The 117,679-nt window shown below is 42.4% G+C and overlaps 5 protein-coding genes across 7 annotated transcripts; 2 read left to right on the forward strand and 3 right to left on the reverse strand.

The window, feature by feature from the left end:
* The first annotated feature begins 8,896 nt into the window (after positions 1-8,896).
* Positions 8,897-13,186, forward strand: RAMAC (RNA guanine-7 methyltransferase activating subunit). Its single transcript, XM_039557972.1, has 3 exons — positions 8,897-8,959; positions 10,265-10,439; positions 12,033-13,186. Exons 2-3 carry the CDS (start codon positions 10,273-10,275, stop codon positions 12,220-12,222), a joined length of 357 nt encoding a protein of 118 aa, XP_039413906.1. The 5' UTR covers positions 8,897-8,959; positions 10,265-10,272; the 3' UTR covers positions 12,223-13,186.
* Positions 13,187-29,779: 16,593 nt separating this feature from the next.
* C10H15orf40 (chromosome 10 C15orf40 homolog) lies at positions 29,780-32,631 on the reverse strand. Its single transcript, XM_039557961.1, has 4 exons — positions 32,533-32,631; positions 32,327-32,453; positions 31,453-31,580; positions 29,780-30,577 (listed from the first exon to the last, which is right to left on the reverse strand). Exons 1-4 carry the CDS (start codon positions 32,602-32,604, stop codon positions 30,485-30,487), a joined length of 420 nt encoding a protein of 139 aa, XP_039413895.1. The 5' UTR covers positions 32,605-32,631; the 3' UTR covers positions 29,780-30,484.
* Positions 32,632-33,268: 637 nt separating this feature from the next.
* BTBD1 (BTB domain containing 1) lies at positions 33,269-46,619 on the reverse strand. The gene is made up of 8 exons (XM_039557868.1): positions 46,090-46,619; positions 41,018-41,174; positions 40,671-40,776; positions 39,074-39,271; positions 38,620-38,812; positions 37,990-38,077; positions 35,102-35,248; positions 33,269-34,224 (listed from the first exon to the last, which is right to left on the reverse strand). The coding sequence occupies exons 1-8, from the start codon at positions 46,488-46,490 to the stop codon at positions 34,066-34,068; spliced, it is 1,449 nt and encodes a 482-aa protein (XP_039413802.1). The 5' UTR covers positions 46,491-46,619; the 3' UTR covers positions 33,269-34,065.
* An 8,392-nt stretch (positions 46,620-55,011) lies between these two features.
* On the forward strand, positions 55,012-75,068 carry TM6SF1 (transmembrane 6 superfamily member 1). 2 transcript variants are annotated; one of them, XM_039557333.1, is made up of 10 exons: positions 55,012-55,237; positions 57,158-57,261; positions 57,750-57,847; positions 58,813-58,916; positions 59,764-59,846; positions 61,192-61,313; positions 65,819-65,923; positions 67,959-68,051; positions 69,032-69,151; positions 74,696-75,068. In XM_039557333.1, exons 1-10 carry the CDS (start codon positions 55,146-55,148, stop codon positions 74,885-74,887), a joined length of 1,113 nt encoding a protein of 370 aa, XP_039413267.1. In that variant the 5' UTR covers positions 55,012-55,145; the 3' UTR covers positions 74,888-75,068. The 2 variants fall into 2 exon arrangements, with proteins under 2 accessions (XP_039413267.1, XP_039413268.1); XM_039557334.1 differs by lacking the exons at positions 61,192-61,313; positions 65,819-65,923; positions 67,959-68,051 and having other exon boundaries at positions 55,101-55,237; positions 69,032-75,068.
* Positions 75,069-75,303: 235 nt separating this feature from the next.
* On the reverse strand, positions 75,304-113,612 carry HDGFL3 (HDGF like 3). 2 transcript variants are annotated; one of them, XM_039557335.1, is made up of 6 exons: positions 113,476-113,612; positions 91,029-91,105; positions 87,627-87,765; positions 86,179-86,337; positions 84,462-84,608; positions 75,304-77,626 (listed from the first exon to the last, which is right to left on the reverse strand). In XM_039557335.1, the coding sequence occupies exons 1-6, from the start codon at positions 113,557-113,559 to the stop codon at positions 77,621-77,623; spliced, it is 612 nt and encodes a 203-aa protein (XP_039413269.1). In that variant the 5' UTR covers positions 113,560-113,612; the 3' UTR covers positions 75,304-77,620. The 2 variants fall into 2 exon arrangements, with proteins under 2 accessions (XP_039413269.1, XP_010389410.3); XM_010391108.4 differs by lacking the exon at positions 113,476-113,612 and adding an exon at positions 110,465-110,533.
* Positions 113,613-117,679: the final 4,067 nt, after the last annotated feature.

The following is a 117,679-nucleotide window of genomic DNA, read 5'->3' on the forward strand; positions in this document are numbered from 1 at the left end:
CATATCCTCTATTTCTCATTTACTGTTTCTTTGCAGAAGAGCACATGATTTATGTTGTGAATGTACCAACATTTTTCTAAGTTTAATTTGATAGTTTTCCTGCAGGAATAAGCTAATCTTCATCCATACCCACCTTTAATAATATTTATTACTGTTCTTCTGCTCCTCTGTGTCTGACTGAATACTCTATGTTCATCTGGTGAGTACCCTTTTCCCAAAATAGTTCATGACCACTCTTTCCTATATTTGTACGAGAGATGTACTATTATTATATTTGCATGGAAGAAGTTAGGTGATCCTGCAAAAATGTTTTTCGGTGATATCATTTGTCCAACTTGTAAATAGATTTACAGTTTTAAATGTGACATCATAAGTGGCATGTGACAGAAGATCTAACCAAGAAATATTTTGCAGTCTCTGAGAAATCTAGCCAGAATTGCTCTTTTTTAGGTCCTGTTTGTTTGACCAAAATAATTAACACTTGGTCATAGAGAAGAGCCTGCAGCTATTGTTGTTCAGTATTCAATGTTTTTCCAGTATTTAAAGCTGAACTGTTGCTGGATTTAAGAACATGGCTTTGAGATACAATTGCACAGCATAAGCTGTTCTGGGAAAAGAGCAAGAGCCAGCCCTGGAAGTATAACAAAGCATCTTCTGAATGCACAGGACATGCAAAGCCACAGACGCCAGCCAGCACCACATGCTTAAAGCCGCATTCAACAGACCAGAATTTCCTCGAGCACAATAACGCCTGCTGTGACAAGTAACTAACCTCTTGAGGAAACAGCTGTTAAAATGCATTTTCCTCTCCAGCTAAAGGAATTCTCACTACACAGATACCTTCAACAAGGTGATGCTTTGCATTTTCCTTTGTTTTTACATGCAGGCATCTCAAAGCAACAGCATCCACACAGAAGCCAGCCCTGGCCCCCATAATACCCATGGAAAGAAACCCTTTTTTTGACTTCACTGGGATCATGATTTGATCATAATTGATTAATCCTCATTCCATTCCTGTGACACAAGGAGGGATACACAGAGATCACTTCACACATCAGTGCAGCACGGTGTTTCTGGAAAATATCAGCAGTTCCAAAACAGAGGAGCCCAGCACGCAATTTGAAACAAGATGCAATAGCCAACACTATCTCCATCTGGAACAATACAGGAAATGCTGAGTGGCATAACTTAAAATAGATCTTGGCCAGCATAGAGGGATTAAGAGACTTAATTTTCAAAAGGTGTGCTGGGACCTTAAATAACCATAAATAGTCAGGAGTTTGTATTGGTGCCTCACTGGAAGAGTGGCAGCACATGCCGTGTGTTGGTTCCTTGTGCCATGGGAACACATTGCTTCCTGGCTGGATCATCTGCAGCTTTCAACAGCACCAACGGGGCTCCCACGTCCAACGGAGAGCCACTGCAAAGTCCTGACCCCACGGAATGCAAAATCACAACAGTACTTGGAACCAGTGGAACAAGGATTTCACTCCCTGGAAATAGTCTGTGAGATCTGGCAGCAACATTTCCCATCAGATAGCAACCATGAGATCTTTGATATCTTATATAACTGCTATCCTTAAATAAAATGTATATCTAGTTCATCATTTTTTCTCCTGATTTAATTAGAATCGTGCTTAGTTTTTCAGGTTAGTGAAGTCTTATCTTGCAATATGCTGCAGATGCTACTGCTTGCTTTTTAATTAAAGTTTTTACTTGGGAGGTTTGTTATATCCCCACACTACCATTTAAGGCCAAGAAAATAACTGTGTATTATTCCTAAAATGAGCAGCCGTAGCATAATAAGAAACAATCATATTCAGCATATCACCAAGAACTACTATGTGGTTTTCATTTATATGTGAGATTTTCTGAGCTTGTTTTTAATGAACCTCCATCAGAAGCTCCATCAGAAATATGTGTTTTCCATGATAATATCTCTATTTTTTTAAGTTTAGACTGTTGAGTAGTCAGCAAGATCTTCTGCACTAGTTCCTCACCAGCATCAGAAAGTTCAGCTGAGCACTGCCATGCCAAGCAGCTGATTGCCCTCACAGCGCAGCTCTGCAGGTGGAGTGGGGATCGGGAAGAAACAGCTACAACTCAAGAAAGGAGGAAAGGGAGACCTGAAACAGGGAGGGTGAGGAGGGCTGCAGGAACAGCAGCACTGTGAAAAGGTTCCAGGAGAGGAAACTGCTGCAGGAATCTGGGGCAAAGACAGAGAAGGAACTACAGCAGAACTAAGGGAGGCAGGGATGCTGTGCCTCAACATCTGAGGCACAGCTCCCTGGGAGGTCAGATGGGGGTGCAGAGGGGTGGCAGCTAACACATAATCTCCTGAAAGATTAGGAACCCTTGTTTGCTGGAAAGAATGATCTCAAGTCCTAATTTAGTAACAGGAGAGAGAGTTATTACTGCTCGGAGCAGTGTTGACCCAGACCCCCAGAAAAGCACCAGCTGCCACACAGCACAGACACAAACTGGAAAGACAGTCCCTGTCCAAAGAGTTTCCAGGCTTTGTGCAGGGCAAGGCACAACGCAGGGATGGACAGAGGATTGCTCCCAACAGGGAGCAGACTGCTCAGTCCAGCTTTGCAAAATCCTGCAGGCTTCTGTGCAGCTCAGCTAATTCACTTATACTTCATTTCACTGGAGCACAGTGTGGTCTCAATGCCAGTTGGTGTATCTGGAAAATTCTGGTTTGCAACTTTTAAAAGCAGTTACTTAACACTAAAAAGGCACACTAAATTTGAGTTAGTACAAAGCTGGCCCATAGTTCAGCCCTTGCTTTCTCTAATGGCCCCTAAACTGAAGAGGAACTGCAAGAAACATTCAGGAACTCTCCTTACATGCAAAGACAAGAGAAGGAAGGGAGAACAATTCCTGTGCTAACAGCTTCTTGGTAAAGCCATCTGGGAAGAGCCATGTTTAGCATCTGATACAGGGAGCATTACTTAGACCAGTTCCACTGACCTCAGCCTAGACAGGGAACAAACCCCTGAAATGCTGTTCTATTTCAGTGCCTTTAGCAGAACCTGAGCATGTGCTCACACACTGCACACACACACGGAAGGATGGGTGGGAGCAGAGGCTTTGTGGCACATCTGCCAGCAGGTTTCAGACCGGGGCTTCAGAGCGAACATGGGAGCTTCAGGGCAATGCTCCAGTGCCCAGGGCATGTCACCCTTCCGAGAAGAAGACTCTGGGAGTAAAACAGGAGACCATGGCATCCTCTTTAGAGGTTGAATATTTGACTTTGTATCCGAGGCAACTGATTGGAGTGCAACAGGCAAACTGCATCAAGTGTCCAACCCAGGAGAAATGCTAGACCTTTGCTGAAAGGCATAACCACTTCCCCCTGCTAGATCCTGGGCTTTGCAAGGATCTGAGTTTCTGATTTAAACACAGCAGCAATTGCTACCAGATGTGCATGTCAGGGCCCTGAATGTACTGACAGCACTTAATTGCCACGACCAGCCCTGGGCCCCCCTGCCCCAGGCATGGGGGCCCTCAGTCCCTGCCCAGCTCTGCTGGGCTGCAGATCCAGCCCTGCTGTGCCTGTTCATCTGGGCAGTGACCCACATGCTGACCTGAATTTCTGCCTTGCCTTGGACTTGTCTCATCCCCCGTGAACTTGTCTCCCCCTCTGAGCTCCGTTGGCTGCCAACCCTGGCCAGCCCTGCTCGGGGGCTGTGGGATGGGCCCCTATCCTGCCAGCCATGCTGTTGGCTCCTGTCCCTCTCTGCTCCCTGACAGCAAAGAGGAAATACTCTAAATTCCCCTTCCAAACTCAGCTGGGTGCTAGCAATTTGTATTTAATTTACAAGTTGGTGTTTCCATACTGCAGAGGATTTGAATGTTTTAGACTGGATATGGACAAGAGAAAGGAGAAAAACTAAAATTAAATAGCCAACTGTAAAAGAAAATTGAGTATTAATAAAATCTAGTGCTAGAAACTTCTGCAAGTACCTTCTTTATATTTTTCAGCTGTCTTAACAATAGGTAATCCATGGTAGCACTGATTCACACATCCCCACTTGCAGAATTACTTGACATCTAAAAAGCATCTGAGTTGGAGTTGAGACAGCCTGACGATCACGATGAGTTTGATATCTAAGCGTTTGGCTACTCCATGTTCTGACTTTCAAGCAGCTCCACAGAAGTAAGTACACTTAAAGTATCTGAATATTCCTCCCACTTTTTCTCTTTTCTTTTTTTTTTTTCCTTCCCATTTGTACAGTACCTACATCTAGGAAAGAACATAACCTGTGCACCAGATGTGCTGTGTAAAACCTCTGCCTGCCCCCCAGCCCCAGCATGTGTGCCCCATGGGGTCTAACCCACCTCCACCCCAAATGAGGAACATATGGAGCACCATGAATGGCAGAAACAAGACTTTGCTTTGAACTACATTCCTCCTATCAAAGGGTCCTCTGTCTTGCCTTCTTCTTCTCCATTCCTCTGGGTAATCACGAGGAAAGAACCGAACATTCGGAAAAGCCTCCTGGGGACAAATTCATTGCTAGTGTAACTCTGCTGAAGTTAATGGTGTTGCACCTTGGATTAAAATGGCACCATAATATTAAAAACCAGAGACAGCATACTACCCTGTAATTACTGTCTAAGAGAGAAAAAAATAATAAAAATGATTCATTCTTATAGACCCCAAAGGGCACAGCTGGCTTAGTCAGTTTTAAAGGCGAAAATAAAAGAAGGCAGCTAAAATGTAGTGATTTTTAGTTTGTATATATGTATATAAATATATAAAAATGACAGTCAGATTTTAATAAAAATATGCTAGAAATATAGTTTAATGTGACTGTGGATTTTAAAAGACAGACAACAGAAGTAGCTCTTAGGAAAATTAAAGGCCTTCTTTCATACTGGCATAAATTAGGAATAAATTCCTTCTAATCAAGCATTACACTGTTGTAAGCTTAATGCAAAGGAATTGGGCCCCACGGCACCAAAATTGTTATTCTGTAACACAATCGAGCACCAGGAATTGCATTTTCCCCTTTTTAAAAAAGGACAATGTTATTTTTTTAGCCAGTTAACATTTAAAGGTCATTGTTACGGGAAGGAAGCATTTCTTGTATTAAGTTTAGTGAAGTTGTTAGAAACACACAGTCTGTTCCTTTATGGACTTCACTTTACAACACCATATGGAGGTGTGTGGAAGACACTCTGAAGCTCAGTGATACTGTACAGTGTAACAGCAAAGGCAAAGCAGAGATCTGACAGAAGAGCTGCACGGGCTTCAGAGGCATTTGTCAGCAGCAGCTGTTGTATCTCCGTCTTACTTGTTATTGAAGTGAGGTTCATCTAGGCAATAATCCTTTCCAGCCAAAGGAATAAAACCCCATGATGACAACTCATCTTCTGAGCACAGGAGGTCCTAGAGAAAGAGCACAACCCCCAATATTTCTGCAGATTGGCTAAAGAGTATCTCTGCCTACCTATCTCTCAGTGCAATGAACGATTGAGCAAACACTTGGAGCTCATTATCGCTCAGATGTCCCCTGGTGGTCTTACAGCCTCTCGTGCCCACAGAAACACAGCTTTCCTTTATGTGTAATCAATAACAAGGCTGCCACGCATGCCCTTTGTACCTGCTGTAGCCAGAACACAAAGTCTTGCTCTCCCTAGCTGTGCCAGACATCACCATTTCCTAGAATAAATTACCTGGGGAAATCAGGTTTCGTTGTACAAACAAACCAGGCTTTCAGTTACACAGTAACTGAGACATTTAAAAAGAACGGGGGGAGAGGGAAATTGGCTGGCAGGAAACCACCCAGTAGTTTCAGCAAACTAAGGAAAAAAATCAGAGTTTTGAAGAGAAATTGTCACCAAAACATTTTCTGATATATTACTCTGTTATTAAAAATCCCCAGTAGGATCCATAACCATCTATGGAGGTTTTGCTGCTTATTCATTTGTAGACAAATATTCCCTCAATCTGACAGGCCCCAATTACAAGTGATGTTAGTTTCTTAGCTGATTTCTCAAAGTAGATATCAACACTAAAGAATTCCTCCTGTTTAAAGATATAGAAATGCACAAAACATTATGTAGTTCTCCTTTTCTCTTGCTACTCAGAGAGACACATGCTGACTTTTCGTTTAAAGTGTGACAGCTGTCAAGCTCCACTGAGACAGAGCAATGAACACAGTCTTAAAGAAACAGAAAATTGCAAAATATATAAGATTTTAAACAAATAAAATTTGAACAATATTTTCCTTTTGCCCCTTGGTTCTGGCTGGTTATCCTGTAGAGCAGACTTACCTCCTTTCCCAAGAACTGTCTGTAATAAGAAGGGCTAGAAATTAATTTTCAAATGAAAGTGGAGTATAATGAAAATACATGAGTCCAGAAGCTGGGGATGTAGGCAAAATATCAAATACAAAGTCCTGTGACAGAACAGCAAGAGTTATCAAGGCTAAATAGCTATAAAAACCACTGTCATTTTCCATTGTTTCAAGGCAAACAAGACTTAGCTAGTTTTAGCACATACTCCTTTGTTCAGCCAGGAAGATCCATTCTACAAAAGCTTAATTAATTTCCAATAGGCTACAAGGAAAAAGTCTTAGTTTAAAATTTAGAAGATAAGACTTAATCTAACAGCACATTATTTAACATAATGAAATCCACAGGAAAAAAGCAAACCCTTCGAGGCTTTATCACACTGCAGTAGACTTCAGAGATGCTGATTATGAGATGGTATTCACACAAAAACAACACATTAATTACTCAGAGAGCCTTGAAGTGAGCAGAAAGATTGCAAGAGTGGATTATCAATTTCTCTGTCTTGACAACACTTGGAGCTTGACCTTTTAAGTACTCAGGCACCTAGTCTGTAGGTATGTGCTATGTGAGGCATTTAGTGGGTGTTGAAAGGTCTACCCAGTGACAACACTAATTTTTGAGTGCCTTTATTCCTTTAAAAATCATCTGTCATTTGGGGTTTTTTATATGCAGTTTGAATTTCAGAATAACATCTGTAAGAGATCTTAGGATATTGCCTGGATCATGACCTCCTTCTTGATGTTATAACCCAAAGCAGGCATAAATACATGTAATGAAAAAGAACAAAAGCAAAAGCATAATGTATACATATATACTGTATGTAATTGTTTGCCATTCCCTGCAAGGGTTTTTGTATGCAAAATATGCTGATGAGAGCACCTTACCAAAACTGTAATTTCTGAAGGATACTGCTTATAAGGATTACAGGGGGCCCATGCCTTCAACAGAACTTATATATAATGTCTAAATTATGTACATGCTTAACTGTATGGATGACTTGAATCTATAATTAAAAGTTTAATATTAAGTTTGATCTTTTAATGAAAACTGCCACCCATGAAACAGCAGACTAGAGCCTCAAAAATAAAGAAGTGTGTACCTTTTATTAAGAATCATCTCATTAACTTTATGCATGAAATCCTCTGTAGACACACCTGAAACTGCAATATCCAGTGATCAAAATGAAACATGTCTGAAGAAGAAATAAAATCCTACTTACTTCTGCCCATTACAAAAGGGCAGTCGGTAGGAGAGGGATTATATGGGGAAAACTTAAGCAAAAAGATATTATTTTTTAGCCTCAATGACAATTTGTTTGGCTTAGAACTAGCTATCCAGGCTACGGTGTTTGCATTATGCTGTTTGGATTGAGGTCATCGTTTCCTATTCTGCAAGTGACAATACACACCTGCTGTAGGTCACACAGGAGAGCAGATTGTAATTATTGCTGTTTATATCAAACAAAGGGCACTTATTCTGTTCTAATATTTTTGGAGAATTGGATGCTGCTATTGCTGTTGCTGGGCTATTTTGTTTCAAGTGATCTACCTGATTATCAGTCTCTATGCTTTGCTAGTGCCTGCGAGCAATAGAATCTCTAGCAGAGCTTGTAAAAAACCATTGCTTTCTGAAGGGTCCTATAAAAAACCCATTTCTTATACACAGCACTAGAGACCATTTAAAAAACATTGGCTTAAGTGTTGTGGAAATTAGTCAGCCCTGCAAAGACTTCGGCGCTGTGGGAACAAGGCAAACTGGGGACCAGGGACACCGACACCATTTCTGCTGCGGGAAGGTCTCGATGCCACCACTCCTAACCTCGCCCGTGCTGCAGGTGACAAGCCTGAAGTTCTGAGGCTCACACATAACTTTACCTGTTTTAAGGGTGACAAGACTGACCGCGATCTACAGCACCAGCTGGGAGCGCAAATGTGTTGCTGGAGCAGGCGCCTACACAGAATTATTTTGGTTTTCACGGAATTACTTACCTGCCAAAAAGCTTCACGTCATCTTACCTTCCTCGCGTAGCAGTCAACACATCCCTAAGCTTTTTTATACCAGAAATACACTTAACTGGCATTACAGAGAGCCACAGGCGCCACGCTCACTTCACCTTTTTCATTTGCACCCTTCTGTTAAAACCCAGACGTTCCAGGCGTCGCCTCCTCAAAGCCCGCGTGGCAGCGAAGGGAGGCGCCACACAAACCTCAATACTATCCCTGCCACGCGCTTTGTATCCAACCCTAACCCGGGGGAATCGCTTGTTCCACCCCTGCCCACCCCGGGGTGCCCCGTCCCGCCCCGGTGTCCCCCGTTCCGCCTCGCTGTCCCTGTCCCGACCCGGTATCCCCCATCCCGCCCCGGTGTGCCGTGTCCCGCCCCGGTGTGCCCCGTCCCGCCCCGGTATCCCCTGTCCCGCCCCGGTATCCCCCGTCCCGCCCCGGTGTGCCGTGTCCCGCCCCGGTATCCCCCGTCCCGCCCCGGTGTGCCGTGTCCCGCCCCGGTGTGCCCCGTCCCGCCCCGGTATTCCCTGTCCCGCCCCGGTATCCCCCGTCCCGCCCCGGTGTGCCCCGTCCCGCCCCGGCGCGGGAAGCGGCGGGGCCCGGCCCGGAAGAGGCGGGATCGCAGCGGCGGCTCCGGCGGCTGAGGCGCGGTGAGGGGCGGCGGGGCGGCTGGGGGGGAGGGAGGCTGCGAGGGAGGAGGGAGCGGGAGCGACCCCCGCGGTCCCCCCTCAGCTCTGCCCGGCCCGCTGTGAGGGGAGAGGCCTCCGGCAGAGCCCTCCTGGGGGAGCCAGCCCCCGCCGTCGCTCTCTGCTTGGCCTTGGGTGCAGGACGGTGCCGGGTGCCCCCGGTCCCGGCCCCCGCGGGATGAATGTGATATTAACGGGATAGACCGTGAGGGGAGCAGCTCCAGCTGCTCAGGAGGAGCTGTAGCGGCGGGTCCCCAGGGCAGTGCTACCCCCGCCGCCCTCTCCCCGACTGCCCTAGACTTGAGGAGCGAAGTTCCTTGGAGATAGCTCGTAATAAAAACTAACGAGGTTAGCTCCGGGCAGAGGAAAGGAGGATGCATCCTGCAGGAATTACTCCTCCACCTGCCTCAGGGAGGTGTGCGCTGCGTCATTGGCGGGGGGAAGGCTGCGCAGGGGCTCTGGAGGCAGCAGACACCGCCTGTCTGGGGCTGCTGAAGGGGAATTGGGGCCACACGAGCACGGCACGGATTCCCCGGGAAAGGCCTTAGGCCCGGTCTGCTCATGGGTACAGCAGACAGAAGCCCCAAACTGGGCTTGGCCATTGAGGGTGTATATTTTAGCTCTTGTGTTCCTGCCAGCAAATCCAGAGACAGCGGAAGAGCTTATTCTGGAAGTGCAGAGCCAGATACCATAAATGCTGTAAATTACATGGGGCTTGTTAAAACAGTGGGCTTAGAGCCTTTCTCAGTATTTGCTATTAAGACCAGATTTTGCTGATGTAAAGTCCCAGATAACACCAACATCTGACTGGGAAATGCATATATACAAAAACAAGGAAACTAAAGCCTTAAACACAAATCCCATCAGACAGGCATATTGTGAGGTAATTTAGCATCCTCTTAGGTGCTGACCTTTCCCTAAATCAAGTTATTAACACATACATTACTGTGAATAAATTTGTTTATTTTGCCTGTCTTGCTGGTTATGTGTATTTGTAGGCTTTGCGTGATCTTCTACCTTAGCAAACTTTTCAAGTTGACTGTAGGAATGTTTTTCTTGCTAAAAGTGGATCAGGAGTAGATGGGGAGCATGTTCTGAAGTATTTTTTTCTGTGAAACATCTGTGTTGTCTTCCCAAAACCCAAGAGCTGTGTTAATCTGAGTGTAACTTTTCTTTGTCCTTCATTTTCACTATGTGGATTTTGGTGGCTATTACAATGACAGGCTTCATACCTTGCTAAAGCCACTTTTGTTGTGTTTGTGTTTAAAGTTTTCAGAATGACTTCCTTGGCTGACATGCCCCCGAATTATGAAATGATGTTTGCTCATCGATTCACATCAGATGATGAAGAATACCAGGAATATCTAAAACGCCCTGCAGATCCCCCTCCTATAGTTGAAGAATGGAGAAACAGATCTGGTGGCAACCAGAGAAACAGAGATCGGTACTGATTTTTCTTTTTAATCGTGGTCATTTCACAAATACAGTTAAATGATCATTTATTTCAGAAGAAATATAGGAGTCTGTTCTGTTCATAGAAGTTATTTCCTTGTTACCTCATAGATAACTATGTTTAAGAGAAATATAGTCTTCTCTGAAAAGTAATGAGGTTTTACATTTTCTGTGTATTGAGTGGCAAAGTTTTTGCATTGTGTATAAAAGTACTAAATTACTTGCTTTTTAGTAAAGAATGAGCTGGAACCACTGAACCCATTGCCCTGGGGTTTGTTCCTGCTCAGCCAGGACTATTTTTCCAGAGGGGAAAGATGAGATTTTTGCAAAACTAAGCACCCTGTCTTATGTTGGATGATAACTGGCAGGAAGGTGTGCAAAAGAACAAGCTAATAGTGTGATTATCTGCTCTAGCTGTCCAGAAAACATTTCATTTGTAAGCTAAATATTTGCCGTACTTTTTAAGATTAGGCTGTATTTCTTTTATTCAGTAGAAGTGACTGTAAAATCAATCATCCAATCTGTGTGGCAAGTACAGTGTTACCTGCCAGAGCAAATGACTTTGAATTATTTCTTTAAGATACAATTGCAGCTTTTTACTGAATTTTGGACAGATTTTTGAGTGACTGAAAACCAACAATTACAGCATATAGTACATTTGGGAATACTAACATCAGCCTTTAATATAAAGTAGTTAAACTCAGTCCAGCCAGGAATTGGGAAGACTCCTTAGCTAAATATCTAAATAGGATTTCTGCCTTATCTGAAGAAAAGGAGGACAACATTCTAACTTCTTCTCACTTGAGAAGCTGGTCATTAAGTTAAACACAGGATCACAGATTAAAAAAAGGTGACTGTTTAAGATACTCTTAAAAACTCTGTGGCTCTTTGAACTGATGAACTCTTACACCTACACTATGGTCACAAAGTGAACTTTATGCAAATGTCGTTTGTCTACACCACACCATTTCCAAACAAAATGACTATGAGGCAGCTCAAGCGTTGATGGGAATTGAGATAGAGCTGCAAAGACAAAATTTACATTGAACAATGGCTAAATACCACTGATAAGGTACTGTGTCTTGAGTGTGGGAATCTGCAGGAGACTGTGGTAGCAGTATTTTAGTATGTGTTTTAGGGAATATACAAATTCCAGGACGCATTGCTGTTAGGTGGCTGTAACTGTACCTAAGCCTGCTTTGCCAAAGCTTTCAACCACGAAGCCACTGGATGGGACCTGGCTTCAATGCACTACGGATGTGCCTCGGGGTTGTTTTTTAGATTTATGGTCTGGAGTCTCTGTTCAAACTTCCAGGTTCACCTAATGCCTGGGAATAGTTTGTGTAAGGAAACAGACTGTCCTTCGTAGCTTAGCAACTAGTGTGTTGGGTGAGAAATTCATGAGTGATCTCAGATGACTGTAGATATGTTGTGATGAGTTTGTCATACAAACATACAAATACTTGAGTGTATTAAGAGTTACATGACCGTTTTCATGAAAACTGCCAAATACAACAATTCATTATCAATCATCTTTTTAGACTTGATAATTTATGTCAGACTTTGATGTATCTCCTCACTGCAGGTTTCAAGATGGCAGATATTTTAGAGGGGACAGATACAACTGGCAAAGTGACTACAGATCTAATCAGAGGCCAGAAAGAGGTTGGGGTAACAACTACCAGCAGCACAGGCAAGGACAATCCTACTCATCCCACTACGGACAATATGGCTACAACTCCTACAACCCAGGGCCTCGTTACCATCCCTACTGACATCCTCGTGGGTTGAACGTCCAGTGATGCTATGTAACAAATTCAGTTAGCTTTTAGTTCTCTTATTTTTTCCACAGTTTTGTAGATAACTGAAGAATCAGTGTAACAGTCCATTGCTGTTTTTCTGTAGCGTGAAATGAAAAAGGGAACTCCTTTTATGAACAATAAAAGCATATTATGTGGAGTGTGTTTGGAGTCTGTAGATTTTAGATTAAATTTCTGTCTCATTCTTTTGTCTGAATATGTACTAGTACGTCTTTTCTTCCATCACTGAGATTTCTCTCTGTTACATTTTAGAAACCAAAACAGGTGAGGGGAGGATAGCTGTGGTTTGTATGCAGCCTGTAGCAGTGGCGCATTGCCTTAAGATAGCTCTTTTTGAAAATAACATACCGTGTCTTTCTGTGGAGAGAATTTCAGAATTCCTTAGTTTGGCTTTTGACAGTGAGAAAAGCTCAGTTTGGTTTGAATTTCAGATGCCTTAAAACTGAGAAGAGAGATCCTATTACTGAAATATTTTATGGGGTCGGCATACTGTCTGTTGACTCAATGGCTTCAATGCATTTGCAGAGTTCCTTTTAAAAAGTGGTCTAAAAGTTGGATAAAAAATAAGTAATTAGATAGATATCTTCTTGTAACAGTTCAGTGATACATAACTTTTACCTGAGAAGTAATATCAAACTTAGATTAATTAATCTGTGTCATTTTCAAATAAATTTGGTGTGTGCGTAACAAATTTTGGAATTCCCATTTCAGTAAAGCTGTAAAACTTCGACGCTACTGTAGTTTGTATGAAATACTTTGTGTATGTTATAGAAGAAAAGAACTATGGTCAGTACTGGTCTGTACTTTCTTCTGTGTGGGAAAGTAGCATAAACAGTGCAGAGTGTTACTCAGTTCTTAGAATTTAAGATTTATGGGTTTTTTTAAGTATTCACACAATAAAAGTAGAGTTCACATGTAAGGATGTTTCTGAGTATTTCTGAAACCTGCTTTTGAGACCTTCAGGATTGCAGCATTTTCTTCTCAGCCAACAGCTGAACAAGGAGCTGGACTGACGAGTAAGTGCTAGTACTGGACAGCTGTGGGCTTAAGTTAGCAGAATGGCCTACTCAACAGCAATCAGAAGGATGAGACACGCTGTAATTAATTAGAAGTCTGGAGTGTTAATCCACTATCTGCATTCTGTTCTAATAGGGTCAGAGTTCTCTGTTTACCCATTTACGTGATCAGCTAATTTGTATCAAGGGAGCAGTGCGTGTCTTTGTACTTGACATTTTCTTCAGCTGCTGTGCAGAAACAGGGCCCCATCCCTACAGATTGCTGTAAAAGTCATGGCATTATGTGATAAGGAGCACAAATTAGTGCATCTTGATTTGAAGATAAAGCACAGAAGTCAAAAGCAGAGTCCCCCAGCTCATCAGATGCTTTTAAGAGCTAAAGGGTGTGTTTACACAGAAAGAGTCACTGGATGTAGCTCTTGCATAGGCTGTCATACACAAGTGTCTTCACTGACCTGCTAAGTATTTGTTTTCTGCTTTTCTTATAATACTGTTAGCTCTGATACAGGTTTTAATATCCCACTCCCTGAAGTATTTGCCTCGAATTCAGTTAGAAATCTTTTCACAAGAGGTTTGTTTTTCCTCTAAGAAGTTCTACTGGATGAAATGCACTTCTTTGAATCCTCATTAATACAGTGGAGCCTTTACAAAGGGAGATACAAGATCATACAAAGTTCTAACCTCTGCTCTGTGGAGAGCCTGCAAGTTCGTGCCCCTGGTGGAATTCCCTTTTAATGCAGAATCATGTGCAGAGTGCCCAACACCCCAGGCTCCTGCCTCCAAGAAGGGAGTGCATCTCTTCCTGCAAAGAGCCTGACACTGCCAGCTATGCCGCGGAAGTCAGGCTGTACCAGGATGTTCTCCCTCACCATCTGGAGTAGCATCTCAGGTTGAAATGAAACGCAGCAGAAGGAACAGATCTGTTTCATCTGTTGTCTTTCCTCAAGCTCAATAACTATTTTATTATTTTGATTATCTTTCAGCTAGTGAATAAAGAGCCCTAGAAGGGTTTGGGTTGGAAGGGACCTCAGATCATTTAGTTCCAACCCCCTGGCCATACCTTCCACTAGGCCAGGTTGCTCAAAGCCCCATCCAGCCTGGCCTTGAACACTTCCAGGGGTGGGGCATCCACAACTTCTCTGGGCAACCTGTGTCAGTGCCTCACCACCCTTGCAGGAAAGAATTTCTTCCTAATATCATCTAAAGCTGCCCTCTTTCAGTTTGAAGCCATTCCCCCTTGTCCTGTCACCACATGTCCTTGTTAAAGTCCCTCTACAGCTCTCCTGTAGCCCCTGTAGGTACTGGAAGGTGCTCTTAGGTCTCCCCAGGTTCTTCTCCAGCTCTTTCCATCTTCGTGACAGTGTTGTGAATCCCACTTTGCTGGCTGCGCAGCAAAGCATGCCAAAAAAAGGCCCGGTGGTGTAGTATGCCAGAAAATGGCAAATCCAATCTTCAACATTGTGGGTGGACTGTAGAAGCAGATAGATCACGATGGTCTAGGTGGAAGCTATGAATTAGAATCACACATTTTATGGTCTCAGCTGTCTTACTTTGAGTCTCTTGACTGAGACCGGGAGAGAGACAGGCCAGTGCAGCTTCCCAGTTTGTGCTTTTATATTCATAATTCCCACATGCCTCACCAGTAGAGCTCTTAATTCAACTTTAAGGGCTTGTATTATTTACAAAACTTTTCCTTAGAACAATTATGGCAAAAGTTTAATTTGGGGAGGTGGGGGGAGAGGAATACATTGCTAAATAAATGCATGCCTTGCACCAGACAGAAAAATACATAAAATCCAAAATATATTACCTCAGTTCCCATTTAGATGAATTAGTATTTATGATAAAGTCCAGTTTACTGTCTCTTTCAAGCTAAATAAAACCAGCTAAGTATTGCCTGCAATTACATTTTGTGCATTACACTGTGTTACAGATGATAAAACTGAAGCTGGGCAACTTCAGACACTATAGAAATTGTTTGCTTTAACTGTGCTGGAGATTGCAGGGTAAACATTAAAATTCAGTGTCTGGAATCTGACTTTAAGAGATCTCTTCCATCTGACATTTGCTCAGACATCATAATTACCATGAATAAAACAAAGATAAGTGTTATGTATTAAAAAATGACTGCCACGTTACCGAGAGTGTGAATGCAAAGTTCTGAATAGAGCTTTGCAGCAGCTCTAAATCCACTCCTGAAGGCATACAGCAATTTTGCATGGATTTTTAATTGATACTGAAGAATAATCATGCTAAATTACAGGTACTATGGCAAATAACTAAGAAAAATCAATAGCTTTTGTACAATTTCTTAACTAGCATTTTTAAAAATGCTTAAAGGCTTTCAAATCACAGCTAAGCCCCTAGAAACTTGAATGTAAAAGAATGTGCACAGTAAAAAAAAAAAATCTTACTGTGATTTGTGAGATCCAGTCTTACAAGTTTTCACTGCTATTCAACCTCTATTTCATTCTGTCTGTGCAGCTGGGAACAAAAATGTGCAGATGTGCTTTGAAAGGTTAGTTAGAAGCTGAACTACTTTCAAGAAGCTCTCTAGTAGAGATTGCAGACCAGGCAGACAAATGTCATTTCAGATATAAATATAATCAACATTCAACTCCTTGAACGAGAAAGATACTTAATCTCCTGTTTAAATATATTTTAATATATTGCAGCAGTTATATATTTGAATATATTTAAACTCATACTATTAATTTGCTAATAAGTATTCTGCTTAACCAAGAAACATGTCCACATTTGCTTCTTGTACTGAGATGTTGGAAAGGAAAAGCTTTTTGTATCAAATTAAAAAAAGAAGGTTTTATCTGTCACCATCCCTATTCCTTAAGTAAAACAAAAATCTCCGAATTACACAACTCTGGGGAATTTTTCTGGCTGGTCCAACTGTGCTGCCACACCTTCTCTAATGCTGACAAACAAGAGGAGTATGAACATGAAGCAAGAAGGAAGGGAAAACAGGACTGCACCTTATAGCAGCTACTTGCACCTTGGGAGCAATTTGGCAAAACTGCATTTCCTTTGCCTTTCACTTGCCAATCAGGAAAAATTGCTATAATCTGTCTCCTTGTCCCTGAAGGTTAGAAGAGAGCTACATAACCCTGCTTGAACTATGCACAGCACTGATACTCTCCTGCCCAGAAGCTAAGCAAGATTATAGGGCAGATCAGGTTTCCCTGAAAGCACCTAGGAAAAATTCAGCCTGTTTCAAAACACACGGAGGTGAATCCAGAGATCAAAACTGAGTCCAGCAGCTGCAGCACTGCCAGGAGAGTCAATGGCAACCATGCTGTGGTGGTGCACAATGATCTTGCCTCTCAAGAGGCTTATTTTTTCATTAGGCTCTGCAGGCTGGAATGTATTTTTGTGTTTACCATGGCCTATATTTTTCTTCAGAAAGCCTGGACTGCGCTTAGTGGTTGTCAGTCCTCATTTGCTTGTGTGAAAAAGCAATGCCAAAGTGTTATTTCTGTGCAGCTCGCCCCTGACTAAGTACCCTGCCCTGTTAAAATGCATATTTCTTACAAGAGATGGTGGAAATTGCTAATACCTACCTTTTACTCCAAGTCTGATAAACACACAACAGGATAAATCATATCACTATCTTCAATGCATAACTTCCGTGTTATTTTTGACTAGCATGAAAACAAATGAATGTTGTCTTTATCCTAACACAGAGATGCCTTTTTTTAAATCAAATCATACTTCAGCAGCTGGCTTTCCCCCCCCAAGTATGGGCTCCCTTTTATTTTGGGGGTTGTTGTTGTATACTGTAGAATTCAAACTTTGCTTCATTAATAAAAGATGTCTCAATAACAAGGATCAAAACTGATTCTGCTCATTGTTTGAAGAAAAAACCTCATCTATTCAAGAAATGAGCTAAATCATGAAAATAACTTAGTTATTTGTTATAGAACTACAGAAATAATTAATGCTCAATCTCATCCATGAAAAAAACAATCTTCAAGGATTCAAGCAGAACCTTCAAACTGAAACATGTTATAAAGAATGATTAAGACACTAAGCTTTTTCAATGCTCTTATTCTGTGTGAGGAAAGACAATATGGTATTTAAATATCCACATAAATCAAATACTTAAGATTATAATCAGTACTGCTGAGGTACAAGTTAAAAGCCCAACTATATTTTAAGACATTTCACACAGCTTTTGGCCAGGTTTAGCATGATCAGAAAGTGGATGCTTTTTGTCCAAAGTCATGTCTGAGGTTTGTTTCTGAAGAAATGCTTGAAATTACACATTTTTCTATTGAAAATGTGCTCAAGAAAAATAAAATTACACTAATAATTGCCAAAAGCAACCAGCCTCAAATGATTACATATTCTTTTTACGTAACAAGAAAATCATTTTTTCCACAGCAAAGCCTGGTTTTCAGTCATCATATCATCTTGATTTATGAAGGCCACTGAGACCTAAACCAAAGCACATTGAAGAATACTGCTTCAGTGGTTTTAATGGTATGAGCATTTAAATACAGCATACAAAACCTCTGGAGTTTAGATCAGTTTAGTGCAGGAGCTCTGTGGGGACACACATTCTTCTCAGATCGAGTTCATCTTACTCATTTGCAAGCCACACACTTGAAACACCTGCTCTGAAGTGAGCTGAGGGAGCATCAAGCCTGGGGAGCACATATGCTCCTCTAAACCCCAGCTGAACTCCTGTAAGAACGTAAAGGAGCTTTACCTTAAATCGCCAACATGGGCAAATCCTATTTCTCCAGCTCTGTGGCTCAGAGGATACTTCCATCAGAAGGATTAATTCTTTTTTATGTTCTAAGAGAAAATGGTAGTGGAGGGATGGTGTTAGAGCACTGGCAATGAGGGCAGGGAGCATGGCTGAGCTAAAGGATTCTTTCATGGCTGTTTCCCCATGTATCCTGCAAAAGACAGTAAGGAAGTGTTGAGATTTGACTGCTGGTCATCAAGTGACTTTATGGCCACATCACAGCCTGAGGGGAGGGAAACAAAAAAATGAAAAACAAAAACCAACCAAACAAAAAAACCACCAACAAAACAAAACAAAACAAAATTCCTTCCTCCACAGACTCCAGGGACCTCCCCATCACAGAACAAGCTGGCAAAATACAGAATCTGGACGCAGTTAAGCAGCTGGCTTATTACACTGGCACAGTTTAAGTCCTTAAGCAAGGTGGACAGATCCAAGGGACAATGAACAAATCACTGTTTATTACATATCCTGCAGTCTGGGTAAATCCAATTGAACAACCTCTTTAGACCCCACCAGTAGGATTTTAGTTTTTAGAGACAAAATGGATTTAGTGCTAGATAATAAAAGCTAAACCTAATCTTACTTCTCTGCACACCTGCATTAAACATATTCTCACTATTGACCTAGAAATGCTTTTTAAATCTGATACTGTTTTTACTCTTGCCTTCCTATCACGACACAGGCACCAGGCCAGTTATTTCAGATATAGCTGTTTTACTAGCTTCTCATATCTGAGCACTTCTGAAGACAAGACTCTTAAAGCTACTTTAAAATTCTAAAAAGACAATTTTGCCACAGTTCCAGTCATTCTTCCAGAACTAAAAAGAAAGTGAAAAGGATGTTTTCAAAAATAGAACCAGACATGCGTGTTACATGCTCAGCTACAAATCACATTTAACCCTTTTGTGTCTCAGCTTCCATCTGTAAAACTGTGGTTCTGTGCCCTGTTTTCCTCTTCTGTGCTCTACATTTTGGCTACAAAACCTACCAGGCAGCAGCTACTCCATATAAAACATAGGTATGGTATATAAATCTGAGCTGGGGTCTGTATGTCCCAACACAATGTATTAGAAACATTCTGGTGAGCAAATTAATTTATTTGTTGATTTTAAAATATTTTTTTAACTAAACCCAAAGATACTATGAAGGCAGTGACTTGTTTTAAACAGTGTCTTTATGTCACTCCATAGTTATATAGTATATATATATATATATATATGGGATTCTGTAGCCTAGAAAGCTCTCAAAGCTAGACCTACAGTAAACACGATGTGATTCTAATCCTATGGGTACAGTAGAAAAAGCCTTAAAAAATTTAAGTAGCATAAAGACAGCCTCATCATAACTAAGATGTGTGGGTACTCCAACTTGATAGTTAACACTGAATTATATAGAGGTGAATTAAAAACGAGGGGGAAATCTACTCAAACCAGATTCCACATCAATAAAGCTTGTGACAGTTACTGTATTGAATGTGCTATTAATGTATATTTCATTGATTTTATAAACATTCTCATACACACCATACAGTCACAGCAAGGGTGAGCAAAATTCCAGCCTTAGAAGTATTACAGTGCTTGTTTTTAAAAAAAAAACAACCAAGTAGATGCAAAAATGTTGATACAAACAACTAAAATTACATAGTTCAACATCTGAGTTTCAAAAACCATAAAAGGTAAAGTTGTTTTTTGCACCTACAGGAAAAGAAAAGAAAATACAGTGGTGAGGGGAGGAATGGATGAGTCAGCTATGATGGAAGAGGGGATGTACTGGTGAAGGAAAAGAGTGATAGATCTGCCATTGCAACAAAAGTCTCTTATCAGAAATAAAGTCTTATTCTAGAAGAGTCTACTGAAAGGTCAGTGTCCTTAGTAGCTGAGAAGATGAAATCATATAACTGAAGGTTAATTAAAAATCTATTTAAAAGACATTTGTAATTGATGAGAACTGGAGGACAAAGATGGCATCACAGACCATTGGCAAGAGAATTCCTCCATATGGCATCTATTTCTCATTAATTCTCTGGGGGAGGATCCTAGACATCCCAGCAGGTCCTGTCGTGTCTTTGGATTCAAAGCTGTCCACGCACTCAGCTGCTCTCTGGCTGAACTCCACTTTTGCTGCACATAATGCACACAGCAGTGCCAGGAACATGGGCTGATGAACGGCTTCTGACTCTTTCAATCACACCTCCCATACCACGTTTGAAAGGTGGGAACCTGTCCCTAACCATGCCACCCAGGACATGGCTCAGGAAATATTCTCCGATTCTTCACATTTTCTGCTACTAGTATAGAAACTGTCAGGATTCCCTCTGAAAGCTATTCTTTGAAGCCCTGGGGCTCATTGCCAATTCCTTCTCTCAACAACAGCTTAAGCCTGAGAGCTCTTCACCCACTACACTGTTTATCATCAGCTATGGATTGGTTATTTTGGGACAGCTTCATTGTGGAACAGTGTGTGGCGGTGACTTTGTAGTATTTTTGTCTGCACCACTTGGGATAAAAGCAGCCTATTCAAAGATCCCAGCTGAGTTCAGGATCCTTACAGCCCCTACCATTAAAATCTCTATGGAGCACCCCTACTATTGCTTGCAAGAGACAAGAGGAGTTTAATATGATAACCTCAGTAAATGACACAAGAGTGCCTCAGTTTCAAAAGCTGAGAGGAGGCTATTAAACAAAAGAAAATTACTGTAGGTAATAAAAATCACTGACACCTCACTGGGAGTTGCCTGGTTTAATACAGGCAGGGTGGAGAACACTACAGACTTCAGAAAGAAAAGGGTCCAAAGAGCAGAACTGATTCAAATTCCTATCGACTAAGCTGTTAAACAAACCACATTTTCTTCTATGAGCATTACAGATATAAATATATAGGAGCACTCAGTCCACTGCAGCATGCTGAGAACCTAAACAAATGTTACAATGCATGAAGGATCTCGTGTGTGTAACATCTGCATCACAGCTGGGGTGGGGAAGTGCCACGCTGGGGCTGCTGCTTCCGCGGCTCCCGATGCCCCGTGCGTCCCCGTGACATTGCCAGCCTGCAGGCAGAGCTGCACCGTGCACAGTTTGGTAACAGGGCTGATTATCTGCCAGCAGCTGATAAACTGCAGATTCCCATGCAGTAACAGCATGGCCTTCTGTTTTAACTAGCAAAACACTACAGCAGAATCACTTAGCTGTAGTTATGATTTTATTTAATTCATTAAATTGTTTACTCTGTGTCCACATCTTACTCCATTTCCAAGTCAAATTAACACATCACTTCAGATTAGGATAAGCAATACATCCTGAATACTGATACAGGCCAGAATGTGATTATAGTAAACTCAGTTTATAAATCTTCTTCATTGACTCTTTATCAGGAAAGTTCACTATACACAAAAGTAAATAAAGGAATAAACCAAAGATCATATACTTAAGAAACACTTAAAATGGGTATTTTAAATCACATTTGTCACTTTCTAAGAGCTTTCAAATTTATGTGACTTTAAATAATAATGATTTTGACAAAAAACATGTTTTCCCCTGTGAAAGGTATTAACAGGAAATTGAAAAGCTCAAGGAAAATGAAGTTCCATTTTTAACATTTGTGATGAGCCTACTCTGACTGTGCAGTGGGAGAGGTATTTATCATGCATAGCCTGTCCTTCTCCTTGGATGCTGTCTTTCAGTTTGGACTGGAAGCACTGTGTGTTAGAGGATCATTAGCCAGGGTCATGTACATCATCTCTCCTCACAAATGAACACAGTCAACACTGCAACAGCCACAGAGACACTGTGCAAGCAGGGCCCAATGTACACATTGTGGCTCACACATGACAAAGCAGACAGACTGAACTGCACAAAAGAAATGTTTTCCCCTAAAACACACCCATCCCAAAGCAAGGGCAAGGCAATGGCCTCATAGCTGCTGCAAGGCTCCTTGGAGGAGCATGCTCTATCCCACATGCAAAGCACAGAACCTACACAGACACCTCTGGCCATGATGGATCCTGCCACCAAGTGTTATCAGGAAATTCTATTACCTGGCTTCCAGATGGACAGTGTTCTTATCCCTTGGATTACACAAAGTTTCAAGCACGTGACAGGAGCTTTACGCTGTGAAAACATAACGAAAGAAGACTGGAGAAAAATACCACCTTACACTGCCTTGTAAAGCAGCCAGATTGCATGGTGAGAAGTACAGAGGTACATGGAAGAATTGCTTAATTCACACTTATATTCCTGTCTCTGGGCTCTGAATGCAGTATCTTGGATTATCTCTACTACTGCACTGCTAAAATTACAGGAAACTAATTACTGAAACTGAATTAATTTCTGCTTAGTTTTTCCCACACAAACTTGTCTTTTACATGGCACTCTTGACCCTTAGCATTTCAGAAATCATTTTAGGTTCCTCTTTTTGCCATAAAAGAGAGGAATGCAAGGCAGTACTGAAGAAAACTGAGCAAGATTTTCATCTCCTTCCAGGAGTCTCATGATCCACTCTTCAATCTTTTTCCATTACTATTTAATGGTATTATAATTACTGTTAGTCTCCAGTGTTCAGAATAATCACAAAACAAATACAACCTTGATTATGCTCATATTATTATTTGTATTACAGGGGCAACAAGAGATTTTGAGCTTTACCAAAGGAACAGAGGAATATGCATCTCCAAGAACCCCCCCTCCCAAATCTAGAATGAGAATTTTTAAGTTATTATAAACAGAAAAGACTGAAAAAAAGGGGCAAAACCCAGAGGTTTCTATACCTTGTCTATATGCTCTTATTTTCTTACTTAGAAGTCTGACATTTTTCTTTTGAAAAGATTCTGTCCTTCATGAAAATGGACACATAAGGCATATAGGATAATCAGCAGTCCTGCTCTCTACAATTGGCTCAAACCTCATTATTTAGGACAAGTTCTTCTCTAAAACCCTTAAATATAGTTATCTCCTCTGCTGCCAATCCAACGTTCGTGACAGTCTTGATAGCTTATTCTCTGCTGCCAAACCTGCCTCCAGTCACACTTTTTTGTTGCAACTAAGAAGTCACAGATTTATTTATCCTCTGAAACTGTGGGCTGTATTTATCCTCTAAAACTGAACAAGCATGTAGCATTAGACCAAAGGCTCCTTTGTGGAGAAAGCACATAATCTGGAAGACAGACAGATGGGTGTCTCTTCGGCTTGATGCTGTTCACAGACAGCAGAGCAAAGGAAAATTAAGTGTTTGATTCACTCTCTCACATACTACACTATCAAGTGAGTCAGTTAATCAGAAAACCTGATTTAACCATTCTCAAGTGATTTCACTTAAACCATGAAGTGTCATCCTCTTTTGCTATTTGCACTTTTTCCAACAGTGACAATCCACACAGCAGAAGGGCTAGGTCTGAAATTCAGAAATCAAAGGTGCCAATGATGGGCATGAATTTCTCCAAGTTCAAATTTATCTTTAATTAGCATCTTAGCACTTCCCTTTCTGACACAGAAGTGTGTGTCTCATATTTAGAAACATTTTTTAATACAGTCCAGAGCTCTCTTCCCCTGCAGAACCAGCTCACCATATCCTCTAACCTGACTGAGCACTTCTGGCAGCAGCTCCTCCTGGTGCAAGGTTGGAGGCTGGGCTCCCAGGGCTGCCAATTCAGCGTCAGGTGAACCTGTGGGAGATCTCACAACAATTTGGACAAAGCTCTGCAGACAAGACCCAGGAGCTGCAGTTGGCCTACCCTGGAGATGTGCCAGCCCCTCACAGCAATTACAAAGTGTTAGCCCTGCCTTGCTGTGAGGGGTAATAGTTCAGCCACCAACACAAAAAAATATTGGCAAGATGTAGCTGCCTTTGTAGAATCAATTTACTTAAATAAGATGGGAAGGCAGAATAGATGAACTACTTATGAGCAGTTCACCAACTTTTTCATCTGAATTTGTATTTTAACTCATACAACTCTCAACAACAACCACATCAATAGATGCTCTTTTTATACCGCACATCAGTGGCCCTCACATGAACCTGTAATTTCAGAAGATGAATCTTTCCTGTTTGAAAATTTCAGATTGGCAGGATTCAGGAGTCACACTAAGAGGGCCATAGGTAATATCCTTTTTCCACCTAGATTCCCAGATTGCCAGTAAGAAATAACTGTGAAACTTATATTGCAAATTATTAGATTTATAGTCTTTGAAAACCTGACAGGTTTTTTTTCCCCATTCTGACTTGGGTGCTGAACAGCAAAGGAGGTGCTATAAAACATCTCGAGTCTATTATGTCCTCTATTCTGTGTATCTTCCTTCCCAGCAGGGTTTAGAAGGACATGCAGAACAAGCCTGTAAAGCCCATAAGCCAAGCAAAATTGCTCCTAGCCCAATAAATTAACCTTTGATTAACAAAATTATTCTGTTCCTCCCTCTCATGTTTTATTTTCTTTATTTTTTGATTTGAGAAGTTAACATGTTATGCAAACCCAGGCATCAAACAAACAAGGTCTGTTTCTTCAGAGAGTCTCATCAAGGTAACATTGGATAATCACAGGGCAAAGCCTGAAACCCAGCCTGAAAATAGCTAAGTCCTTAAAATGAGCTAACAGGAATTGCTTATTTAAGTTTGGAAGTCCAAGTGTGTAAAACCTGGAGCACTGCTCTAAATTCCTCCCCAGGTAAAAAGACCAAGTTGGTTCACTGAAGTGAGCAGGAATTACATGCAGCTGAGAAACCAAAGGTTTTCTACAGGTTTCCTGTGGAGGCCTACCTTACAGCAAGATCAGCGAACAAAAATATTTTCCAATTCAGATTTGTAAGGGCAGCCCCTTAAAGCTGGCAGAACAGCTTATGGCAAGCTCTGGTATTACACATTCTTTTTGTCTTTAAGTGCACAAAATGCATATCAACACCTCCTCTGGCAGGCTCACTTTACTTGTTTTTGCATATTTAGGATTTATATACTTTTCAGACTATTGAAAGCAGTGTTTAATTAGATCTTACACCTTCTCTGCTTTTACACACACAGGTACTTGACTACTGAAAGACAGGACTTGCCTCATATCCACAATTTAACAACAGCTATTGTCAAATTAATGTTTTCAGATGATCTATTTTCACATTTATCTTCTGCCAGAAATATTGCATAGAATGGTATAAAATAAAGAAAAAAAAATTCTTCTGGCTGGTATGTGACAGCAATCACAGTAACCAGAAGTCATAGACTGAGAACATCATTATAAGCTGATCATCTTTTAAAAATATTTAACAAAAAGCTCCTGGGTCTGCTTTAGCAGCTGAACCTGAACTCAGTGAGGAAGTAACTGAAGGGAATCAGACATTCTCATTAAGTGAAATTAGCCAAGTGCAATTAGCCTGGCTGGTTCCCTCTATGTATTAGCATTTATATTCAGTCAGTGATGAGCCTAATCAGGTTTTTCGAACAAAAAGGAAAAATCTCGTCAAAACCCATAAACCTATTAGGTTTATTAGTAACAGTTTGCACTTCCACTGTAAAATGGCAGTTAAGAAACTGAAGAAAATTGTTCAGAAGTGTATCTGAGTAGCTACCAGCAATCTTTCCTCATGGTAGGAACATGTCCTCACATACCTGCTGGCTGATTGCTGCCAGATTTACTGGAGACAAAAGGAGACATTTCATTAAAGGGCAAATGCCAGGAGGCTACAAGGAGCTGCCACAGGGCCTCACTGGAAGGGACAGGTTTGGACTCTGATTGCAAAGATTGTATCACAAGGTCTTTTCCCTCCTTCCACAATGAATGCATCTCTAAGGGCTGTCAGGCTCAAAAAACAGAAAAAGAAATGTGGTGGCATGTAAAGAGATGCCAGCAACAATGCTGATGTGAAAAATAAAGAGCAGAAACAGCCCCAGAGAGCCTGGTCCTGCTGGGGGGCACTTACCTGGAACAGCAGCAGCAAAACTGAAGGTGAGAGGCAGCAAGAGAGCCCAGATGTGGTAGGAAGGTGGCTGCTGGGGCTGAGCACCTGCACTGATACCTCCATCAAATGTAACCCCACAGACCTTCTGAACATCAGAAAGGAAGCAAAAAAACTTCATAGACTTTAAGACAAACTATGGAAAGTAGCACTGGTGGAAATAAAAGGGTTCCACACAAATAGCTTGTTTTATAAAATTCAACTTGGCAATGCCCCTGTCAGACAGCTGGGCACAAAGTATGTCCTAACACATGTTGAGAGCTTTGAAATTTGTTATAAATTATGCCTCAGTGCATCCTGGTTTGCAAAGCACTATAGCAACAAAAGCTGGCCAAAGGAACAGCATTGCTGCAGCCCTTCCCACGTGCACTGCACACCTGCTAGGTATTAGAAAAAAACCAACTTAATTACAATCACCCCAGAACCATAGCTTGTAACCCCAGCTATTCTCTTAAGGCAGACAACTGCTTTATCTGAGCAGCAGGAAATGAGGCTTTGACGCTCTTGTTTGTTCTTTTTTCCTTGGGTCCACAGCTAACTGCTCTCTTCACAGCACGTTTCTATAGTGACCAGCTGCTGAACTGATACTCAATATATTTCCCTTCTCACCTGCCATACTTCAGATTTGGAAACTCAGAATGTTATTTAAACAATATTCCAAAAACTTACCCTCAGGCTGCAGTAAGATGGCACAGTGGATACTTCATCACTCTAACTTCCCCAGTTCTTGAAAGAACAAATAAATGCAGCATTTATAGATGAAAGAAAATTTATCACAGCTCAGTAACAGTTACTTGAGAAGCCAATATACAAGGGACCAGGAAGAAATGAACTCCCAGTATCTCAGAGAAGTACCAGACCCCTCCTTTCAGGCAAGCATTTCATTTCTTCAGCAGCTTTTTGGCTGTTTATTGTGCCTCAGTTGTATTAAGAGCACTTTGCCCCAAATGCAGCCCCTTCCTAGAGAGTAACAACCAGGGCAGGTTTTACAGGAGGATAAAGCACTTGTGTTCCCCAAAGGAGACAGGGGAGCCCATTTTAAAACAGTCAATATCACAATGAATCATCCTCCCAAGAGAAAGACTAAAAACATTAAGAGGGGAATACAGTAGGTAGAAGTAATGAAGAAAAAATTTTAAAAACTCAGCCAGTTCAAGTTTTACACAAGCAAATAAACATTATGAGAGGGGAAACAAGAACAAGATGTGAAGAACTGAGCAGGAAAATCAGGTGTACCTATCTTCCTGGAAGCTGGAAGCAGGAAGATATTAAACTGTGCTTTCTGCTAAATTGCTGCTGCCAGTTCTTGACAAAGTCGTCAATTATCCAGGATTATTTAGACTGATGATACCTGAATAAACGAGGATTTAGAAACACTTGGGACTAAAAGGAGGGATACGAATGTGCTGCAGATGATAAATGGAGTGGATTGAAAGAAAAAGAGCAAAGAGGCCAGTTTCAGAGGGTATAATTAAATATCCTTAATTAGCATATTACACTACTACAATGAAACCTACATCCAAAGCTGGATTTTAGAAAATAAATGTAACTGAGTGGATGAAAGACTAAGACCCTTCCATGCCATACAACTGGCACAGAATTTATTCAGATAACTTCTATTTTGCTAATGTTTAAATAACTTAATTATACTTAAAAATTGCACTGACTGCCCAGGCCTGCAAGCAGTAAGATACTGAATCACCATTAGCCAGATTTTACTGAAATTGGTCAGACCATGCATTAGGGAAAGAGGACAGTGTTTGATTTCAATAGCTGAGTAATCATGTAGCTTAATGCACACGGATAAAGCAGGTACCAACGTAAAAGTTATGCAGCAACTGGCACCACAATGTTTTTAAATTGGTCCAGGAATAAGAATTTATTTTGAGCAGGGATTTGTGAAGTGTTTTGAAGTTCTTGGAAGAAGCTTCTTACAATATCACAAAGCTCTTCTCTATTAAAAACATACTCTGCTGGAGTAAGGGATATTTGCTACCACAACTTTTTCAATAGAATGAAAGACATTTTACTGTGTTCATGAAGAGACAGTTGACAGGTTAGGATTTCAATGCAAGATTTGTAGGAGCTAGGCCTAAATCACAGTTTTGGCATTGTTTGGTCACACAAGTTGCTTAACCCTTCTCTACCTCTCTTTTGATATACAGTGGACCAGCAGTTCCTGCCTCCCAAGCATTTCACCAGGTTACATAAATCCACAACCAAGATGTTAGGGATATGACTGGAAGACAGCACAAAAACCACTGACATAAGAGGCTGTCAGATATTAAATATGATTCTATGATTCTATATGGCAACACCACAGTGTTACTTACACTGACATTCTAACATAATTTTGGCTACTCATATTAAATAAATTGTACATTCCCAGCATGTAAAGGCTTTATTTGCCCCACTACTAGAATTCAAGTTATTGTCATTGATTAGGAAAAATAAATGCAGAATGCCAGCTGAAGGTGTTTAGGAAAGGTGAAGAAACCAAGGCAGAAGCCAGCAAAGCCTAGGCAGAACATGTTGACAAGACAGAGAGGGCACTGAAAAACTAAGTTAGCTATTGTAGATAATCATTGAAGATCAATGTACTTCAGAGACTGTATCTGTCCACACAGCTCCTCCCTCAGTCTGTGTCTGAAGTCATGGGCAAGTGTAATACATTATTTCAATGGAGTATAGAAGCTTTCAAAGAAAACTTTATAATGGCTGTTGCAGCATCCAATTCCAAATGTAATTTATAAATACAGAATTCCTCAGCCTTTTTATTGTTGTTTTCTACTCATGATAGGAAGTTCAGGAAATAAAGAGAAAAAACCCCAACAACAAACCAACAACACTTCGCCTTGGTTTACTTTGCCTTAATTTTTGTGCAAGACACGGTACCCCTCTGCTGGGCAAGAGCAGATCTAACAGCAGGGAGGGGTGAACCAAAACTGATGGAACAGTAAACAAAATCAGCCTGTGCAGACTGAAAAGAAAAGTAAGGAAAGAGGACTGAGGCAATGTATGGCTGCCCAAATGCCTGAGAAAGTAAGGGGCTCAGATGGAAACCATTAAACAGAATTCAGAATTTAGACTTATTTCTCCAGAAAGTAACATTTTTCGTAACTTCTTTAAAATTAGTCATCTTGCAGCTGTCATCTTGACAAACACCAGTTCTCTAATTCCAAAAGCAACCATTGCAATATTTAGGATAACAGGAAACTGAAAGAATTCCCTAAAGCAAAAGAATTTTTGCCCATGAAAAAGCCAATTATGAGAGATGAAGCTTGTACAGCATCAATCAGGTAATGCATCTGCATAAATGCTTATGCATTCATAACATTATTTTCCAGGACAAGGTATGACAAACCTTAAGCAAACCTTCAGAACAGTTTATCTTTTTTCCTTTAGCCATTACATTCTTTTTAACATGACAACCACAGGACAATTGCAGACATCAGCAGTGATGCAGAGGCAAAACCAAGCCCCTACCAGAAATGTGTGATATCACACACATTTTTTGGGAAATGCCAGTTAAATCTTGCTCTGACCTCTGAAGTGTGATAAAAAGAGAAGCTCAGCCTTCTTCTCATCAGCCCTGAAACTGGAGTATAGTTGCCCATTTTGTTTCAGACTTCTTGTTTTGTTCTACAAATGACTCTGCTCAGTTCTCCAGGGGTTGCACTACTACTCATTTTTGTACTACTCATCAGATTGTAACAAAAGGCTGTTTAAGAGCAGCATTCCATTACATGACTTCTAGGAAACAACTTCTTTGTTAAAAATATAAACACAAACCAAACTTTGGTAATACTTTTTGCCCCTTTTATTAAAAACAGTCATTACAGGTAACATACAATTGGCACAGATATACATGATCATATCTCTACCTTTAAGGAATCTATTTACAGACTATTACAAAGTGACCCCAAGTGTGCACTTACTGGGGTCTGCATTGGTTTTTCATACTGAAAACCTCTGGTTTTCTTTCAGTTGTTCAGGTGATTCTACTTTTAGCTTGTCTGTGTGATCAACAACAGAACATTGGCTTCAAATACATTTATTTTAGATGTCTGTAAGTGCCCACAGTGAAAAGCTGCACACAGTACCTGCTGTAAGGTATCAGAGAGAACAGTCTTCTGTATGTCTCTGCCATCCAGACTTGTCCTTTTGTACCACTTTTCACATTGAAGGCTGTCACTCCAAGCCTCTCACTTTGTTAACCAATGTTTGCTTCACTGAGAAAAACGTTTCCTAAACCATTTGTTTAGGGACCAGGAAAGAGGACAACTCTTACCCACAGGAAACTCTCCAGAGCAGAAGGAAGTCTGTAGTGACAGAAGCAGATACAGCCTCTCAGTTTTCTAACCAAACCTACAGCTATACAGGGGGAAAGAAGTATCTTTCTGTAGTCATTGCCCACATTCTCAACAGCACTACATTAAGTAAGAAAGAATATCAGTCCATATGCCAAGATGCACTGTCCCATTTCCTGCTCTTGTTTTAGGTCAACTGGAAGCTTCTTTTTTCAGTTTTTCTAAAATCTCATCTGGTGTCATTGATACCAAAATCTTCACCACTTTGTCACGTGATTTACCCCCCTGGTTCAGACAAACACAGAAAAAAACCATCTTTCAGAGAACTACCCTTTAAGTTAAGGAAACAGTGCTATTTGTAAAATGTTGATTAAAAAATTAACCAGTTTGCCCATGATTCAGGAAAAACAAGACTCAAAGCTTTTCATCTCTACCTTTTCACAACACAGTGCTCAATTCCTTGGTCATCTTACCATTTACCACTACTCTTCAAAAGACTCCTACGACTACTCTGTTAAACCAACAGATAAAAATAAAAAGCACCATTTTTCATTGTGCTCTTATGCTCATAAACTATAAATGGAAATGGCTGGAAAGGCTGACTTCAAGTACAATGAATTAATAAAACAAATTATTTATTCAGTGCAATGAATAAAACGAAGAGTTTCCACTCACTGAATTAAAGACATGTAAATTCTAACACAGAGAAACTCTGGAGGTCCAGCTACAACCCAAGTGCTTATATACCCTCTTGCTTATGTGTGACAGTTAAATGTCAGAATATTTTGACTCAAATACGTAAGTTTTTTTTTTTTTAAAAAAGTGAAAAGTTATTAATCAAATGCACATTCTCTGCAAGACAAATTTTGTGAACTCATTTGACATGAAAACAAGAGAATCTTTGAAGAACACAGAACACATGAATTACAGATTTGCAAAACATTATCATGGCAACTCTTTTGATTAAAGGATCTCAAGATCAGCCATAGTTCTTCCTACACTAAGTTTGTCCTCAATGAATCATTCCATTAACTCAACTAAACTTTTTAAAGTGTCTTTCGGACTGAACTTGGAGTAACTCCTTGTACTCAATGTGTAAGTTTCAAAATCCTGAATTTCAATTGCAGTAGGGCAAAACTGAAAGGAAGAAAAGGAAGTACCTTCTCTAAAGTAACGTCACTCTTCTTCACTTCAAGCACCTTAGAGAGGTAGCGACACAGCTCTGCATTTGCCTCCCCTTCTGATGGAGGGGCAGCAATAGCTACACCTACTGCCTCAGCCGTCACATCTGTAACAAATAGTGTGAGGAGGTGATGCTCAAAATATTCAAAACAGCTAGTCATTGTTCCCTAAAAATGAATGTTTATGCTTTCAAAAGCATTTTAATTTAAAACCAAATAAATGTATAGATTAGCAGGTGATGACATTTCCGTATTTCATAAATTCCCTCGACTGTCAGCCAGTACAATCAAATATAAACTCCTGACATCCCAAGCAGCGAAGCCTTCATGCCGTAGCAGAGTGCAGTCATGAGTTACCAGCCTTCTCACACGGGGGCACTGCTCGGAGCTCCTCCCAATTGCCCATCTGGTGCAGGTGTTGTCCTGCTCGGCACCACGTAACAAGACTCAAACCAGGTTACCCCCCCAAAAGCCGCTCGTTAAATTAGCTGCTCAGAGAGTTACACTGCCAGTAAGTTCCCTGTGTCACCAGCGGAGCCTGGACACTGCCACAGCCCGCAAGCCCAGGGCTGTAGAGGAAGAACACGGTTTATTAGAGCGAACTTTTATGGCTCCAATAAAACCGCACACGCTCTTGGGACACAAACAGCCCGCACTAAACCACACATGCCAAACGGAAGGGTTTAGCATCAGGATTCACCCCGTGCTCACCGCGCCACCCAGCGCTGCACACGGGGGACGCCAACGAGCTACTCCAGGAGAACCGAACTACTCGCTTTAGTTTTCGGGTGGGATTTTGTGCGTTCCCTCCCTCCGTCGCTGTTCCCCAGGGTGCCCCGGCCCACAGACCCACCTGTGACGGCGCTGCAGCGGGCGCCGGGCTTGGCGCGCACCGCCACCCTCACGGAGCCGCCGCCCGCCGCCACCACCGGTCCCGCGGCGGCGCCCGGCTCCGCGGGGCCCTTGGCGGCTGCTTTTCCCTGAAACAGAGGAACAGGCGCGGTCACCGGGGGCACCACCCGCCCCTGCCCCCCTTCCCTGTCCTGGCCCTGCCCGCACCTTCCCGGGCATAGCCCTGCCGCACCGCACCGGCGCCGCCCGCACCCGCAGGAACCCAGCGAGGCTCGGCATGGCCGGGGCGGCCCTTCCGGCAGCCGCGCTGGGCCCGCCCCGAGGCGCCTGCGCGCTCCGCCCGGTCCGGCCGGGCCTGGCTCCGGCTCCGGCTCCGGCTCCGCAGCGGCTCCTCCGGCGCGGCCCGGCCGGGCCTGGCCCTGGCTCCGGCTCCGGCTCCTCCGGCGCGGCCCGGCCGGGCCTGGCCCTGGCTCCGGCTCCGGCTCCTCCGGCGCAGTCCGGCCGGGCCTGGCCCTGGCTCCGGCTCCGCAGCGGCTCCTCCGGCGCGGCCCGGCCGGGCCTGGCCCTGGGCCCGCAGCGGCTGCTCCCGCACAGCCGGGCCCGGCCCCCCCGTCCGTGCCTCGGAACAGCCCCGCGCCCAAGGATAGGAGAGTGCACAGAGCTGGGGGTTTGACAGACACTTGTTCTACACACGGGCTTAGGACACCCCAAACCTGCGTGACCTCCCTGCTTTCCCACTTAAGAAAATTTCCTTTCTTATTTTTTCTCCTGCATTCTCAAATCATTACTTTAGTATAACTTGGGGGAGGGTACAGGTTTTTGAATATGAAGACATTCTGTTACTACATGGTACATACTGCAAGACACTGAATACTATATACATACAGCAATTGCATCAAATTATTGTATGCAATCTGTAAAACTCGTTGCACACAAATAATCCTTAGGTTTATACTAATTTTTTTAGTACTAGAATATCTGATGATAAAATAACATCATTACAAGTCTTGTATTCTCATTTTCACATTATACATTTTTTTATAGGCACATATGTATATACAGTGGCTATTTGCATAACCAGTTCTATATTCCAAAACAGCCCTTCTGAATTAAGAGAGATTCTGGAGAGATCTGTTTGTTGCTGAATTTGAGTTAGTATTTATTTCTTCAGTGCAACTGCAGATACTCTCTGCAGTGCAAAGTCCATTAATTCTCCATGGCTCTTGGAAAAAGTCAAGATGATGGCAATATGAGTCCAGCTTTGCTGATGTACTTAAAAAAAAATACAGTAGCAATCCATGTCCATAGGGTCAGTCCAAGGTCATTTTGGAAAGAAGTGCAAGACGGGACCACAGCAGCAGCTTTACTGTCGTTTAAGGACACATCAGAAAAAACATACACAAGTTGTTCATAACAAGTAAGAATTTTCCAGTTCAAAAAATGAATTTTACTACATGAGAAACAAAGGGGTGAAAACACAAAGTAATTAATCACAAGGTACTATTAAAAACAACCTTTTCAATATACAGGGTACTTATTCCACTTGACATTTTGTTTAGAGGAAAAGCTAAATTACAATCTACCAATAAATGCAGAAAAAAAAATTGTTTTTCTGGTAGCCCTCAAACAAATTAGTTTTGTTTTTACACATTGATGTAATTTCACAGAATTTTTAAACTGCTGCCAATAGTGAGCTGAAGTCCACTGACACACCAACACATTCCAGATTATCATGTAAAACTAAGTATAAAATATTATTTCTGGTATCTGTCCATCTTCTATTGATGTACCATTGTTGTTACCTGGTGAACTATAAAAGACAAAGCATGTTTTGCTAGCAGTAGGAGATTCATGGATCACTTTCTTCAAACCTTTTGTTCCATAGTGGGAATCAGGACCCTGAAAAACATCACAAGAGATTAGCAACAGAATGGAAGTGGGCAAGACCTAAAAATTGCTGATGTTCAAAGACTACTGACTCAGGCTATTTTAGTAGTATAAAATTTCTGTACCCACATCACATAAATTATGTACAAAATCGCAGACAACAGGAGCAAGGGCCCTGTGTCTAAATAACAAAAAATATATTTCTGTGACAGCAGACTTAAACCAGTTGATTTTATCCAACTACTAATGAATACTTTCTAGTATTTCTCCTTATCACAGAGATTGTCTATATTCTCACTTAGTTCCCTGCCTCAGCTGCTTTTAATGTGCAATTTTTTTTCCAACCCACTCAACTCTGGTTTCTGTATTGGTAATTATATTTAGAAGAATATTAAAAAATTTTGGAGAGATAAATTTGTCCACAACACTAAGGGGAGACTTTCTGAGAACAAGTAATTCTTGCCTATTATTTCAGCACTAGTATATAAAAAGTGATGAAAAAACAGCTGTTTTCTTGACTTTAGCTAGTGGTTAGAATATCCTTGATAAAAGAAATCAAACTTAAATTTTGACAGAGAGCTGCCAGATTACATAATCTAGATAGTGCTTTTTTTCTCACACAGAACCAGCTATTAGAACTCATTCTAACTCCTACATCAAGCAAAAAAAGTGGGAAGGCACAAAGGATCCAATTATGAATTCCATGCTGTGGCCCAGAAGAGGTGTAACAGTCTTACAAGTTACAGTGGAGTTTTTACTACATCCTTCTTTAGCCCTAAACTTAAAACAAATTCAAGATCTAGAAGACACTTTCCCATCAGAAGACTGATAAAAGAACAAGTCTTGCATCAAAGTTAACACTTTCTTCTGTACTGTTAGACATTCTTACTTTCAGCGTTGCACAAGCTGTGTAGCACACCGTGGGCAGAATCTCTATGGGCTCTTTGAACATAACTCTGAAGGTACTGGCTGTTCCATCACAGCTAAATCCAGTGTCGTTCTGTCCTAGCGTCTGATTCTTCTCATAATCAATTATCTGGAAAAAAGCATGAAAAGTGTATTTTTATGTTGACAAGCGTGAGAAAGGTTCTGATTGTATGCACATGAGAAGATTACAAGCAAACACTTGCCTACCCCACCCTGCCTAACTGCAAGGACAGAGCAGTCTCAGCTGGAAAGAAGCTGTGATTTCCTGATACCACTGGAGCTGACGCAGCAGGTCGGAACGATGGCTCGCGAGTTTTACAAGGGCTGTGGGCACTGCTCCAGCCAGGTTAAAGTCTGTGCTTGGGAGATGAAGAATAGCTTCCAGACCTTCAGCTTCTGACCTTCATATACAACATCTGATCCTGTGCTTAGATTTGCTGATCTCTGTACACCTACACAGCCCACATGAGGGAAGCTCGTTCGCTGGCTGTGGCTAGTTTAGAAAACAAGTTTTTACAGAGCATGTAGGCAGTCAATGACACCTTCATAAAAGAAAACATGAACTTGTGATGTTACATTTTATACAATTTATTTTTTACCTTGACTCAATATAAAAATTACACTCAGAATACACCATATTTATTTTGCCCTCAATTTCAGTGGCAAATAGGAATCACTAGTTCAAATGTAGTCATAACAGATACCTCCCTTCCCATTTTGGATTGCAATCCTGATCCATGCTGCCCAGTACCTCTTGCAGAAGTTGGATATCAGAGCTTTAGAGTAGAGCACTTCTCGTGATTACTGCACTAAGAAGAATCCTATCAGCTTGAATAGGTTATTATTAAATTGCCATATAATTTTTAGTATTACACAAATGAGATGAAGCTCTATTCTAGGCAAAATGTACTTTAATTTTTTCCCCAGCCACAATCAATAGAAATATTAACAATTATAATGCTGAAGTCCTAAGCCCTTTTCACATAAAAGATGTATTTGCAGGATACATTATCACTACTTTATGACTAGTTTTAAATGTTTAACTCTCTGAAGCTCTGCTAGTACTGATGCAGAGCCAAGAAGAAAGCTAGAGGCACAAGACTTAAATGACTGTCTGAGAAGACTGTGACAAAGTTTCAGATTCATCAGTTATTAAGGGTACCTCCAGGATAAAGAAAAACTATATAAGATGGACAGCCTTAATATGAACCATAAAGGTTTATTTAGTCTTTCAGTTTGAATCAGGAAGATCTTTTTCAAGTGAATCTTCTGATCATTCCCACTAATATGCATTGGTTTTCTCTGAAAATATCTCAATTCTTTTCAGATTAAATAAATCCAGCAAATATCCTGAGGGAATACACCGAATGCTTGTATCTGCTAACAGGAATTAAGCTGAGAGGTTCAAAAAAGGGTTTATGTGAAATAAAAATCCCCAGGTATGTTAGGTATAGCTGCTAGGTTCCTGAGATCAACTCTTTTTGTTCTAAAGATCCTGTCTAGTGCACTATGCTACTCATTTACAGGGATGTATAGTTTGACAAAACCAAACTGAAGGTACTTCAAATAGAGAAATTTGCAAGTGAGCTTTTAAAGTGAGGAATGTGGAAAAGCCAAATTCCTTCAAAACCTCATTCCAGATACATTCCGTTTGGAACATCATTAAGAGGAAAGGCACAACACTTTTTCCTTAAGAGACAGAAATCCCTATCCTTAAGTACAGAGTAGTCAGATAATAATAATCATCAAATAGGAAGCAGAAGACAAATTGTCATTTAAACAGAATGTCCACTAAGGAACTGAAACAGCAATTCCAGCACATGCTAGAAGTCTAGAAAGATAGGGACAATAGAATTTCTGCCCCTATATGAAGTCACAGACTATTTATTTCACAAAATTTCTCATGCACCTAATAAATCAATGTGGCATGATAGTACCAGGTTATGAAATACACAGCACAGGGTAAAACTGTGCCAGTCATGGAATGCTAATATTTGTTATAAAGCTTAGAATCAAAACAAAACCAATCTCTACAAGAAAAACAATTCAAATTGACTGAAATTCCACACTTAAAAAGGAAAAAAAATAGAGTGCTGGATCAATACTAGTAGAAGACAATCCTGACCACAACATGCTAAGGGATCTAATAGGCTACAGGAGCAGGAAATACAATTTTAGTGGTGTCTTCGGTTACCCGCTGGGACCGGGCAAGGGTCACATCAGGACACGAAGCAGGGGGACATTTTTAGATGCTATCACTGGCCACTTTGTGAGCCTGCTAACCAATTGCTCAGTAGGAAGAAACACATTCCTTGATTTGGTACTGAGTGATGAGTAGGATCAGATTCAAAATTTCATAATGGAAACACTATGTAACAGTGTCCATAATATACTTAAGAGTCAACACTCCCACATGAACAACAAAAGCAAATCCCCCACAGCTTTGCTAAATTTCAAAGAGAGGAATATGAGGAAGCTTGTTCAAAAGAAACTAAAAGGAACAATTAGGAAAATCAAATCCTTTTAAGAAGCATGCAGGCTACTGGAGGACATAACATACCCAAGTACAGTATCAATACATATCTCCTATTAGGAAAAGCTTGAGAAAAGCTGGATGTTGGAAAACACCTACACTGAAAATGACTGAAGGACAGGAGAATACAGGAGAAAGGGAGCAGAGTTTCACAGTGTTCTTCCTTTTGCCTAGTCACCCACTTATTCCCACCTGTGACAAAACACAGCTTAGACTCCTGACCTATTGATTGCTCCCTCCCAAATATAGACCAAACCTTTTGCAAGTGCTACAAGTGTAGTTCCTGTACAAGCCTATTTAAACATAATACACTGTACCTGTATATTAACTTGATAGTCTGTGGGTCCATGAATAGATCCATATAATCCAAATCCCACTATGGAAATTCTTCTGTTAACTGTGAACCTGGTAAGACACAAGCCAAGAAAGGAATTCAAACAACTGTGGTGAGTGTGTTACCTTATTTCAAGTAGGAAAAAGACTCCCACTGAAGAGTAGGGAAGCAAACTGAGAATGGCATTGCATTTCTCTTTTAAATAGCATTTTTTATTTAGATTTCAATACTAAGAAAAATACTTTGTCAGCTAGTTAAAAGCTTTGTTAATTCCTCAAGATACTCAGTATTACTAAACAAAACATAACCAGATTCTTTTCAGTATCTCCAAAACAAATACACATAAGACTTGGTATTTCAAAAAGGAATATACAGGTAAGACCCAATCATTCTAGAATGCACCCAATCCTCCTGAACCTCATTCTTTGCTAGTTTGCATTTTATGTGTGTAATAGCCCAAGTTATTAAAAAAAAAAAGGAAAATATCAAACGTGTGCAACAGAGCCAGCATGTTTGCAACTGTATCTTATATGAAAATGTCAAAGTTGAATGATTTGTTCCCTTTCTTCCCACACATTTCTGTCTCTCCTTCAAATAGTTTCCGAAGTCCTACCTGATCCTGTCACTTGTTCCACTGTAGCCCCAGCGACTCTCCACCTGCTGGAACCTATTAATGCTGCATTCTTTTCCTCTAAGGCAACACCTTGGTCGGTCAATATAATCTACTTTAGGTTTAGGATTGACAGTAAAGTGCAGAAAGAGATTTACTACTTCCCGATCCGACAAGATTCCAGATTGAGCAGGGCCTGTGAAAGAACAAAACTTCTAAGATGATTTGAAGGATTACCCCAGCTGTTGCATTTAAACCACACATATTCACAAATTGAAGACAACAATAATATTTTCCAATGGCCAGAGCATAATCTGCAGAATGTTTTGCTTTCATTTGTGCATCACAACTCTTATTAGTACAGTATTAACAACAGAATTGAGTGTTAAGCATCTAAACACAGTTAGACAGCACTGAAAGATGGTCTAACAGTAAGACAAAGAACTCCAAAACTCACCTGCTGCAAACTCTTCGATAGTCATTAATGGAAAACGGATTAAGGAAAGGGCTCTTCCAAGGACTTTTTGTTTGTTCCCAAATGTCACAGGCAGTTGTTGTCTTTGACATTCTGCTTCTGCCCAGCGAACAACAGCTCCAAAGAGCCTACTTTCTCGAATACTGAGAGTGTCCCTTTCTAGAACTGCACATAATGTATCTAAAGACAAAACAGTCAGCAGCTTTAAATCAGTTTTCATCCAAGGCAGTAACAGTGCTACATTACGTAGCTTAAAATACTGAGCACACACAAAGAACATTCATAATAAGACTATTAGCTTTGTCTTATTGTTACATGTGTGCGTATATATATATATTACACATAATTTACCTTACATAAAAAGTAATCTCTCAATGACACATAGACTTCAAACAAAAAATTAATTTTCCTGCTATAAAGACAGGATATGAACTTCTTGATTCCTAAGAGTGTAACTAACCTCTGTAGTGATAGCCAATATCCTGAAGAATCTCCATGGCTGGGGTACATCAAAACTCAAAGTGACCAAGCAGTGAATGCACACTACTGAAAAACCAAGTTACTCATGCTGACACCATCATACTCTCATCTGGGCAGCCAGCTGCCCATCTGGATCAACTATAGCCACAAGCAGCAGTGGTGCACACAATACCAGTTTAAAGATACACGAGAGTGATCTTAAGCATTGACATATTTGCCATCCACAAAGCCTGAAGGTGAAACACAAGATCTGAGGCAAGGTACATGTTTTACAAAAGCAACTTATCCTGTATTTATCACTCCTGGCCTTCTTTGAATAACAGGTATGCACAAATTATCATGGAATACAAGTCAAAAAAATAAATGGGTTTTTATATTCTGAATCTTGTGTCTTTGGGAATTTTTATCTGCCTTGAATTTAAGTAAAGCATGTTTGCAGTTATAGAAAATAGCATATTAGAAAGTCAAAACAGATTGAGACTTACCAAGACTATAGGTCACTCACAGTCTTGGTACAAATCCCACTGAACATGAGTTAACAATAACTTTACAATTTCTTTAAGCAGTGAAATACCTTCCTTCAGTCTGACTTTTTCCCAGAATCTAGCTGAATTGGAGTAAAACCGTAGACACATATAGTGGCAATGAAATTGAGTAAGCAAATTTACAACTGCTAGCTTTTGATAGAAGATTAAACAGAGAAACAGTTTATATATTCATTTTTTAAAGCAGGTTTCATTAATTGTACCTGATCTGTGCAACTTTGAATAGATAAGTACCATGTGGCAGCAGAACAGTGTGACTCCTGCTGCATGTACAAAGCAGGTGTGGACGCTTCAGGGACGAGGCACAACCCTCAGCAAGTGAAAGCTTTGGCTTCAACGTAAAGTGTGGTGTCACCACAGTGGGAGCCCTGGGACACCACCACTACTCCAACGGGGACACGATGCAGTGGAAGCCAGCTCAGGAGTGAAGCTCAAAGGAAAGCACTGCAGGGGTGGATAACCAAGAAGGGAAGAAGTGCTCGGGACTCTGCATACTCAGATGGGGGAAGGAACTATCCTGTGATTTCATGCTTAGAACACGCAGAGTGACTTACCTATGTCGATATCTGTAAAGCCTTCTGCACTTATGGCATCCATAGTGCTTTTGTCTATTGTGTCAAGACAAAGACTAGCAAGCTGCGGTTCATCAAACAAACGAGCCTGGAAAGATAAAGAAGTGCATCTTAAGCATAAAGCTGACAAACTGCTAACCTTAAAAAGCAAACTTTTTACTCTAGTATAGACATAAATTAAAATAGAATGATTTGTCTAAGTACTCTTTGGGTTTATACCTTGAAGAGCACTTAAAATCTCAAAGGAGTACATAATTAAGGAGAATTTATCATTTCCCTCCAATTACCAATTTTCCTAGAAAATCAAAATTAAGCTTAAATTTACCTACTTGAGTAAGCAGCATAAAGGCATTATCTGCTCGGAGATGCTTTGTTAGGAAATCCACACAATGTGCTTCCAGGGCAGGGACTGCATACTTTTTAGCAGTGTATAAAGTAGTCATGACTGTTTCTGGACCAATCTGAACTTCATCTGAATAAAGAAACCTATAAATAAATACACAAATACAGATCATAAAAACATATCTTTAGCGGGCAGCCAAACACAACAGTCTCTCTGCATTTAGAAAACAGGCCAAAGATTTGCATTGTATACAGTGCAACAGTTGACCTAACTGCATTTTTATAAATAAAGAAGCTAAGTTAAAGGGTTGAAGAAAGAGTATTATGTTAACCTAATGGCATACATTTGTTTTAAACATGTATTACTCCCTCAGACTGATCTGGCTGTACTAGTTATACATAGCTCCCCAACTGTAAACAACAGCTGAGCTGCAGAATTACTTAACCTACAAATGCATGCTCTCAGTTCATCAGGAGAATATCAATGCACAACCCTCTATGGCTGTATTCCTGAAATTCATTTACTGACAGTGCACACTGGCTTCCCCTCCATGAGGGAATAGTGTCAAGGACTTAGATTGTGAGAACATCTTATGTCAAAGTTACCCCTCTGTAGTATTCAGAGAGGAAAGGGAGTACATTCTAGCAGATGACCTTGACTCTTCTATTCCTGCCACAGCAAAACACTCTGGCTTGTCTCTACTGCTTGAGGCAAGAGGATTGGTTGAGATTTTAGCATAAGCTGTGAACCAGAAGATAGGAGCCTCCACCAATACCAGGAAAAAACCCCATTTCCTGAGCAGTTGTTATTTGAGACTAGACAAGATCAGATCTATTTTAAGGTTCTGTATGGAAACTATGACTTTTTAAAAATAACTTTTCTTACAAGTGACATTTAAGATAATTTTAGCAAAATTTCATCAGCCTTTCAGATAACAATCAAGAATAGTCTGTGATTTACAAAAATACATTTGTCCCCAACACATAAGTAATTAAACATAATAAACCAAGGCACACTAGCAAATGCAAGAATTCCACAATGAAAACTAAGCCTTTCCTTTATATTTCTTAATATTTGTTCTTCAGAACATCCTGGAAATGAATGACACACGGAGACAGAAGGTGTGTTTAGAAGGGTTTTTAAATGTAGCAATAAGCAATTTGTATCCAACAAGAGAAACTTGTGAAATTAACAGACTTGTTAAACCTCCTTGCAACATAGAGAAATCAAAGTAATACAAACCTAAAGTTTCAACGGAAGTTCTTCACCGTTTACATTTCTTATATTCCAAGGAAATTCTAATTGTCAGTAGTTGCAAACACACACTAAACACGGTGTTCAACATTAAATTTGCTGCCACAATACAGGTACATATTTACCATTACAAGACTCCACTCAAACAGCCAGCTTGCACATCACTTCGGAGATGTGAATGATGCTCTAGATTAATTTTTTAAACGGGATTTAAATTGAACAGCACCTAGGAAGAATTAATTTAATTAAATGCTAACTTTTTTCCTAAGTAAAAGTTTCATACAGCTCAATTAGAACTGATTTATGAAAGCTATGAACTATTATTGTCTGTTGATGAAAACGATGGGCTGACTTGCTAGTCACAACTGCTGACAAATTTACTTTTAAGAAACTAATATTTCATAGGTACAACTTTTGCATACTAAATTGACAAGTTCTTCATTAAAGCACTAGAACGGTGCATTTATATTTTGGTTCTAAGATTTAAAATAATCAGTTTAATATGCCATAACTTTCATTGCATGACTTTATAGGAGCTTAGAGTCCAAATCATCTAAGTTGATTAACAGGCTGTAAAAAAAGCAATACTGCCATGCAAACTACAGTCTACATTTTACCTAATCAAAAAAAAAAAAAAAAAAAAAAAAAAAAAAAAAAAAAAAAAAAAAAAAGAGAGAATTCCAAGTTGGTTTTGGAACATGATTTTGATTTTATTCCTTAAGTGAATCCAATCTGAAGCCAATGAAGTGACACACCAGAGGAGCTCATCTGGCTTGTGTTTCACTTTCTGCTCTACCTTCTAAAGAAACAGGGTGCAGTTCTAGGTGTGTCTTCCCTCTAAAAAACCCCTGCTCATATGTGCCAAGAGCTGTGTCTCTGTTAACTCTGCCCTCTGTGGCACGCCTGAACTAGCACAGCTTTATGTTTACACCACTGTTCCTCCTCCACTTAACTCAGTGGCACCGAAGATCACTTATCCTTATTCCCTCCTCTCTTTCCCTTTGAGACACAAACAACTTAATCTTACTGGCATGCAGGATGAGGGAATGGGAAGCTGGGGGGTGTATGTGCATACTGGAAGAACATTTTTAACGACCAGAACAAACAATTTTTCCAAGTGACCATTCAATCATTCAGTCTACGTAAGCCTCTCATACATTTTATGCTCCTTTTCTTTACTCTCAGGTTAGCACTTCCTTCTCCCCTGTTTGAGCATCCTCTCAGTAGCTGAAATGTTTTCACCATTATAAAAGTACACAGGAATGTTTTTTTCCTGTTAGTCATGATTACCCCTCTATTTACTGCTTGCCAAAAGTCTCTGCAAAGATTTTTTAGAAGACAGACTGCTAATTTGTGCATTGTCATCACTTTCCTTTACCCTATGATCAAAGGACAAGCTAGCTTACTGTAAAATACGAATGAAAATTTTAAAAAAATCTTATTAAAACCAACAAAAAGAAACCCTAAAGCAGAACCCTACTGAGACAACTTGAATTTTTTTGATCATTGCTATTCAATTGGCAGTTAGAAACAGGAAAAAAAAAAAGTTGTTTCACTGGGAAACAGATCCCAACTTTGTGACTTTGATATTATTTCAGCTCTTAAGGATTTATCTGTCAAACTACTTCTTTTTTTCATCAAAAAATCTTTGACTTTAATTTACAAGTAGCCTTTGTCAGTAGATCTTTATGAAACACATAAACTATAGACATGACTTGACAAACCACATGAGTAAATAAAATGGAAATGAGCTGAGGAACATTAATTAGAAAATTATCCTTTTAAAGTTTTGCATTACTTAAACATTTCCATGACCTGATGTTCATTTGCTACGTGTAGTCAAAGATGCTGACTTAATTTCTAGCCAATATACCTCAGACTGCTATTTGCAAACACTAAAGAAATGTCCTCTGAAGGGTAACTATCATTATGTGACCAATTTACTAATGATAGATAAAAGAGGCCAACAGTACAAGGTATCATTCCTGCCTCTTTCAGTCAACACCAGGAAAAGACCCCATGTTGTTTCCAGCATGGAAGAAGTCCAGTACTGGCATGTATTAAAGAAGTTCTCCTTAGATATGTTTTTAACAAGGTATTGCAAAGTATATTAATTTCAATATAAGCTGAGAGAAATATACATAACATGGAAAAATGTCCTAAAAAGCTGGCACAGACAGCAAACCTGAGATGTTTCAGCAGTCCACCAGTGTGGTGATACTCAGACAAGATACAAGCATAATCAGTTTACTGATGCAAGCCATTACGTACTGGCAGCTCTACCAACACAAGATGGCTTTTGTTTGCTTCTAACAACACCTCTTCATTCACTTCTACAGTTTTGAAATACCATGCTTCTTATCTTTACTTAGAAATCTCTTAGAAATCTCTGTTTCTGTGTTTCTATTTTTACCCAAACTTCTCTGATTGTAGCCACTTTTCACTGTGCAGCGTTTTCCCACATACATAGAGACAAACATGTACATGTGCACTGTCATTTACTTTTAACCTTTGAAACCAATCTGCTCTCGTTCCCCTGCACAAACTCTCCACCTTTGCTAAAAATCCACTCACTATTTGGTAAAAATCCACGAAGAACAGCTCCTTTGCTAATAGCAACAGAGAGACATTGCTGCTGCATGGGGGTTTGTCGGGTTTTGTGCACATCACTTGCTTCAGCTCCTGTGTCCATGATTACCGAAGGACCAGGTGACTCTTTTAATTGTTCCTGTCTGTTAGGCCTCAGCAAAAGAAGAAAGTTTGCCAAGACTTTGGAGTTTTTCCTATTACAAAAAACTTTGAGTCGCTACATACTTATTTCCAGGAAATAATATTACTTGTTTCCCAAATGTTCATAACAGAGAACTGTTTTATGTATTTTTTAGTTCTGCCTAGCAGAGTGGTTTCTTTGATAATAAGGTTATGCAGTTTAGTTGTGTTACCACACCACAGCCTGAGGCACAAATAAACTATTAGTAATTGTTTTTATGAACACCATAAATTTTATTTGCCACTACACTGAGTAAAGAGAAATGGTAGGTGAACTCATCAGTTTCGTGAGCATGCGAACTAGCAGATCCTATTCAGCCCAAATTAGAAATCACTAACACACTTTATATCATTTTTGCAATCACTGCACTCCCAGTCTCACACTCAGATGGTCTGGGAGTAGAAATCAGCTGGTTACTGCCTTCTGCTGCACGTTCCCTCTCTGCCCAAGTATGACTACAAGGGGTGTTATTATGGCAAAAATATATAACAACTTACTACCATCCCTGACAAAGAAAAGTGAACAGGAAGATGACTCAGACTTCAAAGTAAGTATCAAATTTCAAGGTAAGTATCAAATGAAACTAAAAGCTTGGTACAACAGCCTCTGTCCCTTCTTAGTTACTATTAGAAGATGGCTGGATAGTTGCAACACCAAGGGGACGCACTAATTCTCATCATTTTACTTAAACAAACCAAAACATTGAATCCAAGAGCCCAACCAGACACCCACCGAGTGCTTCCCTAAACGGACAGTCAGCTGCCATGGAATTAGGGCACTTCTCTTGGGAGAACAGTGCAGGCTAAAGAGCAAGAAGGGACCAAAACACGTTGGCGGGTGACCTGGCGTGGAGCCCACAGGGTATTTCCGCGCCTTCCCTGCATCTCCCTCCGGGGACGGGCATTAGGGAAAGGCCGGGCTCCGTGGGGACAGGAGCCGGGAGGGGCCGCGGAGCGAGGAAAAGGCACCGGCGGCCAAGCGGGGCCCCGGCGCGGAGCCCCCTCCGTGCGCGGCCGCCCCCGCCCCGCGCTGACCTGAGGAGCGCCAGGAAGGCGGCGGGCTCCACGTCGGGCAGCTCGATCTCGGCCGAGGTGGTGGCCATGCCGCCGTTGAACATCGCGTCGAACACGGCGCTGCCGGCCGCCAGCACGAACCGGTGGGCGGGGATGCGCTGCTGCCCGGGCCCGGGGGGAGCCGCCCCGCCAGCGCCGCCGCCGCCGCGGGCGCTGCCCTTGCCCACCACGAAGTGCACGTCGCTGAGGAGCTCGTTGGAGAAGAGGAAGGCGAAGCGCTCCCGCAGCGAGCCCTTGGTGGCCTGCCAGTTGTACAGCGGCTCCCGCTGCAGCACCGCGCCGGCCTCGGCGGCGGCGACACCCGCGGCGGTGCCGGGCGGCGTCTCCGCGGGCGCCCCCGGGCCGCCCCCAGCGGCCGCCATCGCCCTCGGGGCCGCGCCGGGCCGGGCCGCGCCGGGCGCTCCCTCAGAACCGCCCGACGTCACCGCGCCGCCCCGCCCGCCGGCCCCGCGCACGCGCCGCTGCCCCCGCAGGCCGGGCCGGAGCCGCCTGGCCCGAGCCGGGATGTGCCCCGGGATGTGCCCCGGGATGTGCCCCGGGATGTGCCCCGGGATATGACCCTGAACGTGCCCCGGGATGTGCCCCGGGACTGTGTCACTCGCCAGGCCCGTCAAGGCGCCTGGGACCGCCCTCGCGGACGGAATGCGCTTCCAGGGCCGCGGAGAAGGAACAAGCGGACGCGCAGGGCACAGAGCGCCGCGGCAGGCGCGGAGCTGATAACGCTGCCCGTGGGAGAGAATAAATGGCAGTGATTGTGTTTGGGCACGTGAAACGCAAATTCGTTTTCATAGCGCCTGTTTTCGCTGTGTTAACAGGGAGAACAAGGGCTGGTGGCCTATTTTAACTCTTTCTGAAGTAACGTTGAAACATCGGCGGCTTTTGGCACACACGCCTTAGAGTCCTTGTGCACGTGCAGTGTGTCTCGACATTCAGTGTTTTAATTTCTGAGGAGAAAGGTCGAAGCAGAAGAGGCCGCGGCGGCGGTGGCAGAGCGGCAGTGCGGGCTTGTGCCCCAGCAGCGCTCACACATTCACCGCCCTTGGAGCAGGGCCGTAGGGAGGGGAATGAACCTTCACGGGTTGTGCGCTGTCATGCTGGCTTTTAGGAAAGAAAGGAGAGAGGAATAAGGAGTGTTGGCGTCTTCCCAGCCCTGTCAAACCGCTGCTGGTGCAGAACTGAGGCAGTTCCTTTTGCCATCTGCTGGGGCTGTGCTGTAATCACAGCGGCGATTTCCACGGTGGCGCTGGGAGCTGTTTGTCATAGCTCCCGACCTGTCAGCATTTATGGAAACGTGTGGCTAAAAGAGGAATAGAACATGTCACCGCTCTGCATTCAGGTTTATAATTAGGACAAAACTGAGACCAAGCAAATGTGGTCCGTTTCGCAGAACAAGTTTTTGAGAACCTTAAGCAAGATGGAAGCAATTTCAGCAGGGTAAACTATAGTGGGAAAGGGCACCAGAAGATATAGTGTACCAACCAGAAAGCAGCAGCTAACTTTGCACAGAGGCTATATTTAAAAATATAATCATACTGCTGACTTAGAAGAATGAAGGTATCATCTCTGCACTTTTCTTGTCCCAAGGTGGGCAAAGAAGGGAAAGAAGGAGAGCCCCACATTGCCTTGATAGCTTAGGGACAGAGATGTGAAACACTGACACCATTGGCACAAATGGATAATTTCCGTTGAAATGGACCTTTTTTTTCAGTGATGGGATGACCTGGATATTAATGAGCGCTTCTGTCTTTTTGCTTTTATCGTTCTGTGCTCACTCACAGGTTAATCTGTCAGCTGAGAGCCAACAGCCATGACTGCTCTGCTTAGAGAGAACCTTGTTTGCAAAAAGTGTCAGTAACACTCTGGAGGAAGTTAACAAAGACGGAAGAGGGCTAAGGAAAAAGGGAAAGGTACACCAGAGATCTAAAAGGTGGTTGGCTGGGGCAGACAAAGTGTGCAAGACAGCTTCAGGGATGAGAAATCAGTCATAAGAAGGCAAAGCTATGTAACATAGGAAAAAAATGGAAAGACCTGTGTGATGGCCTGAGAAAGAAAATGGAGAGAGAAAATGAGGGGAAAAAAACAGAAATAAAAATAAAATGAAAGAAAACAAAAGTCTAAAAAAACCCAAACAAACAAAAAACCAAAAAAGGAAAGGAGACAAAGAAAAGGAGAAATGTGATCAGGATGTCCATCTGATCTCTTCAGCTAAATGCCAAATGCACTAATTTAAACAGTTTTGAAAGTGAGAACTAAGAAAATATTAAGTAAAATATTTCCTTTTGACACTGGGCTTTTATTCCTGTAGACAATGAGCTTCAGACATTTGTTTCACCTTGTAATCTTTGTGCTAGCTTCCTTGGAAAAAAAAAAAAAAACCAGCCAGCTTTTCTTTGGCATTCTCAGTGGGTGGATCACAGCCATTTTTAAATGTGATGTCATGGGATTGTATTTGCCAGTCCAGATCAGAAATAATACACAATGCTTTTCCCTAAAGGGCTACACATGAATGTCACTAAAATGCCATCCCATTATTTGCTTTCTTAGTGTGTTCAGGTTTTGTCTAGGAAATATAGCAGAAATTAGTATAGGAAAAAGATATTTACATAAGCAATTCCAGAAAAAAGTTTTTTGTTTGATCTCATGTATCAAAATAGTTACAAATCAAGGGCTGCAAACAAAAGTTCAACAGTATTATATTATATAGCTGTGAAGGTTGTCCTGATCTCTAGCCAGCAAAACAGAAGGTCAGGGAGTGTCTACACTTTTGAGCAGCTGATTTTTGAGGTCTACATAATAGCCTGAGCAAGCCCATGCTGACCTGGTGCCTTTTTTCTGAGGAAATTGTGAAGGAAGTACTCTCTGAGTCTTGAGGTTCCTTTACCTGTCAGCAGGGACAGAGAGCACAAAGTGTGTTTACACGGACCGAAGAAGAACCAGAGAATGCCGTGATCAAACTGCAGGGATTTCTGAGATACCTGTGATGCCAGGGATGTCCCAGAGACACAGGAATGCCTGCCCTGTGGCCCTGGCCTTCCCTGCCCCTGAAACAGGGCCAGTTCTCAGAGAGCAATCAAAAAGGTTTAGGTTACTAAGAGTATTGTTTTCAATCATTTGTTGCTGAAATGATTTAAATTCTCCTCCCTTTCCTTCTTTTCCCCACATGAACTCAGCTTTGTGTATGCTCCAAGGAGCTGTTTGTTGTTATGATCAGAGTTTTTGAGCTGGCACATATTTTCACAGTGATTAGCAATTGTTCTCATAAGCAGTTAGCACCCTTTCTCTGCTTCAGGAGGGAAGAGAATAATTCAGAGTAAATCACAGATTTGTTTCTGATTAAGCTTCCTGGCTGGGGCCATTTGATGACACATTTTCCTTTCCATGCTCAATTAGACTCTTAAAATCCCCTACCTCTGATCCATGCCTCTGCTGTGAATGACAGACATGCATATTACTGTTCCCATCACTGAATTACCAGTAGCATTACCGTTGCTCAAATGTGTCATTTTGAATAATGATGGTTAATAACAACCACAAAAACAATGTTATCTCCTTGGGCTTTTTCTTGTGGTTGTTATGGTTATCTTCTCTCTGGCTTGCATTAGCCTGTACTGTTGAGATGTGGGGTCTGAAGATAACAGGTCTTTTTTTTTGGAGCACAGGATCCACCCAGGCACAGAAAACAGTCTTACATCTGAGGAATGCTAAGGGCAGGGATTAAGTTTTATTCTTATGTCTTGTAAAATGCCTATATAATGTTGATTTTTAAAAAGCCATAATAAGAGCAACTGGTATTTTTTTCTCTGCTATGAATTCACCTGTATTCTAAATGTGACCATGATAAATATGCAACTTTCTCAGAATTTTAAAAATTCATAATTCTTTGCCCTATCATTTCTACAAGTAATTCTTGTGTCTGAGCATTTTATTGCACATTTTCAGCTGTACTGGCTAGCTGTCCTGGAGTATTAAGGTAATTATGTGTCTTGTGCACTGTATTATATTAATACTTTTCTCATTTTTAGTGATAATACTAATGATTTCTACTTTAATTTCTATTACTGTATAGTAATTATTACTTACAGTATGCTGTTGCCATAAACATTCCTACTAATCAAAGCATTTCTGTGAAAATTTTCGCAGAAAATTGTGGCTTGGAGATGTGTTCAACTGATACAGATATGACATGGAAGTTTTTGAAGACTCCAGTTGTGGAAGTAGCTCTTTCATTTCTCATTTGACACATTTATGTATTTCAAGAACATACAGCAAGGGGCAACAGCAACATTCATCACATCTTTTCTCTGAAAGTAATTACAAAACAAAACCAATTATTTAAGCCACAGAAGATTCTACTCACCACATACCTATTTTACATATAATTTCAAATGCTGACATGGCTGGTTCTATGAAAAATCCTGTATTTGACATATATTTTAAAGCATTAAAAATATTCTGCTACTCCATTGCTGGAGAAGCAAAGGAGAGGAAATTATTTTATTAGTTATTACCATCATGTCTTTATGACTGACCAGTGACTATTTTGTGAAGCTATTTACCTTTCGATCCCTGCTAAATGTGCTGAGGCACAGCAGTGTTCCAGAGAGAATCCTTATTTCCTGCACTTCTACCAGGCTATTTAACTAGCTGCTTAATTTCCACATAATTAACAAGATTCTTACTGAGAAATGACACTTGCCTTTACAGTTCAAGACAAATAGTACAACTGACACGCTCCCTTTTAATATAATGCCTATTAATTTTCCTCTGGCATGTCTTTTTTTCCTCTTAAGATCATTGTTTGGTGAATAGAGAGGTTGTAGCACAAAAATCAGCTCTGTTTTTAAGGTACTGATACTCAATTTTGTAAGTGGAATGGTCACAAATCACTAATTCCTCCTTGGATTCTTCTTTGATGCTGTGATTGCTGCTGGTGAATCCCCCCAAATCCTCAGCAGATCATGAGCACATGGCCTCCTGACCCCCAGTTTATACCATGTGAGCTCTGATGCACCATGCAGCCTGAGATTTACAATACAGCATCACTTATCACCTGTTACACCCTCAGCTAACAAGAAATTCAGAAACAGAAGATGTTGGCTTTAAAGCTGTTAAAAGATTGCAGTTATGTGTGCTCTAAGTTGCTCTCTCAGCAAATTAACACTTTAACAAAAAACCCAAACGTGAAGCTTTTAATTAATCTCTTAATTCATCTCTAAATCCACCATATTTATCTGGACTATTGGTTACTGACTCCTCTTGCCATAAAATCTCACTTGCATGTACAAGAAAGTAGACCCTCCAAAATGTATCAGCTTAGTTCCATAAAAATTGAATGACACAAGTTGTTTTGTACCAGGATGGCATTTTGTAGCTGGCATCATAATGCAATGAAAGCTTGCTGCTTGGCAGAGCCCTGTGTGAACACATGAGCTTCCAAGAGATATAAATAGTGTCTCTTAATCCTTGCATTGATCTTCATGAGCTTGCTTAAGATTCAGCTACCTATGTTTGTTTAGATTACTGTGATTTTGATTTAAAATTAAGACAACTATGTCTTAATGTAATGTTAAACCCTACAAGTAGTCATGATGCAATGGGCAGTTATCAAAGATAAGAGGTGTTTCTAAGGCTAAAAGTAGACACAAAGACCTAATGGCCAGTTAATCGCCTAGTTTGTAGCTGACCATTAATAAATACGTATTTTTACATTCTCCACATTCTTTTGCTGGCACACTTACAAATGTCTTCTCAGTCCTGACATCAGAACTGATCTGCCACCGTTTAGTACAGAGACTGGAGAGAAACAACTTCTATATTATAAGAACTGATTAATGTTCTAATTGAGAAGCCAATAAACAAAAAAGCCCAAGCATATTGCTCATGAGTTGAGCACTGCCAGCACACAACTGGCTTCTTGCTGTGGTCAGGATTCCCAATGAGGAATCTGACATGTGGCATAAGGCTGCTACTTGTGATTTGACAGAGTTGGGTTGCCTATTTTAAAATGACTATTTAGACAGAAATGATGTAGCTTCTGACATGAGAATGTTGCAGCGTGGTCAAGGATCACCAGTTTTGGCACTGTGCTGCTGAAAGTACTATCTTTCAGATGAAACGTAAGTTGAGAACTCTAGGAATCTCTTGTTGTCAATCAATATGATCCTTTGACAATTTCTGCATGGGAAGGGGTCCCAATTTTCACATTTTCATTACTCCATTTTGCTGTCCTAAGCTTCACTGCGGTTTGTGTAGCCTATATGTATTTTTCAATCTTATTCTGACATCTAATATTGCAAAATAGTTAAATAGTTGTTTGAGTTCCTACAAGTCAGGGCATTCACATATCTCATGATGATGTTACATTTATAAAATTCAGGAGGGAAAAAAAAAAGAAAAAAAAGATTTTGCAACACCAAGAAATGAATATAATTGAGTATGTGACAGGGAGCTGGGAGGTTACACTTATTCTGGTGACAGCAGCTTATCAACAATGCTTTCATATAACACTTTAATTAGTAATTATGTTGTTAAAGACACCCTATCCCTACCTTCATTTTTATATCACTGTTCTGGTACATGTGAATAGAGGGTGGTGTTACAAGCAGTTGAAGTTGAAGTTCTTCTTTCCCCTTCCTCCCCCACAAGAACACTTAGAGTTGTCAAAAAATGCATGTGTTAGTTTTTGAGGACTCCTGGTTTTTAAGTGAGGGTGTTGTTTGATCAGTGAGATTGTTTGCTCTTTGACTTAATTTCTGACTTAAGCCTAATTTTGAACTATTTGCCTTTGGGGAAGTTGATCAGTGATTTTGGACTGCCAACTGAGCAAGTTTTCCTTTTTCTGTAGAATTGGTTTCAACTGTAAAAATAAAGTCAACCAGAGTGCTGGTGGTTTTATTTTCTTCCTAAAGCCTGAAATAGAAGCCAGGATATTTTGGCACAGAGCAGGAAGGCCAGAGTTAGAAGGAACTGTAGCTAGAAAAAAGAAGGTTTCTGATATGGAAAGTGTGGTATACCAGAATCCACATGTTCAACACTATCATGGGTGGACTTGGGGGCCTCCTCTGTCAGGACATGGAAAGGAAAGATGGAGCTGGAAGGCTCACTAATGTTTCTTTCATAGGGTGAGAGATTAAAATGAAAGGGGAAAACATGCCCTTTTGAACAAACACTTCAAACATTCCGTTTCAGGGGTCGCTTCTGCTACCAGATGCTCATAATTACTTTTCTAATCAAAGGTGGATAGATCTCAACACAATAGACTCAAATAATGCACCTGTAGAGTTGAGTCGCTATGTGATTACCATAGGATGTGCCTTGACATTTTCTCCTCAGAAGTTTTAATAGGACTTGAGGAACAAGCTGGATGCAAATCAGAGCTGGAATATGCTGGCAGAGTGGTAAGGAAGAAGTTTCCCATATAGCGTTTGACTTCAGAGACACAGGAACTGAAGCGAAGCTTGAGCCGTGAATCCCGAGACTGCACTGTGGCAGCTGCATACAAATAAGCAGCCTATACATTTGAAAGCTTGAGAAGTAAACTGGCTGTGCATTGAAAGGTAGGCATTTGGAGGTGGTAAATTTAGCCCTGACTCATCCAATGGCAATTTTGACACTTGGGTGGACTAAATTACTTTTAGGAGTTGCATCATGTTTTTACCAGATAGTTTGATTGAGCATGGTTTAACCCATTTGTATACCTATGGCCAGATTCTAGATCTTTCTCACTTGAAATAACTATGCAAGGATTTGTTTGTGTGTAATACACAGGACATAGATACGTTCTGTGAGAGATGTTATATCAATTAGTCTGTTGCTTAAACTGACCAAATTTACTGTAACGGACTTAGAAGACCCTTTATTGCTCATAGCTGTTTCTGAGAGCTAGTGACAGTTTCTGCACAGCTTTATCCTTCAAATAAGGAGTTCTTTCCTCTCGCTGGTGTTAACTCCTCAAGTATTTACAGAGAGCACGCTAAGCCAAGCTCTTCAGCCTTTCCTGGCAGACAGGTGCCCTGTTTCCTCAGCCACCTCAGCAGCTCTCCTTTGTATCATTTCAACACGAGGGAATCTGAATCGCGCCCACTATTGCAGAGGGTGCTTTTACAACCGTGTTAATTCTTCCAGAAAGAGCTTGCCTGGCACGCCAGAAGTGCATTTGCTGTTTTCTTCAGGCAACACATTCTCACTTGCCAATGTCCTGGAATTAAACGCTCAGTAAGTTCTAGGAACAGCGGTTTTCATTTCTGTTTGCCTTGCACACAAGGCTCATTCCACCACTGACACTTCAGTGTTGATACTGAGGTATAAACAAAGTTTGAAGCCAGAAAGAAAAGGCTGACGGATAAGGTCAAATATCTACCTAGGTTTTGCTAGATTATTTTGGCATTTAAATGGAAAACGTGAGCTCACTTTTTTTTTTTCCCAACGTTTTTAAAGCGCTAATGTCCTTGTTCTTAATAACCCAGCTAAATACTGATGCAAAAGAGATGCATCATTTTTTACGGGTTTCTCAGGGAGTTCTGCACTAGCCGGACCAAGGGACCCTCTCTCCATCCACCACCTCTCTTGAGACCGGATCGCTTCGGGGGTCCCGCGGCCCGGCTGTCGCCGCCCCGGTCCCTCGCAGCGCCGTCAGCCCGCAGTTAACCCGCGACGCCTCTGTCGCGGCGCTCCGCTCGGCTGTCACAGCAGCCCCTTGGCGCGTCGCCGCTCTCGGTCACCGGAGGAGCGTCCGTCCCCGCGGGGCTAGACCCGCACCCCCGGTCCCGAGAGGGCGGCATCGCCCGTCGGGCAGGGTCGAGAGGGAGCGGGGCGAGCCCCGGGGCGGGCGGAGGCGCTCCCCGAGCCGCAGCGGGAGCGCCGGGCGGCTCCGGTTTCCGAGGCGGATTTAACCTTTGCGGCGCGGGGCGGGCGGCGGGCAGGGGCCGGGGCGAGGCGGCGCCTCGGGCTCGGGCGGCGCTGGGCTGGGCTGGGCTGGGCTGGGGCGCGCAGGGCGGCCGCCGCCTCCCGCCGCGGGGATGAGCGCCTCGGCGGCCACCGGCGTGTTCGTGCTCTCGCTCACCGCCATCCCCGTCACGTACCTCTTCAACTGCCTGGCGGCCACCGGCAGGTGAGGCGGGACGGGCCCGGCGGGGTTTGCAGCGGCGGCGCGGGGTGAAGGGACGGGGCGGGCGGCGGAGCGGGGCGGCGCGGGGCGGCCTCGCCTCGCCGCTGCCGGGTCCTGCCCGCGTCCTCTGAGGGAGCCGAGCCGGGATGCAGCGAGAGCGGCCGCTCGCCCCGGGACCCTCTCGCTGCCGGTTGCCATCACCCGGAGCGTGTCCCGGCGCTCCCGCCTGCGGCTGCCCCGGGCCGGCGGTGCCCTCCGTGCCGCGGCCTCCCCCCGGCTCCTGCCCGGGCATTCGCAAACAAAATCCAGTTCTGTTTCAAAGCGAGTGCGAGAACTCGCCAGCCCCGGAGAGCTCCCGAGCCGCAGGCTTCCCGCAGGCACCCCTCAGCCTGCGCGTGTGACTGGGAATGACCGTGTGCCCTCGCTCGGCCAAAAAACCGGGATCCCAGGAGAAACCGCAGGACTAGAAAAGGAAAGTCTTTCCTCATGGCAAAAACCACTTCACTTAAAGGTCTGTGTGGTATTTTGTGATCCCACAGCCCGGGGTGTTTTGCAACTTTACTGCACAAATATTTGCTTCTTGTTTTTAGGGCTTTGCTACATCTGTTCCTTCCTCATTTTCTTCCTTCTGGCCGATAACTAAATTTTTTTGGTTTTCATTGCTAATGTCGAATAACACATGGTGACTTACTTGATTAACTGCCAATATTTATTTCAAACTGATAGACTGCAGTGAAAAGTCGCTGCAATATTAACAGCTGTAACGGTATGAAGAAATTCATCACTGGGAAAACAGACTATCAGAAGATTCAAAGCATAGAATAAATCAACAAGCTAGTACTGCTCATCCTGACTCAGAAAGTATGTGTGTATATTTTCTGAAATATTTGGTCTTGCAAATTCTTTGCAATAATTTTAAGTCAAGTTTCACTAAGGCTGATATTGTCATAATATAATTTGTTTCTACACAACCTGTTTTCTTGACACAGAGTGGTACTATGTATAAAGTGATGTACCAGATATTTTTAGCTTATGCTTCTGGACTTTGCCTAATTTTCTCCTCCATTTTTTTCCCTTGCACAAGAACAAAAGTGAAGACTGAGGAGGAGAATCTTGCCTTAAAGAGAGCTAAATATAATTTACACACTTAGACCTATGAAACAATTTTAAACTGATTTTCCTAGCTTGCTTTTTCTTGGGGAAGGAGACAAATTTGCTTTGTGCCAAAGATTTTTTTGTGCTCTGTGCCACTCCCACTTTTCATGCAGTAACGTTATAGCTCCATCTCCAGGGAAAAGATCCTCTTTCCTGAGCCCACCTGTGCTGATCACTGAACCCGCTCAAGTGGTCCCGCCTTGTAGGGCCAGAGAGACCTCTGGCAGCACTTCCACAACTGAACATTAAGCCCAGATCCATCAGAGGTGCCCCACTCTGCTACTCCTATTCCACAGACCAGTGTGTTTTATTTTTGAATTTCTAATTTCCTGAGTAGATAATTTATTGCTGAGGTTAGACAAAATGTCCCCAATGATCCTTTTTGGCCTTGAAATCTCTGTGGGTTAGATCCTCATCTTTCACTGGCCTTCAATTTTCCCATAGTTTCTGTTTATTTTTGCAGATACCAGTATGATTTTCGTCAGACAAATCTAGATTTCTGGATATGTTGTTTATCTAGCTATTTTCATATTTTCTTTTTTTAGCTGATCACATGTGAAAAGAGAGGCACATAACTTCTGCAAAACTATAGGATGAATACTATGGCAGACTATGCAATAAACTTTAAAATCTGTATTTTAAAGTATTAAAAGTCACCTTATGAGTATGTGCATTTGAGGAGCAGGCTGAAGAAGCAAAATTCTATCTGTTTCTCTTTTAAATTCTTTTCTTTTTCTCTCTTTTTTTTTTTTTTACATGCTGTTACAGTCCCTGGGTAATCGTTGCAGTTGGATTACTTGTTCTGGTTCTTATTGCTCTGTCAGCTCGTGTTGTTGTCAAGAGAAAGCCACCAAAAGACCCGCTGTTTTATGGTATGTCCTGGTAAAGCTGAATGTCCTGGCTCACTTAAGACTTTGGTCTAGGCTGCCATGGCTCATGCACTTTGCCTTGCTCACCTGCAAAAATGGCAAGTCACGTTTCCCTCTCCACCTCCTTTTTGTTGTCCTTTCTCCTTTCCAAGTGATGACCATAGTCAAGGCTGTGAACTTCACGTGACCAAGATTTTTGAAAGGCTGCATAGTCCTTTCTGCAGACACTGACCTTCCACGGGGACTGTTCCTACAGCTCGACAGAATTTCACATTCCTCAGAAAAGCTTCCTAAGAGCTGTGTTGGCCAACCAGTAACTAAAAAATACTGAGTTATGTGGGAAAGTCATATTGTGTGTTAAATATCTGTGACCTCAAAGCTGACACATCCAGTTCAATAGATCTCTGCTCGACTGAATTAATTGGACTGGGAAGCAGCTGTATGATTCCAAGGATTTATTAATTTATTTTTTCCCCTTTATCTTGTTACAGTTTATGCTGTATTTGCATTTACCAGTGTAGTGAATCTAATAATTGGACTGGAACAGGATGGAATTATTGATGGATTCATGACTCATTACTTGAGAGAGGTAAATAATAGTTTGGCTTACAAATGTAAATAAAATTGTCACTATAAATAGCTTGGTGTAGTATTTGTCACAGAAAAATAGCCACTTACACATTCAAAGGGGTCTTCTTGAATTTTGTAGTTGACCTGCCTCATTATTGCTATGGATGAAACCTTCATTGACTTGCAATCTACTGACTCATTTGGGAAAAATAATGTTGCTTTCAAGCTCCATTGTTGTTACACTTAACTTCAGTAGCACTGTTCTGTGTTAACTTCTGTGGGAATTGAATGGACTGCACATGATTGCAGAAAACCACAGATAGCACTCAGGAGTGCATGAGTACTGCAACACCAAAATGGGTTACCAAGAAAAAACCAAAATCGCTCCTTTATTTCTGCCTAATCACTTTATTAAAAGGACTTAAAGTAGAGTTAAAAAAATGGTGATGCCAGATACGTAGTCAGCAGAATCTGCTGGCTGCTGAATATCAACATCCACCAAAAATAGCTCAGTAATAGCTTGACAGGAAAGTCATTGAAAAGATTCCATGAACTTAAGCGTGAAATGAGTTGCACCCTACAAGGTTATACATTGACATCCATATATTCAGTACTGCTGTAGATCTCCAGGTTGCTAAATATATCTGTATGTGTTCTGTGCTAAATCTATCTTTATTTTGTAGTTTTTAATCGCTAAAATATGGAAAAGTCATATTTCCATAACGTGGCAGAGTAATGCTGACAGTCACACACAGGAGTTTCCCCTTCCCTCTTGCACCCTTCATTGCAAACCTAGAACTCATGCAATTTTCCTGATCCTGCCTAGGTCAGGTCTGTGCTCGGAAATGTGTGTTGTTGTTTCAAGGCTGTACCACTGGCTTGAAAGAACGCCAGTTACTCTTCTGAACTCGTTACTTGCTGCTCTTTATTAATTGTTATTCTTGCCCTAAGCACTGTGTTTTTTTCCACATGGACGTTCCCCAGGGTGAGCCGTATCTGAACACGGCGTACGGCCATGTGATCTGCTACTGGGACGGCTCCGCTCACTACCTGATGTACCTGCTGATGGTGGCAGCCATTGCATGGGAGTGAGTCTTGGATTTGTGCACTCTTCACTTTGCTTGCCTTCTCACATAATCTACAAAGGCCTTTCTTTTCCATGCAGTGTTTAGATTTTTCTTTCGGGGTGGTTTCATGTTGTAGGCCAAAGCAACGCTGTTAAAATTCCATTACTTCCAGGGGTTCTACCCTTGCCAAGTTACTCTTTCTCTCAGCTGACTAAGCCCAGCAAATGCATGGAGGTGCAGCCTGTCTTCACCCTGCAGCAGAGTGGAGCACATCTACATGTCTTTGTGTTAGCTAAAAGCTGAAAGATGATGTGCATTAAAAGCATGTGTGAAGAAAAATTGTTTTTCAAATAAAAAATTTATGGTAGGAGTAATGTATTGCTTAGCACCACAATGATCTCTCATCCCTGTTAGAGAGTGTCATGAAGTTTAAGAGCAAATGGTTATTTCTAGAGATTCTTATGCTGCTTGCTGTTGAATAAAGAGTTTGAGATAGTAAGTACTTAAATTCCAGAGGCAAATGTACCTGCTGGTAATAGTAGCATTAACAGTATGAAATTAATTATGAATTCTTTTATAGTCTTGTACAGCCTGTGATGTGCAAACTCATGCAGTCAGCCTTCAGAGGAGTGACACATAACAGCAAATAGCAGAGTATGCCCAAAGCCTGTACTGTTCATGTGATAACCTTCTTCCATATGAATTCCTCCGTGACCCCTCTCAGAGGCAACAATCCACTGTTGATTTGTGGTACAGATTTTAAAAACCTCTATTACTAAAATACAACCATGGCAATGAATATAATATTTAGAGTAGGGAATTTTTAGAAACTGTTCAATAATGATGTCTTGTTTTCTTTTTTAAACAGACAAAGCTATAGAACCATTGGTCTCTACTGGCTGGGTTCCATTATCATGAGCATCATTGTCTTTATGCCTGGAAATATTGTGGGTAAGGAAGTAATTTATATGACCAGCTTTATCCTGTGAAACATTTTCTAAATTAAGCATTGTGCTATCTATATTTTAGTGCAGTGTTGGTTCATTTCTGTAATAATATGAAACAGGAATTTTAGGAATATCAGTAAAGAGATGCAAGATACTTTAAAATTTAAATATGAGGAAGAAAAGATGGAGACTAGGGGAGAAAAAGCCCTTTAAATTTACTTTGCTTTCAAGGGAAAAAAAGGAAATATTGTGTTTTGTTATATCTATTAGGCTTTCATGTAAACCAGGTTTAAGTAATGAGACAATACTGTCTCAGTATCATAGATATATAAATCTTACTTTGCATAAAATTTCCAATTTGCTTAGAAGTCTGACTTTCCAGCAGCGTACAAGAGGCATCCAAATCACCTTTAAATGTAAAATCTGGAAGTTATTCCATTTTCAAACTAAATTTAACATTCCTAGATTTCTAACATAAATCCGTGCATAGCTGTGCAGTTAGAGGTGAGGATTGCAATAAAAATATTTACATCATTGTTACTGGCAGGTGAGCCATTAAGAGTGAAACCTTTCTCGAGAAAAGATTTCCTTTTTAGCTAAGGAAACTGTTGCAAAGTTGACAAATGCTCAGCTAAATGTTGATGTATCCAAATCCTGTAGTCATGTTTAGGGAAGGTCGCTCTGGTTCTGCTTTTTATGACAGAAGAGGAATATTCACGGTGCAGGCTGGGGCCAGCCCAGCTCCCTCCTCTGAAGAGAAACTCACCACGGAGAAAACAGCAGATTTAGTGTGACTGTCCCTTCCTCTTTCCTCTTGGGAAAGCCTCTCAAGAGTGTGCCTGCCACCTTCCTTTCTGGCACAGAGAGTAGACAGTGTCAAAGACACACGTTTTCCTGGTTTGCCTGAGGCTGAGGAGAGCTCTCTGAAAGTTTTGTCTTCAGTACAGGCCTGTGGGAGAAATCAGCACTTTGGAAAACAAACGCAGATTTTGAAAAATTGATACATTTCCCCCCATTTTTAAAAGAACAAGGTCTCTATTTGAAGCAGGTTCCATTGAGAGATTTGAAAGCTGTCCCATCCTATAGGATTACCCAATGCAGAGTGACAGAGGTGGCTTCCCATCTTCTCAAAATGTCCCTAATTCTGAAATGGCTTCCTGTCTGATAGGCTCTCCTTTACCTGTGTCTCTACTTCTGTTGGGCATGTGATTTTCAAGAAGATTTGTGTGTTAACAGTGATTTCTAATGTTCTATGTTTGTTTCAGCTTTGATGTTACATAGCATATTTTTTAATTCTTTTGCAACAGAGCTTACAAATTCTCATAAATCTTGTAATAATTTTTTAACAGGCAAATATGGAACAAGAGTGTGTCCTGCTATTTTCCTAAGTATACCGTATGTCTGCCTCCCCATATGGGCTGGGTTCAGAATTTATAACCAACCTTCGGTGACTCACGACACTCCAGTCAAGGTAATTTTATTGTATTTCAGTGCTGGCTACTGTTAGGGCAGCTGAAATATGCTGGCTGTTTCTGGTGGGTTTTATAGGTCCCCTGGCAAGCATGGGATGTGCTGTGACTGTTCACTCTTATGACAATTGCTGTTGGGCTGTGAGGACACTGCAAAAACATCTATACTGCAGGACTATTTCATTATGGTGGAATAAAGAAAAAGCAGAAGAATCTCATGTTTAAAGAACCCATTCATAGGTGTGATTGTGTTTCTACTCTCTATCTATTCAGTTTCTGACTGTTTCAGTTTCTTAGCTGATGGAAATACTGGTGTTTACTAGCTTCATTAAGCACTACAAAATCCTGTAGAAACACTGCAGGAAAGTACTCTTCTGCACATGACTTACAGATTTCATGTAATTTAATGATTTTTTGTATGTGCTTTCTGTAATATTAGATTTTACAGGTGAGACACTACATAAATTGATATGGAAATTCTTCACACATTTCTTATAAAGAAATCTGTAAAAATGTTAACTTGAAACTTTTTAGACTTTTGTCTTTGAAATTACTAGTTGGGTTGCAATAAGATTAACTGAGCAGGCAAAACAATGCATTAATAGTTTATGCACTGTTTTATTAAAAAAAAAAAAAGAATTAAAAAATCCCTGCAGTACGTAGCACAGAACAGATCTTTCAGTTGCTGTAAGCAAGCCAGTGTACTGCTGCAGCACTCTGTATCAGTTGTAAGCAATATAATCAATTAATATTTTTGCATCACAAGAGCCCCTGAGTCTCAGTCAGGTTCATTCTGTAACTGCAAACATGGACAGAGGTGAAGGATTGGTTGCTGTTCAGGGCAGCTGAGTGCCAGCAGCAGAGCCTGTGGCACAGAGTGACAGCAGGTGAGGCAGGACAGGCCTTCCCAGAGAGGTGTGAAAGACAACATCCAGCCATCCATCCGTTCTTCAGCAGGAAAGAGAGGGACAGACAGATGTTCACATCTCCTCAGGGCTGAAGAACAGCAAATGAATCACAACTTTCAGGGCAAATCGCTATGAAAGGCAGATTGGGGGAATCTTCAGGTGCTAAAGCTACTCTCCTGCATGGGTTTGTAGGAAACCACATGTCCCATCCCAAAGCCATTTGAGCTGATTTGTTCGAAGGAGTCACTAATTCTGGCCAGAAGCACTTTCTTTAGACTCATCAAGTGTAGTTAAAGGTAGTGATGGAAATTTTTACTGCACACATTAGTGAGAGCAGCCTTTCTGTGGAGCATGGATGAAGGTTTCAGTGTGTTTTTGTGGTAATAAGAATACCACAGAACTAGACATTATAGAAAATATGTGATGGGCCCATTACTTGCTGAAATGCAGCCATGTCTCCTGGGCTTACCAGGAGCTAAACTGCTTACCTAGGTTTGATATTTTAATTTATTATATATTTCAGAGAAACTTAGTTCTAAAATTCTATTTCAAAAAGAGAGTGCATGAAAAGCTGGTGATCTTAAAATTTAACATTGCCCTTCTTTGTAAATTCTTTCTTGTAAACCTAAGCTTCCTTGCCCAGAAGATTATAGAAAAAGCCTTTATTCCTTTCACTGGAACTTCATAACCCACCCAAGTTGTTTGTTTTTCAGAAGTTGTATTTAATCCTCACAGGTAAATTATGCTCCATATCTGAGCATGCCTTTAAATCTTAATGTGACTACTTGTGAATTTTTCATATGACTCTTTCAGTCCCAAATTAACAATTGCTTCCAGGAAATAATTGTGTTTAATGCTACTAATCAGTGAGCTAATCATTTTAAGTCCTGAATATATCAGTAGGTCATTTGGAATAAGCTGTAAAATTTAGCTTTTTTCTAGCTATCGTTATTCAGAGTTGGCATCAAAAAAATTAGGAAGAAAATGTAACAATAGTTTATAGCTAGCAATTGTTAGTATACAGGAAAATACTTACATGAAAGCAACAGAAGAAAAGTGTATTCTGTTGGCCAAGGTATACATTGCTATAATATTATTACAAACCTGTTAGCTAAAAAAAATAATCATTGTGGGGGCAGAGGAGAGGTATTCAAGTTTTGGGTGTTTTCTAATGGAGGGGGGTTCAGGGGAGTGGAAGGGAGCTATGCCCTCATTTGGAATCAAACCAACCTGTGCTGCAGTCTTTATAAAGCCCAACAGATTTATCTACAACTGTAGATAAAACACATTAAACTCAGAAAAGTTTAATATAATTCAAAATTCTTTAACAGAATTAATACACAAATTCAGATTTGCACATGAATTCTGAAGGGACTGACTTTTACAGACAGCACACACAAGATTATTCCAATTCCTTAAAACTGATGATGTTAGAAGCCTCTCAGAAGTTATGGAAAATAGCTTTTTCCTGGAAGTGACAGAAGTTGCAAAGCGTTCCTACCCACTTCCTTGCTGCACAAAGGAATCCCTGGGGCTGCAGAGATCTGAGCAGAGCTCAACGTTGTTTGCAGTTCATGGGAAACCTGTGGCAGGCCAGATCTGCTTGGCCAGTGCTTGTAACATGTAATTCAATTTAGCACGGGGTGATGGGGCTTTGCTGGGTAAAAGAAAGATAAGGAAAAACTACTCTGTAGCTGAGGCCTGCCAGCAAAGTGCATCCTGTCTTTCAAACTCCTGCTTCTGCTTTTTTTCCCTTTTTTTTTAAGCTTTGCATTTTCATTTTGTTTGCATGTCTGTATAAAGAAAAAAGGTGTGAATTTTCTGTACCCTGGCAATTTCACAAACTAGTACTGCAGCAGAGGCTGCTCCCACTTATATTGGCCTTGTCTCCAAACCCTCTAAGCACAAAGTTCTATTGTGGCTTTGTGATTACATTTAATACTTGAAGAGGAATACTGAAATATTTGAAAAGAGGAGTGATACATACATATATATATATATAAGTGCTTCTCACATAGTCCAAAAGGGAAAGAAAATATATCAGCTTTCTATTATCCTAGGCAGTCTACAATTGAAAATTATTTGTAACTCAACCATGAGAGGCCTTTTTCTTTTATAGGAATACACATTTGAATTTAGGCATTCTTTGCAGGTAATATTAAAAATACTCCTACACTGGTACTGTGAATACTGTGAAGTGGCACCATACTGCCAAAACCTGTTACTTGTGTTTGAAGAGCAAACAAAGGTGTCACTCTTTTTTTTGTCTGAAAAAGATCCTTTGAAAGAAAGATCCAGAAAAAAATTGTTACGAAAGGGATGGCCTATCTGTTTGCAATAGCCTTATTTTTGTGAACCTGTAATCCAGATCTTGTAGCATTTACTCAGAAATTGTCCTTGCAAGATTGGTTCTCCCATTTCAATAACTTTATTGTGAGTATCTTGATCCTGTGTGCTTTTAACTGTGCCCCTGCATCCTAATTTTTGTTTTGCACTTTGGAGACAATTCCACAAGTGTATAACAGGAAGGAAAGCAGGTTTTTCTTTTGCTGTCTGCATGCCAACAAACGGCCAATAAAAAGGAAGAGGAAATGAGTAACACATATACATGGGGAAGTTTTCCCTCTGAACTACAGAAAGATACTCTGATGTGTTTATAATTTTGTCTGTGACTACACATTGCAGAAAGTGTAGCTCAGACTATTTCCATGGGTCTTGTAGGTTTTACTGTATAGGCAAAGAGATGCCTCTGGCTCCCCCAAGCCACCTTCCCTGTTAGATATCGAAATGGCCTTTGTTCCTGCAGTGTGAACCCCTCCCCTCCCTGCTGCAGCAGGGGGGATTCCTGTGCTGGGGAAAGGAGGCACAAGAGCAGAGCCAGGGGCTGGAGGTGCCTCAGTGCCCATCCCAGGAATTCACAGTGCTCAGGGATAGAAGAAGGGAAGGCAGGGTTTCCACGTACTCGATACACACACATTTAATTCTCTGTTTCTGCGTTGCATGCTAAGATACAATATTTGCTCACTGAACTCAGCAGAGGACTCAACCAGCCACAGAAAAGCTTTTATTTTATGCCAGTGATAGTCCATTAATTTTAATAGTGTCACAAGCTGCTGAAAACCAGCATTCAATAATGAGATGGACCCAGTCTTTTTACAAAACATACTAGATTCAACTTCAAATGTTTGAGACAAACCTACATTTCCAAGGCTTTTCTACATGGGGACATTCAGGAAAACATGTTATTTCCAATTATAAAAAGACAATTTTAAAGAAGTCATGCTGCTTTAAAGCCTTAGGTGATTGCAGAGTTAGTGTTCATTTGATTTTAGGTTGCTTGAAATGACACTAATCTGTATTGAAATGGCTTCAGTTGGATCCATCCATTTCTAGAGTTTATCCAGATTAATTTTCCTCACTACATCCTATAAAGTCTGAAGTCACATTTTTAGTGGAAATCTTCTGTCTCTGAAATCAATGGATAGATGTGATGTTTCATGATGTTTCACCACTCCACCCTCTCTGCAGTGACTGATCTGGAGTTAAATACACGTGACATGGAACCAGGAGGTACCCACTAAACACGTTCTGTGTTGCAGGTGGTTCAGGAAGTCCAGAAGAAAGGACTCTTAAGACGACCAATAGATTTAATGTTAGCTGCATACCTCATTCTAGCCACGGGGTTTTGCATATTTAGGGGCATGGTAAGTTGAACATATTTTAATAATTTAATTTAATTTTCAGTCAAACTTTTAAACTTGAGCCTGTATGAAAAAGCATGCACATTGTGGCCAAGGGAAATCCTGTAACATTTGGGTTCAAGTAGGCCTTAGATATAAAAGGATAAATTATATATGATAACTAATGGTGCTTTGCTTCTCCATTTTGTGCTGTGTGCAGCATGTTTTTCAAGTGGAGGTGCACAATCACCAGAGTAAATAGCATCCCAAGAGGAAATCAACACGACCTAAAGCTGTTTTCATTGGTCTGTTGTTACATTTATGGCCAAGAACATCGAGACAAAGCAACTAAAGGAATTCTGCATTCATGTTTTTCTAAGCAGTAATGCATATTTAAAATTATGTACAAAACCACATTAGCTTACACCGCATGAGATAGAGGAGAACATTTCCACCTAAAAGGAAAAAAAATTATCCACATTACCTGAACAACACACATTGTTTCTACTTACCAAGAGACAATTTTTTTAAATTGTTGCTCTCTAAGCATAGTTGATTGAATTAAAATTTCTGAGGGAAGTAAGCAGTACTGAAAATGCTTTCAGGAGTAAATCCAGCAGTAGGGAAATCTATTCCCTTGTCAGCTGTAATGCATTTTCTGTCTTAAGCAGAATGAAACTTGTGTATCACTCAGTGAGAACAGCTCAAATGTTTACGCATCTCAGATAACTGCCTGCTTGCTTGATTTGTAGATTTGATCCTTTCTAGAATAATTCAAGCAGGAGGTGATGATAAATACCCAAGCAACATTTTATTTACCTAGTGCAGACTGTCCTTTTGTAGTTGTGCTGCTCACATTCCTCTCTCACCTCCTGTTTCTCTTAAAAATTGCCTCTCAGAAACACTTTTTTCTTCTAATTTGCCAGACTGCTTTATTTCTTACAGACTGTGTTACTTCACAGCACCACTGATACAGGTTAAATCTGCTGGTTTACCTGTAATTTCACTGTGCAAAATGTTGGTCTCACAGTCTAACTTGGTTCTGCAGTCCCACTTCGTTTCTCAGAGGAATTTTTTTTTGTTGATTTTGAGAACCTGGTAATTTCCTTATGTATTTCCTTCACCAAACAGGAACTGCTCATACATACGGAGATCAACTGAACATCTCTCTATAAGCTGCAGCAATCATAATTTTGTGAAAAAGTTCATAAAACGTAATCCATTACAGCCCACTCAGACCTGCTTCTTGGATGCCCGTGTTGGAACAGAACAGGGGGGAATATTGACTTGTTTGTGAAGTTTTGCATCGCCCCCTCAGAGCTGCACAACAAACGCACATGAAATCAAGCGGTGCAAAACTCTCTGGTCAGCTCTGCAGCTCAGGCATTAACAATGCCACAGCCATGCTCAGGGACAGCTGCTCACATGGATTGCTAGCTCAATTTAGAGCAGGACTTTCTGTAGTAGTTTTAAGGCCTCCCATGAAAAGGAACTACTTTTGCAGTCTCTCCATGTTTATTTGGAACTTGTTCTTTCTATAGGAATGTAAAATCCAATAATGTCTCCTTTACTACTCTCAAAAGTTATTACTTTAAGTAACACCTGTCTCATGCATTGCTCTCCACTGCTACCTTGTCCCAGTGCAGCTCTCTTCTTGGACTACATCCACAGTTTGCTATCCTAAAACTGGGTGCTTATCCTGAAGTTTCCACTCTTGGAGCAATTTTCCATTGGAAAGTTCATTTAGTGGGATCAAAGGCTATTAATCAGAGCAAATCAACAGCAATTATACTTTTACTACAGCATAGCCAACTGACCAAATTCTCCTCCAGACAAAATCTTCAAAGCAGGCTGCCAGCATTTCCTCACAAACCCACTGAGCAGGAGTTGAGAGGAGGCTGCATTTCACCTTTTAACTGGTGATCACATGGATCACCTTCGCAGCCTCCAGGGTAGCTGTGCTGCAGACCATGAGTGCCCCTCTAGGGCTGGTGACACGTGTCAGGTTGGCTGGTTTCAGAACAAATTGATCACAGGAACTTTTAAAACTTCTTCTCAGATTGCGCTGGACTGCCCTGCTGAGCTCTGCCGGCTGTACATTCAACTGCACGAGCCCTATATAAAAGATCCTGCTGCCTATCCCAAGCTTCAGGTAAAGCCCCGAGCATGGAGCACAGAGTGGTAAGGAGTGGTTTGTAAACTGGGGCAAAGATAAAGCCATGGGTTTCAGAGATGACAAGATCAATACAGGAATCATAATTCATGGCAAATTAGAGGGTATTTTCGAGTACAGCCATTGTAGGATACCAACTCCTTGTTGTGATAAGCTTAACTTAGGTTCAAATTGGTTACATGGAGTTACACATCCTAATTACTCAGGGTTCTTTTAATGCAGCCCATGAAACAGATTGCCATGCTTTTTATGTTCATTCCCCTTCCTTAGAAAGGCAAAGTAGATTTTCAGTCTGGAATTATGGAGCAAGAAGGGGTGTAATAGGACTAGATTCCTAAAGCTCACTTTACACTTCTGTCCCCAGTGACACACTTTTGAAAAAGGGCAGTTAATACAAAAAGCATTGCAGATGAGGGAATGCTGTGCTTTCATTCTGTAGCATTTGATGTTGACAATCCTTTGCAAGCCTGGCTGCTGCATGGGGACAGGGCCCAAAGCAGTCAGAGGACACAGGGATGCAGAAATGAGCAGAAACCAAGTATCTCTGCTGGATGAGCTCTTTCTGGGAAAGGGTGGCATGGCTGTGTCTCACAGCTCCCAACTGAGACTGCAGTGGAGCCTGACAAAGGGACTCCCGTGTTCTGTGGACAAGGAGTTAAGCCAAGCCATGCTTTTTGACATGGTCTCAGGACAGTAAGTGGCAGGAATACATGTCCTGGATGAAGTGGATATGGATGGGCAAGGAGACAACAGCCACCAATATTAGGAGAGACCTTGGGGTAGCTGGATCCAGTCAGCAGTATCCAGGTGTGAAGTTAGAGCTGCAAAATAGCCCTGGAAATCATTGAGGCCAAGAGTGTAGTTTTGAGTAGTCTCAACTCCTCAGCAAGCAGCTGACTGATTTTTAAATGCATCTCCCTCACACTGCAAAGCAACTAATATTTGTGTTTGAAATGCAGATGCTGGCATACATGTTCTACTCGGTGCCATACTATGTGATCGCTCTGTATGGCCTGCTGGTGCCTGGCTGTTCCTGGATGCCTGATTTGACCCTCATACATGCTGGAGGACTTGCTCAGGTATTTCTTTGCAAAATGTTCACTTTTAAATTACATAATAATAAGTAGAGACCTATGGAATCAATAAGGGGCCCAGGGCTTGATCTTCCCATGCAGGTTTTGTGCTGATGTAACTCAGATCACCTTTTGTATCTGTAAAAACCCCTTAATTTAAGGGAGTGAAAAATCAAATCTACCACGTGTCTCTAATGACCACATTCCTGCTTTAGCAGACTTCTCTCCTCCTACACAATGTTTTTATTGGGCTCATTTAAACCTTATTAAGTGCCATGCACTCTTTACCCGGGATCATGAAGAAAGCCCATCCTAAAGCTGTGACAATCAATTGTTAAAAAAACCCAGCAAAACCCAAACACAACACAACAGCACAGTACCTTGTTTCCATAATTTCTGTTGGCCAATGTCTTGGGGTGACAGTGACAGCCAAGTAGGTAGTTTGAAATATAGAAATGGAAAAAGTATTTCCTTGTCACACAAAATGTAGTGTCAGTGGATGATGTTGATAGAACTCTGGGAGCCGCCTGGGCCTCAAACTTCAGTAACACCCAGACGTGTTTGTGTTACCAAAGGCAGACAGTGATCATATTTCTTTTAGTCATTCTGTTCTGGTTCTCTTAAATAAACAACTGTAGTTAATTACTAAATGGTTCTGATGCTTATGAGAAGACTGACCAAAACAAAACAATCCAGCAGGAACTAGTAAATGACTTATGACAGATGGATGAGCATTAAACAGATGAGACACAGGGACAGTTGGTTTGTTCTGTACGTAGGAAATGAAATGTGTGTGCTCAGAACATCCAGGCAGTGCAGAAAACAAGCACAACAACCCTGCCACAATAGTGACAGCATAGGGACACAGCAGTAAGTGTATTCAAATACCATTATGAGATAAACACAAACCAACACTTTGTTCCTTGGGTCTGACATAATCATGGGTACAAACTACAATCCACTTTAACTGCCAATAAGAATGGTGGAATGACATTTTCTATTTGGGAGCAGTTACCACAGAGAGTAGGACTTCTTTTTTCTTCTCTATCAGTTTATAGAGAATCTTGAACTATCATGTGATATCAAAATAGAAAAACAGAATCTGGCAAACATTAATGAGGAAGTTTAAATGCTCAAAAGGTATCATAAATACTGTACAACAGTGTTTGGCCTAAATCTCAAAAAAAAAAAAGCGCAAGCTAGCTAAGTAGGCAAAGGGGTGTTGGGAACTTTCCTCTACTGACAGATTACTCAGGTTTCATGAATTGCCCAGACAATCAGGAAAGAAATCACTCCTTCAAAGATTTTTTAACACAAGGAAAAGTAAATCAGAAGTCAGAGCATGATGACTATCCCAGCCTTGCAAACTTACCAGAAAGCCCAGCCTCCCAGTCTGGAGGTGATTTTTTTTGTTGTTGGTTTTGGGGTTTTTTCCCCCCTTTAAAATGTTTCCTGCAACAAATACTCACTTTTTAAACAGCCCTTTGTACCTTTTAGATGTGTGAATGCTACACTTTGTTGCTGAAGTCTAAATCCCTCTGTTGTTGTTCGTGGTTCAGCCTCAGGATGTCAATTTACACATTAGACTAACACCCAAAATTTCCCATTTCACTATTTAAAGCTCGTCCTGGCACCAGCAAAAGCTGTGGGCTGACAGAAACTGATTAAGAGAACTATATGTTGCTGTGCACTGTCCATATTTTATCTTGCTTCAAAAAACATTTCTTGACATTTGGGAGGGGGTTTTTTTGTCATTTTTACTTCAATGCACTGCAGGATGAACTTCAGCCATCCTACAAGTGAACATGATTTAATTGATTTGACTTGGTAAACTGTGACCAACCTGGGATGTAAAATGCATGTGACAATGAACTGAGGATTCTTTCTAGATTTTTTGGGGGTTTTGTCATTTTGAGGCATAAAACACACTTCCAGGTTTGTCTGCTGTTATCTTAAGTTAAAATACTAATTGGTAATTAAAACATATGTAATTACTGCAACACATTTTGCTTCCTCTCACACAAAAAGGTCTGATAAAGGTAAGTATCTGATGGTGGAAGCAGTGTGCACTGCTCCCAGGGAATGAACACTGCTCCTACAGATGGGGAACATGGAGATTTTAATTATTTTTATTTCTATCATTATGATGTACTTTTTACAAAAACAAGTCACAAAACACCATGTGATGCATCTAAACTAAAAACCTCCAAAGTGCCTACTAGCCTTTCACACAGACACACATTTACTGTTTTTCAGAATTACATATAACTCTCAGCTTGAATGACTCCATTACTAACATTCAGACTCCAAAACCAGTTGTGACCCAATAATTACTAGACTTTCTGAAGCTTCAGGAGGAGCTCTTTCAATTTCATGAGTGAAGTACCAGGAGCTTTGATTATACAAAAGGGTTGGAACAGCCTCTGGACTTGATGAAATTGGTATTTCCTTATGCAAGTGAGCCACATGAGAAGGGATGAAGAGCCACAGCCTTGCTAGCTGAAACCATTCTGTCTCACCAGCTCTCTGCAGCCCATTTCTCTCTTTTCTCAAATGTAGAAAGTTTTCCTCTACTCCCTCTTAGTGTTTTCCGCAACTCTGCCATTTTCGGTGGCTACTTTCTGTAGTGCTTCTTGTCTACCTAAACCCAAGGAATGTATTTTTTTCTCCCCCCCCTCTATTTGATGGCTTTCTTAGGCTCATGAGACCAGGTCCAAGCCCTTCCAAAGTTATAGTCTTTGCCTGATTTTAGTCAGTCTTAGAGAGAAGGCACAGAGTAAAGAAGGACTCCTAACCTTTTTCTGGGTCCTTCTCTGTCCTTAACCGCAGGGTAAGAAATACTTGAAATACTGCCTATGATTAGGCAACAAGGCAAAAAATATCGTAAAAAGTCCAAATCCAAACTACTTCATACAGACAAGCAGGTTAACGAGCAGCAGGCACTCACAGACTGCAGCTGTCAAGCTGGGCAGTGCCACATCCAGCACCAGGCAGCTTCCAACTGCAGTGGGAATGCCCGAGGAGCAGAGTGGCCAAGGCCTTGGGGGTAACAAAGGCTGGGTGTTAGACACGTAAGGCTACCTTAGAAGGTGACCTGCAGCATCTCATTTGGTTGATTTCTCAGCCAAGGCTCAGGGGTTTGTTGGAGCCTCACAATTCTCCCCTTGGAGAGGGTTCAGTAACAGAAAGCACCAAGGAATGGCTTATTTGCTGAGAGACCCCAATCACAGCGAGGTAACACAACAGACTCAAGGTTTCTCTCACTGAGCACCAGCCTATGGCACACAGACACAGAGCTCTGCAGGGACTGACACCTCAGAATTAGGGGTTTGGTGCCAGTCTGCCTGGTACTTGAAGGAAGAGCAGGACTGGGCTACTTGTGAGTGAGAGATCTGCTTTTAAGACATATTCCCTGCCCCAAGTAAGGAAAAAAAAGAGGGAAAAAAAAATAGCAGAGAACAGTCATGGAAGAGAAACACATGAGATTAAAGACATAACACAATTTTCACAGAGGCAAATCAAATAAATTAAAAAAAAAAAGTGACTTCACAGACCTAAATATCCTCCCTGGTAATGAAGGAAAAAGCCATGTGCTACAGTGAAAAACAAGTCTAATAAACAATAACTTCATATGGTACATCATTAACTATTAAAAAATCTTTGCAGGCTACAGACAGGACATCATGTTACTGCTTTTTGGTTTTACAACAATTAAAGCTCACTAATGTGCCACAACTCTTGTAAGAGACAAGACCACACAGTAAGGCTTAGATACTCAGGCATCTTGGAGGCTCTGGGAGTTCTGGGTCTCTCAGAAGCATCCCCTTACAGCTCCTTCTGACAAGGTTTACTACGAATTTTGAGGAATTTACTCTCAACTTACTCTGATGCACAGCTGGCCATTCTCACAGGCAGGCAGGCCTCACAATCCTCCCCAGAGAAGTAGCAGCTTGGCAGCTTGTTCACCCCAGACAAGGCTCTAAAATGCAACCCAGAGGCTCTCAGTGTCCAGGTGAGCATCAGACAGCCCAAACCTCCTGCCTGCAGCCTGCTGGGGGCTGTCTGTCCATGTCTGGGAGTCTGCTGCCCTGTGCTACGAGAGGGCTTTGCTGCTGAGCTGCTCTGGCTGCCTGGGCTGAGAAGGCTCCCACACCAGGAGAGGTAGCAGGGATTTGAATGAACCCACCCAGGTGCCAAAGGCAGGGCCTGTCTGAGGCAGGGAGAACAAATGGGCTGCAAGAGACAGAGTGAATTACCAGGCCGGTATAAAAAGGCTGCTGACAGTGTGCCCCTGAACATCTGTTTGCTGTGTAATAGCTATTTACAGAAACACGCTAAGTGGCACTCTGCTGAAGTGTGTTTGTATTTGATTTTGTTGATTACTTTTGTTTCCTGGCTCAGGTTTGCTCAATGAGCTCTCCCAATTCAGTTGAGGTGGCTGGAATCACCTGAAAACCAATTTCCTTTTCTGTTTTGATGGATGGTCTCAGCCTAACCTTTTCCTAGGGCAGTGTATTGAAACACCTGCACGTTATTTCCCTTTCTACTTTGCTGTGACCAGAAGTGTGTTCTACGTGAGGCCAAAATGACTCCTGCTGAAGCCAGAACAGAGGATGTGATTTGGCCACAGTTTCCTCCTCTGTGTTCCTAAAATCCTGGTGTCCCAGTGCTCTCCTTATGATCAAATTGATGTTTACCTTCTCAGATCTCCTCCACTGCTAACTGACTGAATAATAATAATAAAAAAAACTGGACACACAATAGTTAATGTGAATGAGCTGTGGCTTGAAATAGCAGGTAACAGATGGAAACAAAAGACACGGACTATCCTGACACTTCTATCTTTAAGTGTTTGTTTATGCTAAAAATATGCTTCAGGCCAGCAAGCTTGTCTGTGCCTATAACCTTCACTGTATGCTCAACCTATACTTCAGAACAGCCCCAGCCCAAACCCCAAATATTGCAGACATTTTCTGAAATCATCAGGAGTTCTGGGATCAGAATCTGGAACAATCTGGGTTTAAGATTAAAAAATCCAAACCCAAACCAGAAATAACATAGGTTCTAAGATTTTACTTTCTAACTTCATTCAGAGTGAGTGTTTGGCTGCTCCCACTGGTGTCTAACTCCCAACAACCCTCCCAGGCAGGTGGGTGAGAGCCCTCCCCCCTGACTGGGCTCTGCGGGGATGTGCCCTTCAGTGGCCACTTGTCTGGGGAAGGATCGTGGACCCTCCTGCACAAATTGCGACCCAGAAAGCCAGGGTGGAATCCTGTACCTGATGGAATGACCACGTGCATAAAACAAACCTCTTACCATGCCACTGATGGTTCCAGTTATGCCTCATACACCCAGATATTAATGGTTTTAGTTTAGACTGTATTTTTATGCTGCTGTGCAAAAGTATGATGGATAATTCTGGAATAAGAATAAGGGCTGGCTTGGAAAATGTCACTGGAGATGCAGACTTGCATGCAGATTATGCCATCTTTCCAAAAATATACATCAACTTTACCTTTTTTTAATACATGTGTTATATACACACCACAGGCTCAATTTTCCCATATTGGTGCTTCTCTTCATGCTCGAACTCCCTACATCTACAGAGTCCCTGAAGAAGCAAAAGAGTTTTTCCTGATATTGAACATAATGTATGGGATTCTTCCCCAGCTGTTCGCTTACAGGTGTGTCAACAAGCCAGAGTTTTTTATGAAACCAAAACAAGAAGAAAAAACAGAATAGCAGAACTGTTTCCAGCTCCTGTCCTTGGCTCTGTATATAATTGGGTTGGGATGAAACTGAACTGCTCAAATGGAACCCAAATGAAGCATGTAAGATGTGTAAAATTGCACAACTGTGTAAAGCCACACGGCCTGTTTTGTTTATCCTACTGAAAAAGGGAAAATAAAGACGACTGCCTTTAGCTCCACTTCTCAACATTGTGACTTTGCGCGGCAGTGGATTGCCAGTTCCCACAGCTATTTTTAAGTAAGCTGCTTTGACAGTTTTAGAAATACTGCATGAAGTTAAATAATAATAATGATGTCAGTGTTTAGCCTCCGCACGCTGAAGAATAGCAGTGCTAGCAGTCCCTGCACAGAGCTACTGCACAACATGAAGGTCAGCATTGTGAAGCATGAAAAATTAACATACATAACTCTGTCACATGCACATGTTTTATTTGTCAAAAAGTATGTCTTGTGGGTCAGCCTTGTTAAAAATCCCAAGAAATCTTTTAAGAAGCAATCAACTCTTATGGTAAGACCCCATATATGATAAGCAAATCATATAGTTTTGTTAATTTTCTTAAGGATTCACTTCTGCAAGGACTGCTCACCTGCTTGAAGCTGAGCAGGTGCTCACCAGCACTTGTGGGCTGGGCACAGAGGGCTCAGGGCCGTGAGCTGCTGGGCTCAGGCCGTCAGTGCGTTTCCAGAGAGGAGGGGTTTTGGCTGTGTCTACTTTTGGCTACTTTTGCTAATGCTGCTGGCTCAGAAACAAGCAGCAGCAAACACAGCGACCTTGGGTTGGGCAGCTTACGTTTCTGTTTGCAATTACAGCTATTTCTATGCCTTCTATGTGTATTTATATTAAAAGCAGTACACCTAGTGCCTTTCTCACAGATGAAACTAGCTGATACGTTTTAACTGGAAACGCTTTATTTGGGGATGTTGACTTCTTGGTGTTTTGATTGAAAGAATTTTATTTGTAAGCCTAATCAGTAACAAGAAAGCAGTTCACGTGCCTGTGTGTTGCACCCTGCATGAGAGGACCTTCAGAGCACTGAGAAATTCAGGCTGTAACACTCTCCTGCTGAAGGCTGCCGTGCAGTTTCTAGCAGCGATCAGAGGAGAGGCCCCAGGTTTTACACCTCCAGCCAAAGGGGCAGGTCCAAAACAACCACAGCACACCTCAGGCAATGCTTGTTGGCACCCAGCATCCCTGGTGCAGCTCCTCAGGCTTTGGGATAGCTCTATCCAGGGCCTCTTCCCAGGGAAACAAACCCAGCGCCGTCGGGCTGTCACAGGACGTGCTGGCTCACAAACAGGTATTTGAGCCTCTGGATGTTACTTCTGATGTCTTTAAAGAAACTTTGAATACATTCAAGGTGAATTTAATGACCTCCTGTTATCCCGAAAAGGCAAAGTACAGAAAAAATAAAGATCTCACCTGCACTTGTATCTATTATGGTCAACTCATGTTAACAGAATGTTTTGCTTTAATACTTGACTTACATTAATACCTCACATTATTACACGTATGAAGCCAAATATGACGCTAACTTAGTTGCTTACAACCTCAAACCTTACTCCCAATACACATTCCAATAAATTTATTCTGTAAAAACAATACATTTTTTTTGTTTCCTTTTTGTTTTGTTTTGGTGTTTTTTTTTTTTTTTTCCTTGTGGTTTTTTTTTTTTAGTTTTTTACAGTAAACTCATCAACTACAAACCTTGAATACGCAAAAGATGTTCCAAGGACAAGCATAACAAGGATTGATAAAACCAGACTAAATATGTTTTCACAATAAAAGCTGGCATAAAAATAAATAAAAATCTCTATTATCACAATAGCAACAATAATGTACACAGAGTAATGGATTTGGAATGCTTACTTACTAGTCTAGTTCTATTTCCAAAAGGAAAAAAAAAGCCAGAATGACAGCATCCTTTTTTAAGCCTTTCATTATTTAAAATTGATGTTTTGTTTTGGTTTCCCATAGGGCTGTATATCACAGTAAGCTTAAAAATGGAAAGCATCCAAATGAATGATTTCAAATTGTGTTGGCATTGGAAAAATCCTTGTATTAATCTAAAGAAACACAAAAAGACTTTCACTAACTCCACATATAGGAACTAAGTCAGATAGTGTACATTACATCATGGTTTGGAGAAGTATTAAGAGTATAACTAGCTAGGTACTTCTAATAAGGAAAGGTATTTTATTACATTATTGAACTTGGCGGTGATCTCAACTGAAGAAGAATTTTTCTTTTATGTTGTAAACTGATCAAAACCCAAGAGAGTATGGATATAGGAAAATTTAAAATTATGTTTGTATGTGGAAGATATTGTAGCATCATATGGAGGGGACTCATTTCTAAGATTTAGTTGTGTTTTAAAAATGTTGATTTAGAATGATAGAATTTGGAGTTGTGCCTTTTCTGTCTAGAAAAGGAATCTAAAACATGTTCAAGTATGCGATATCTTCATAAACCTCAGCCACTGGAAAAGGGCAACTTCATGCAACCAAATAATATGAAAATCAAAAAGTAACCCTTAGAAAAAAGGGTAAAAATGTCATTTCTGCAAACACAACAGATAGGAATGTGAATAATGTGCATACAAACTGGGATGCTGTTGATGGTACTAATGAACAGATGTGGTGACTCATATCAAATCCAAGAATATTAGACAACCAAACATGTAACCTTCTTGTGTTTTCCCTTAATATTCAGCAGTCATTATGTTGGTTAAGTCTGAAAGAGAAAGAGAAAAAAGTCACATTTAATGTAAGAAATAACATGCTGCATCAAACTTTATACAAGTGGTATCATATTTCAACACTTCAAAGTCACAGGTACAAGTAACCACCTGGTTGGTTCAAACAATTTTTTTTCTAGAGAAAACTGCTTGGTTACATCAATTAAACATCACTACAAAATATTAAAGAGCACAGATGAAAAGTAGACATTTAGGGCTGTATTCAGTAAGCAGCCCCAGTGATGTATGCGGGTGGGTTTTTCCCCCAGTCACTCCATTACAAATCTTGTAGCACACTTCAGGCACAGCCAAATTTTGTTTTTTTCCACTGCATTAAATCACTGATGGGCTTCATGCAGCAGCTCAGGCACTGCTGCATTCCTGGATGTCCCGCCACAAGAACACTCTCTTGTTCAAACACACGAAAGTTTAGCAAGCATGAGCAAAGATAAACATTTTCATTGCTAAGGGATCCAAACGCTGCTTCTGAAAAGGAAACAGTTTGGCTCCAGTTCACTGTAAGGTGATGACAGAAAAGGAAGGAACTCCCACTTCCACGGCGAGTCAAGGTCATCTCTTGCTTTCCCTGACATTAGTGGGATCAGGACCAGACAGTCCTGGCATGATCACGGCAAGTGTCTACAAGTCTCGGTTTTCCTCCAGTTGAACAGAGAGGGCAAAACTCACCTGATGGCCCTGGGGCACGTTACTTTAGGCAGTAATGTGACAGCATGCAGTGCACCATGCCTACCCACCCCTGGCCAAGGCAGCCCTTCTCCTACAATGCTGCAGTATTTCCCTGTGTTTGGTCAGTGCAGTTCTCTCCTGTGACAGGTGGTTGGTGCAGAGTAAAGATGGAAACCTGTGCTTTCCTTGTGGGAGGCCCTGGTACATCCTGACTAACGACACACAATCAGGGGTTATTACCAAGTGCTCAGGCATGCAGCGATGGTTTACAGGAACTGCCTGAGCCCTGACTCCCCCAAAAGGTGCAACCATGTGCTGCTCATCCAGCACACTGCACTCCAGAGACCTCTCTCCTGTTTCAGAATCAGTGAGATCATACTTAGAGATGCTTTGGAGATGTGGCTTTGTGTTCCCTTCCCTTCAGACATGGACACCCATTAAAACAACTACACGTGATCAGTCACTCAAACCCTTCCTTCTGCTAAGGTTCTCATGGCAGCTGCTGCCCAGCCCAGACAGGGAGGGTGGGAGGTAACACAATTGCTTCCTATGCTGTAATTCTCAGATCCAGTACAGAAAGCTGTCCTTTTGGAGTATGAAACCTTTGCAATTCCTAACCACAATTCCCTTCTGGGCTATGTCCAGAAGACTGGGTAGGCATCATTCTTACATGGGGTGCTGGGAATATTAATACTCCTCCTCCACACTGTCTCACAGATACAGCTGCTGGGCCACAGTGTGGCATGGGAGGCACAACAAAGAGACAGAGAATGCAAATTATCCTCTAGGGTTGTCACAGTTCCCAGTGCCATCTTCCAGCACGGCACACGTTTTGTCTCCTGGGGGCACTGCCAGGTGCCCCAGAAGCAGAGAGCCCCATGGGCAGCGGGGCTGCTCAGGCCTCGCTGCCGGCCCTGCCCTGCAGCAGCCGCTGAGCGGGGATGCGGCAGAGCTGAGCACACGCCGGGGTCTCCATGGTTTCACGTCTCTTCAGAAACAGATCAACTCTCATCATCTTTGTTTGAACAAGTCTCTCAGCTTAACTGCACGCTATGGTACAACGTGTGCCGTGCTGCCCAGCGCTACTGCACACAAAGGAAAGAGCACAGGATCTGACTGATCCGAGTGCAAAGTTTCTGTTATCGATGACAGCACAGAGAAAACAGAGCAGGGAACAAAACTAAATCCACAAACTGCCGTCTTTTTCTCTGGCACTGAAAATTTCTTCCTTAACAGTGTCTGGCAACTAATTCAGCCATCCTGTACTTTAAAACTGCATGGGCAGAAGGATAATTATTTACTTGCTCTGCACAATAGTCGTTATTCCATGTTGGTTTGAGGTCAAAATGGTTACAGGATTCGATGCACACAGAGCTGCAAATATTTCATCTATACTGGCTGCTTTAATCTCAGCTTGCATTCAGACATTTATATTTCTCCTGAGTTATGTCCCATGTCCTTAGCCAGCAGTGCTGTTATCCTGAGCTACTGGAAGGCAGCAGACAACACAACTCTTTACACCATATACTACGCCACTATTTGATTTTTACATAGAAATTTTTACTGTGCAATAGTTATATACATTCTTACAAATGTAATCTTTAGCTTTGAAGGCTAGATTTTAGCTTGCCTCAAATTGAAGAAAAAAAAATCAGACAGAAAAACATACTCTGTTTTCATTTTTTGTACAAAATGCTTTTACATTGAACCGAGCCCTAAATGCTATGCTTTCCATGCTGATAACCCCCCAAACCTGATATGCAGACTGAACAATGTTATTCTTGGTAAGCAAAGAAGAAAAAAGGAATGAACCATCTCAAAAACACATCAGAAGGACACAGTGAACCTGTGTTTCTCTGCCCAGTTTGGCCATTAAACTTGTACTTCACAGCAGTAACTGGGATTGTTGCTACCCCACAAGAACATCACAACAAAAAAGCCTGGACACAGGCTGTTTTAAATATGTTCTCCCAAATGCAATGGTATCAGATGGCAATAATTCTGGACCAGATTTTGATCCCCTTATTCATGCTGGCACTTGCCTCCACAAATAGATCCACTGACTTGGTAGCTGATTGTCAGTGTTGAGTGAAAGGATCACAGTCCTTTACTCCATTTTAATATTCAGGCTGTACCAGGAGCAAGAAAATGTATTTCATTTCCAGCAAATTTATTCTTCTCTGGAGACAGTAAAACCATTTGCCCCCTACACTTGTATGCCAAGCGAATGCCTCCTTTTCCCACACACTGCCCAGACTGTCACTAAAAGAGTGCATACCAAAAGGAAAACTTGCCACATACCCTCTGTGCCAACCCTGACATTCAAACACTCTCTAATAAGGCCAGAACCCCAGCCAGATCTCAAACATCAGTACGTGGCCATCCAGAGAGTAAAAGTAAAAAGCAGTTTAGGTGTTCAGTTATAAAGATTCAGAGTTATGCCAGCCAAGAACTAAAGACACAAGTCACCAGAGATTTAAATGTGGAATGTAAATCTGCTGCCATGAATTCACTGATTTACGAGCTAATTTAATACCATGAAAGTAAACAACATAGAGCCATGAATATCTTTCCATCAGAAAATTCTCTTTATGAGGTATTCTCAGAAAGCCAAAACAATTTAGTATTTAACAGCAGAAAAAAGTCCTGGTGAGATTCTGTGACCAAAGATTTGAGCAAACTCTGGGATGGGCTGTCTTAGCTAATATACTATTAGTTAATTAATATTGGATGATTAACCCCTAGGGTTCAGGCTCTGCATCTTTCTGGGGAAGGAATCAGCCAAAGAACAGCAGTTAGGGAAAGAGCTTGAGAAACAGGTAGTGACAGGACACAATTACCAACTGTGGCTGAGACTGAGGAAATGTTTCTTTGTTGAGAGTGCCTGTAGTACTCAAGAATAGCTGAGAAACTAAGGGATGGAGATAAAAAAAAGAAAGCACCTTTGTCTACCCAAGGGATAAAAAGAAAATCACAAGTTGAGCCCTTGAACAGTATGAAATTGGCTGAAAAAAATATAATAGCTTTGAAAGTACTTTTATTTGCTCTGGGTTTGAGTCTTCAGGAAGCCATCACTTCGCATTTTCAAGCTTACCTCTACCACCTGGAGGTTAGAATTTTCATTAAAAAATATAGGGGAAGGTGCTCCTGCAATCATTTGACTTCAGCTGTTAGGCCTTCAAGAAGATCTCTGTAATGCTGAGGGTATGGGTATGATTAAAAGGCAAGACTCCATCTGATCTGAGGAGGGGAGATGTGTCTTCAGCCTGCAGTCCAGGCATTCTAAAAGCTAATTACTACCTCATTATTAGTAGTCTTATTAAGAGAAAAGCTGCTTGTCTCCTTGAGGCAACACTTGCAATGGTCTGGGGCCTGGGAGGTGCAGAGCGAGGGGGTCAAAGGCGCTCCCAGCCCATGGGGAGCACTGTGGGTAGGGTGGCCAAGCCACATGAGCCTTCCAGAGGTGGCCCAGCCTCTATGAGCATGAAACACGCCTGCCCTTGAGATCAGGGCCCCGAAGCCTTGTTTTGTTTGTCTCTGCCTTCAGGGTATCTGGCTCTACACCTTATTTTGAGCCCTGGTTTGCACCCCGTGCCCGTTCCGGAGGGTCCTGGCGCCATCTCATGGACACACCATCGTCCTGGCGCGGCCGATTTGGGGACAGCGGAGCAGTGGGTGCCGCACACCGCAGGGGAGGAAGCCCATCCTCTTCACACTGCGTGCTGCTGGCCCAGTGCTCTTCTCATGAGCCAACTGATTCTAGAGACCATTATCTTATCTATGGTGGTGTCTTTTAGCAGATCAAGACATTCTGAATTCATGTGTGTGAACAGAAGGATCATATCCCAACTCTGCAGGCACGTGTTGGTCTCTTTCAACCTTGCTTTCTACAGCAGAGAAGTCCAAGAGTGTGGGCCGGAGGAACTCAATGTCCTGCAGCAGAGCCCTGGTCTGGGTGTCCAGCAGGACGTGGCTGCAGTGTCCAGCAGGACAGCTGGCCCCGTGCCCCAGCTTGCCAATCCGGACATGTTGAGGGACTGGCTGTTTAACACCAACTGAAAAAGAACCTGCTGCTCTTTCCCCAAGTGCCCTGTGTCTTCTGAAGGCAGACCTAAAAAGACACCCGGTCTGGCTCTGAGGAGCAGCAGGAGATGGAGTGTCCCCTCCTGGTCCTCGAAGAGAATTGCACTACTGACAAAAGCTCAATGAAACGCGAAGAGATTCACGCGTGAAATGATGATTTTGCAGCAGAAATGTCCAAGGTGAAATATGTGGACCAGGATTTGAACTCTTCCAAACTTATCAGTGCTTTTACCTCAAGCTGCCCTTAAAACCATATTCCCCTTGTCTTTTGAATCCGTATTACTAAAACTCCACCTTTTCCAAAATGTTAGAAACATCCAAGACCCAGTAACAGACTGGTTGCTCAAGTGTGAGTTCAAGGCTACGTGCTGGGGCTGCAGAAGTCAGAGCAGAGCCACCTCCCCACATGGGTATGACAGTGCTGACTGTGAATATTTCTTCGAGTTGATGCTGGCAGGAAGGACCAGACTGTTGACAGTATTTCAGTATTTCAGCACAGAGGCTGAAATACCTGCAATACTGAAAGTTCTGAGAAGCACCTCGATGTTGTAGCATGCTGGACTCTACCTCCCAAGCATGTCACAAGCACGTCACACACAGAAGAAAGAGCCATATGAATGTTAACAGCCACAAAGCTGACATCCTGTGTGACTTTTTAGCCACTTAAGTCTGTGACTGACCTAATTCAGTAAGCATTTTGGCCTTACATGGAAAATGTGCCTGAAGTTCACAGGCACATCGTCTGTCACTGCCACAAACACGGGAAACACAGCAGGCCCTCCTGAAGTTCTCGCTACCTCAGATGCATCTTATGAACAGTTTTCTCACTCCAATACCTGTTTGAAGACATGGAAGTGTCACAGGGTTCACTAGGCAGAATGTGGGCCACACTCCTCAGCCCCAGCCTCTGACACTCTGTGGGTGAGGGGCTGGGAGGGCACAGCCAGGCAGTGTCTCCTTGCATCAGTCTCTGGCTCGAGCCAGCAGCTTGTTCAGAGTGAATGGGAGACACTCAGGGCACATTTTCCTCGTGACCCCATGAGCCACCTATCAAAGTCTTTACACAGCAGAGTCACAAAACAAATACACTGCACTGCAGAGAGACACGGGGAAAGGAAGCTCTGGGAGGAGTCTTTTAGCAGGAGACAACAGCAGCTCCCCAGAGGTTGTGTTTTGTGAGAAAGGGCGGAGGCTGAGCACGCAGCTGGGTGCTAAGACACCTCAGCAGTGTCAGATGAGAGCCTGTGCTGGCTGGCCTCCTCTCACACCTGGGGATTCGTGTCACTCAGCTCCTGCAACAGCCCAGCCCGGCTGCTGCCCACGTGGCAGAGCCTTGGCATGGGAACTGCACAAGGACTGGTTCTGAGTCGGAGCAGAGAGGCTTGTGCTGCTCCAAAGGCTCAGAAATAGCAGGGGCTGTTAAGGCTGGCTGAGTAACCAGTTGCCATGCTAATCCCCCTGCCCAGCAGCCTTCCTGTCTTCTTGTTGTGGTCACAACAAAGTAATATTGATATGAACACACAACTGACACAAACACACAAGGAGATTGTATGAAGCTGCTCTGGAGCAGACTTTATATCGTGTCCTGGGAAGGTCATAGCCAGGGCAGCATCTGCCCTGGAACCCGCAGTGTGCAGTCTGTAATGTGCACACAAACCCTCACGAGCTCCCAAGGAGACAGTGGGACTGCACAGATTAAACAAGTGTGAAAGGGTAAGCAGGCTCCCCCTGTTAGTGAGCCAACATGCATTATGCAAACAGTCTGATTCTGCTCTCACATCAATTTTGCATCATTCCAGCTCATGGTTTCCAGTAGCTCCTCTCAGCTGGCATCTATGCAAGTGTCGGAACAAAAATAATGCTCTTTTCTCTTTCAGTTGTTTCTCTAGAGTAAAATTTGTACCAGTGCAGGCACCAAGTCCATGTTTCTGTTCTAGACATATTCTGAGCACTGAAATGTAACCCAAGAAGGTGGCATGTGGTACACACAGGTCCCCCCTGGCTCCAAAGTCCCCCGGGAGCAAACTGCATGGGAAGTGAATGACAGGAACAGAAGATTACCCCTTCACTGGTTTTCTGCAAATCTGAAGAAGTGTTTCTTGTGTCATTGCCTGCATCCCCAGCATCAGAGCTGCTCTTATTTTCTTCCTCTTTGCAGTCCTTATCATCTTCATCTCCAGGAGATTTCCGTGACTGCTTGGAGGATTTCTAAAATGATCAACAACAAAGTAAAAATTAAAACCCGAGCTTCAGCCATAGAAACACACTTCTGAAATGTATGTGGAATGCTGTCAGATCATGCAGTTCCCCATTCAAGGTGAAGATTGGGGAGGATATGTGGGGTGAAAAGCTTTTTTCAGGTGAAGTAGCTGGAGTTACTGCCACAAATGAAGGAAATTTCTGTGAAATTCTGTGTTCAGCACAGTTTGGCAGCTCAATTGACTGAAAGACAGACACAGTAATAGGAGCTGGGTATTAGTGTTGGGTCACCTGTAGGTTTTGTTAGTTAATGAAACAGATGGTGCCAGCTTGACAAAAGTTTTGATTGAACACAGAGATGTAAAATGAGACTAACATTAGCAGAGCTGCTTTCCATACTTTTTTTTAGTGCTGTCAGCTTTAATATATTAACACTAGAGCCATGTGGAACCAATACATCTTTTCTGCTCCCTTTATGTTATGCAATTCTACAGTACAAAAGGATAAATTGTGGCATTAAGCCACCATTTTCCTAATCCTCTGTTTGCCCAGAGTCTTCTGGAAAGAAGATGGTAGACCAGACCTGAATTTCTAATGTAAAACACACAAAGGGGGTGAAATTACTTAATACATTTTGTTCAGTGGATCAACCACAAAAATTCACACTCTTCCCCCAAACTGAGCCTGGATCAGATTGTTTGCTTGCTTCTTCTCATTTCAGTTAGTTTTCACTTTCAGAGAAGAATAACATGAATGTGAATAAATTGACTCTGCCACACTTTCCACATTTTTTCAGGCAATGTACAGTCCTGGAGGCACACACAGCACCAGAGGAAGTGACTATAATGTTGCTCCCCTTCACCCAGGTGACAAGTGAGAAGTCTATCTGAACCCAAAGGTGTCACTTCTCAGGGGATTTTGTCCACCAGCAATTGTGAGACAGACACTCTCTGAGCTTCCTGATCTACACTGTTACTGAAGACATTAACAGGGCTGGTAGGTACTACAGTGCAGGTCTTGTATCTACAAATTGAGCACCCTACTCCCTGCTTAATGAATTAGTTCTTCCTCCATCCTATTCTGTATCCTAGACTGAAGTGTTTTACCCTCAGCTACAAGAGGAGCAGCAGAGCACATCTGACCCTCCCAGATCTTTCAGCATCTGGGGTATTCTGGGAGAGGGAATCTTGAATTCTCCTGGACAGGAGCCAAACCTGAACTCACAACTCTCAGAAGGCACACTCCTACGGCTTCTTTTTCCTTCATGGGGAGAGGCCTATCTAAGATGATCAAACCTATCAATCCATCTTTGCATGGGTTTTCTCTCCAGCCCTTCTGATCTCCCTCCCATAGTTTCACCTTCCCCTCAGTGTGTGGGCACTCGAACAGGGCAGAGAATTCCAACTGCTGTCTCACCAGGGCTGTCTACAGAGTAAGAGCACTTCCCTTTGCCCATTTGAACACCACTGTTATGGTACTGGAATCAAACGCTAAAGGAGGAAGGACAGATTTCCATGAGGTGAACATTATTCCAATTATAAATGCACATGGGTAACAATAGAAATACTCAGAAGATAACCTTTGAAGTGTAGGATTTTTTCCGTTTTGAGCCGGCTTTTTCATTCTTTCTTTTTCCTTTTCCATCCTCTTCTACCCGATCGCCTTCCTCCTCACTGCTGGCATCTGCTGTATTTCCTCCTTCTCCTTCAGTTTCTGATGAGCTCTGTTGCTGAATTGCCTTTAAAATAACAACAACAATAATAACAAAAACAATAAAAATATCACTAATGCCTAGTACTTGATTTTTGTTCTGCATTGAAGGTAGAAATACTGGAAATGGACAGCTTACACTTTAATAGTCAGGAAGAGCTCAGGTTATTCTTGCAATTATCAGGAAAAAAGGCTGCAAAGGCAATTTTCTCAGTCACCACTTGAACTCAGTTATCAGATGCAGATTCTGGGATAGCATGTTCTGAAGGGTTTACACAGAAACAGAAGATCTGATACTAAAAATGTGTTTGCTGGAGGAGAACTAAGAGCTGCTCAGTGGAAAGACCTGGCTTGCTCTACTTTGGGAAAAACTACTAAAACTTTTAGCCTTTGTCCGCAATAGGAGAGAGTTTTTTGTGAGAGAAGATGGCTGTTGCACTCCCCTCAAAGGGCAAGATCTCAGTGTTTTGGAAAGGCAAACCCTGACCAGCAGGCTGAGCGCTCTTTGACAGCCCATCTCCCACAGACTATTCACTGTGGTTTTTTTAAAATCCCCAAGTGTATGCAAAACATGTGTAGGGCTGAAAATATGAAACAGGAACTGAGAGAGGCCGCAGCTTTTCTGCAGGTGGTCTGTATCTCTGGCTTGTAGGGTTTTGTGATAATAATGTAATAGGTGTCTGCCTTCTTTTGGAGGTGATTCCTGCCTTCAAAGGACCACATTTTTTTAATGAGAAAAGTTCTTTGTTTTATACAGCCCACCAACTACTCTTCTCTCCCTCCAGCTTCACTGACTTTCTGCTCTGGAGACCCAACAGGGAGAGCTGTTGTACAGCAGCAACTGTCTCGTAACAGCAGCTTAACCCTCCACCTCCTCACTCCTCTCAGCTTCGGCACTGTGTGTTATACATTACCAATGTAAAAATCAAAAGTGCAGTGACCTTAAGGTCTGTGTAAAATACACGGAGCCTGATATAAAATAAACAACAGAAAGAAGAAGTCAGAAATTATTCATGTTTGTACAGGAGTAAATAAAACCACCCATTTTTAATTCAACTAAATCTGTTGCAGAATTTTCCACTTCACCACCCCAGAATATCATAGAAAGCAAAAGGCTCTGCAGTATGATTAAAGTTCCATTTGTCACAGAGTGTGAGACCACAGTTGTCTTTACACTACACAGTTAATAAAGCTGTGAAACTTTCTTGCTCCATCAAAACCAGAACCTTCCACATCACTCTTAAAATGTCCACTTTGACACGAAGTCAAAGAAGAAAACAAGAAAGATAAGGAGGAATAGGTGTGAAAGTCATTTACCTGATATCCAGTAAACTTTACTCCAGGGTTGTTTTCTATTTCCCACAGGCCTTCATTAAATCCTTTTCGCTTGTTCGATTTCCCAAACTTATCTTTATATTCTTTATATGGGAAAAGGTCTTTGGGCCCCAGGAACGCACTGCATTTTAACAGAGGTAACATTCAAAAAAGGACTTAAAACTCTCCTCTTGAAAAAAATCAAAACATCAACAGTGCAAATGTTTTCCCTATTCTTCTGCTCATTCCACAATTTCTTTTCTAGTTTTATTTATTTATTTACTTGTCACACTGGCTTTGAATTACTGCTGTGAGCCTGATTTCATGGATTGGCTCATCATCCTGATGTTTGATGTAGTAAAATCATGCTGGGTATCTCTAGAAACAACTAAAACATCTCTGTTCTATTAACTACTGCTGGGAACTGGCATGAGCAGTTGAAACAGTTTATGAAAGGGATTATATGATGTCATTGCTTGCGACAGCAAGGGACCAAACTTCCAATCCCAGTGTTACAAATCCAGAAAGGCCTAAAAATGCCACATGAAAAGTCAAAGCATGTAAGGAGTGCCTAGGACCTGTGAGTCAAACTTTATCCCTTGTACTTTGGGATAGGAAAAGCAGTGGCATTTATTGTTATCTATACTGCCAGTAAGCCCAGGAAATGCTTTCTTGGAATTAGCCCCCCCCATACCAAATTCTGTACAAACACAATAAAAATGCTCTTTCCCAAAAATCTTATAATTTCATATAAGACAAAAAACAATGGGCGAATATAGGCAGATGAGTAATACAAGGAAACAATGAGACACACAGGGTGCCTGTGGCCAAATAGTTTTTTAGACAGCACAGCAAAGGAGGGATTTTGTGCTCTGCTGCTGCCTAAGTCAGCTACGCACTGGGCCAACTAATTTCAGGCACAGGCACTATAATGCAGGGAAAAATAATTATATAAAAAAAGAAGAATGATGATTTATCCTGCATTTTCTACACACATTACAGTAAAACTCTAACTTCTTAAGTCTTAAACTGAAGAATGCATAACTTTCTTTTCACTGGGTATCTCTATCTACTGTATTCTGCAGTGTGACATTGAGACTGTAATCACAAGTTAAATTAAAACAATGAAGGCAAAAAGACCCCTTCATTCCCACATGTAAAGATTCTGTGTCATCAATGACCAGAGCTCAGCAAGTCCCAGTGTCCTTCACCATAATCACTGTCCTACTTTCCTGATGATCTTTGCAATTAATGTTAACTCTCTGGTCTCCCTTACTGTGGGACTGTGGAGCTCCACCATGTCCCACACATTTATTGTTGTAACCTCACCACGACATTGGGAATCTGCCCCTTTTTTGCAGATGGGCTTCTGAGGCACAAAGATTGTCCAAGGTTAAACTCAAACTGATAGCAGAGTACAGAGGAAAAACCAGCTCTCTTCAGTCCCAGTCTAATACCTTAATCACAGGATCATATTTCTTCCTTTCTGTAATCATTATTTCAGATTAATGCCTGATTTATGCCCAGCATTTATGAATGTGCAAAGTTCCATTCACTTAAATCATCCTACTGGCCAAGAAGTTTGCCAGTGCAGAGCCAACTGGTTGCTAAAGGCATCAGATGACAAGTCCCTGAGGAAAGAGCTTCCTTCTAACTCCACGTGAGGCAGCATGGGATCCACGCTCAGTTGGATACTGAGAAATATCTTAATTATATAATTACAAACATAATGCATTTCTACCTGCAAGCCAAACAGTGATCTCTAAACCAAGAGATGTCATGTTAATATTAAATGCTACAGTAGAGCAAGGGATCTGAATAAATTATGTTATCTCTGCTTTTGCTAATACTAGGAGACGTCTTCTTGCTGTCAAAAATACAAACAAACAGTTCTAACACAAATAACAAAGGAAAACTGTACGAAACTTACTGTGAGCTACCTTAACTTAGCTCAGCAGTAATGTATGGAAATGTTCCTACAGCCTTTTATGTACAGTAAACACTGAAAAACTGTCTACATCTTTGTTTGAAATACATTCATTGCCACTGGGAGAGTGTAAGTTTCTGCTGCTCTGCTATAAAACTAAGGAGCTGCAATCCACAGATCATTTTTAACAGTTAGGCTTTTACATTTATAGGGTAGGAACTACAAACTGTTTTCCTGTTTCAGATGATACAGTGAGATCATGAGCTCACAAAATCCAAAGCAAAAGAGATTATCAGTTTGGGATTCATTCATTTTGGAATAAAAGTGGTCAGTTTTTTCTTAAATGGTTCTCAAATATAATGTTTCCATTAAAAAAAAATTACATTTTGGTTTCTGATTTGAAAGCATCATAAGTTTATTTGAACTTTACTCTTTTCAGATTATTTTGTGACAGTAGTAGTAGACCACAATACATCAAAACATCAGGTTGTTTCATTTCAGCAATGGGAAGAAATATTTTAACTAAAGAGAGGCTATTATGAACTTATTAAAGCAGAAACTGCCTTTAAAGATTTTTTTTTTTTAATAAAATGTGATGTATGAGCTATGGAACTTACCATATTCTGGAATAATATTAAAATTCAAAAAGAAACAATAAATTTTTAATAAAGCTTCAAACCTCTAACATTGAATTCAAAATATCATCAGAATTTCATTTTTTCCGGTTTTAAAGGAATTCTAGAAAACATGTTACCTGCAAATGGGGAAGGAAAAGTTTTAAAATGAAAATATTTCATGCAAAATGGAATGTGACCTATTTTTTTTAGCTACCTCAGAGATAGAGACATGTACATTATAATCTTGAAACTCTGTACTTTGTAGCATTATGACGAGACCTAACTTACCTCTTGTGCTCTGATTCCCTTCTCTCCCTATCAGCTCAGCCAGCTCAGTTCTTCTATCACTTCTGTGAGCTCCATCCTACAATATCCCCAGCACAAATCTCCCAGGAATGCACATATTTTAAAGCTCTGTGAGGACTGCCTGAGACTCTGGGGTCTGCTTCCTTTCAGATCACAAACTCCCACGAGAGTTCTCACACAGGACACGAGCTCAAACATGTCCAAACACAAGAGCCTGATCTCTGCTATCATGGACATCCAAGTAAAAAATGTTTGCCCCTGCCTCTGAGTTCAGGGCTTTTTCAGACCCTTTAATAAATCCATGCCAGTATGTTTCTTTACAGGAAACACAGGCTTTTATGTTCAGCTCATGATAGACCATGAAGGCAGCAGCATTCCCAACTACTTTCAGTTTTCACTCCCATTTGTTAATACAAATGAGTTGGGCTTGTAGGACCTCTCTCTAGGCTCCCAATGGCTTCAGTCAGGATTTGCTCCAATGCAATCAGAGGAGATGATGTTAGCTGCAGTAGAAAAAGACATTTTCAAAGGAAGAGGTCACGTTCATTCACTTACGTTTCATGAGTCCCAAAAAAGAAGATGGGGTATTTATTTGCTGGAGGCTTCACGGCTCCTTCAGGAAGTTCATCAATCTGTAAGACAGAGAAAGCAGTGGAAAAAAGATTATTCCCATAAGTGGTGTCCCTCATCCAAGAATCCTTACCAAACCATGGAAGTGCTAGCACAGGTATCCTGCAGCCCTGGGAGGTCCCACTGCGTGCTGGGGTGGGGAAGGGAAGACAGCTGCTGGATTTTCAGGCAGGCAGGTCATACAGAGTCAGCATATGACTGAAACACTACAGGGAGACAACAGAAGACCCAGGAGCACACACAAAGTTTTAATGATTTCATGGGCATTATAACACACAAAGGCAATAAAATCAAGTCTGCTTAATTTAAGTGTTAACTTCAGATGCTGCCTCATCAAAGGCATCGAAGCCCAGAGGGTAATCCCGCCTGTCTCACACAGCCACCTCAATAACTTCTGCAGCAAATGGGGAACAGATGGCATCTCTGAGACTCTGCAGCTGGAACACTGGACCATCCCCCAGTGGTGCTTCCAGTGGTGATGGTGCTACACAGTGCAAAATGTGTAATGCACGCCAGGGAGGAGGGCCAGGGACTCTTCTTCCCCTGCAACACCCTGATAGCTGGCTTTGGTTACCACTCTCCTCTCTACCCTCTCCTTTCACATTTTACCCCTGGCCTCATATTTCTCAGGATACAGCTGCAGAGCAGTGACAGGAGGGATGCTGAGGGTGTTCTCCTGAGACAGAGCTGGTATTGGAACAAAGCCCTCAGGCTGAGCAGTGCCCAGACTCTTTCTCCTAATGTCTGAGTGAGAGCATTGGTTGTGAGGCAGGAGGTGAGGCCCAGGACTTAATCTTGTCCATGTCTAATTTTGTAGTCCTCTGCAACAGAAATAAGAGAGTCCAGGTGCCTACCCACATAAACCAGAAACACAGCACAGCTTTAAATAAGATCTAAGAGCCTGACTTCCCAGAAATGGCACTTATGAGCATATGTGGGTGTGTGAAATTAAGTGTCCAGAGAACTCTCTGGCTAAGAGCGAGCCTAATGAATCTAGATATCTACAGGGCAGCACCAGTGAGCAGGTGAATGGCTTGGTGCCTGGTCTAAGGCAACTCAGTCTCAACATAAGCATATCAAATCCTGCCAAATGTCACTGCAACTGAGAGGGAAGTGCTGACATAACAATGCTATACAAAATCTGCTCCTCAGCAGAGCACTGGGATGGAACCTGCATGTTTTCACTCAGGAGGCCAGACCCACATGTGCTTTCCTTCTCTTTTCTTGCTGAAGGACCCCTAACACTGAATTCTTACTGACTAATAAACACCAGATTGTTTTCAAAGGATGTTCTCTTTCACAGTAAAGCATCTGCTTGGCTATGTACCTCTCAAAGGAGCATGAGCTTTTGTAAGAATTCAAACCCTTTTGGTCTTTCTGCAAGGACACCTCTTGGGGATGGAGAAATGAGAGCCACGTGTGGAACTGTAACATCACAGGACTCCTTTCTGTAAAAGAAATGGATGCCTATCTTTTAGGTGGAACGTTCTCTGAAGCTGCACCAAAATCTGGAGATCCGAGAGCACTTCCAAACCACTCCCTGTCTCCTTCCTGCAGTGCAACTCAGGGGTGTGGATGGTGGGGCTCTGGCACACTGGGTCATATGTCACCATGCACCCACTGCCCAGCACAGTCTGCAGGAGACAATTCAGGATTGTCACAGGTGTCACATGCCTTGTGGGCACACAGCAATTACCCACTTCCCGTACTTAGCAAAGCTAATAATTTGATAAATAAAAGGAGAAGCTATTATTTAAATGCGCATAGAAGGAAGATACACACTGGTGGAGGATGAACACGTGCATTTACTTTTATCTCAGCTGTGTGTAAGAAGGAACTGAAACAACATGAAAGGCTTCTTGGTGCCCTCTTTATCATCAGGAGTACCTAGAAGAAAAGCTGCCAAAGATACTACTTTAGAGTTCATCATTTTCTGACATTAACTAGTTGTTTTTTAAGAAAGTGCCCACAATGTTGCTGTTTGCTCACAATTCATTATTAAAATACAGGTATTAGACTTATAATAAGAGTGATAAAAAGACTGCAGGGAAAAACCACTGCAACTCCCTTTCTAAACTGTTAGCAAGCCAGGGAGATATTGCATGTCTGCAAAACATTTTATGCCTCCTTAAAGATGGAAGTATCTACATGTCAGAGCAAAAAAGGCTGTGCTGGCAGTTTACCAAGTACAGGAAGGGGTAACACACCTCAACTGTCTGGATGCCATAGCCATCCTCCTCTTTATTGCAACAAGGAAGATGTCCAGATACCCGACCCCAGAAAAATGTGGACTCCTTTGACTGAGACAAACAGAGTCTGCTGGGACTCGAGTGCAAATCTCATTTGGCCACTTGAAATGCGGCGCCAGCTCTGGGCTGCATTACAGAGCAGCACAGCCCAGTTACTGCCTCAGCCCTCTCAGAATCTCTCATGAAATAAAGTAAACAGCTGTAAATGATCAGTAAAGGAGGGGAATGAAGACATGCTTAGTAGGGAATGCTGATCAGAAGGGACTGGGGATCTTACATCACACAACGAGCTGTGCTCCAAAGCAGTGAGGATCTCCTAAGCAATATCCCAAGTGGAGTTAAGCCTTCTGTCTTATTCCCAGCACTTAATACTGTTAGCTAAGGAGCAGCACCAAATCAACAAAGGAGAGAACACACATCTGTCACGCAGCTCACCTGCTCCTCATTTTGTGGCATATTTCTTTATTCATCCAAGTATCCCTTCTGACTACGTATCATCACAGGAAACCATAAAAAAGCTTTTCATAGCTTTTGGGAGTTGGCATACACATACAAACACATGCAGTATAAATCTGCACCAAACAGCTCAAGGAGAGACTGTTAATGCTCCCACTCTAACATTTCACTCTGCAGCTGAGGTCAAGACTTTCCCTGCCTTCACTGATGTTGCTGTGAGCTCCCCAGCTCTGGGGCTTATGTTGCTAGTACTGTAACAAGGTTGGATATAAAGTGACAGTGTTATCTTAGGGCCATTGAACTCCGTGGCAAAAACTCCAGGGAATTTAGCGAAGGATGAGACCCTCTCTGCCATTAGGAAAGATCTCTCCCCGTTTTACCTGTTTCACACAAATCCCTGCATTAGAGACTGTGAGAGGTGAGCTTTGCCCAGTGTCCCTATTCCCAGTAAAGCAACCTTAGCCCTCTGTGAATGTGGAGTCCCTAAGTGCTTATTTAGCTGCAGAACAACCCTGGCACTCCATGATGATTGCTGCTGTTTTGTTGTAGCAGAAAGCAAGCAGTACAAGCAACCATACTGCAATCTCCTGCTGCTGCACTCAGTCACAATTTATTCCCGTTCTACAGGATGTTTTGGTTAAACATGCTGCAGATTTGGATCCGATATTTTTCCCCATATCAGCAAGATCAAAGACAGAGAGAGAGAGGGAGGGAGGGAGGGAGAGAAAGAGAGTGAGCGCATGAGCACAAGAGTGAGAAAAGCATCGCTGCCTTGAACCAGGAACAAAAGAGGGAAGAGCACCCATACTGGAACACAGCGTTGTAGTCACAGAAACCTCACTAATGACTAAAGCATCTGTCTATCAGAGAGCCAGACTGCGACTGCGTTTTGCTCCTGGAAGGAAACAAACAGATTCTAAAGCACCTGCTGTAACCTGCAATCAAACAGGAGCTCCATCCCCGCCTGAGCCAGAGCAGAGAGTGGGCTGGAGCTTGCTGCCACAGAAATCAGTGTGAGCAGCGCATGGCGTGCAAATCTGATACATGCATCAGCAACACCATGGGCAGCCGCTTCAATTATGGCTAAAATTAAAGCAGGTGGTTTCAGATTTCGAGTTTTATCCCCTTAGCTCCCGTTGCTGTCATCTGCTTAATGAATAACAATTGCTTTCTTTTTGCACAACCTCAGCAGAGCTGCACTGCCCGGCATTTGTTTGCCAACCAACCAGCAGAGCTTTAAAGATGTAACTGAGGTTTTTTCCAGTAAACAAATGCCAGGCTTCTAGGGTCAAGAACACTGAACAGAAAATTCAGCTTGGTCCTCTCAAACCAGAGCAGGGCTTTATCAAACAGTGTTGCTAGTGACTACCAACGTGGAGGCAAGAAATCTGTCAGGATCCTTACACTGTAGTTTACAGGCTAGGATGTGTATGCAGCAGAGTATTTTGCTCTCGATGGTGCTGAGCAATTGCTGACTTCTCAGGGAGTATTTCCCACTGCCTGTCACAGGGTGGGTTTGGCAGCACTCACGCTGCAGTGCTCCCTTCCCGCTTGCCACGAGGTTGGGCACCCTGGGGAGCGAGGCGCTGGCTGGGTGGGCTGGACTGGCGCTGCAGAGCCAGAGCCCAGCGAGAAGGACAACAACAGTGGCTCACAGCAGCACAAATCATCCCCGTGCCTGGCTGTGGGATAACGTGGCATGTTCCTGACAGGCAGAGGAGCTCGCTGGGAGGGCTGGTGCAGAAACAGAGGAAGCTGCACCCCCTCCCGGGTGTTCTGCTCTGCAGAGCTCTACATTCCCTGCAAAATGGGAAACATGTCTCTGCGAGACACGAAGAGAGAGGCACGCTTTGTCTCTGCTGTGCTGTGCACAGCCGCTTTGGGGAGGCTGATGTTACTGCAGCGGCGAGGAAGAGGCAGCTCTGCCCACCAAGACGAAAGGGCATCCCTGAGGCACCTCCTTCCAGCTGCAGGGGCAGCAGGTGTCATGTTTTATGGCATCACGGAACCTCTGTGCTGTGGATAAGCTGCCGTTCAGAAGCAGGAATTCCAGGCTGTCAGGGTGGCTTTCGACCAGACTCTGTCCTGTTGCATTCCAACGGAATTTTACACTGAAATAAAAAAGGTATTATGCAAAAATACCTTTCAGGTCCCCATTTACAGAAAAAAGAAACTTCACATCAGCATGCGGAGATGCTTATTTGGGCACCCACAAGAACAAGTCCTTTTATTTTGCAGAAAGAGGGAATTAAAACTGCAGAGCAGTAATCACTGATTGTTTTGACATAGTGTAAATGCCTTTGATTGGCAAAAGCACACAGAACCATTGCTGAGATCAGTATCTCCCACTGAAATCCCTGGAGTCACTGCACGGCAGTCGAGTAAAGGCCTATAGTATTTGCTGGAAAGTGGTTCAAGTTGCTTATTATTGCCCAACACATGCAAGCAGCTTGATCTTTTACAGTTAGCTTATTAGCAGAACTCTAGATGGATAAAAGCAATACTCTTCAAAATCCATTATTAAAATAGGATATTTTGCTTTACTACAACATTTTTATTCCAATGGATTTATTATGCTTTTTAATAGCTAATGCTACTGGGAGTCAGCAGTATAGCAGTATCTTTTCTAAACCATTATTTAAAATACTGTTCTGTAAGATGTAAAATATTAATTTTTTTTTTCCCTAGAGGATCCTAAAATGTAAAAAAAAAAAAAAAAAAAAAAAATCCAACCTGCTTCAAGCTAAAAACTGTGACTCAAATTCCATAGTGCTTAAATTGAAGAGCAATCCAACTAAAGCTGATTGCAGACTGCTGACTTCTTCTCTCATGTCTCAGAACTGGTATTTGAAGCAGAGCACTACTCCCCAATGTACATCACATACCTGAACTCCTAGGGTGGAATGCTGGCATATGCACTTTTTCACCCATTAAAAAAGATAACCCTGTGAAGGGTGAGACTAGAAGCAGAATCCAACTTAATAAGGTAGAATTGCACAGCTACAAAAGTAAAAATTAGAAAAAGTCTCTGGGCATGGAAGAGTGCCACCAGCAAAAACAAAAAGCAAAACAAGATTAAAACCAGCAGAGCATACTTTTGAGCACTGCTGAAAATGGCTGAAGGGTATCCTGCAGACAGCCAGAAATGACAATATAAAGACATCAATCCTCCCTTTTTTTTCTGTGCATGCTCAGGACCTCAACAAGATAGAAGACAATGAAGGGTTAGTTGGAGTCCAAACAATGCTGGCAGCAATGTCTCCCTAGGAAAGATCAGCAGTCTTGCAGCTGAGTTCAGCCCCTTTACATCCCTAATTAGCAGCATATTTTGAAGACAAAAAGTTGAAATACACTTTCTGCAGAGCTGCTTTAATCTCCAATATGAAAATGGGGCCAGAGCTTAGTTCTGCGTGACTGGTATCTGGATGCATGACTTTGTAGATAACTGATCCATTCATGTGATTCAAGTCCTCTCTGCACTCTTGGGGCTGGTGGACAGAAGACTGTCAGAGGAGGAGACTCAGGGGATACAAAGCCAAGTCTTCTCTCTGCCACTGGCCCCTGGGATGACCTTGGCCACAAGAATCTCTGCATCTCTTTCAGTCTCACTTTTATGAATGGGGACTATGGGACTGTTCTCCTTATAAAGCACTTGAGGTCCACGGCTAAAATGAGAGGAATTCCCAGTAACACGTACTTCCAGCTCTTGTCAGAGTTGGACTTCAGGTTACCAAACTGTAATCCTGCCAAGGAGCACACCCCAAAGTCAGGCTGCTGCAGAGATGCTCTGTTTTCTCCAAATGAAGTGCTTCCCTGCTACTGTGAATGAAGCAGTGGTGCTACCACTAGGATTCTTTTTTTCCCAGTCTGTTCCCTAAGGAAAGAAAAGGATTTGATCACACTATTTTCAGTCTGACTCTTACCTGCAATAACTCAGGGACACACCAGACAATTTTGCCAACCAGACAAAAGGAGAAAGGCCAGAGAGATATTAAGTTTCCCCATGTTTTGTGATAAATAGGCTGTCCAACAGAAGATGGGCAGACAAGTAGTCCATATGCTGAGAGACAGCTGGCAATGCAGGCTGAATCAAAACATCAGACACTAGGAAATCCACACAAAAGCAAGCCAGAGAAAAATAAACTTCTTAACTTTCATGGCTCACAAAATTACTTTTTATTTGTGTATGGGTAGGGAGAGCTTGTTTATTTTAAACAAATATTGCCAGCTGTGAGGCATTTAGCATTTACTTTTCCTCCCTTTAAGCACAGTGAAGGCTTGGTTCTCCTTTATCTGAATTATTCCTCAGATACCAAAATACTGTTTGCAATGTACATCCACCAAAGCAAATCAGAGTGAGCCCACTAACACCAAATGAAAGCAGTTTCTAATGACAAAATTTGGTTACCCTACTTTACCATCTTACCACAAATATTTTTGTCTTGAAATATACAAGTGTGCAAGAAATACTCATACAAAAGTGTTTAGAAGACATACAGCAAATAAAAATTAATTAACCAGTCAAGACATCAATAAGTGAGAAATTTTAGGGACTGGACATTCACAAACATTGTATTTCTGTTCTCCCACTCTCTTCTTAAAAGCCAAAGGGACATGGAAAGTCATACAGTCTTCCTCCCCAAAGTGTTCAGATAAACCCTGCCACCTTCTGTATCTCATCTGCTCCAAGGAGTGCATGGGTGATACAAGAACTCTTTAGGCCGAGGAATATCTTTTTGCCTTCCAATATTTACACTAGAATGTTACTATTTCATTGATTGGTTTTAAGGAAGAATGTTATATTCATGAGGTAGGATTTTTTTTGCCAGTTAACTTGATCAAAACACTTCCAATTAGATGCAGCCTGCCTAGAGTGTTGACATTTGGTCAAATACAACTGAATTTATACTTTAAGCTCATTTGTTCCACCCAAAGCTCCATATTCCACTGTCCAATCTTTTATTAAAAGAAGTGTTGCTAGTCCTTACACTCCCATCAGCACACTTAAAGCCAAAAGGTAAGCAAATTTCCAGAAGACTGCGTTCTCCTAGACTTGGCTGGCTTAATTTACCATTTCTTTTCCAGTATCGTTTTCTACCCCAAAAAGTCAGTTGAAAAAAATGGTATTTACGCAATATTCCCAGGCTGAAGAATACAGAGCATCCCTGTGCAGTATTTGGTCCAGCTTCCCAAAAAATACACAAAACCCTGACACTACAACTTGTGGCTAAGATTGCTTTGGGTAAGGAAACGTGATTGATGGAGAACATAACCCTCCAGTTTGTGACAGGGTGGACACACACATACCAGAGACAAAGAAAGGAACAATCTGCTTCACTTACTGCAGCCCCCAGCTCATGCTAGGGAGGATTCAAGCTTGAGACTCTGGAGATTCCACTGTTATCTGGGCTTTTGGGTACAGAAAACCCTCCTGCTTGTCTCCTCTGTGACCTGTTTTCTTACCATCAGTTGCAGCTAAGGGATATAACATCAGGGGCCTGAAACACTCCTTGCCACTGAACAAGTGCCTGCATACAAAAAATGCTTACTGTTACTTGGGAAAAGAACACAAAATCTTTGTCCCTTGAAAACACAGAGCACTTTTAGTATCCTGCAGCCCTCTGAGGTTCAGGTGCAGCAGCAGAGACGAGACTACGAGTGTCCTACCAGTCCTCTAGAGGGAATGGAGACACAGCCAAGCATGTGCTTGTCTTCATTACGCTGCTCTCTGTGGACCCACAGAACATAAAGACTCATGGTCTTAATGTGCTCACACCAGAACATCTATTTGCAGGATTAAGCAACTCCTTCAAACATCAAGTTCTGTTTCTCGGGATCCTGAGCCAAAGCACCCTGTCACCTACCCAGCCCCGTGCAGGCACGGGCAGCCTGCACCAGCTGAGCTGCGCACGCAGCGCCGCAGCCACACAAACGCATCTTCTGCAGGCACCGGGGCTGGTGCAGCTGACTCCAGAGCCCGGTGCTGGCTGCAGCAGCACAGCCACGCTCACAGCACCCAATCTCTGCACTTACGGTGCTCACGGGTAGGTGGTGGCCTGGGAGAGGCCTCAGTCTGTATTTTGGGGCTATGGCAAAGTCTAATCACCGAGCATCACTGGCACACAGGCCAACTGCTTTGTTGTGATGCAAGCAACACGTAAAAAACAACGGCACGTACGCAATCTGGGGGGAACGAGAAGCAATGAAATCTAATTGCAAAGGCAACGAAATGGAGTGATTTGCAATCGTTTGGCAAAGGCAGGTTTTTCTGTTTTCCTCTGCTGCCAAACTGCAAACGTGTACCTGCAGAAGGGCTCAGGGTCTCTGAAAGCCCCTGGTCACTCCAAACCTAACAACGGCCTGTAAAGAACTGTTTCCATTACTCCCCCAGCCCCAGCCACCATCTACGGCACAAACCAACCCACTAAAGCCCCAGACTATTTTGCTAAGATAGAACTTCTGCCTATGTGAACTGGGTTGCTAAAACCATGGAATGAAGAGATTCACGGAGTCACAGTGGTCTTTGTGCAGCACTTGGACCCAGCTTTGGCATTTTTACTGGGTTTGCTTTCAATCTCTGCTTGGATTTCCAGGAGCTGCCATTAGGGTGTCAAATGCCTCCTTTGCAAAGTCCCTCAGTCTAGGTTGAACTCTTAGGAATTTTAATCCGCCTGCCTAAAGAGACTCAGGAACAAGTTTTTCCAAGCCAAGTCATACCCCTCCCCACCTGCCCATTTTTCTGCTTCCAAAACCTCAGGATGAGAGTTTTCATTTAGTTTTGACTCTAAAGTTGCTGAAATTTACTTAGGTAGTCCCTAAAAGAATAACAACTTTATTTATTTAAATGAATGTTTTCCTCAAACCCCATCCCCCAATCTCAAGCAGCAGCTTACAGAAATGAAACTATATTAAAATATACAAAGCACTCCATTATGTATTGTAGACCTATGAACTTAATTCCTAATTACTAAACCATGTTAGAAAAAATAACTCAAATGAAATAATGAAAACATGAAAGATAAAAAGATGTATTTTTAGAAATATAAGTGGAATTAATGTCAGAGACAAGATGAATACATCAATATGGTAGTGACCAGATTTGCTAGGGTGGCAGCCCATCATTATAAAGAATATATTTTACATCAAAACCACTAAATACGAGTTTTAAGCACGTGAGTACTCTCTTTTAATTCACATGGATTAATCATGGGCTTGAAGTTGCCTATATGTCTATATATGTGTAGGATGAAGAGTTCCTTTTTAATATCCGTTGTTTCTATCCAGTATGTTAAGCTGAATAGATGTATGAGGTTTGTGTAAGTATTTTGTGTTACTCTCAAAGAACCTCTCAGAATATGGTGTTGCCATGAACACAAGTTACCTACAAAACCCAGTAACTCAGTAGCAGTCATGTCACGAAGTTTACTCCAGAATCTGCTTTCTTCCTCTGATTTTCTCTAACTTTCCATCTCTATACCTCATGGCCATCACTGTTTCTCATTTCTATCCCAGACTTGGAGAGGTAACCAGAAGGATAATTTTAAGGATACAGGTTGTCAAGGGACAAATTACATGTGTGGAACTGTGCCACATACATTAATATTCAATTTTTAAAACACTCTTTACCTATGAATCAGAGATGGCATCTGCACTAAGCATGCTTTAAAACTGGTTACTATTTTGTTTTAAAAAGCCACTATAAAGAAACAGCATATTATTCTAACACATATTGTACAAATAAACGGGAAAAGGCAATTACAAATGGAAGAGGACTTGGTTAGTGATACACGGATCTGGAACTAGGAAGGACATTAGGGAACACTGCATGTACAAATTTATACTGGGATCCAGACAGAGTGTTTATACAGACCTCATACAAATCAACAAAATCCAACCAAAAGCCTTTCTGTCAGTATTGAAAATTTTAATTCTGCCACTTTCTAATGCAATGGTGATGACACATGATGTGTCCAAACCATGCTCCACAACCACAGCATTTTAGCTCACACTGCTTTTACCTGTCACGATCCCCCAATCAGCCTCACATGCAGCACTCAGGATGGCATCATTTTCAATAAATCTGTCTTGGTTCCAACCCTGACATCCTGTCATTATACCAGGTCACTGCCTAGCTGACATTTGACAAACAAGCAAACTAACACCATCATCTAGCAGCAAATGTTTCAGAAAAAAGTATAAGCTTCTCATTAAAAAATTGTTCCCCTTGTTCCCACATCTGCTAAAGAAGCTGGCATTTCTTCTGAACATATTGCCACTAAAATCTTTATTATTATGGCCTTCTAGAAAGTTAACAGCTAGAGGCTTGATCCTGCAAGCACAGCTGGGCATACAGTTTGGCAGCATAAACAAAGCCATTGTCTTTGTATGATCAGATCCCATCCAGCACAATAAAATGGCAATTATATACACAGGTGAATCCATTCATTTGTGAGGTAGGAAATGGCATAAAGCATCTTCTAAAAGATAAAGAGCAAACATTCACAGCATTTTAATGCTGAAGAGCCCCATCTGACAAATGTGTCTTCTCTAATCTGTTCTCATCTTTTAACAAGGAGTTCTTGTCATTTTACCAGAAGTACCAATTCAAAAAATCTGTTCACAAAACTGACCCACTACCTTACAAACATTAAAAAGCTCCAGAGCCGCACAAATAAATGCAAAGAACACAAAATATTAACAGATAGAACAAACTTACTACTTTGCAGACATTAAGATTCTAACCATGAGGCTTAATAGCTTTATGCTACCTTCTTCTACAAGCTGTGATAGAAATACTGACTGTAACAAAGGAAAATAAAATTTGCACATGAGGAAGATATTGAAAAAGAGCTTCTGATAAAAAGCAGCAAAAGGGGTACCTGAAAATGTGCACATATGCAAGTCACCTGACCCAGACACCATACGAAAAGAATTATCTTTTGAGTTTGCTGCACCACTAATATCTTTCAAAAGTCCTGGTATCTGGAGAGGCACTGCAGTAAGGAATGTAAGATTTTATTTTTTTCTCTTTTAAGATGAACGTCTGCCTTCTCCCTTAGGCTGTGGCCCTACTTTATGTTTCTGCAGGCACGGCAGCACACATGTAAGCAGTTTTATTGAAATCAAGGAATCTTTATGCAGTCAAACTCATTCTCTGCTTTTGGGACACGGTCTTCAGAGAGCAAACTACTGGGATAGGTATCATCTTCCTTCTGCTATTCCATAACACCCAGGACAGCCAAGAAGTGGATCTGTGCAGGGCAAGTAACACATGGAATTCCCAAGCCCTTTCCTATTGGGGCATAGTGAAATACAGCAGTAATAGTATGCTGCTAAGAACACAGGAACCTCAGTTCTGCAAACATTTCCACATGCGATTAATCCTGAGTGAACGCTACTTAATTGGATTCCAGATAATAGTGTCTGAAGAAATCCTTACAGAAATACAAATTTGCACTGGCTCGGATGGAAACTATGACATCTGGGCTGAAAACCAACTTGCAGCTAATTAGTTTAAGAAAAAGATGACAGAAACATGCCACTACAGTAGGACACAGTGCCTGGCATGAGATGCCTTGCTTAGGTGTGTTTCTTGCCAGGATTTGCCTCCCTTAGCATCTTTTTCCATGTTCTGGAAGAGGCATTTGGGACAGCAAGGGGGGAACCTTTGCAGATATTCAGTCTCGTGCTCGTAGGTGTGTATGCAGAAATGTGCAGTCAGTTCCCCACACCCAGTGATTGTAAACCCAGTGACAACTGACTCACAGTCCTGGGACTGGGAGAAATACGAGCTGCACGTAAACTGAAATTCAGTCTGTAAAAGGACAAACCTAACACAGCTGGGAAAAAGGATTGGCAACATAAGAGAGAAAGCTGGAAGCAGCAATACTACAGGAAGCCAGTAGTGGACCACAAGTTCCATTTGAATAACCAGTGTGCTGCAAAGGTCACAGCACTCTGCAGCAATCCCATACACAAACACACGTCCTGCCAGCGTGGGCAGAGAGCCCCACTGGGTGCAACTGCACCCGGGAGAATGAGCCAGGCCTTGTGCAGGACACGGATGGACAGACTGGCAACATGTTAAATGAAGCTAAGGAAAAATACACAGATACTTAGGGCAATGCACACACCAAAAGCAATCCGTGGGGCTGGTGGGATTGATCTACACACAGACACAATTCTGTCCCAAGGAAAGAAGGAGGCCATACGTGGACAGCTTTGCTTTTGCTATGGGGTGAAAAACACAGCCCTCCATGCCTGCTGGCTTTGGAGCCTCCCTCAGCCATCCTGCCTGGGTGGTCTCTGCACAAGCAGTAGGAAAGAGAATGGCAAAACTCAAGAGAAGGAAGGATACAAATCTCCTTTTGAGGTACAGTGCTCCACTTTCTGGCATCACCTCATGCTGCTTTGTCAGGACAGGCAACCCAGGGCACATGTGAGTCCAAACACTGCTCCATGGGTGCCTCCCTCGCTTGCTCCCACCCCACAGCTGCTGCAAGGGAAGACACAGAGTGCCACAGAAAAGGTGAGCTGTAAGTGCCCTACATCCAAACTTTTCCCAGAGGATTAAGCAGAAGAGGAGCTGCAGGAACTGCCTCCTCGTTACCAAACAACAGGTTAGAGGCTAGGGTAAGTCAGGAATGGAGACCTGGATTCTTGTATTCTTCATGTGCAGGAGATTCTGGATGAGGAAGATACACCATCCTCCAAGAATTAAAAGAAGGGGTTGACAGTAACCCTTTATGGAGGTGAGAATGCTGTAAAATACAAGATTTGTGAAGCCGAAAAAAACCTTGCAAAAAAGAGCTGCTTGATTCCAATGACTTTGTATGCAAAACACATCAGCATATCAAGGAAGTAACAGCAACTCCAGAATTGTTCCTTGCAGCTATAGCTTTTGCTCCTCTCCTTGCACTTTCCTGCTTCTCCCACCTGGATTGCATCTCCAGACTGATGCTACACATCCCTGTAAGGTCACTCCCTGTGTTATTATTAAGTTTCAATATGTACTTATATTTAGTACATTTAGTAACCCAGTCTGATACGGGATTGATTCCCAGAAATGGTTTGCATTATTGTGCAATTGTATCTTGAGCTCTCCCAAACTTAAAGTTTCTTCTGCTCATTGCCTTTGGTGTAGTTTTACTCTCTGTATTTTAAGTGGCTTCCTAGGTAGGTGCCTTCCAAGCCCAAGGAAGACAAAGTTCCTGACTTTAAAGGCTGACACACTGTTTCCTAGTTGACATCAGTGACACCACAGTGATATCTATAAGGTCCCTACAGCCTGGAATTTTTTCCTTCCTCTCTGGCCCTACTTACTCTGCTGCATGTAGGGTGTTTTGTTAACTGATTGTCTTAGAGAAATTCCTTGGTGTATGATATTCCTTGCCCTGTTTTTCCTCGTTTGTTATATGATGTCTTCTATTCAAGCAGCCAAACCAGAGCTGGCAAACAGTCTCTCTCTAGGTTTTTTACACATTGCTGCAAGGCAAAATAAACAGTTGTTTCCAGTTTGCATTGTCAGGGCTACAGATGTATGCTAATTAACCTTTCAATCTGCTGATGGAAAGCTGAAAGAGATTTAAATATACAAGGCAGAGACCAAAGTCTATTGACACCTGTCCTTTCTAATGTTGGGCTCTGTGTGGCCCAGAGCAGAGCACATCATCTCCTCCCTTTATGTTGACTCTGAAGGCATTTTCAGATTTCAGCAGGGCTTTACAAAAGGCCAGGAGGCAGAGATAAAATTCTTCTGAAATTCAAGGATATTATGTGTCTTTTTGGAGAAGCACTGATGCCAAGGATAACATTTGGGTTGACCTGAGACCACCTGAAGGATAGGGAACTTCAGACTGGGGCAATAGGAACTAGTTCATAACATGGGAAGTTCATTGTTTTGTTAACATGCTGCAGTATTTACTCAAATTTTGTACCTTCCTTTTGTTTTCTAGAACCAAAAAGCCCCAAACAAACAAACAAAATCCCAAACCCAGGTCTCATATACCCTTCAGGCAAAAGTATTATCAAGCCTGTCATGTCAAACAGTCTGAGTAGAAGAAAGGAAAACTGGAAATGAATCTGCAGTTTATATCCAATTTCAGTATCAGGTTTAGAACTGGCTGCTACACAACTGAATGAAACAATCTCAGATGTGCAAAGCCAGTACTGCAGAGACCTTCCCAAGAGGAGGAAGCAAGGATCTGTTTCCTTCTTTAAGTTCTAAAAGCTTTACCTCATGATACTGTCTTGTTTGCCAAATATTTCTTGGAATCTTTCAAATAACGGCTCATTCTCGTTGCTCCTATTGTGCTTCAGCCAAACTGCTGGCTGTTGATGCTGCCTCTGCTGGTGTCCTGAGCCAGCTGATGTCCTGCCCATGTGCTACACCTGTGTTTGAAGCATCTAATCTTTTCCATGTGTACCTGTGCACAGGACAGGTGGGTCTGTACACACAGGGACACATCCATGGGAGGCAGGGATCAGAGATGGATGGCACAGGAGCAGCCTTGAAAAGTACCAAAGTACCTAAGCAAACAGCAAAGTACTGATGTTCTAACTCCTAACACCTTTAAAAAGCCATCTCCACAACCTCTTCCTGCTTGCTCCACACAGACTACTTCCCAGTGTTTGTTGCTATATTTATCACTCAAATTACAGTATTACTGAGAGGCCTCAGGCAGGCTCATTCTCCTTATGCCTCTCAAGTACACAGTGGAAAGGTTTTTACTGCTCAGACACCACCATTTCAAACAGTTAAAATGTCCAACCTCTCCCCATTGTTCTCACTTCTTCAGCATTATCAGGAAGTCCTTTCATCTATCCTCAAATGACAATTGTATATACTTACTGTCAACAATCACTTGCTTACAAGATTTTTATTACCCTAAATGCAGGAGGACCTGTTAATGTGGTATTATGACAGGAAAATCAGGAAATGAAGAGTTAAGCCTGAAAACTCTGTCTTCATTTTGCTGTCTACAAAAAAGTTCATTCCAGTTGGGGCTCCTAAAAGGTTCTTTACCCAATAAAAAAAAAGAGATCTGTCAATTAATGAGGGGAAACTAATATTTCTCCTATCTTTTTGTAGTAGCAACATACAGATTTCACTGAAAGGGGCACTATTCCTTCACCCAAAACATATATCCAACGATTTCCATGAGATCGGTTGATGAAAATTATTCAGTGGCTTCAAAGTAACAAGGAACAGGATCTAACAAAAAGTCTGTAGAGTATGGGTGTGAAAAACTTGAGTTGCTTATTGCCTCAAAGGTTCTGAGACAACGATCTTATTCTGCATTAGCTTCATTTGGACTTAAAATTGTGACACTGCAGGAGAAAATGTATTCATCTATTGTGATCTACACAAAAAGTTCAGACTTGCACATTTGGTGCTAATTATTTAAACTAATTAAAGAGAAAAAAAAAAACCAATAGAGAGATTTAAAGAACTGAATTTTAAAGATGTTTCCCCATGTACTCCTACCATGCTAACAACAAACATGGAACATCTTGCCCCCAAAATTATTTGTTTGCCAAACAAGAGCAAGGTTTTACTATAAGCTGTGGTTCGACTTCATGTATAAAAATGATGGCATTTTATGCTACAATCTTCAGATGAAATCTTTTAAATTAAAAAACGGATCAGTTTTAAACTTAAAACTGATTGCAGGAGGACAGAGAAAGACCATTAGCTACTCAAGCTCCCTACTTTCCAAATATTAGGAGAATTTATGCTCTACTCCTTGTTATTTTTGTTTTAGGAAGTGAAGGAATCAGTACTCAATGAACTGATTAACTCACTGAAAATACATTCACCCCTACTCTAGGATATGACCAGGTATCTACAAATAAGTTTAAATACTGTCTAAGAAACATGTGTCAACGTGGTGCAGAAGAATTAGAAAGTAAAAACAATTCCATAATGGACTTGTTGCCTTAAATGTGCTCTATTCTGATGCACCACGGCAGAACTCATGGAAGTGCTGCCTGAAGAAGCCACGACCTCACCATCAGTTCCTAGGATAAGCCAGACCTTTGCAGTGATCAGCAAATCACGTCTCATCTCAGAAAGGAACAAACAGAGACCTGCCAGGAAAAACTGCTTGCAGATCTCCAGGGACTGATGTATGAGCGAGGTACATAATTAAAGAGGGAGAGAGACTGAAGAAGCTCTGAGTTGGTAAAGGAGAAGTCACAGGGGACTCATATTTAGTAACATGGCAAAAGTGAGGTCATAAACCAGAGCAACCAAAAGGAGGAAGGGAGAAAAGCACATGGTGAAGGACTGGACAGGTCCCAAATGGCCAAGGAGAAAAGCTCAAAAGACTGCAGACCAAGTTTTGGCAGAAAAACACAGAGAAAGATCTGTTGTCTATTTCGATGGACCCTTTGAAGTTTTCTGGATCTAATCTGATTTTTGTCTGTCATTCTTTGCCAAAAAAGATAAACCCTGCCAAGGAAAAACCCACCTTCCCTTATTCTTATATTAATACAAAAACAAATGGTCTGTTTTAAATATCAAACACTTAAAATGCAGAACCTTTCTTCTATGATGTGTTGGAGAGTTCAATATTTGCAAGCTGTCACACTGGCCATTACCACAGACTAAAGCTGTTTCTGTACCTTGTACTTTATCAAATGATGTCAGAACGTAGGCTTTGGTCCTACACCCACAGCTGCACCACAACCAACCCACTGGCTCCATCCATACTTCACTGAACTGGATGTCAGAGGCTTATTTACTAAAATATCTGCATAGGGGTCTCCAAAATATATTTTCAAAATTATTTTACTGATACTGAAAGTCTTCTGTCACTCTGTAGTAGTCATCTCTTTTAATAGTGTCTAACATTATATTACATTACGATACCACAGCGTTGTGAGCCTTTCTAGGCTGTCATCTCACACAGTCTTTAGGCACAAGCTTACCTTCAAACCCTTCCCCTGAATTATTTTAGTTCATACTTGCAGGTGCCTTACTTTCATGCCTTGTTGGAGGGGGGACACAGTCAACAATACTGCAAATATACACTGGGCTAAAAACTACCATCACTACACTATGATGTTCAGCCTGCCACTGACACTAGTTCCCATTAAGGTGACAGCATTTACTATGCATTACTCTAAGCAATATACTGAAAATTTCACATCCATTTGCAACTCTAATACATTGAAGTGCCCCAAATCCCATTCTGCCATTGCTATTGGCAGGTGCTTTTTAACAGTGGCAGTCACAGGAGGATTGTTAGCTAAGCAGCAAATGTGAAGTTAAAGTGGGAGTTAATTCAGAGTAGCAATAAAGGAACTGGACAAGACAAACAGGAGCCCAGGAAATAGGAACTTCGCCCTGACAAGATAGTAAATGCACCCTCATAATGGTGTGACACCAACACTTTAAAGGCTGTGTTCTCCTCCCAACACAGTGTGTTCTAAACAGCTTTAAGCATCCATGTGTTTTACACTAAGATACATTGTCTTACCTTCTTGGGTCTCTTGTATAATCCCAAATAAATTTTACCATCCCTACACAAACTCCTGGTGCTTATCCAGATAGAGTTCTTGACTCCCCACCTGCACAATCCCAGACTTCTGTTCAATAATGGCATCAGCCATTTATTTGGGCATGTTCTTATTTCATTGAGGTCATTCCAGACTTTTTCTCTGCTCTCTACAGTTGCATTAACAGCTCCCTTCCTATTTTTAAATCAGCAGCTAATTTCAGCAACTAAGTACCTATTGTTTCTTCAGGGTCACTCATAAAACAAACACCATTATCGATCTTTCTGAATCTACCACTAGTTTTTCTCTTTTATCTCATCTGAGTGACTATTCAAGGGACAATTTCTCAATAAACCAGGACATTTATCCTAGATAAACTAGGGTGTCTGAAGAAAGAGATTTTTCTGTCTCCATGTGCTAATACAGCTCCTATCACAGTAGTATCAAAGAAACTCATAAACGTTAGCGATTTTGTCTCCACAACACCTTTTTAAAGGGAAAAGTGTTGTTAACTGTCTTACAAACAAGGCAGTAAGACACAGGGGGATTTAGTGCTTCAAGGGCAAAGACCACTCATGAAATATACAATGAATTAAATTCTTATTTTCTACCTTTTAACCACAATGGCATCTTCCCTCTATTTTTGCATACTCTCTGGATACACAATTGTTATTTGTTGGATTACAGCAACTGATGACCTGGCCAGCTGGTATTTATTCTGCATTTTTGATGAGCATCTGAAGACAACAGACATCACGGACGAACATAAAAACCACGTTAAACCAAACTGTATTTCCTTTACCATTATTATTAAATTTCAGTTCAATTCTAAACCTATTTGTTGTCCTCCAGTCAAGCCAAAGGAAATTTTGGCTTTGCACAAGAAAATGTAATACCAAAACTCAAAGCAGCCCTTTCAGGTAATAAGACCTAAGTGACCTCTTTCAGCCGTCAGGTATCTGACCATTATTGCTTTGGCCAAGTGTGGCAAATTCCATCCTTCTCAAATGAATTCTAGACCAATCCACAAAGAAACGTTAAATGCAGTTTGACTGGTAGAGCACTCCACCCGTTATAAGACACAATTTCCAATGGTGCCCTGGCGTATCATCACTGTTTAGCCACTTTCTGCACATTTTTTCTCTCTTTACTCACAGGGATGGAAGTCAGGTTTGTCAGGCTTGTTCTTGCTGATCTCTGGATCAACATAGCTCCAAAGAGAGAGGGTGGGAAGCTAATGTAGGAATTGAGAGGGCTGCCTGTGCTGGGTTTGTCAGTGATGCTGTGCCACGTGGAGCTGGCTGAGCCCACAAGCACCGTCCCTCTGAGAGACAGGAGTCACTGAGCTGGGGGCACGCCTGCACTCCTGCTGCTGGAGCCTCTGGGATCTGAGGTACCTCCTCTGCATGACACTACCCATGTGCACAAAAATACACGGCTGATTCTGAGCCAGGTCAGTTACGTCTGTGTGCTCCACTAAAGGGCAGGCAGATCCCTTCTGTCCTGCTCTAACACTTCGCAGGTTTATTAAACACAGTTTAAGAAGTTTGTCCCTAGACAGGAAATTCATGCCAAAGGTCTCACTGATGCCAAACACCACTTGGTAGGGGCAATAACACTGCCATTTAAATGTATTGTTACTCGTATTATTAAGCTACTATATTAGCATGAAATATGTAAGTTTTTTATGAGAATACAAAGATCAAACATGCTAATTGCATAATGAATAGAGAAGTAGCTAGCAACCACTCAAGGATCTGGAAACAAGTGAATCCCCTGGATAAAGGGCATTCAGTTAATCAGAAGTATCTGAGTTGCATTCTCAACTCAAATATTTCTTTTCCCCTTATTTGTATGCAATGACATTTTCTGGGAAGCAAAATAAAGACTAATGTCCTCACTAGGTTTTTCCTTAACTGAGAAAGTGCACCTCAGGAAAACTTGGCAAAGAAGATGAAGAAAAGTCCTGGCAAAGATGGCATGAACTGTAATTTTAACAAGGTTCAGGTAGACATCAGCCTGAACTACCATGAAGTTGTATGTAATGGCACCACAAGTTACAGGAGCACATTCTGTGCCTCTAGACACTCTGCTGAACTAACACCCAGTACTAATGCTCCCCTCTCCTGACAGCTCTCTTCCCACCTGATGGTAGTCTCTGGGCTCTCTACAGATTCTGCCTCTACTTGCTAAGTCATGTTAAAGCTAGACACTGCTTTTTCTTCACTTGAACTTCACATCCGGTTAGTCTGCACAAAGGAAGTGAGTTATGTGAACAGCATACCTATTTTTTCCTAGTCAGGATGTACTTTGTTGGGTATTATTGCCATTCAGGTGCCTACTTAGTAACCCAGTCAAAAGCTTTGACCAGCTGCATAGCATATAATGATTTTTTGAAAGGAAAGAAAATGCCATTAAACCAAAAGGCCCTGTTCTGCTTCTGAGTAAACAAATGGGAGTTTTACAAAGGCTCAAAAAGGAAAGGGATTAACATGCTTCAACGTGGTAATGGTCTCAACTGTTCACATTAAAATTTTCACAGTAAATTAAACCATGACAGAGGTAGGAAAGAAGTCAATTTTCAGTGGCTCGTGCTGTTTTGCTGACATAAATTGCCATTTTTTAGGTAGTATATCCACCAACCTGTATAATGATAGAATTATAAAACCACAACCCGTTGTTGATTATGTTCGGCCTTTTGCATGCTAATTTTAGCCTGCTCTGCCAAAATAATTGCATGCACCACCTCATTACCAGGCTTCTGGATATTTAGAACCCTGTCGCTATTCTTTTTTCACCAACCTTTGCTTCAGCCTGCTGTGTTGGCCTTCCCTCCTTGTACAGTGTCTGCTGTTCAACAACACTTCTTCTGCTTCCCAGTTCTGCTCAGGACACCCTTCCAGCACTTATATCCATCCTTTTCCTGGACTGTCTTGACAAGGGTAATGCTAAATGCCAGTTCATCTCTACCCTGCTCATGTTTCCCTGCAAGTTGCATACAACTCTTCACTATCTTCATGCTCCTTACAGTCTATAAAGAACAGCAACTTTCCTTGACTAGCGAATGATGGCATGAAGCACTACCCAATCATCCCAGCAAGGCCGGGGAAGACAAGTAAATACAGACTCACTGGTTGATGCCTGCCAAGAGTTCCCACAACACGTGTTACTTAGTGAGTTTACACAACAGTGACCAAAGAGTAGAGAAGGGACAGGCCATGTAAGTGTGCCAGTACCAGACCCCCCAGGGAAAGCTCTGCCCTGCGTTATTGTAGCAGCACCAGAAATGGATGTTCAAGTACAACCAGCGCTTAGCTGACCGCCAAATGACCACGATGCCTTTGCACCTCAGTTGTATCATGGCAGTGTAAAACAAAAAATGACAAAGGCCTGTGAAAGAAAGTCAACCCGGGAAAGGGCAAGGTGCGGCGGGAGGTGTGGGAGACCCAAAAAGCTTGGGTGCAGCGCCGTGTCCCCAGGGCTGGGGAGCTGCCACAGAGCCAGACCCCGCTTCAGTCCACCCAACCTCCGCGCCCCGAGCCGAGCGGAGCCCCCTGCGCCCGCCGCCCCGGGGACACCCACAGCCTGACCCCGGGCCTCGCCCCCTCCAGACCTGTCCCTGCCCCGGGCCGTGCCCGTTCCCCGAAGGTCCCCGGGCCCGGCCCGCAGCGCTGTCCCGGCCGGTCCCTGGGCCGCGCTGGCCCGGAGGCGGCGGCCGCCCTGCCCTGCCCTGCCTTACCCTGCCCCGGGCCGCGGGGGCGGCGGGGGCCCCTGAGTCTCCCGGGGAGCCGGGGGCCGGGGCGAGGGAGGGCGCATAATAAACAGCATCGTTGTCATGCAGGCAGGGCTGCCGGCTCCCCAAGCCTCCTCCCCGCGATAACAACCCAGGTACAGCCCGCGCTCGCCCCCCTCCCTCCCCCTTCCTCCTCCTCCTCCTCCTCCACCTCCTCCTCCTCCTCCTCCTCCCGGGGGGCCGGGGAGAAATCTACAGATCAAAGAAAAGATGCACAATAATAGCGGGGTGGGCGCGCACCGCGGCCCCCCGTCCGGCGGGGCCGGAGCCGGGGCCTCCGGCGGCTCCTGGCCGCGGCCCGGCCGCTGCCCGCCCGGCCGCGGGGCGAGGGGGGCGGCGGCGCGGGGCCGGGCGCCCCCGCCTCGGTACTCACCCGGGCCGGCCAGTGCGGGTACCCCTTCATTTTGGCGAACACCAGGTCTCCAGCCTTGTATTCTCGGGGCCGCGGACGAGCCATCGGGAGCCGCCGCGGGAGCCGCCGTGTGTCCCCCCGCCCTCCCGCCACCCCCCGCCCCGCGCACGCCGCCCCGGGGGCAGCCGGGCGAGCCCGCGCGGGGTGCGATGCGCCCGGGCACGGGGCGCAGCCGGGAGCGGGGCCGGGCCGCGGGCGATCCCCGATATCTCCGGCGGCGGCGGCGGCGGCGGCGGCGGCGGCAGCGGCAGGAGGAGATGGGGTGTGTGTGTGAGTGTGAGTGTGTGTGCGTGTGTCTGTGTGTGAGTGTGTACGCGGGGAGGGGGAGGCCTTGGACACAACCCCAGCAGCCCCCGGTACCAGGGAGCGGGCTGGCCGGCGGGGGCGGCCGGGGAGCCCTCGCCCCGCGGCGGCGGCGGGCGCGGCGCTGCCCGCGGCCCCCCCGTGCGCGCTGGGCTACGCCGCCCGCGCCGCCCGCTCCATCCCCGCCGCAGCCGCCGCGGCCCCGGGAATATGGAGCCGTCTCCGACGAATTACTCCTCGGGCAGCGACCGAAAACAGGATCTTCTTATCCCCCCCCCCACCCCGCTCGCGCCTCCCCCCGCGCTTTCCCTTCCTGTTATTTTCTAGGTACACAGATCGGTTTCTATGAAAATAGGAGAGCAGAGAGCGCTCCAGTCCCGCCCGGCCCTCCCTTCCCCGCTGAAGCATGACATGGTTCTTTATGCGCGCCCGACATGGAAGCTGGGCGGCGAGGAGAAGCCGGCCGGTGTTTGCAGCACGGCGCCCGCGTCCCCCGGCCAAAGGCGCCCGGCCCTTGGGCCTGGGAGAGCCCGGGCCCCCCGTCATGGAGGCCCAGGCCCAGCACGGACCGGCTCCTCCGGCTGCCTGCACACCCCTCCTGAGCCCTCCCCGTGCCAAGGAGCCTGAGCAGACCCTAGGCAACGGCCTGGCTCCTAAGCACAAGGCTGTCCCAATTCTGTACCCAGCCTCTTCTCCACTGCCAGACCCTCCACCTGCCTTCTCAGCTTAAAACTAAAACCCACATCCACCAAGCCATGGACCTCGGAGCTGCACAAGGGGGACTTCCTCTCACAGGGTGTTTGGGGTCTGTTGCTTGCCAAGTGATGCCAGTTTTTCCCTGTGGAAGGGAAGCAGTGGTAACTCACAAATCCCAGATATTGCTGTTTTTACCATAATGTTATCAGGTCAGCTGTAATATTCAAACATCAGTTATTACTGACATTTATTATACTCAAGTATTATCTAGAGGAGCGAAACTAGAAAGGTCACAAGCAGCAAAGTTTAGGAAAGGTTTTTCTGCAGGTCTGGCTGAAACTGTAGCAATAGGTTGTCCAACCACTCCCACATTTAAGATGGCAGCTGTTCTCTTTGGGTTTAGGGAGAAATACCAGCTTTGGCTGGCACTTCTCTGATTCCCAAGGAAAGCACCTGGCCACAGGCAGTTCCTGCTGATGAAGGAAATAGATGGCTGAAGACAGTAGGGTCACATTTCTGCGAGGGAGTAGATGGACCACAGAGAGCCCTTCCAGTCTGCAAGGGCTGGTAATGGCAGAAAAATAAGATAAATAAATGCTTCTTCTAGCACCTGTTCCTGGGCTGGCACAGGACCAAGAAGACTTGCTGTTTATGGTGCCCCCAGATGTGGCTCTGGAGCACAAATGCTGCTGTTGCTAGTACGTAAGTCAAGAAAGTTTTCACTCTGGGTCATAAAAAAGGATAAGCACTTCCCCGCTGGTAGAAGCACTGCTGTAAAATCATTAGCTCAGGTATCAGTAGCAGACTAATAACAGAAAAAGAATTCCAAAAAGCTGGATAAACATTTAGATGATTAGCCTGCACTGTGCTCAGTGCTGTTACCTGTTCTGAAGTACTGATCAGTGACAGGGTTGCCACTGCAGCCATCTGCAGTATATACATCTGGCCCAACAGCTCACTTTCACTTTCACATCAAATAGGATTTTGTATCCTTTTAAACTGATACCTAATTTCAGTTTTAATTCCCTTCAGAAAAATGTAATATAAAATCTCTGAGTATAGGAACTGGGGAGTCTGACCTGACTCTGTCCAGAATAATCCTATGTGCTGTCTTACCTCCTATACCTCTGCTACCTCCCCAAACCAGAATACTTACGAGAGAGGTGGAGCTGACTTTTTTTTTTAATGCATTGTTTGCTTTTCATCTCAGATATATGAATAGCTCTTTCTAGTAACTTATTTAGTGACCTTAAAGAGAAAGGAGCAGGCTGTGTGCCAATTTCTTGCTAAAGGAAACTGTACACTTTATATACACACCCAAACAACAATGTATTGCTAATGTCAAAACAGCAACATTCGAAGCGACTAGATACAGAACTGAAACATCTCATTGCAATGTGCACATTTTTATTGCCTTTGCCCCACACTGGTGTCTGCAGAGAATGCAGTGAATGAATAATGTTTCTAGTCCGCAGTGAAGATAGTCATATACTAGAGCTCCAAAGAGAACTCATCCCATGGACATGCAAGGATGCAGCTCTTTTCCTCGTGTCTATAGATGGCAAAGCATAAATGAGTTGCTACGGTAAGAACTGTTCAGGTTTGGCCAGCTGAAAACTCTTGAACACTCTGCAGATAGTTCCTCCATCAAGCTACAGCTAAGATGCTGGGAAAAGACGGAGAAGGGAAAGCAAATTTCCTTGCTGACGAATGAAAAACCAAATCAAATGTTCCACACATTAACAGCACAGAAAAGAACCTTGGCACAAAGTGCAGAGGAGTTTCGTAGTGTGCATTACCCCCTCAGTCACTCATCACAGCATACAAAGCTTGAGATCTCCTGCTAGGTCACCTGTATTCTGTTCCTTTCTCTTCTCTTACAAAGGAGAGTTCATCTATTCCTCCCATACAGAAGTGGAAAAGAGGAGTGAAGAGAGTTTCTTCCAAACACTTCAAGAGCAGTCTCAGATCATAACAGTGAGTGCAGGGGTGCAGAGGCTTGCTAATATATGCACTGCATGTACATAGGCCAGGTCCTAAGCCTACAGAAGCCAAGAGCTGGGGCTGCTTTGGGCACAAAGATCAGCAGGTCACAGATGCAGCTACAGCCATGTCCTTACGGAGCAAGGGAGACCTGCAGCAGGGATGGGTCTCTCCTTCCCCCTAAACTCCCCAGAATGATAATACCAAGTTCTCTCTCACTTCTCCCCCTGCCAGACAGGGGTTCTATTCCCAGAGCAGGGCAGTATACACAAGTATCAGCAGGGGAGACAGTAATGACAGAGGCTCAGCAGGCCAGAGAGGGAGGTGGCAGGGCCAGCAGTGTGGTCAGGAGTGAAACCCTGAGTCACCCAGGACAGATGGAGTCTGAGGTAACTGCTTTGAAGTCACTGCCACGCTACTGAATTTTGCTTTCCCAATAATTCCCAGGAAACAGTGTTCTTAAGCTGTTGAGAAGCTTTCAGCTAGTTCTGATCACTTCTCCCCAATTCATATGAGGAAAAAAATAGCTACACATTCCTGGTTGAAAACTTTCATAGTGAAAGGATTTCATTGATTTCAAAGTGTAGATCAATCTTTAAGAAGAGAGGATGAGGACAAAGAAGGCCTAATTTCAAAAGAACCTTCCAAAGTCATGAACAAATTTTTAAACATACCTAAGTTTTGCATTAAATACTCCCCAATCATGGTTTTGCACACACTTATTTGCATGCAGACAGTCTGGTACGTGAATCCTATTCATGCTGGTATCTTGCACTTGCCATTTTGTGACAAGCTGCCTATATTGTGTCTGTGGAAGCCACATGGATTATTATATTTGCCTCTAACATTCTGTCCCTGGCCACCTTACAATTTTTGCTTTCCCTGCTCCAGTCTCTTCTGACATCAGACTGCAAATGCTCTGCAGAATAGCCACCTGTACAATCAACTTTACTGTCAGATACTGAAGTAAAAGTATTTATTTACCTAACTATGGCTGATATAATTTTCTTTCCTTCTGCATTTCCTTTTCCTGTATGTAAAAATGTGTCAGTAATGATTACCATGATTAGTATTTTGCCTATGACCACAGTAAGGTAGTGCTTCTCTGTTAAATATTTTAATAGGAAATGGTTCTGAATCACAACTGAGCCATTCCCCTGTGCAAGACATGTCTGAGAGCACT

The sequence above is a fragment of the Corvus cornix genome, chromosome 10, assembly GCF_000738735.6.
Source record: "Corvus cornix cornix isolate S_Up_H32 chromosome 10, ASM73873v5, whole genome shotgun sequence".
Taxonomy (NCBI): domain Eukaryota; kingdom Metazoa; phylum Chordata; class Aves; order Passeriformes; family Corvidae; genus Corvus; species Corvus cornix.

Coding starts and splice junctions, on each gene's coding strand:
- HDGFL3 (XM_039557335.1), bottom strand. CDS start 113,559: ATGGCTCGTCCGCGGCCCCGAGAATACAAGGCTGGAGACCTGGTGTTC. Junction 91,106..113,475: donor ACCCGCACTGGCCGGCCCGG/GTGAGTACCGAG, acceptor TCTGTCTTACAG/ATTGATGAACTTCCTGAAGG. Junction 87,766..91,028: donor TTTTTTGGGACTCATGAAAC/GTAAGTGAATGA, acceptor GTTAAAATGCAG/TGCGTTCCTGGGGCCCAAAG.
- TM6SF1 (XM_039557333.1), top strand. CDS start 55,146: ATGAGCGCCTCGGCGGCCACCGGCGTGTTCGTGCTCTCGCTCACCGCC. Junction 58,917..59,763: donor GTGGCAGCCATTGCATGGGA/GTGAGTCTTGGA, acceptor TTTTTTAAACAG/ACAAAGCTATAGAACCATTG. Junction 68,052..69,031: donor CTGCCTATCCCAAGCTTCAG/GTAAAGCCCCGA, acceptor TTTGAAATGCAG/ATGCTGGCATACATGTTCTA.
- RAMAC (XM_039557972.1), top strand. CDS start 10,273: ATGACTTCCTTGGCTGACATGCCCCCGAATTATGAAATGATGTTTGCT. Junction 10,440..12,032: donor AACCAGAGAAACAGAGATCG/GTACTGATTTTT, acceptor TCCTCACTGCAG/GTTTCAAGATGGCAGATATT.
- C10H15orf40 (XM_039557961.1), bottom strand. CDS start 32,604: ATGCCGAGCCTCGCTGGGTTCCTGCGGGTGCGGGCGGCGCCGGTGCGG. Junction 31,581..32,326: donor CCGCTGCAGCGCCGTCACAG/GTGGGTCTGTGG, acceptor TATTTGTTACAG/ATGTGACGGCTGAGGCAGTA. Junction 30,578..31,452: donor GTGACGTTACTTTAGAGAAG/GTACTTCCTTTT, acceptor TGTCTGAACCAG/GGGGGTAAATCACGTGACAA.
- BTBD1 (XM_039557868.1), bottom strand. CDS start 46,490: ATGGCGGCCGCTGGGGGCGGCCCGGGGGCGCCCGCGGAGACGCCGCCC. Junction 39,272..40,670: donor CTTTACAGATATCGACATAG/GTAAGTCACTCT, acceptor TTTTGTCTTTAG/ATACATTATGTGCAGTTCTA. Junction 35,249..37,989: donor ACTATCAAGTTAATATACAG/GTACAGTGTATT, acceptor GCTTTTTTCCAG/ATAATTGATTATGAGAAGAA.